The sequence below is a fragment of the Amphiprion ocellaris genome, chromosome 14 (assembly GCF_022539595.1).
Source record: "Amphiprion ocellaris isolate individual 3 ecotype Okinawa chromosome 14, ASM2253959v1, whole genome shotgun sequence".
Taxonomy (NCBI): Eukaryota; Metazoa; Chordata; class Actinopteri; family Pomacentridae; genus Amphiprion; species Amphiprion ocellaris.
In genome coordinates this window covers 12229827-12371788 of record NC_072779.1, presented here as the reverse complement: position 1 = coordinate 12371788, position 141962 = coordinate 12229827, and the positions used below count along the sequence as shown (strand labels likewise).

At 39.7% G+C, this 141962-nt stretch overlaps 10 protein-coding genes across 16 annotated transcripts; 5 read left to right on the top strand and 5 right to left on the bottom strand.

Moving 5' to 3' along the window:
- Positions 1-4417: 4417 nt before the first annotated feature.
- si:dkey-175g6.2 (GRB10-interacting GYF protein 2) lies at positions 4418-10485 on the top strand. Of its 2 annotated transcripts, none has more exons than XM_023291448.3 (2): positions 4418-4666; positions 6758-10485. In XM_023291448.3, the coding sequence occupies exon 2, from the start codon at positions 6787-6789 to the stop codon at positions 8803-8805; it is 2019 nt and encodes a 672-aa protein (XP_023147216.1). In that variant the 5' UTR covers positions 4418-4666; positions 6758-6786; the 3' UTR covers positions 8806-10485. The 2 variants fall into 2 exon arrangements, with proteins under 2 accessions (XP_023147216.1, XP_054873273.1); XM_055017298.1 differs by lacking the exon at positions 4418-4666 and adding an exon at positions 5116-5914.
- Positions 10486-17268: 6783 nt separating this feature from the next.
- Positions 17269-20763, top strand: LOC118471721 (uncharacterized). Its single transcript, XM_035957772.2, has 6 exons — positions 17269-17424; positions 17591-17726; positions 17868-18030; positions 18158-18231; positions 19776-20006; positions 20133-20763. Exons 1-6 carry the CDS (start codon positions 17384-17386, stop codon positions 20175-20177), a joined length of 690 nt encoding a protein of 229 aa, XP_035813665.2. The 5' UTR covers positions 17269-17383; the 3' UTR covers positions 20178-20763.
- A 6040-nt stretch (positions 20764-26803) lies between these two features.
- On the top strand, positions 26804-31144 carry slc25a1a (solute carrier family 25 member 1a). The gene is made up of 9 exons (XM_023291451.3): positions 26804-27168; positions 27540-27647; positions 27746-27845; positions 28163-28301; positions 28412-28496; positions 28572-28676; positions 28791-28906; positions 28986-29059; positions 29145-31144. Exons 1-9 carry the CDS (start codon positions 26826-26828, stop codon positions 29257-29259), a joined length of 1185 nt encoding a protein of 394 aa, XP_023147219.2. The 5' UTR covers positions 26804-26825; the 3' UTR covers positions 29260-31144.
- Positions 31145-31497: 353 nt separating this feature from the next.
- Positions 31498-37566, bottom strand: nle1 (notchless homolog 1 (Drosophila)). The gene is made up of 13 exons (XM_023291450.3): positions 37429-37566; positions 36579-36755; positions 35966-36186; positions 35735-35814; positions 35553-35629; positions 35367-35464; positions 34417-34609; positions 34155-34290; positions 34022-34068; positions 33728-33930; positions 32818-32977; positions 32653-32723; positions 31498-32556 (listed from the first exon to the last, which is right to left on the bottom strand). The coding sequence occupies exons 2-13, from the start codon at positions 36714-36716 to the stop codon at positions 32544-32546; spliced, it is 1437 nt and encodes a 478-aa protein (XP_023147218.1). The 5' UTR covers positions 36717-36755; positions 37429-37566; the 3' UTR covers positions 31498-32543.
- A 1845-nt stretch (positions 37567-39411) lies between these two features.
- inpp5kb (inositol polyphosphate-5-phosphatase Kb) lies at positions 39412-50121 on the bottom strand. Of its 3 annotated transcripts, XM_035957767.2 has the most exons (14): positions 49930-50121; positions 48035-48086; positions 45384-45488; positions 45114-45222; positions 44641-44757; positions 44023-44198; positions 43817-43928; positions 43625-43734; positions 43505-43531; positions 42074-42290; positions 41831-41968; positions 41658-41741; positions 41459-41563; positions 39412-40422 (listed from the first exon to the last, which is right to left on the bottom strand). In XM_035957767.2, the coding sequence occupies exons 2-14, from the start codon at positions 48076-48078 to the stop codon at positions 40354-40356; spliced, it is 1413 nt and encodes a 470-aa protein (XP_035813660.1). In that variant the 5' UTR covers positions 48079-48086; positions 49930-50121; the 3' UTR covers positions 39412-40353. The 3 variants fall into 3 exon arrangements, with proteins under 3 accessions (XP_035813660.1, XP_035813659.1, XP_023147225.2); XM_035957766.2 differs by lacking the exons at positions 48035-48086; positions 49930-50121 and adding an exon at positions 45966-46745; XM_023291457.3 differs by lacking the exons at positions 43505-43531; positions 48035-48086; positions 49930-50121 and adding an exon at positions 45966-46728.
- A 2443-nt stretch (positions 50122-52564) lies between these two features.
- On the bottom strand, positions 52565-73336 carry pitpnab (phosphatidylinositol transfer protein, alpha b). Of its 2 annotated transcripts, XM_023291449.3 has the most exons (12): positions 73081-73334; positions 67679-67709; positions 64186-64331; positions 62264-62355; positions 61421-61428; positions 60969-61043; positions 60483-60566; positions 58996-59073; positions 57772-57882; positions 57292-57414; positions 57101-57183; positions 52565-56423 (listed from the first exon to the last, which is right to left on the bottom strand). In XM_023291449.3, the coding sequence occupies exons 1-11, from the start codon at positions 73095-73097 to the stop codon at positions 57136-57138; spliced, it is 813 nt and encodes a 270-aa protein (XP_023147217.1). In that variant the 5' UTR covers positions 73098-73334; the 3' UTR covers positions 52565-56423; positions 57101-57135. The 2 variants fall into 2 exon arrangements, with proteins under 2 accessions (XP_023147217.1, XP_054873334.1); XM_055017359.1 differs by lacking the exon at positions 61421-61428 and having other exon boundaries at positions 73081-73336.
- A 6379-nt stretch (positions 73337-79715) lies between these two features.
- slc43a2b (solute carrier family 43 member 2b) lies at positions 79716-92189 on the bottom strand. Of its 2 annotated transcripts, XM_035957765.2 has the most exons (15): positions 92064-92189; positions 90877-91214; positions 86661-86955; positions 86485-86540; positions 86323-86399; positions 83968-84060; positions 83458-83591; positions 82645-82841; positions 82398-82541; positions 82236-82253; positions 81507-81639; positions 81182-81314; positions 80332-80405; positions 80094-80217; positions 79716-80013 (listed from the first exon to the last, which is right to left on the bottom strand). In XM_035957765.2, exons 2-15 carry the CDS (start codon positions 91037-91039, stop codon positions 79852-79854), a joined length of 1803 nt encoding a protein of 600 aa, XP_035813658.1. In that variant the 5' UTR covers positions 91040-91214; positions 92064-92189; the 3' UTR covers positions 79716-79851. The 2 variants fall into 2 exon arrangements, with proteins under 2 accessions (XP_035813658.1, XP_023147211.1); XM_023291443.3 differs by lacking the exon at positions 82236-82253.
- A 1479-nt stretch (positions 92190-93668) lies between these two features.
- hephl1b (hephaestin-like 1b) lies at positions 93669-121240 on the bottom strand. The gene is made up of 20 exons (XM_023291442.3): positions 121124-121240; positions 108667-108967; positions 106892-107136; positions 105322-105534; positions 104811-104996; positions 104272-104526; positions 103270-103438; positions 102219-102352; positions 101949-102080; positions 101143-101348; positions 99828-99972; positions 99427-99639; positions 97549-97765; positions 97298-97437; positions 97097-97222; positions 96863-96969; positions 96501-96735; positions 95980-96119; positions 95691-95844; positions 93669-94848 (listed from the first exon to the last, which is right to left on the bottom strand). The coding sequence occupies exons 2-20, from the start codon at positions 108837-108839 to the stop codon at positions 94760-94762; spliced, it is 3279 nt and encodes a 1092-aa protein (XP_023147210.2). The 5' UTR covers positions 108840-108967; positions 121124-121240; the 3' UTR covers positions 93669-94759.
- tmem135 (transmembrane protein 135) lies at positions 112486-120522 on the top strand. The gene is made up of 15 exons (XM_023291458.3): positions 112486-112667; positions 113142-113269; positions 114227-114319; positions 114438-114471; positions 114573-114638; positions 115617-115663; positions 115794-115835; positions 115930-116106; positions 116199-116268; positions 116401-116568; positions 116714-116777; positions 116908-116984; positions 117482-117580; positions 117692-117759; positions 118151-120522. The coding sequence occupies exons 1-15, from the start codon at positions 112530-112532 to the stop codon at positions 118299-118301; spliced, it is 1422 nt and encodes a 473-aa protein (XP_023147226.1). The 5' UTR covers positions 112486-112529; the 3' UTR covers positions 118302-120522.
- A 731-nt stretch (positions 121241-121971) lies between the features above and the next one.
- On the top strand, positions 121972-136814 carry ltn1 (listerin E3 ubiquitin protein ligase 1). 2 transcript variants are annotated; one of them, XM_023291456.3, is made up of 32 exons: positions 121972-122131; positions 122328-122534; positions 123629-123727; positions 124030-124260; positions 124355-124407; positions 124528-124708; positions 124929-125102; positions 125311-125501; positions 125905-126052; positions 126148-126405; positions 126562-126873; positions 127079-127297; positions 127414-127455; positions 127573-127762; positions 127903-128142; positions 128224-128377; positions 128533-128683; positions 128843-129053; positions 129202-129358; positions 129605-129718; positions 129831-129958; positions 130063-130198; positions 130292-130436; positions 130706-130919; positions 131956-132193; positions 132412-132489; positions 132594-132780; positions 132971-133136; positions 133231-133451; positions 134282-134476; positions 135374-135541; positions 135676-136814. In XM_023291456.3, exons 1-32 carry the CDS (start codon positions 122090-122092, stop codon positions 135736-135738), a joined length of 5313 nt encoding a protein of 1770 aa, XP_023147224.2. In that variant the 5' UTR covers positions 121972-122089; the 3' UTR covers positions 135739-136814. The 2 variants fall into 2 exon arrangements, with proteins under 2 accessions (XP_023147224.2, XP_023147223.2); XM_023291455.3 differs by having other exon boundaries at positions 133228-133451.
- Positions 136815-141962: the final 5148 nt, after the last annotated feature.

Sequence of the window (141962 nt, the reverse complement as noted above, 5' to 3'; positions counted from 1 at the left end):
TAGTCTCCAGGTAGAGAATGAGCCTTTTGCCAGACTGCATTGTTGCTAGGTGTCACTATGAGTTTATTACAAGACTAAGTTGAACTGTTCATTAGATTTTTTTGGAATCACACAATAATTGCTCAATGAAGCAATCCTCATGTGACTCTGATATCTGCAGCTAATATCCAGTTAACCCTAGAACATCGCTGATAACACAGAATCCCTGTCTGTGACAAACTGAACATACAGGTGCTGTAATTAACACACGTGACAATGCACACATGGAAAAAAATAAAGACATCCATAAACCTGGAAGTACAAGCCCAGACGCAGTGAGAAACTAACCCATACGAGGACTGACAGCTAAATGTAGTGGTGCACAAGGCTAGAGCCGGGCTTGGCAATGACAAATGAAGTGTATGGAAATGAGCTTGGCTTTAACATTGCGAATCAACTTGTTTCTACATTACACAGCACACGAAGGCCAGTAATGACAGTGCAGTGTCTTCCTTTAACTTCACCACAACAGGAGAGCTAAACGTAAGAAAACAACTGTATATTTATTTGCCCTTGAGCCATAATGTATGAAAATGCCCCATTACGGCAGACCTTGGGAATGACTGGTTGACAGTGGAAGTGGAAGTTGTTTTGATTTTATAATAAACAGAGCAGACAGGAAGATGGACTAAACGACAGAGGTGAATTCGCATGAGTGAGTAATCAAAGCATCTCTCCACATCACAGACTTGTTTACTTCGGCAGACCTTTGATTCTTATCCTCATGTTTCAGGCAGAACTAGTCAGGTTTAAAACCTTCAGGCAGACTTTTGTGCATTCTGCTACGCTTCAGCAAATCTGCTTCTTGCCCTGGTTTGATAACAATCTGAATTAGAGCCAGTGAGCATAAAACCAGCCATTAAAACAAGCTTTTTGCCAGCAATAAATCATAAATGAATGCAGGACATATCATATATTGTTGTTAGTCACATATAAATTTGAATTTACATAAGTAATTAACCTTTAATTAAACATCAATTATGAAATATTAATTCTCAGTTACTTCATACATGTGCCACTGAATTAGTTTGAATCCACTTGCATATAAAAGGTCATTTCAGACCCATGTATCTGACCCAAGTCCCCAGCAGCAGTTCTGGGCTGTGCGGCAGCTTTAGCATTGTAGTCAGACTACATTATTACAACATCTGCAGACGTATTTTCAGCACACAATCCCTACAAAACGACTCCCTTTATTATAAGAATGTGATCCATTGGGTGATATTTGGAAAGTCTAGAAGAGCACATGCTCCCTGCAATCTCAATCTCCACATTTACAGGCTGCTTTTTATTATGCTAATGTGTCTCCTTGTATCTTAGCACATGCAGGTGATAATCGGACATGAGAGATGCAAGGAAGAGATAACAAATACTGTCAGTCCTAAGTGACACCAGTTAGTATGACATGCTGCATGGCTGTATCCCCTGTCAAATAAAACTGATGCACAAAAAGAAGAGGGATTTTTAAGCAACACCACTTGATAAAAGAGGAGGATATACCTGTGTTCAGTCAATGTAAACTCCTCCCGAAACCTCCTCTTTCTTTGTCGCTTCGAGGTCCACTGAAGAAACTGGAAGACCCTCCATAAAGACGGATGAGGGAATAGTCTCTGGAAGGAGAGAGGATGCATGGAATACGTTAGCATAATGAAAAACATCCACAGACTGACGGACTTTGAGGTGTGCTGGCACTAAGTGCATGAGCGCTCATGGCTGTCCTACTGGCAAATCCTCAAGTGCATAAATGCTCTGATGTGAACTTTCTGTAAGTTTGCATGTCTGCAGACTTTCCTGAGGGACTTGTTCATAGTGAAACTGGCGACTTACTGTATGAATGTAGTTGTCCAGCCCCCAACAAAATGGAAAGTTAAGCGTAGATGGTGTAGGGAGGAAATATTGGTGGAAGTTTTACGAAGTGGCTGCATCTGACAGCTGACTGTTATGATTATTGCACATATGTAGATTTTTTTGTATATTCAATCAAATATTCGTATATGATTTCTGGTTCTTTGTGGCATTCCTGAGTTCTAGAGGTTTGCTAAAATGCATGCATGTATTACAGAAGTGTGCACACATGCGGGTACCTAATGCAGGAAGCTTAAGAACTTTTTCGCTTGTTCACACCACTAAGCAACTTTCATTCAAATATCTCCACCTTTGAATCTAGTATCCAGTTCAAATTCATGCAACGGTGCTAGTTCTCATAGAAATGTAAAGCCAACTGGTAATCAAATTGAAAAGGAAGAGAAGAAATCGTCTTTACAATGCATGTTGTAAAATTTTCCACCGTCAGATTACCTAAATATAACACTGCACATTGTGGGTAAGTTACTCTGCCCATACATCATCCCAGCATGTTCTCCTTTTAAGACATTCTTCTCACCACCATCTTGACTAGAGCTCACCAGAAACCATGTTCTGGTGACTGAAGTCAACTGGAAGAAAGTTCTTTGGTCTGATGAGACCAAAACTCAACTTTCTGGCCATGAGATTAGACACTATGTTTGGCAGACACCAAGCACTGCCCATACTCACAAACACACCATCCCCACTGTAAAGCATGGTGGTGGTAGCATCATGTTGTGGGATACTTCTCAGCAGCAGGCCCTGGAAGGCTTGTAAAGGTATGAGGTAAAATGAATGTAGCCAAGAACAGGGAAAACTTGGTAAGAAAAACTTGATACAATCTGCAAGAGAACTGCAACCTGGTAGAAGACTTTGTTTTCCTTCAAGACTAAACCTACATTGTACAGCCAAAGGTAAACAGAAATGGTTTAAAGACAATAAGATGAATGCTCTGGAGGGAGAGCCCAGACTTCAATGCTGAGAACTTGTGGCTGGACCTGACAGAGCTTGAGCAGTTGTGCAAAGAAGATTCCGGTAAAATTGCAATGTCCAGACGTGCAAGACTGACTGAGGTCCATCCACACAGGCTGTATGCTGTAATTGTGGTCAAAGTACTGAAATATTGACTTGAAAGAGATGAATAATTACACAATCATTTAATTTACATTTTAAAATTTCAATATTTGACACAACTTTGTAGAAATCTGTTTTCACTTTGACGTGAAAGAATCTTTTTTATGTAAATTTATGTCAGAAAACCAAGTTATGAGGACTGTGATTCACTGTTGAAAAGCAATAAAATGTGTCCATTCTGCCCCGATTTGTCAGCTGGCATCTGCTTCATGCTTTTGGTCTCAGCACACTCCCTCGGCTCTGCTCCACTTTAACAACAGAAATATATCATTTCTGAAAAAAACTGGACCCATAGTTTATCTCTCAAACATAAACATATGGCATAAACAAAGGCTGTTGGATCACACAGCAACACGCAGATGTCTTCGCGTCTCACTAAAATAAATTAGTCATATCTTTATTAAAATGTGTTCTACTTTAAGAGAGGTTCATCAAATGCATGAGTTTAAAATGCACTCTCTTATCTACGCAACTGTGTTCCAGCTAATTTGAAGGTTTGTAAATTAAAGTAGGAAGGAACGGAGGTAATTAAGTGATCATATAAACTCACTGTCACCTAATCATCATTGCTAAATGGTGAGGAATTCATGAGACGACCTGCATTCATTCATGCGTTTAATTGTCTCTGGTATTTGCTCTTATTACAAAGAGTTACTGATTTAAGTCCAAATGGTCATTGACTTGTGTCTCTGCGATGTGAAAGAGAATGCTGATGAGAGGCCACATTAAGAGCACAATGTGCCGCTGACAGATGGAGAGCAGTCAGAAATGATGAGACAGTGGGTGGAAAACTGTGCAATCCCTGGAAAGTGAGCAGCAAAGCATGGCTGCTCCCGTGGCCCGTCAGCCAACCAGCCACAGAGGATCGGGGCCACCTCAGACAAAAAAAGAAAAAAAAAAAAAAGCCCAACACTCAGGTTGCAGGAGAAAAATCGGCCTCTGGAGTGCATGCCACTCTTCTGCCTGAAGCTGCAGATGCAAGTCATTGATTCTTTGGAGCACGTCACCAAATGACCCTAATTGATAGGCTGTGAACGAGGTCACTCTATATTTTTCCCCCCTCTCTCCTGAATCCGAGACAAGCTTGGAAAGCAGAGGAAGGAAGGAAACAAGGGGGGAAGATGCAACACACTAACCTTTAATATGTGAGAAGGAAAATGGCTGCGTACCAGCTCTATCTCTACAATTTTCTCTTTTCATTGAGGAAAGTACTATTTCATTCATGCCATTTCCGTTCATTCATCAGCTGGGGCCAGCCTAGACTCACAGTGCCATCTCCACACCAACATTCTTATCAATGGGAGTGACGTCAGCAGTGCCTGCAGCTGGGGGGTGGCGGTGGTGAAGGAGGGGGGGAGTCACGTGGTCCAATGAGGGTATATACAATAAAGTTGCGCTGACCGTGGTGCTGAAAACATTCACTCAATTGTACATTAGCACCAGTGCTGCCGCCATACAACCACAGCTTAACAACTAAAAGAAGCGCCAGTTTGATGTATATTTCTTTTTCCTTGATGTTGGTCACAAGCTGAAGAGAGAGGGGGGACAGCAGAAATTCTCTCAGGTGATCCACTATTCATGAAATAATCTTGGCTTTACCCGTGCGCTGTGAGTTTCACCATTTCCCCACCCCCCAGTGGGACTCCAGGTAAGTGGAACGGAATCTCATTCTGTATCATTCATAAGTCATTCTAACCAGAACATTTTCTTAATGTTACTTATTCAATTATTATTACTTTAAGTGTGTTTTCTGTTGGTTCCTTTTTTTTTTAAAGGATAAGTGATTAGTGTTTCATGGTTGTGAGGTGTGTCAGAATTTCTTTTAAAAAATCGCAGCTTTATCAGTAGAATTCGTCAATTTGCTGCAACTGGACGACTCTTAGTTGTCTAATTGTGAAGTAGACACAAAATGTGACTATTTTATGTAGCTTTTTTTATTATTAAGCAGTATATTTTGTAACTTTAGCTTAACAAGTTCTATTTTGTAAACTATTTTTCATTTTTTTGACTGAAACTTTTTTCTAAATTGATAAATGAACACATTTATGGACAAAACAAGCCTTTATGAATATATTAATCTACATAATAATGATAAGTGCAATCGCAAAAAAACAAAGAAATCTGTTATTTTGTATTTGTATTGAGGGGATAAATGAGAAATTAAGGCAGAGAATTATGTTTAATAAATATTTCTGTGCGCCTTCCTCTCAAAATCCTCAGCAAAATTTCGCCTGAGATTTTTTTTTTTTTTTTAAACGGGAACACTACAGAAATCGTGACGAATTTTAGGATTCGAAATCCAGGTTTTAAAAAACGCGATTTAAACAGACAGATTTTAGCTATTCAATTTTAAATAAATCACAATCCTAAACATTTATGGTAGGCCACTTGCCTTAGTAAGCGTGTTTGTTTCGTTTCCCACTTTGCAGAATCAGTTTATAAAAATGGAAATAATTAAAATTTGGGCAGTAATGCCAAAATTTGCGTCTGCATTCCACCACTGCCTCTGAGGAGAAACACGCTCACACCACACAAGGACAAAGACGCGCATTGCCTCTGACTGGTCCCTCTTTCATTCCCTGGTGCAAAAGGGGTTTTGTAGTCTAAAATTTAATATCCAGTTCATTTACAATTTGGATGGACCACTCAGGGACCGGAGGGTTAAATAACTCGACCGTAGCCACCAGCTTTACGCATCACTTCGCCGTGCGTTCCGTCTTCCCAGCAGTGTTCTGGTCACATCGCTTTGACGCATGGAATACCAAAATCACTGCTAATACAGAGACATAGCTGGGATCAGTTTGTATTTTCTGCATTTTTTTTTTTTTTTTGGTAACAAAAAGGGGCTTAAAATGGGAGGTGCGCGCAGTCTGGTTGTGTTGGCTTGGAGAAGGAGGTGAGACATTTTCCATACACTAGAAGCTGAGACAATTCAATTCCTTGACGTGCATTTCTGTACTCTATTGTAACTATTTGCTCGGTTAAATCTCACGAGCATGACAAAATATGCCCGATCATGTTTTAATGTCAATCAGTAGATCTGCGTTGTGCAAAGATAATGGCTGGGGAAATGCGCTCCTGGAAGCAAAAAATACCCAATGTTTGGCTTCGACGCGCAATTTCTCCATGCAGATTAAAAGACATGAGCAGTTTCCGCGGTAAATGAACGAATCACGACTGGTTTATACGGTCAGATCAGAGATTCAGCTTTGTGTATCCAGCTGCGCTGACAAAAAAAAATGGAGCCAATTCGAAATATTAGAAGCCATGATTGATTTTCCTTCGACAACATTCAGGAAAAAAGGCCAGAAGAGAAAGAATAGTGCACAACTTTATTTGTTCCATTTGGCACGTCTTATTAGACTGCTTTGTCTGCCTGCTTTGCTCTCAAATTTTTGCACAATTGAACAAAAACTGCTCACAGTCTTGTCTGCTTTTGTATGGTGGTTTCATAGTGAAAACGCATATTGTTTGGAAATCATAAGCTGGTGATCTAAATTATATTTTAAATATGTGACAGGCTCTGCTTATCAGTGAAATATTCTTACCAGAAATCCTCTCTGCATTTTAGACTGGCCTTTCCTCAGAACATCTATTTAGTTTTTGAATGATCCTGATATTCTCGTTCAAAGTCCACATGATCGTGACTCCAGAGCAAAGGCTCTACCAAATGAAATGTGAATCGTTTTTCACGTGTCTCCTGCCTTTCTCCCCCTTCCCTGTATTTCTTCTTCTTCAGGTGCTTAACCTCCCTCCTGCCAGTTCTGCATGGTCATGACCTGTCATCACGCCCCTTCCACAGCCCACCTCATCCTATTGGTCCTGTTCATTGTCACTCCGCAGCTAGCTGGCACCGCCCCTGTGTGGGGTGAGGGAGGGGAGGGAGGGGTGGAGGGGCGCACCCGGACAGACCACAAAGAGGAGGACAGCCTTGCCGCCTTTCTCTCGCCCCCACTCCAGAGTCTCTCCAGCCCTGACAACGCCTCGCTAGACCGGGGTCGGGGCCCGGGTCAAGATAACCAATTAGATAAAGTGAGAGACCCGGCGCAGGTGCTCGCCGTCCTCCTGGAGGCCCTGGACCACCCGGGGGACAGTGAGATCCAGGCGAGCAGAAACAGAGACTGGGAAGAGGATCAGAGCCAGGAGCTGCCCTCCACGGAAGGCTTGGAGGGTGGCGAGATAAGGAGAACAGAGCAGACGGAGGGGGAGGAGGGGAAGGAGGGGCGGGGGGCCGATAAGGCTATTGAACAGCTAATTGTAGGCCATTTGACAGCTGCTCAGGGGTATGACTTGAAGGAAAGGGAGGAGCAGGATAAAAACACAAGGTCGGAGGATGAACAAGGGTGGCCTGCAAAGAATGTGGAGCCTGATAGTGTAAGTGAGGAGGGAGGGAAGGGAGAGGAAGAGGAAGAAGAGGGGCAGGAGGAGGGAAACGATTTAGAAAGTTTCTTAGACAAGGCCACCTCACAGGGAGACAATAACTCTCTGCAGCGCAAAATAAGAGGCTACTTCCAAAACATTGACTTGGGTCTCCAAGATAATGAAATCCTGCCTCCTCTGAAGGGCTACAAGGCATATAACACTCAGCTGGCACGAGCTGGAAAGAAGCAGCACTGGCAGGAGAACCAGTCCCGCAACAGACCCGTCAAGGGGGGCAACTTCATGGATGACTTTGAGGATGATGGAGAGGAGCTGGAGGAGGAGGTGGAGGAAGAAGAGGAGGCCCTCTCCCACATGGAGGAGGAGGCGAGGGCACGTGCAGAGAAGCAGGAGGTGCTCCGGCAGCAGGAGGAGGCGGAGCGAGCCAGAGAGGAAGAGCAGAGGTTGGCAGACATTGCCTCTGACATGCTGCTGCAGTACATGGGGAGGAAACAGCAGGCCTACATGAAGCCCCGGCAGAAAAGCAGCATGGGTGCCGCCGGCAACACGGCCGAGGACAAGCGCTCAGAGGAGGTCCTCCCCGATGAAGACGACCTGGACCAGCAAATGATCGACAGGCTGATTGAGATCAGCAGCAAGCTGCACCTGCCTGCTGATGATGTGATTGAGATTATTAGTGATGTAGAGGAGAAGAAGAAGAAAAGGAAAGAGTTGCAGCAGCAGCCGACCAACAGCAATCCTGTTGTCCCGCGCTTCAGGCCTCTGGTACCTCCTCCTCTGGCGGCCCCGCCTCTTTACCACTACACAGCCTCAAAAAACCCCAAGAAAGCCCCTTATAAGTACAACAAGTCCAACAAGAAATGGCACAAGGACAAAGTCAAGTCATACAAGCAGGACTATTGGTATAAGCCTCAGAAGCAGCTTGACTACTGGTATAAGCCCCAGAAACAGTTTTTAGCCTTCCCCTCCTATCCATACTACCAAAAGCCATATCGAGCCTACTACCCTGTTTATTTCCCATATCCTAAAGCACAGTATTATGGCAAGCCCTCCCCCTCCAGAGACCAGCCCTTCGGCCCCCAGGAACTTGACCTCCAGGCCCCAAGGCGCAGGCACAGGGCCGGGGGTAAGAACCGTGGACAGGGCTGGAGGCAGCAGCCACCACCTCGCCTGCCTCTCACCCCTTATATCTCTAACTATATCCTTCCTCACCCACGGACCTACCAACCCCTGCCCCCTCCCAAACCAATAACCACCCCCAGGAGAGGCAGGCGACCACCGTACTACTATCCACAAGTCACACCAGGAGATGACTATGAGGAAGACGGGCTGGTGCCTCAGCTGGACAGTGAGGAGGAACTGGAAAACTTTATTGAGAGGATCTACATGAAGCGCAGAATGTATTGAGAGACTTTTTTGGACATTTGTCAGATCCGAGAGACTGACGAGGTGGAATAGATATACAGTAGCTGGGGGAAAAGCTAAAACAGAGGTGAAAAAAAAGACTCAGATGAGTTGATGAGTTTGGAGCCTGATGGAAATTTAAGGTCCGAGAAGTAAAAAGTTAGATTTTATGTTGTTTTAATTAATCACTGTAGTTCTGTTGATTTTCTCAGTCAGGGAGAGGATGAAGGAGTCCCAGTTTAAGCTCCCTGTAACCATGTTCAGCCTCTTGCTCAGTTTACATTTTGAAACAGAACATACCATGGTGTATGTCTGCCTCCATTCAGGTCAATCTCTGAAGCTCTTGCATATTTTAGAGATTTCAGAGGACACTCACACACACACACACACACACACACACACACACACACACACAAACACACACACACACACACGCACATACACAGATAAACACACACAGGCACACCTATACATCAACATACATACATAAAATCACATTTTTGACACATTCACAAGCAGATGTGCCCATTGTAAGAGAATCATGTTTACAACATCACTTTTTAACTTTTGTTTTATATTCTGTATGTCATATTACAAAACTAAAGTAGTTCAATGACTTCTTAGCTATACAAGTTAAAAAAAAAAAGAACTGAACACTGCTATTGTCAGATGTTGACAGTATATTTTTGTTGTATTTGATGTGTGTAGTTGCCTTTCTTATTCCCGATTGGATCAACTTTAAACAGCTGCAATTTGCAAAAGGTGCCAAATACACACATTTCAGTTTTTGAAACACAAGGTTCAGATTTTTGCCTTACAAGCGCCATGGTTCTATAAGGGAAATATCATATTGCATAATTATATCATCACAGCCGGTCCCATTGTAGAAACCCTGTGGACTCCAAAAGCACAAACTTAAAAACTAAACACTTCCAACCTGGTGGACTAAGGGTTTTCAATCATTTTGGGATCCAGAAGTTATTATGTCAACATATTTATGGCAGATCCACCATAATACGTATGACCACAACCATGCACTGCTCCTTGACTTTGCAGCAGTATTTCATGTCTCATTTTTTCCATTGCTCATCTCTAATTCACATTTACTTTGTGTTTTTTCACACACACGTTGTTTCTTGCATCATGTCCACAATATCCAGTTTTCCTTTTTTTCCAAGTGAAAAAAAAAATACTTGAAATCAGTCTATCTGTTTGTTCTACAGCCTTTTTAAACAGTTTCCACCAAGAGGCTACAAACATTTCTGTTCATTTTCAGAAGAAATTCATTGAAAAGTTTCAGGCCGGGGAGTCAGGGATTGTGCTTAAACCGTTAAATGCACGTCTTTCTACTTGCATCTTAAAAAATGAAAAAAAAAAGAACAAAAAAAAGAGAAAAAATAAAACAGTATGGAGAATTCAAAGTGGTTGTTTTCTCTGAATAAACTGTGAACATAAAAAAATAAAAAGAATTTTCAAAGGAAGAGGGCCACTGTGTTCACAGTGAAGCCATCTGTCTTGTAAAAGGAGAGTGTTGTTGTTGATGTCACCTTTAGCATTGTAAGATGTACAGTGTGAAATAAATATGCCCGTGCAATGTGTAAATAACAGCATGATGATTACTAGTTTTGCTATATGATAAAAAATAAAAGCAATTATTTTATTAAAGTTCAGTTTTTTAATGGCTTTTTGGCGAGTGCTATGTTGTATTTGTATAGCGGCAAATATAGCAGGAACACATAGTTCTTAAGTAGCAAAACAAGCTCAAATGCACAAAAGAGGAAGACAATTGGCTGAAGATTAGCGAGTGCACGACTCCTATATGTCACAATCCCATCATTATGGAGACAAGTAAAGAAAAAAAATCAATAGAGGAGGGTTATTATATTCCCAAACAATCAAAATCAACACCGAAGCATCAAGAATGGGAATGAAAAGGGGAGGAATAGTGAAGAATGGAAAAATTCAGAAGTAGGGAGGGAAATGGTAACTGCAGTGATTGATGAGTCACATGACTGCTGGATGAGTCATCCATCTGTACACTTTACTGCGCAGGACCACACACTCACACACATATACACACACGCACACACACACACACGCACATTCTCTTTGAGCTGTATAGTAATTTAGCTGCTGGCATTCAAGATAAAGATTGAGTCATGTTCGCTCCTGCCTCGAGCCTGCCAATCGGCCGGTGGAAAGGTGTTGGGTAGATAGGTTTTTGCCATATCTTGTTTCCACACCTCCCCTTCACTTTCACATCACACAGGCAATATGCCCTTCTGCTAGAATTCCTTGAAGTGATTCTGGTTGCCACTTGTTTGGCATCAGAACAAACTTTATGCATGCTGTCTGTAGTACTAACGCCGACAGCGACAAGCAGCCTGTGAATATGGTCTAATCACATGTTATCTTGCCAGCAGCTGATTGGAATGGCACCTTTCATGGCTTCATCTTGGCTTGCTGAGTGATTATCGGGCACCGCGTTATGAATTCAGTTATTCATTTATAGCTTCTGTGGATAGTCATTGACTGACTTTAGAATGAATACATCTATTTGTTGTAGGTTTCATTATTGAGGGTGTTTGAGCTCTAAAAACAACACGGCTGGTCACTGGCCTTCAGCCAGCTGTGCTCCAGGGACAAAGAAAAAGATGCAATGACCAGTGTCGACAGGACTACAAGAGCAGCTGGCATCTGAGTAAGAGACTGTTTCTGAAGCATTCATATATACCCAACAATGCAGTGCTTTTATTCAAGCTGTGGTTGTATTTTTGGTAGGAAAACGCAAAAGAATAGTTTGACAATTTTTGATATTCGTCAGTAGGTGAGAAGGTCAGCATCTTAGCTACCGACATAATAATGGAGTAAAAGCACTCTAGCAGCTGGTTCCCCCCTTTCCCCCCACTAATTTTACACATTGCACATTTCAGTCTGTTTACTGATGTTGGGGAGTACAAATGCCTTCATGAACAAAGTATAAAGCTGTATGAAGTCTGATATTAGGCCTGTAGTCACTGGAGTCAGTGTTGGTTGGAGTTAAAAACAAGATGTTTTAAATGGAAACAAAATGCAAACAGTCTCAGCAGATTCTCCAAAGTGTCTCCATTTTAGTGATGCAGGCACCAGGTTTTCACAATGGAGAAGAATGTGTAGAATATAAAAGTTAATATTTCTGATTCTGCTGCATCCATTTGGATTCTTTATTTAAACAGTTCATTGTGAGTCTGGAAATGTTATAGGAGACAGTGGAGTCCTCTTCTAAGTATTCCTGGACAGCTGAGAGTATCATATACATTTAGAATTTTTCTGACTCATAATTTAAAGCTGCAGTAGTGGATTTTCTTGGGCTGCATGTAGGTAGCACAAAACAGCAGTGAACACAACAATTCACTATCAACCTTTGTTGCTGATCTTTACTGATTTATACACCAAACTAACATAAAGCAACATCGTTTTGGGTTTATGGCCACCTGGCAAATTCCACCCCTCATTCACATTGTGGCTCTGTTCTTCCTCTCCATCATCTCCCGAGGGAAATGTCTGACTCTTAATCTGTTAAAGGTTTACCAGTGGAAAACAACAATACACATCCCCAAAGTCTCTGGCAATGAAAGGCGATGACACTAATTCGATGTCAGGTGGGGCCTGCTGCCCCAGTGCTGTTTGATTGGCTGGCTGCCACATACTGTTGTCATGTTTTCCTCATAGTTGGCAGAAGCAGACACCTCAGCTCTGCTTTTAAAGGTGAATGAGTATTTTAAGAGGATGATTTCAAAGCTAAAGGTAGCTGGAGGTGGAGAAACCAATAATAATGAGGTGCATATCCGAATTGGATGACTCTGTTTAAGAATAATTCACAAAGCATTTTAGTGCTAAACGTACGTTCTAAGTCTGAGAGAGCCTAGAAGACTTCTGCTTAAAGTTAGTCAAATGCAGTTTATTTTAATTTGCACTTTAATTTCAGAGTGATTAACTTAATATCTTAGTTAAATATGAACTCATTTAAATAGGATGTATTTAGAGATTTAAAGAATTAAATAAATTTTGACTGCACTTACAGTTTACTATTTAAAAAAAATTATAGTTAATTATTTTTAAATTTCTTAATTTTGTTAAATTGTAATTGAATTTAAACAAACTGAATCCAGTCTTCTCCTCCTTTACATACCATGCGTTGGATACATTCACTGACGCAGTCTGGTGTCAACCTGTCAACCATCACTGAGGACATGTACGTCGCACGGTGAGTCAATTAATCCAGAAACCTGATGTCATCCAAGGCAATGGGGGTCAACCCCACCCGAGGGCTCTGCTGTCCACCAGATGATTTCTTTGATGTCACCCAGCAAACACCAATGACAGACGTCCCGACTCCCCACAGTGGAATTTCTTTACAGAATTTCTTCACATCTGTATATGACATTATCGAATTAAAACTTTAATATAAAAGATCAGATCACAGCAGTATGGTGAGTGGTTGTCAAACTGTTTTGTGCTGTAAGGCCAGTCAGATATTTCAATAAAATTTAATGTGTTTTAACCTATAAAAGCAGCTAATCCTCTCAGTGATTGTTTTTATGTTCCCAGCTGTTTTACACTAATGTGTCAGAATTGATGGGTTGGTGATCTATTGAGGCTGCATGCAGATCATTGAATGAGTGCAAAACACTCTATCGGCTTTCACTGCAATAACTGGCTAACATACAATAAATATACACCTGTATGAAGTCTATGTGATACAGTATATAACGTCAATTCAGTTCAGTTTTTCTCCATTGCACAAAAGATTTCACAGGATTCACACATGAAGATGTGGCTAAGCAGGCGTACTCTGATAATACACGATGTTCACACTCAGAAGCTTATGAAAAGAAAGTCTTCATAGAGTGCTCTTTCCCACCTTGTTGCTAAGCTGTGGACAACAAGAACCCTGCTGAGACATTGCTATTTACATTCCTGTTTCTGTGAAATATATCGTACAATTGAGATTTTGAATTTTTCCAGCACAACAGGAAAATTGTGTGTCAAGCTTTAGATCACATTACATCCTTACAGTAACCATTTATATTTTGCCTGGTGGGAGTGCTATAATTAAAATGCAATTTGAATTTTTCAAAAGGCTCCAACTCTCACAGGCAGGAAATTTGGTATACACCCAGCTCCTGGCACAGAAGAGTCTGACAGCACAACAATTCATCAGTAATGGCCCCAAGAAGCCCATGCATTTACAGGGGCAGAAATGTGAGGAAAAATGTCAGCCATTAGTAGTGCGAATATTGAATACCCTTCAAAATATGATTAAATAATGATCGTGGAATTTCTACAGCAGTAGGACTTTGGCTCAACCTTTAACTTTAAATGTCAGCATGACATTGGCTAATAGAATTTGCTATGCATATCTATGTATGTATGCAAAGTGTGGAGTTTACACTGTAGTAATGAATGAAAAGAGCAAAATGATAAACACTGACTAAAGTTGTGCTTTGCCGAGAGCTGGAGCAACAGATGCATTTACACACAGCGTAAAAATACACGAACATGTAAACAACATAACATGGACCAAATCATTGACAGAAATGAGTCATATTAGGTTGCATGGCAACTAAAAGTATCTTTGTTAGTTTTTTATTTTAAATTCAGTAGATGGTGTATTCGTATGCTCTCTTTTGATGTTTTTTCCTCTTTCCTTAGTCCTGCTCTTTTCTATTTTACATGTTCTATTATTTCAGCCAGGAGATTTACAGATGATGCTGGTTAAATTAATGCAGCATCCCTACTCCTCTTTTCCTGTCTTTTTGCACAGGGTAATTCAGCCTTGTTGGCGCTCTGTTAGGTGTGTCATTTTGCTTTGAGAATCTCCCATCAAACTGCTGATTTCAACACCTCTTGTGCGACTGACAAATGCTGCTAATTAGTGTTGTAACCTGTAACATGTCCCACTTTTGTTGTAGGATTTATAAGTGTGATTAAAATGACTGCAGAGTGAAAGACCAAATCATGATGGGATGCCTCTACTGATTCAGCAAACTCTATGGTTCCCTATATTTAATAAATTACTACTAAGGGGAAAAAAAGTCTGATTTAATGGTTGTTGCATTTACTAGTTCACTGTGTGTATTTTGATTTGGTTAAGCAAAGAATGAATTTTGATTGTAATGCTCCAAAATCTTAGAGTTTTAGTCACTATATATAGTCTGATTTAACTGTTTAAGTTTCACATTACTAAGCTTTAAACAGCTGCAACTTGGTGGTTTCTTGTTTTGAAATTTGTTAATCTCCTGGGTCTGAACTGCAATGAAGAAAAATTTGTGAGAAAAACACAAGTTACGGCACCTCTGGGACAAAATCGAATCATAAAACTTTTGTATACACCTCAGAGAATTTCCGTTTCCAGCACGCACGACACATTTTAAGACCTGAATTCATATCTGACGTCAGGTTTTTTTGTTTAAGCGAGTCAAGTTGCTGACACATAAATGACTGAACAGGATATCTTTTTTTTAAGATATCCATGAAAGATGTCAAGATGTTTGAACTTTACCAATGTAAGTCAAAGAGCTTTTCAGATGAAATCAGAATCTTTTTCATTGCGATTCACTCCTCCCCATGTTTGCTGATTTGTCTGCTAAACTACTATTGTTGAACATAATACGCCCCATCAACCATGCTTTCACCAGCCATTAGGACAACAGAGGCAGAGCTGCCAAGGCCTCTCCCGTGAAACTGCGTCCTTTGTTTATGATCTCTGCAACCCTTGTCTTTTTTGCTCACTCCTTTCATCTCCTCTTCACCTTTCTTTGTTCAGCTCTCTACCCTCATTCCATCTTCTCCCTTTTTTCCCCTCAATTATCCATGCCCCCCCACTCCTCCCTGATGCTACCTAACACCCAATCTTCCTCTCCTTTTCTTCTTTATCCTCTCTCCATTTCTTGTTTTGTATGCAAGCCCCAAGGGAGAGAAATGGGTGAAAAGCACTCTCTCTGCACCACTGTCACAAAAGACTGGTGAGTCATCTCCACTTATGTTCCTGTCTCCCTCCTCCCACAAAAAAACCACACATATACAGGAAAAACACTCAAATTACCTGCCGTGCACTTACAGGAAGACACGTACAGATGCACACACATCAGTCAGTGCGCCGGCACACGAGAAACATGCAATTTAGAGACACACATGCACTCCACGGCTCGTCAGAATAACCCTGAAATTAAAACCCGAGTCATGTAAATGTGGTTTAAAATCAGCCTTCACTGATGTGTGCTGCCTATCATATCTTAAGGGATTATTTGAAGTTTGGAGAGGCAATCTCTGTCAACAGACAGCTGTGCGTGCAAAAGATGCTACAGAACTGAAGGAGAAAAAAATCAAATAACTGGTGGATGTAAACGACAAAAGAGACAGAAATTCCCAGGGTTAGTGATGTGGTTTTGGTCTCGTTTATCCACCTACGGTCTATGAGCCTCAAAGCAAATGCTCTTCCACCATCTGCTGGTGGAATTAACGCTTTACAATGCAGTCATGGTGCGTCTGTGCACAAGATGGCATCCCTGAATGAACACTTTGTACACAGAGAGACACACTATCTATCCATCTGTCCTTGTTACCTGCATGGACAGTGTTCAGAAGAACTATTTGGATGCTTTACTTCAATAAAAGTACCAATACAAATGCGCAAAAATCCATTACAAGTACTTTCACCCTGTCTAAGGGTAAGAATCATCGACATGTTGCAGTTGGTGCTGGTGGAAACCGGCTTGTTTACTGTTGGGTAGTTTTCTTTGCAATTTAAAATAAGATAATAGTCTGTTTTGTGCATTAAAGCAAATGAACTAGTTTGCAGATAAATATAGCAAAATAAAAGGTTACAGCATTTCTGTTCTGTAATATAATGAAACAGAAGAATAAAGCGGCATGAAATGATACAAACACCGCTAAATAGTACTTACTTTGTAAACTATAGTACCTCAGTTACTTTTCAAAACTTTGATGGTTTTCATCATAAGTCTCACCTGATATTTTTGCAAGTTTAAAAAAAAAACCCAAAACAATAGGATATGATCACTTGTCAAAATATTCAAAAGACAACATGTTTAGAAAGACCTGAATCAAAAGGTCACTGATTAATTCACTGATAATCAGTGAAGTGACTTTACGGAGTATCAAAAAACTAATTTTTTAGTCATAATTTGTCATAATAAGTCTCTGTAACAACAACAAATCAAATCATTTCCTGGCGTTTCATATATTAATTGTGCTTCTCGAGATTAACAATGATACAGGAACAATGCATGCATCAATTTTGTTTTCAGTGTCAAAGCAGACTCCACCTTAGAGACATCAGAGCCTTCACCTTATTACTCTTTACAGAAACCTGCTTGTGAGCTATTCAGACACATCAAATATTGAAAGCCTGGAGTTTCCGTTTCACACACAGCGAGGGAGGGAAGAGAGCAGAGAGGCAGACGGAGGCAGGGGGGGACAGATGGGCCAGAAGAAGACGGGGAAAAAGTCAAAGAACTGGTGGGATTAGGAGGAAATAACACATCAGGCACCCTGGGAGGGAGACACACGAGCAGGGATGGAGGGAGAGAGGGAGGAACGGGCAGAGAGCACTGAATGGTAAGGAGAGGATGAATGTTTACGACTAATCAAGTGCTTGCCTTGAGTGTAACAGTAGAGGCTGAGCTGGTGCAAGCAGCTGATGATTGACTGGCTGATAACCTTCTCATCAGGGGGTTAAGAGGACATGTTTTTTAATTCTGCTGCTTCTCTCTCGAACCTTTAGTGGGACGATTTCTACCCAGGCTGAGACACCGAGTCAGAACTGCAGCGAGGAGTGCAACGAGTCTCAAAACCTCCTGGAATCTGAGGAGGACCAGGCGGACAGTGGAGCCTGTGATGGAGAGGTAGAGCCCAGCCAGGTGACATAAACCAGCACTGATATTAAAAACTCTGAACTGACATCCATCAGAGGTAATGTAAGTCAAATGAAATAATAATTAGACAAAATGACCACTTGTTTTTGCTTTTGGTGTGCCACTTGGTTGGTGTGATTGATGAAGGCTGAAGAGGACCCGTCTCTAAGTGGTGCAGAGACGTTACCACCGGAGACTCTGATAGAGACAAACACACAGGACGATGCTGACTGCTTCCCATTGTCCCCCCTGCCAACAGAGGAAGAGCCGACCCTCCCTTCAGTGTCATCTCATCCCTCCAACACACAGAGTAAGACACACACAAAGCTGACTGATTAATAGGGCATCTCTGTAATTTGTAACCAGCTTTTGCACTGCATCCAAGTGTGTTATAGTTGATGCTGGTGTTGGAGTTTTTTTAGCTTATGTCTTCACAGATCATCCATCTGAAGCCTGCTGGTACTGTATGAGGTCTCTCGACTCAGACTATCGTCCTGAAGCCACTACACAGGTTGTTTTTTCTCACTGAACACCCCATTTCATACTGACACACTGTGCAACGCAGACGACAAACTGAACAAATAACCTCTGTAACTTCTTCAGTTTGTGTTCTTGCATGTGCATAATGAATTAATCTAGAGGTTTAGAACAATTATTAAGTGTTATAGTGCATGTTCCAGATCTGGAATGAAAATGGGGTTGTAGTGTTAAAGAATTTAATTCTGGGTAGGTCCCTTATGGTGCAGAAAAGAAAAAAATCTGGACTACTAAGGAAATGACACTGTGACAGTTTGGTCATTATCAGCGGAATATTTATGTGTCCCAACTGAATAAAACCTGTCACTAAAGTAGAAAATGCTAATTTAAGATGGATTTTCCTATTCATTTTTGCACAGAATTTCTTTTTTAATGTTCCTCAGAGCTTCAGTATCAAGCAACTGGGCTTTCCTTTTTGGTTCTTGAGTTCTGGAGGATGTTCCACCTCCCATCCAAGAGGCTTGTTGAGTTCTGCAGAACAGAAGAAGCCTCTTTTTCAGGAATCAAAAACAGATGTTCTGTTCCTGTTTTTACTGAAGCTCTAAGAATTATCATGACTTGGATGACCTAAAATGTACACAGAAATTTGCAGTGTTGAGAATAATACTATATAGTGTACACTAAAACCAACATTTTCTGTGTTGTTGTTTATTTGTCATTGATTGATGTGCAAGAAACACAAACAAAAAGCTTAATTTGGTGCAAAGAAACATGATTATTTTAAGATAATGTGATGAACTGCAGTCTGCATCTTTCTTAGTCGAAATAAATAAAGGCCAAGTAATAAGAATATAGGTGACATTACATACTGTCAACAGCATTAATTGTCTCTATCCTTTAAATTTGTGTGGAATAAATTTTATGATTTGAGGGACATTTTACTCTGAACTATATCATACAAAATTCAGAGATTTTTATAAATCCTGCAGAGCTGCAATGATGCACAAAACATTTCAGCAAGAACTGTTCCCGTCTGCAGAATGGATCAGACAGCTGTACAGAAACCAGATGAAATGTTAATATTAAAATCTCCTTTTCTTTGCCTCTGCTATTGCAGGTAATTTTCCAATTAAACTGTGACGTTATTGCTTTTGAAGTCAAGTCACATAAGCTGCTAAACCATCTTCTACTATTCATTGAGCTGCTTAATAATTTAAAAAAGTCAATAACTACAAAAACAGAAATGTGACTCCCCCAAGCTGGAACATTGAGTATCGACACTCAGACTGGATTACAGTAATGAATCTGATGGCTCAGAGAATAGTGTTGGATATAATCCATCCAGTTTGGTTTTCTCTGAATGTAAGGCAACCTGGTATGAGATGAGTATCCCAATAAAATCAGCACCATTCATTCATTCATTCAGTGTCTGTGGAAACAGCTCCAGGATTTCTCATCATTACAATCGGCCTCAAATTGACATGTTAAAATCAAGCTTTAAAATAAGCAGCAGAACTCTGTTTCAGTGCAGTTTTTCTCTTTATGACAACACATCTCTCTACTGTCCCTGTGTGGCAGGAAGACTCAGATCCTTCATCACCACTGCCCTCTAGTGGCCAGAAAGTGAGCTACCAGACAGACCCTCGACCCCACTTTGGGGTAGCCTGGTCCTCTCACTCCACATGTCGCCCCCTGTGGGGCAGTGAGGGGCCCTGCTGGGGACAAAGGAACCAGGAATCCCCCGATCAGACCGACACCTGTCCCCACTGCCATCTGGATTTGCCCCTTGACACATTGCGCTGGCATGAGGTTGGCACAAACACATATAAAAACACACACAGACATAAATAAAGACACATTTCCAACCAAACATACCACCGTTTAGGTCACTATGTTTACTAGAGAGCCTCTGATTGTTTTCTTTTGTCTGCACAGGCAAAGTGTCTGCTGTTTGAAGGACTGAGGAACTCAAAGAAATGAAATGAGAAAATGAGTTCTTTTTTTAAATCTACTGTCCTTTTTAGGAAATTCTCAGGAAATTCTCAGCACCTTATGGTTCAGTGCTATATCTGCTTGTACTAGTAAACAACTGTTTGCTTTGTCAAGTCGATTCCCTCTTTCTCTTTAACTTAATGTTGAATTTCTGTGATGAAACTCTTTCTTTCTCTTGAAAGTGAAAGCTATAGGCAGACTAATGAGAAGAAACTGTAAACACTATTTCTACATATGTACTAAGTTTAGCTCCTTTTAGAGGCAGAATATTAATATTTTATACTTCTTTTAATGAAATGATTTTATCTTTTTCATTCATTTTCTGGTCTATGGCACAATGTAATGTAATGCATGTAAAATACATAGAAGTAATAATAACAATGAACAGCTGATTTTATTTTCTAATATACCTTCATTATGCTGACCAACCAGGAATTCGGACATTCTCTCCACGTCATTTTTACCACTTTAGATTGTGTGGTACTACATTCTAAAAAAAGGCCTTAAAGAGGATCATAGGTTTTTAATTACTGGCTTTATTAATGGTTAATAAATGATTTATTAATGCTTCATAGATCAGTGATGAGTCATTTGGTGTTATTGGGTTGGATAAATCTCACTGTCAAATTATGTTTTTCTGTGTTAAACACTGCTAATCTATTATTAAATTCCAAATCTGTGCAGTTATAAACATTAATGAGTTAGTAAGGGTGACTTTACTCTGCTAAATGATAACATGGTTTGCTGTTGTTATTCTTTTCTTAAAATGCATTTTTATTTATTTTATTGTTTCCTAATTTATTTTTATTTATTCATTCAAATTTTAATTAAACGTGAAATACTTTGAGGTATGAAAGCCTCATTTGTAATGTAGCTGTGTAAGAAAATAAAGGATGACAAATAAGAAACTTAGATATCAATAAAATATTAAAAGCCAAAGTCAGTAAAATAATCCAGTAGGCATAGTGTTTAGAGCATTTAAGTTTCGAAAACAAATGAATCAACTAAAATAAGAGCAGGGCCAAGTATTAAAGCTGAGCATTCTACTGAACCGGCTGAAACTGCAGCCATGGGTTGATGAGGACACAAAAGAGTTTGATAAAGTCCTTTTGAAACAATTCAGACTGCTGCATATGGATGACATTTGTACTGACATGAATGATAATCTGTCAAACTTAGGGTGGAGTAGCACCTGAGAAACAATCAGTGTGAGCTCTGCTTACCTTGACATAATGGATGATTGAGTGATCAGTGATGAGTGTTGGTGGAGGAGTTGGCAGAAGTTGGAGGACAGCTGGGGTGGACAGCAGCTCTGGGGGTTCCTGGACTGGTACAGTGGTGGTTAGAGGAAGACCTGGGATCAGTCCATGCTGGACATCAGTAGCTCCAGTACCAGCAGGCGATTGCAGCTGACCAGGCCAAGGATCTCAGGAGACTGGAAGTCCATTCTGCTCATCCAGAGCCTCTTGCCCAGCAGCAAAACTTCCAGTTGCACAGAGTCTGTTAAAGTATATGTTAAAATATATTATTACAAACAAATAAGTGGCCAAAATGGTGTATAAAACTTCATTTCAACAATTAAAAAACAGTTTGAGAAAATGTTTAGACATCCTGAAGATTGTATGCTGAAGACATTCAGTCATAGTTAAAATCCAAATGTTGCTGTAGTTGGGTATTTTATTGATATTTTGGCATACAATAGGTTTACCAATACAGAGATTTAGTCTGTGAAGGTAAGTCAAGCCAGAGCATTGGCAGGATGACAGTAGTGACCAGTGGTTGGTTTGCTTGTAGGTGCTAATCAATGACAAAAGGTCAGAGATCAAATTATCTTACAGACAACAAAGTGGTGATAAGATTTTAGGATTAGGAGACTGTCTTCAGATATTAATTACTGCTGGAGTCACATGTGAGTAAAAACCATAGATGATTAACAACAATATAACAAAGAATGTCTCTCAGTGGATATGCATTGGCTAAATCTGTATTCATCCTTACATACTACGAAGCAATTTTGACAAAGCAAGGCTTCCTTTGTGTAAGCCAGCTCGACAAAATGTAAAACCTCAGTCGGGAAAAGTGAATATCATACAGTGGTGGTTATCGATTTTCTTTGTTACAACAGACTTTCTGCTTCTGTCACGATATTTGGTTTTTCCTAGTTTGATTCCTGTTTTTTTCTATTCTCTTTTTGGAGAAAAAAATTAAACGCAATGAAATCCACAAGATGCAACAGCCTTGCTGAAAATGAGTGCTTGCATATTTTTACATTTTTGAGTTTTTCTATTTCATGTCAGTTCAATGTGAGTTATGTATATTTAGTGATATGTAAATTGCAACTAATTAACTAACCTGCTAAACTAAGATGACGGCTGTGATAGATGTCTTAACTGCTTAACATTAGCATGTTAACGTTGTCATCATGAGCATCTTCTATGCAGGAAACACAGGCAAACAAGAGAAAACTGGTAAAGAACAAGGGAAGACACAAGACCATATACACAGAAAACTAAATCTATATAGTCTAACAAGATACAAGTGAAACTAATAAGGGTGGAGCAGGCAATCAAAAAAGGAGGGAAAACACATAAAGGGCCACAACCACAAGAGACACAAGGAAAAGGGTTCTTGAAATAAAACTTCTAACAAACTATGAACAAAACCTATCTATCTATCTATCTATCTATCTATCTATCTATCTATCTATCTATCTATCTATCTATCTATCTATCTATCTATCTATCTATCTATCATCCATCCATCCATCCATCCATCCATCTATCTATCTATGTGACCTGCAAGCTGCACCACCTGCAAGACCCTGAGCTGTCATTATAACTATATTAATTTTTATTTCAGTTTATTTTAGACAGTGATCTCCACTGTGTCTGACATTCTGGGTCACCAATGAGGCATCACTGACTGTTGCCAGATGAGCTGCTGATGGCTCACCAGGAAAAACACAGAAGTAGGGGTCAGAGCTCCAGTCGAGATGGGAACAAGCGACAGAGATTTTCAATGAACTGTGTTTTAAAGGAGCCCATAATCGGGTAAGCATGAGATTAATTGACAAAGAGGTCTTATTCAGTAGCAAGTGAAGTGCAATGCCACTCCAGCCAAATACACTGAAAGATTATACATATCATAGTTAGTTTGGTTAAGTGTTATGTTGTCAGGACCGTGAGTGTGAAGTGTAGTGTGTTTGTTGACTTCCAGCCACATTTCTTCTGCAGTCTATGTCAAAATAAAAGTCCAAGGCAATTATAATGTTACTGAAGAGTAGGTACATGATGTGTAGTGTTACTTTTTCATGCAACTTGCTATAGTAAGAGCTACAGAGAAAGTATCTGTGCTGAAAAGTTCTGCGATGTAATGAAACATCTGTGGAACCAAACCCAATCCAAAGCTCTGCAATGTAGTGAGACCGTGAGAAGTGAACTGCAATATAGTGAGGGACCACTGTACTATAAATGTATTTATTCTGCCAACTTAGCCACCAAATGAATTGTCACCCTCCTTGGCAAGATAGTGGTGTTGGTGCTTTGGGAATTGTGTTCAAGTTCTGGGTTGGAGCGCATGCTAAAACAGCAAAACGTTTAAAAAAAAAAAAAAAAAAAAAACTGCTGAAAATCAACCCCTTTCAGGTTTCTTTTTTTCTCCATTTCTGCCTCTGCTTCATCTTCTCTGTGAAGCTGGTGTGTGGTGGCTCCTGGGCAACTTTAGCATCAAGCTGCCCAGGCCTAAAAGTCACGCTCTCTGTGAACCAAGTCATTAACACTGATTGGCTTGCAAGGATTCTGCTGCCTGAGATTGCCCTAAGAGAATGCACCATGACAGCTTCCTACTCCCCCGATGAAGAATGAAGCACCGAGCCTGTCCTCTGTAACCTGCTGCTTCAGTACAAATGCAGCCTGCAGGCCAGGGTGCTGAGTGGACAGGATTTGAGAGTGCAGAGATATGCGAAACATATCGGTTTAGGCCACTAGGTGTGATTTACAGAGGCTTGGAGATCAAAAGCTAATAGTATTTCTCCCTAGAATTGTTAACAAAGAGGTCTGTGAGTAGTCATGAGTAGTTTTGTCACTAGATCTACCACTGGGGATGACAAGTGTTGCTTGCCATGAAGTTTACATCTGTGGTTCTGAGCCGAATGTTTGGGTACATTTCTACAAAATTTAGTACACAATGTCAGATCTCTATTACAATGAATTATAATTACTGTTTTATTCCATTTACTCTTACACTGTTGTTCGGTTCAAATTTCTCTTTGTCCAAAACTTTTTTTTGACAAAAAACTTGCAATACTAACAGTACTCACCTCAGCGTTTGATTTACTTGACCAGCTTTACTTGAATAACCCTGATTAGCAAACACAACTAATTAACTAACCTTTTAAACTAAGATGATGGCTGTGATAGCCGTTTTAAGCACTTAACATTAGCATGTTAACGTTGTCATCGTGAACTCTTCTATGCAGGAAACACAGGCAAACAAGAGAAAACTAGTAAAGAACAAGGGAAGACATAAGACTATATACACAGAAAACTAAATGTATGTAGTCTAACAAGATACAAGTGAAACTAATAAGGGTGGAGCAGGCAATCTAAAATACAAAAAGGGGTATAACTACAAGAGACACACAAGGAAAGGGGTTCTTAAAATAAAACTTGAAACAAACTATGGACAAAACCTACCTACCTATCGCAGAAATATGGAAAACTAGAAAATAACCTAGTGTTAAGATCGTAGTTTTTTCCTCTTAAGACATTTACAACCAGTCAGCATAGGTAGTAACATTTCATTACACATTACATGTAAAACATTAAGCAATGCATTAAACAACAATAGTCCCATAGAAGAATGAATTTAATTAAATTGCTGTCACTGAATTTTTTAAAAAAAAGCAACTGCAGTGAATCATTGGATAAGGAGCCACAATAACTAGCCAAAACAGCCAAATCACATAAGAGTTTCTAAAGAAGAAAAATGTAAAAAAAAAAAAAACAAACAAACAACAACACAGCCTTATCGAGCATGCTGTCTGACTTGAATCCAATAGAACACCTTTGGGGTATTTTAAAGAGAAAGGTAGAACAAAGCACCCCTTCCAGCAAAGAGCAGCTGAAAAAAAATCTCTGAAGAATAGCAGAACATCTCTCTGGAAGTTTGCCATCCTCCATGCTGAGGTGAATTAAGTACTCAAAAAATATAAGACTTGAATCTCAGTATTGAAACAAGTTTTGTTGCATTGTGTTCCTGCTATGGGGTCTATTCATTTTGTATAGTAACTATAAACAATTTAATATTACAGAAGAGCCAATACTCTTCAACCTAAAGGTAATTCTTGAGAGGTGATATAATTGTTAATCAATCAACAGTTAAATTAAATTACCCAGAGCTATTCTCGTTTGTGTTATATAACAAGGCATATAAACACAAATGCTTTCGGTCATGTTGTATTGCAGGTGAAAATCGACACAATAAACTATAGCATCAGAGAACAGGAAGACCAGCTGGCAGAAATGTTGTTTCCATTGCTACATCTCCCTCCTCAATTAGAGGTTTTCGTTTAGGTCTCTTCAGATGACACATGCATGAGTGAATGTGTCGTACAAAGCGGTATGACACATTCATGGGTGCCTGGAGACAAACTGAGACTTGCACACCAACAAGGAAAAAAAAAAATAATGAAGCATAAAATGAATGTCTTTTTTGTTCATCAACAACCAAATAAACAACAACTGGTCCTATTAGCAGGGAACTGACCATCTCCCCCTCTGTCATGTCTGTTATTCTCAGCCGGGTGGGGTGGATTGTGGGTGTGTATGGAAACACTGACCTAGATTCATCGTAAAGGGTGATCAGGGAAGGCAGTGTGTGTGTCTGTATGTGTGTGTGCTCTGGCATGGTGAGAGCACTATTTAAAGAAACAGGGATTCAGAGGCAGCAGCAATATTACAAACCCTTGATTGCACGGCACATGATCTACTACAGAGGGGGTGAACCCTATTCTGTGATTTTAATGGCTCAGTTTCTTCTGTTATTATTGCAATATTTTGCAAATTTATACTATTATTTACACTTTATAAGTGCACATGCCACAAGCCTCATTATTACATACCTACACACCCAAACTGCATATCTCTGCACACTGGTCTGTATTTGATGTTTATTCTAGCATGCTGTTGTACCACTATGGCACAATGTCCTTAACTTGCACTGTTTTTATACACATGCTTTAACATTATTTTATTATTTACTCACATTATTTGCTGCTAAAATTTACTTTTAAATTGTGGCTGACAATGTGCCATATTCACCTTTATTTAGGTGAGAATATTGATTTATCCTTTTGAAAGTGACAGTAAACCTCTATTACAGAGCGCACTTCATTTAAAGTACTGTATAATGTAAAAACAGGGAAATAAAGCACATTTTTTATCATACTTGCGCTCAGTTGATTACAACATTCAGTCTACGGTGACACTACAAATTTGCCTCACCACATCAATAAAGCAGCATCTTCCATGTCATTGGTCGACGGGAGTCACGTAATGTCACGTGACGGAATTAGCGCTTTGGGCAGCGTGCTGAGCCAATGGCCTGCCCCATCACCTGACCGCTATTTGAATATTGATGCTCCCTGCGCCGCCACATTGGTGCGCCTCCCCGTGTTGTTGTTGTCCGTCTGACATTGTGCGAACGAAGCGTCGCCACCGAGATTTGCGGAAGATGTCCTCGCTGCTGAAGCCGTTCTCGGTGTGTGAGGGGCCGTGCGAGAGCTGCGGAGCCCGGAGAGGATGCCCGAGCTCGGCTCCCCGTCACCAGCCTCCATCGCAGCGTCTCTCCGCCGCTGCAGCCGCGCCTGGGCTGGGCTCTCTGCCGGAGCACCACCGCTCGTACTCGGCGCGGAGGAACCTGGCGGCCGCAGCGATCGGAGGGAGGAAAATCACGCATCCCGGAAAGGCCATCCTTGCAGGTTGATTTTTGCACCATGGATTTCCACCTCATAGTATCTCATTGCTCGCTGCTACACACACACACACGCACGCAGCTTTAATCTCAATCTGTCGCCCATTAAGGCTACCCATGCAGATCTGGGTCAGTCAGCCAGCAGTGATGCTACAGCAGATGCATGATGTAGCCGCACGCATTAGAGCCTTTTCTCTATTTATCACTACACCCTCATTCAGATCCTCTAAATGAACACGTAAATGCTACAAGCTCTATGCTGCATCATCATCAGCACAGATCTGCAATCAGTGCATCTTTTATTTCCAAATAACACTGGCAAGCTCCAGTTCTGCACAATGAGTCAACAAATCCTCTCCTCTTCTCCCCCTCACTCAGGTGGCATTGCAGGAGGAATAGAGATCTGTATCACCTTCCCCACAGAGTATGTGAAGACCCAGCTGCAGCTAGATGAAAGAGCAAACCCACCGCGGTACAGAGGGATCGGTAGGTCACTGGGACATGTATGACAGAGGGGGGAGGTGATTGTAGGATGTATGTGGTAGTCTTCTGCTGGGTTACTCACTTCTGGATGTCTGGTGTAGGTGACTGCGTGAAGCTGACAGTGCAGGATCACGGGCTCAGAGGGTTGTATAGAGGTCTCAGCTCCCTGCTCTATGGATCGATACCCAAATCTGCAGTCAGGTGAAGATGCATGCATGACATAGACATACAGATTGAATGTAAACATGCACAAAACAGATATATACAGGTACATTTGCCAATTGCATAATTCTGGTTTGCAGCATCACACATCTGCAGTGTTGCTGACTTTAAAATAAACAGCTGCCTGATGTTGAATATGTTTACGCAACGTTAAATGTAAATTAAAGCCAACTGAATGTATGACTTATGATTATTTTGTTATGGTTTAAGGAAAACCAGCAAATCCTTACATTTGAGAAACTATGCATGGTTTACTTTGACTCCTAATTTCTTTAATTTTCCACCTTTTTCCGCAGGTTTGGCACGTTTGAGATGCTCAGCAATCCCATGCGAGACGCCACAGGTCGACTAGACAACACACGGAGCCTCGTATGCGGTTTGGGAGCCGGGATAGCGGAGGCCATTTTAGTCGTCTGCCCCATGGAGACACTCAAGGTTAGTGGAGATGGTTGTTTTTGCTGGAGGAAGCTCCTTCCAGGTCTCTTAAATTGGTACCAATTTGAAGTAAAATAGTCTGATAGAATGGATTTACATGCATCTTGCAGGTGAAGATGATCCACGACCAGTGTTCCCTCCATCCTCGCTACAGAGGCTTCTTTCACGGAGTCAGCGAGATTATCAGAGAACAGGGTAAGAGATGAGGATGGAAAGATGCATCTAGAGGCTATGTTCCTTAAATATTCATAACCTGTTTAACTCATTTAGGTGTGAGGGGAACATATCAAGGTCTGACAGCGACTGTGCTTAAACAAGGAACCAATCAAGCCATTCGATTTTATGTCATGAACGCGCTTCGCAATTGGTACAAAGGTGAGAAAAGATTCAGAACAGCAGAACAACTTTGATTACCTTTTTCTGTCCTGTTGAATGATGAATTTTCCCTCGATTTCCTTCTTTCCGTTCGTGTTGGATGTGGCCTCTAAGGCGACGACCCCAGAAAAGAAATGCACCCAATCGTCACAGCGATGTTCGGCGCGACAGCAGGAGCAGCTAGTGTTTTTGGAAATACACCTCTCGATGTTGTAAAGACCAGGATGCAGGTAGGAAACACACCTACTGATGATTTTACTGCTGTCGTCTGGGTTTGTCGTTTGTAAAACACTCTTGCTTTCTGTGTAGGGTTTGGAGGCGTACCGCTACAAAAGCACAGTGGACTGTGCCTTCCAGATCTTGAAGCATGAAGGACCACAGGCGTAAGTGACCCACATCCTGCTCCTGCTTTAGGTTTTCCTGGTGTAGATATGCTGTTTAACTCAGCTCATCTTGCTCTTCCTGCAGATTCTACAAAGGAACAGTTCCCAGGCTTGGCCGTGTGTGCCTGGACGTGGCCATAGTCTTCGTCATCTATGAGGAAGTTGTCAAACTACTCAACAACGTGTGGAAGACCCAGTAGACCGGCCTGACGGTGACAGAGGTCCAGGGGGGAAGCACAGACCAGTGCCTCATGCTACGCACAACCAAACACCTCTATTCTAGTTCATACTGGCTCTGCATTGCTCTGAGCAGATGACTCGTCTCCTTATCGACCAGTGTCCACACTGTTACATAAATTAAATGATTTGCAGGACTTACTCCAAACACAACGATAAAAAAAAAACAAAGTGACAGCTGCTAGTTAAAGAGAAAAGCGCTCCATGCACCTGACCAAACTTGAAGGCTCAGTTTCCTGAGTCTCATTCCCAGAAACATGACAATATTTAGATATTCAGCTTAGGAAAGAAGAGAAGGGACAAACAGGTTGAAAAAGGGATATATGTTTAAGCTTTCTATGACTGTTGTTACTGTACACGTTGTGAACATTTTGTACCGAAACCATAAACGTGTCTTTCGATTCACTAAGTACGTACTATAGTGAGCAAAGAACAGAGGACGCAAACAAGCTTTTTGTAGTACTTTCAAATGTCTGTTCAGTACTTCAACACATCCTAGTGTTGTAATTGCTTACCAGGCTGTGCTTGTGGTATCGTCACACTAAAACTTCCACAGTGTTTCCTTTGCTGTGTCTCGGTGATGAACGTTAGATGCTGTTCATTGTGCATTTTATGGCTGCTGCTGATGACAGAGTATTGCTGCATGAGGGTTGATGTGGCATCCAGCAGTTTCTTGCAGGTTTGCCGAGGCGACACAAACTGGTCTGCAGGAGTTTGTTAATCTGATATCCATATGTAGCACAATTTTAACATAGTCTTAATATAGTGGCAGATCTGACTCAGTTTATCTAATAGAAGTTTGTGAGCTTGTGGTATGTTGTTATTCTGGGAAATTACCATCATACAAGTCACAGAGGTATTCAGTAGATAGCTGCTGCTGCACATAAAGGATTCACTTGTGCATATTTGTCCAGTACTGCTTTCTTTAGTCCTTCAGTTTGGCTAACACTTCCATTTTCAACCAGGTGATGGTGTGCAGCCTACAAAATAAAAGTGAATTCACTTCTACTGTATCAGAAATAACAACGTGAAAAGATGTCCCAGTTTGTAAGCCATATTACTTTAATGTCCTTGAGTTTTCAGTGGTTTTCTTCTGTTTACTAAATCAGTCATCAAATAGACTGTCCTCTAATAAGATACGTCACTTTATTATTCTTTGTTTACCTCAAGCTAACCTGCTTCATGAGCTTTTTGTAACTGATAACATAGATAACTTGCTCTTCTAATTCTGTTAATATACAGTACTGCAGGTTTTAGGCACTAAAAGCAAGGATGTTTTTCAGAATAATGGCATGAATGCAAATAATCTGTTGCAGGACTTAAGAATCAAAACATACAGAGTGCCTAAAACGTCGCACAGTACTGTCTATTAAACTACGATTACATATGTCAGAGCCTCAACCACATGACAGGTAACTAGTTTTGATAAAAGGCTTTGACTTCTGACTGACCTAGTGGCACCACACAGCCTTGAACAGAAGCCTTTCAGTCCACTTTGCCAAACTACATTTGTAGAATCTCCAATGTAATATCCCTGATAGCAGGAAATCTTTATTAGCTACACTTTAAGAGCAACAGAATATTGTTTTAACCAACTTGAGCATATTTTACTTACAGAATCTTTGTGCATCCACGCTTTGCTGCTTTTCAGAAACATTTCAACAGCAATGTGTGTCTGTCGTCAGATTTTTCGTGATCATTCATGATACAAATCCCGTTGGGCAGATTGAAGGTGACTTTTGTGTTGAAGAAAAACCAAAATGACGTTCGAGGAAATATTGTTGAAAAACATCCGTTCTGCAAATATGATTTACATGATCAAATACTAATAAACTTGTGATAATCAAACCTTATTGTATCATTCTGTACTAGAGACATCAGACTAAGAAAAAAAACTGACTGTGACCCTTTGTGCCAAGCAGTGAGTGCAGTTAATTTCTTGATTTAACTCCACAGCAAATTTGATGAAGCATAATTCAACTTTTTCTATTCTTATTTACAACAGTAACAGCTGCATCTGACATCTAACTATCCCAGCTGTAAGGTGGATGGATTTAAGTAAACTTCTGCACACAAAGAATTGCTTTTTAACGTGACACTTCAGATTGTCTCTAAAAACTACCAGTATTATGCAATTACCTCTTTGGCGCATACAAAAAGGGGCAAAAGTACTGCTCTCATGATGTATGAAAAAAAAAAAGTTTAAATTTTTAAAATATTTATTTGTACAGTGACAAAACAGCAAGAATTGCTGTTACATATTTTAGGATTTGACTTTTCAACACAAACCTGTTGATTTGAGCAAATACAGACCCAAAACTAACACAGCTCTAAAACTTACTTAAGGCCATGAATTACTACTTAATTTAAAGCTGATTCTTATGATAGCAGTTAAGTGTGACCTGATCTCTGGAAAGTAATCCAAAATTATTTTTTTAGTGCCACTGGAATGATGAATGGGCTGTTTTCACGATGGGATGCGACTAAGTGCTTGTGACACTTGGCGTCACCACAGACGCAGAAAAATCTGCAGGTTGAAGCTTTGCTGACCGTAGGACAGAGGAGATTAAAGGCTGAAGGAGCGGGGCGAGCAACGTCGGCATTAACATCACAGAGGAAGGTATTAGTACTCCCACCTGTTGCCTTCCTGCTCCACCTGTCACCTACAGTATATAGTTCATGTAGTAAGGCTTAAGGTGAATGAAGGGACAAACATGCTGCTAAGTTTTTTCTGATGTTCTGTGAAGTCAAATCTGTCAATTCACGATTAAATATATGTATCCATCTACATTTCAAATTAATTCTAAAACTGAAATCTATACACACTGCATTAGGTTACGTTTTAAGAAATACATAACTTTGTGAGCCTTTTGTGTCCATAGGTATTGCAACACAAGCATATGCACGAATGGCTGCCCTTTTGAATCAGATGCTAATACTGAAATACGTATTATACTACACCCTCTACCTGCAATAATCTCAATGGATGGATGCCTCTCATTTTAAATGTCCCATTAGGTTGAACAGTTTTACATATTAATATTGGCAATATTCCCACATGGGATTTAAAGCAAGAGAGGGAAGTCGCATCATGACCTGACTTGAGTTCCTCGACACAATGCTATTGTTGACAGATAAACGGGTGATTAGGTGCAGTTTAGTCACCCTTTACTCCAGCTGTCAGGCTTCTTGAGAGCAGAAGGTGTCAAATCCTCCGCCAACGTCAGGAAAGACAGCAGACATGTGGCTATCTTCGCCATCTGGAAATGGAAACACACAAGGTTTAGGTGTGAGGAAACACTGCTATTTATTCATCCTGAAGGAGTAAGATAAAGGCTCCTTGGCCTCACACTCACATTCTGAGACATTTGTCTTTCCCACCACTGGCCACTCTCTGTCCATCAGGACTCCAGTCCACAGCATAAACCTGCACAGACAGAAAGCGAGGTGATTCAGGAAAAACACAATCAACACAGACTATCAGGAAAATATGAATCCTATGATGCCTTTCTTTCCCTCACCTCGTCAGCATGACCAGGGAGGTCCATGTTAAGCTTTCCAGTCTTTACATCCCACACTTTAAGTGTGCTGTCACTGCTGCCACTGACAAGCAGTCTGCTATCTGCTGACCATGCCACTTGATACACAGACCCCACATGGCCACGCAGGGACATCAAGTATCTGTAGGCAAGTAGACAATCAGGGAGAGACGTTTTCACACAGTGAAGCTACACATCTCAGTCTTACAGCACCATCTCCTGGACAACAGCAGTATCACATGCAGATTCAGTTATGATCTCTGACCAGGCTCATTTCACGAAAAATCACTCAGTACTTCCAATCAGGCCCCTCAGAATCAGATTATTTTGTAAAATAGTTTTAATATATTTAAAATTATTCATAGAATGAAGGAAAAATTTTGCAAGGCCGATCCAACAGATTTTGAGGCAGTCGAGTGGGAATGTTTTACAGATTTGTTTGATTTTATATGAAATGACCCATCAATTAGAAATAAGTTGCATTGCTCTAAATCTGGGTTCACACTTCAGGAGTTTAAAAATCCTAACAGACTGTCAAATCAGATGCATCACACACACTGAAACATGTACACTCCTAAAAGATTTGCAAACACTGGCGCACCACACAACAGGATATTATTAAGATTATCATGGCAGAAGGAGCAATCAAAGTAGTGTGCCACCTCACATGATCTCATCAGAAAGAAGATGTAAACAACATGAAGACTGTAGGGCAACAGCTTGCTGTAATGTTAAAAATATTTTACAGTGATAAAAAAAAAAAAAAAAACAAGAGCAGAAGGAGAAAATGTTTTGGGAGATGCGGTCAACACAGCTTGCCGATTCTTCAGCAAGAACTGGAGGAGAGATTTTACCTATCAGTTTTAAAATCTGTAAAATCGGCGCTTCTTACTTTCCAGTGCGTCCATCCCAGATTTTAATGGACTTGTCGAATGAGGCAGAGGCAAGCAGCCTGGTGTCTGGGGAGAAGAGCACTTCATTGACTAGAGCGCTGTGTCCGGTCATCCTGGCTAAAGGCTTCTTCTCTTGTGCAGGATTCCACAGGAACAAGGTGAAATCATCTGAACCAGACACCAAGCGCTCTGGAGCAGAACCCTGAAACATAAAGACATGAGTAAGAGCGCTGAGACAGGCAGGTGTCAGAAGGAAATATATACTTTAATGCATTACTATAAGCAATACGTACTCTGACTTTATTGTATCTCTGCAAGGCTTTCTCCTTTAGTTCGTCCACTGAGAAAAAACAACAACACTTGTTAGATGAAGACATCCTCTTCCAAACATCTAAGTCAAAATCCCAAAAGAGCAGCAGGCCTTACATGATCCAGTGAGATCCTGGGGGTTGATTGTGGCAGTTGCAGGTTCAAAAGCTCCAGTACGCAGGACATAGTCTGTGCTGAGAGCCAGAGTGTTCACCCAGTGTGCATGGCCCTGCAGAGTCCTGCACTGGACCCCCTACATCAACAGACATAAACACATATTTTGTCTTTGATGAAGCAGTTGTGTCCTCCCTCTCTTTTAACACCATGTATCTCTGATGACAAACATTGCAGTGTCTGAGCTATATACACACAAACTTACATCTTTTGCTCTCCACACTTTGACTGTCCTGTCCTGGGAAGAAGTGTAAAGGAGTCCATCTCCTCCCCATTTCACACAGGTGACTGACTGAGTGTGTCCAGTTAGAATCTTCTCACAGCGTCCCAACACAGTATCCCAGACACGTATGGAGCCGTCCTTGGAGCTACTGGCCAGGTACCGACACTCTGGGTTACTGAAAGGAAAGGGGAAAATTAGACACAACAATCAGAGCACAATATTTAAGCTGGTCCCAATTTAAAAACCAGACAATGCATGTACACTATAGAAAGCTAATGGTATGCTCAGTTAAATCTCTCTTCCATTAGCTTTTGTAGCTCAGTGTGATTGTTACTATCATTTAGTTTTTCTTCAAACATATCCACTACAGCACATGAAAACTTTCGGGATTTCAGCAATTAAATAAAGTTTTATTTGTGGGCATGAAAAAGTGGATTAGTCTTTAAAACCATTTTGCTGTTTAAACGGTAACACTTGCATCCCATATGAGGTCTCTATTTTTGGACTAAGGTTATTTTGCAAGTCTGGATTTTTTGTTGTTCAATCAATGATCTAATTTCTAGAATAAAATTAAGAAGTTACAATTTTATTTAGACTCTCAATCAAAAACATTTTAGTGTACAGTCAGTGTAGGTCAATTATTGCTAAGTGTTCTGCAGGAAATGGTGTAAGTGCTACACTGACTTGACAGTGACTCCTTATTGGTCAATTCTCCCAGACAGGAGTGACAGTGAAGCAGTATTCTTAAACTACAGCAGCTTACAGAAATTCAGCCATTTTATAATTTCCTATTTTTCCAAGCATAGCATGACAAAATATCCTCTCTGAAAAGTCCTATAGGCGTTGTAATTTACTAATTTAGATGTAAAATGTTGTGTATGGAAAGGACTTTAGGTCAGCTGTTTATAAAAAGTGATGAACCAAGTGCTCACAGATGAAGAGGTTCCCAGCAGAGCCAAGTGATCCACTTTGTATGTCCAGTCAAAGTCTTCCCAATCTGTGAACCTGTCACTGGATCCCAAAGACAGATCTACAGAAAAACCAAAACAAAAAATAAATACTTCACATTCATGAAACACATCTTAAAAATTAAAGAGACGTGTATGTTTGAAGCACACCTGACTGTTCTTGCACCCTGAAGCCAGCTTCTTGCCATCAGGTGACCAGGCGATGCTCAGTACCCAGTGTGTATGTCCTTAGGTGAAGCAGAACACAGTTCAGTGGTGTCTAAAACCATCAATCAATCAATTGTATATTGATAAGAATCAGAACATGCTGTCTCATAGAAGAGATTGTATACCTCTGGCAGTATGGTGTGGTGTTTCAGTTGTCAAGTCCCAAAACCGTACCGTGGTGTCACCTGATCCGCTGGCCAGATATCTGAAACAAATAAGGACAAATGAATTAGAAGCTGTCTAAATCTTCCCAGTTTATAGTATCAGCTCCTCTACGTGTTGCTATATCATACAGATTGCTGAAATAAAGGCAATAAAAAGCTAACAGCTGTTACTTCTGTATCAGAGTTACTCACTTGCCAGTGGGGCTGAAGGCAGTGGAGATGACAGCTTCTGTGTGTCCCTGTAGTGTGCTGGTGCAACGGGACACAGCTCGAACCCTGAACACGGCCTGAGGCTGGTACACTACTGGCAGAACTTGTTCAGTCTCAACCTCCAGAGCCTTAACACATGACCCCAGACTGGACACCACCTCAGCCTCTCCACGCACAAAGAATGCCAGTGGCACCGGCTCATCCTACAGTGGACAACAGCAAAAGGAGGACAGTTACTAGACTTTAAGCTTCAGATTGGTGTAATGACTGTCTATGTCTAAGAAAGGTTGAAACAGAAACCAGTGTTTGGTCTGTGAGATGTAAGAGAAATAATACATTTTTGGAGGGATGTTTGAGTGCTTATTGATTCAAGATTAATGAAATCAGCATTTGGTGTCATTTATCACAATAAATTATCACAATGTGTTTAAAACTACTTCAAATGATATCTCTACAGTACTGTTCACTCTTAGAATGTTTGACACCATTAAAGTGTGATTACTACAGATGGATGTACAAATGTGACTGAGATGCCTCATATGAAGAAGAGTATAATCAAGTCATGACTTATTTGTGCTATACAATGGCAGGTTACCTTCTGCAGCAGTGCATTGCAGACGAGCTGTAGTTTGTCTGGAGTGATGTCTAGAGGCACGTCAAACGGTGAACCCAGAACCTCTCCATTCTCATCCTGAAATTGGATAAGCAGCCGCTCCACGTCCTCGGTTGTCATCTTCTGTTTGGTTTAGATCCAAACCAAACTATAACAGATCTTTACACAAACACAGGAAATTCAGTATTATAGTTACTTAATGCAAGACTATAAAGAAATTATTTCAGAAATGCCATAAAAGCAACAGGTAAAAATGGTTTCTCTTTTTTTTTTTTTTTTGGCAGATCTGCTGCAAAACAGTCCCGTCCTTTAAGACAGCAAACTGAAAAGCTACATTATATTAAAATGGTCGAAGCTCATAGATGCTGCCTCACTTAAAGCCTAAACCATGATGCTGTATTTGCTTAAACATTTTATTATTTCTTTGTAAAATGTTTGCTGTCCGTCCTTTTAAATGGATGTGGTTCCCCACCAGGTGCTGTCACTTCTCAGTTTAGCTATGAAGTCAACATTGCTGCTAGCTAACCTACAGACACTATCTCCATTGCCTTAACTAACCAGTTTTAACGTAAAATCTAACAGGGAACAACACGTGGTAGAGCAATGTTTAAAAGCAAAGTATATCACCTGAAACCAACTGTTTAGTGGGTTAGCAAGCCTATGCCAACCTAACCAATGCTAACCCTGCTAGCCTGCCGTTAGCTAGCAATTTAAGCATGAAAAACATTTTTAGCGCCGATTACATTACAGCAGAATACCCGCTACTCGTTCACACAACTTCTACCAGTTATATAAAACACTGAACTGACAAATAAATGTACTAAAACTTTACCTTTAGCCGGTAGCGAAGTGCTAAGGCTTTCCACGTGTGTAGCACCGAAGAGCCTTTCAAGGAAAGATAAACCTTCAAGCAGAAGTTGTCATGACAAGTGAGCGGACTCGTGCAATGAATTGTGGGAGACCCCTTTACACATCTCCACCAGTATTACATTTCTGTAAATTCGCTGCTCGATAGAATACGTGCTTTTGATAATAATAATAATAATAATAATAATAATAATAATAATAATAATAATAATAATAATAATAATAATAATAATAATAATAATAATAATCTTCATTTCAAAACTGACTAAATGAAGGATATATATATTTCTATCTCTAACAATTATTCCTATATAAAATCGAAATATTTAGGTTTTCCTGTTAACAATATTAGCTTTCTGGAGTTGGTCTTTGCTCTGGGTGTATCTCAACAGTTCTTAAAATGATCAACTCGAATTCAGTTTCAAGCTGAAAGAGAAAAACGTCAAAGGTGGTAGTCCTAAAGTATAATCTGTCATTCTCGTTGTACGTTTATACCTTTTATAAGAAATGAAATGACAGGTTTCTTTATGTTTGCACTGAAATACTGCACAGTAAAGCTGAACTTACATTACAGCGTTTTACCAGTTGTGTGATGTTTTCATATCATGCCTTCGGAGATGGAATGAAACCTTCAATGAGTTTAAGGGAAACGTCCTGCAGTACCGCTTTCAACCACATCATAGAGTCAATAGGCTGGTGGCGCTGTTTTGAAAATCAGGTTGACTATATTTGTAGGAAACTATTAACAGCCAAGTGATTAAAGCCTTCTAGGGGAGAAAAAGCAGGACTCTGCTAACTCTCAACCACAAGATACACATATAAAAATGCAACATGCAATAACTTGTTGAATTCTGTCAATTCTTTTAAGGATATGTTTTTCCGAAACACACCATCTCAATCAACTAAACTGGAAATGATAATCCAGACCATCATTCAGTCAGTGCCACATATCTACCAGGTATAGAGATAGTTAGGGTGTCCATGCTGACTTGTGACCTGCTCTTCCTGAAGGCCTTGGGCATGCTGGCAGACACTTTGAATGACAGGACCACACTGCTGGACACAAACATCCAGAGCATTATGAAGCAGATTGTCTGTGGAGTTGTGAACATTCAAGCATCTGGCTACAGCCCTGACTGACATGACAGCATCCAGCATGCCAGTTTCTGTTCTTGCCTTTCTCTTGCCATCTGTGACATCATGTCATTTGAGTAAAGTTGCATTTTAAGCTGACCTTTAATAAAAGTTACACTTAACAAAGATGCATTTTACAGACTGAAAGTTAGTGAATGACTTGTGGTAATTCAATATAGAAACAATTCTGCCATTTCTCAGGTTCAGCCTAGACACATCAGAAATCTACAGCAATGATGACACAAGAAGGGATGTAACTAGAATTTCTCTCACTCTTTTTTCCTCTCTTTACTTTGATTTATGCACTTACAAGACAGTGCTTGGTTATCTGTCACATTACTGCAGGTATCTTGGTGAGCATGTTGTCTAAAGTAGAGTAGAGACCATTTGGTAAATATTGTGTATTCCAATATGTAGTACAATATTACATGAACTTTTTTAGCCACACCGATAAAGGCTAATAATCTCTAAATATACTTACATTGCATGTAAGTAGTTTATTTTTCTACTGATGGTAAAATGAATAGCCTGAAAACCCTGCAGATTGTAAAGCAGTATGATAATGATGAATATTGTTTGTTGCTGGTAGATGGTTTTACACACTATAATGTCACTTCATACAAGTGATACACACAGCCAAGAACAAAAAGTAGCAATGCAAAGTCGCATTTTCTTAAACACGTTGTAGGCTTCCAAGTTATTGATTAATGTAAAACAATAATTTGGTAACACATAAGGACCTCTGCTGGTCGTTTTTGAGAACATGAATTAGGGAAAAACAAACAGGCACATATTAAGAACACAAATATCAGGCTTTTGTTTGGCTTTGACCACAATCATCTGTTTTTATTGGAAATGAAAAGACACCTTGTGTTGAGAAACTACAGTTTAGAACAAGATAGATACATAATTCAAATCCTTAAATCTATGAAAAATCACAATATAATCATTATTCTGTTCACTGCCTCAGTGTCCGTCATGATACACATTAGCCTTACAGTATTGCAAATACATTACACATAGTTCAGACAAAGCGCTATCTGACTCAAAACAAGTCCACATCAATATCCACATCTAATATTAAATGCTGGATGAGAAATCAATGTGCGTTCCTCTCACCTCTCAAAGATACTTGGGTTCAATAGTGGGTCAAATATCCCACAGAAATAATTTAAAAACTCAATTACCAGATGCATCTTTCTTCCTTAAGACAGCATTCATAAGATAAAACAACCTGCATCAATGGGAAATTTTCCTGTGTCCTATGATTGGCATATCAATTTATCATATCTCCTGCACTGACACTAATGCAGAGCAAACCAAAACATAGAAACGTATTAAAATATTATTTGACCAAGTTCTATAATGTATTGACCTGCAATGCATGTCCACTACTAAAAAAACAAAACTGCATTTTTTGTTTTCTAGCAGCTGTGTAGTTTGGCATATTCATTCATGTATTGTTTGTTTTTTGTTTTTTTTTGCTCTAATAGAATAAAAGGGCCTGTAGACAGGCAGGCAGGCAGGCCACTCATTAGAGTGATTTATTTTTATAAGTGAATCTGAACCCCAAAGGCAAACTAAGAAACAACAAAGTGAAGTTCCAAGTCCATGTGTTGGGCACAGAGTGGTGGCCATTATTTAGTAATTGAGTCATCTTATCATGTAGATGATGGAGTTAATCTTGGGGCATTTTAAAGTCTGAAACAAATTGCAAAAGAGAGGAATGAAATGGGGTACTGAAGTGAATTTGCTCTTATTTGTTGAAGCCATTGATATCCTCAGGAACAAGGCCTTCCATGACAGCACGTTTTGACTCCAGGATCTGCAAACAAAGCAAAGATTTAATGGAAAAGACAGCACATGCACATTTCATACTGCAACTATGTACTCCTGGATTATTTTAAATGAGTAGAATTTATCCCTGAGCTATGAACCAATAAATCCAGTCTTTACAAAATTTTGTTTTTATAGACATGGTTGGAAATGTGTAAATAACTTAAACATTTATTACTGCAGCAACTTATTTTATCGGGCCATGTCCTACAATCTATTAAATAAACATTTTGCAAAATTTAAAAATATATATTTGTCATTTTGTATATGAAGTCTTCCTCCTTACTCCTGTATTTGTCACGGTGTAATTGTTCCCGCAACTTCTCTCAGACTGTATGAAAACCTTGCATATGCTGCAAAGAATATTTTTATGTTGCAAATAGATGCAAACCTCCCACTAAAGCAAGCCAGCATACAATAATCATGAAGTGTTTTCTTTTTGAATACTTGACCTGTCTGTTTCACTTTCCAGTTCATAAAGATATGGCTTCTATACATACTTTTTTATTTATTTATTTATTTATTTATTTATTTTTACAAATTTCAAGTATTCTTCATGAGTAATTATGGATTTTCCCTCTGCAGTTTGCTTGGATTTTGTCATGCACTCATGCTGAACCTATGCATTGCATTGTGTCCATGCGTTTTATTTGTAAATTTCTAAACTGGTGAACGTTATGAACAATAGTGAGCAGTGATCCAACATTTATGAACTTTATATCCAGTATAGTAGTACCTAACAATAGGTTATGTTGTGTGGTCTTCAAACTTTCATTGTTTTACTGGTTTATTTCCTGAAAGTCACTCCTATAATCAGTGCTTTGAGCTTTTTAGCATTGTAGATTTCAGGGTTACTTAAACTCTGTCTTCTATTTCTGGCAATATCTACAACAGTGGATGTTAACGGGAACAGACTGGAGTGCCTTAGGGCATAAATGACACAATTCTCTTCCAAGTAAACAAAAGATAATAAGATGATGACATATAATAATGGATAACTATTTATGTTTTAGTGCTATACTTACCTGGAAGCTAGCACTGAGGCCAATGATGCTTTGCATGTTTGTACTGTAGTAACCCAAAACATATTGTCCACCTAGCAGAGGAATCTCATCCTTCTCCACAGATCTCTGCAACCAAAACACACATACATACATACATGTAAATGAAGCATGCATTCAGAATTGGTGAAAACATTACAGTAAAGCTTCACTTGCACTTCACCTGTATGACTTCGTTTATCTCTGGCAGGTCGTCTTCTCTGACCCAAACAAAGGTTTCATAGTCAGCCGCACTTTTAAATCCCACCTACAGATCAACAATCCCATCAGTTCAAGTCCATCTAGTATTATGCTGTTTCACCTATTGTATTTTTTACCCTACATCTGTCCCAGTACCTTGTAAAGGCCGATCCAGTCCCATGTGGAGGACATGAAGTCTTCTTGGATGGTGTAGGTCAGAAGTGCATCTTGGTCGGCGCTCCACACACCCACAGGAGATACGTGCACCAGTGGTGTGTCAAAACATTTCCTCAGCTGCAGGAAGGACAAGGAGAAAGAGAAGGAATTTAAAGCTGATTTAGCGGTTGTATCAGTAGGGAAACAGCAGATTTATGAGTCCTACAGTGCGTCTGTTCTCACATCCAGACTGAAGGTTGCAATGACAGGCTTGTGGTCACTGACTCCATAGCTCATATCAGAGGTGTACTTGTCCTGGGTGACCAGGATTGGAAACTCATCTTGTCCATCAACTGTGGAAGTTGATGCCTTCTCCTCCTCATCATCCTCTGATGGCAGAGTTTTGGGTTTGATGCGCCAGAGGATGCGATCTGTCCAGGCTGGCTTCCTCTTCTTGCCACTGAGGAAAGCAAAAGCAAGGATTGATAACACAATTTATATTTGAGGGTGCATACATTTTTTTTAATCTGTTTCTTACCTGATATGCCACATTTTCAATAATGTCACAGTGCTTACAATTCTTATATGAAAGTATTGGAAACAAGTGCAGTTAAAGAACACAAACTTGACACACACACATGCAGTGCAGTGCTGTACCTACAGTGCAGCATGCAGCAAGTGATGGATGCTACGAGTGTACAATACCACGTGACACGGTATTACAGCTTATGTGTACTAATTCACTATGAAAAGCAACAGATGCATTATGCAGGAACAAACAGTTGAGTGCTCAGTGCAGGAGGAGGCGTAATGAATTTGCAGATCATGTCCGCAATTATTATGTTTACTAAACCTGTTAGTGTCCATTTATATCAGTGTCTCCATATACATTGTAATTGTAGGTTATGTAAATACATGAGTAGGTGTGATGTAAATAATCCTCAAAGTGCAGATTCTATAATCTAGGACCCTCTCTGACTTTTATGGGGCGTATCTATAGAGACACCCACCTTGGTGGGTCTAGCTCCCTGTACCAGGCCCCAAACCAGACAGAGAGCAGCCCCCAGGTGAGTGAGGTGAGGAGGAAGAGGAGGGTGGTGCTGCAACGCTGCAGGGGTCTGGGTCTGTACATGGTTAGGGGCAGTGCCACAGTGCTCTTTCTGAGAGAGACACATACATGCTGCTAGTGTCAGGAATGGATATGACTCAAAGAAAGAGGTTCTCCCAACTTCATCTAAACATCAGGGTTTACAGTGTACTTGCAAAAGTATTCATACCCCTTCAACTTTTCCACATTTTGTCACGTTACAAGCACAAACCTAAACACATTTCAGATTTTTATTTGTAAAAAGTCTTGAACACCAGTTATCATTTTCCTTCCAATTCACAATTATATGCCACTTTGTATTGGTCGATCACATAAAATCCCAATAAAATACATTTAAGTCTGTGCTTGTAATGTGACAAAATGCAGAAAAGTTCGAGGGTTATGAATAATTTTGCAAGGCATTGTACATCTTAGGCTGCTGTGCTATGGGTTTCTGTTTAGTGGCTCACTATGCTTCAACTAAAGATGTGATTGCAGAAGTGCTGGGACAAAAGACTCACAGTGCAGTGACTGAGGAATAAGTGAGTATGGGGCATGCAACACAAAAAAAAAATCTAATGTCTTACTTAAAACCCAACCATGACTTTGGAGCCCTGTGTAAAATTCAAATGGAAACAAGAGATGAAAAAATAAAGTTTGCACAGTATGTGTGTGTGTGTGTGTATTTGTACAGAAACATATGTTACCTGGTGTCATAGGTGTCAGAGTTACGGTCAAACTTGTAGGTGGGTTTAAAATCTAACGGTCCTTCCTCAAATTCCTGCAGGAACGGTTCCTTCTTTTTCATCATGATGAGCTGCAGGAACACAACACGCATTGAGAAGAGTGCGTTATTGTGTGTATGCATGTGTGCATGTGCTCACTCTGTGGCACAATACCTGGTCTTTGTTCCACAGCAAATTAAGGCGTCCGCTGTTGATGGACGAGCGGAGAAAGTGCAAGCCATGGTCTGCGATACGGAAGTTCAGATCACCAAACCAGAACACCACCCTGTGAGACAGTAATCGACTGTCATTTTACCTGCACAGCAACCCACAGTGCATAAATTTACAGTGTTTGTGTGTCTCTGTGTGGGTGCACAGACTTGTGGTCCCGGATTTGTGGGGTGTCATAGAGGTCAAAGTCTTGCGCCTCCAGGATGTACTCAAACTCATCAACACGCTGCAGAGAGTAGTTCATGTGAGCTGCTAGGTGGCAGTTGAGGAAGCACACCATGTGACCATAGAAGGAGAAACGCACCGACACTCCTCCTTTGTTACCCTGAAATGGACACACAAGAGGGGAAGAAAAGAGTCTGTAAGAAAGATTTTAATATAATCTTTCAAGAAAAATGAATACAAGCCATTGTAAGTAAAAATATTGATTCATTTTACTGTGTTTTTACAATATTTTCCAATATAATATATTGAATTGCGATTTAAAACATGCTTACTTTTTATTCCTACTTTTTAAACATGAATATAAAATTTTTGGTGTATTTTTGTTTTCCCCTGTGTTCTGGCACCATTTTTATTGTTCTTTGTTTGTGATTGCATACTGTTTAAACTGTTGCACATTCCACTAAACAAGCACAATAAGCCTTTCATAATGTGTCTGAACCCTGCAACGTTTGGTGCCAATGGGATTCCTGGTGTGCAGAGTTTGATAGTGCTGTTGCCTACAAGGTTCACAGCTAACTAGCGCTCCATTTCTAACTTCATACCCAGTAGCCAAAGATGCCAGTGCGAGTGTAAGTGGTCTGGATGTTTCTGATGAAGGGGAGATGAATTTGTTTGGCAAAAACCAGCAGCAGCAAACCCTGCATCCTCACTGATGTGACCTAGACACAGACGGAGACAGACGGCGAGAGATTCATTAGTCAGCCTAGCATTGTAGCCATTCAGTGGTTTTGTGCTTTTATTTTGAAAAAAAATCTTTTCTTCTGCTAAAAAAATCTACTTAATTGAATTTCAAATCCCAAAAAATGTAATTTAACTTTTATTGTGATGTTGTATAATATAATGTAGTACATATTTACATATGAAAGACAAATATGCTGCATTAAAGATACAACCACATCAAATGAAATCTCAAATTTGATGTAAGCGGTGTTAAAATATGTTTAATTCATACAAACACAATAATTCATACACTTCCATAGATACTGTTCCACACTAGTATTCTGTCCTCTCTCACCTTCACAAATCCTCTGGGTGCCAATGTGTCCATAAAGACGTGGCTCCAGGAGTCCTCTGCTATCAGGTCTGAGATGAACCTGATTGGGGTGGCATTTACCTCCTGCAGACTGATACACACCAACACAAACTAAGGATAAAATCGTTACACAATGGCATATTTGATCTTGTTAGTTTGGTCTTCTGTAACATCTTTTCCTTCTTTTTTTGCCCCTGCAGCACCTACATTAAATACTTGCTTATTTATTAATCACTTTCTTGGCCTACTCACCCAATCACATAGAGGTCTGTGGGGGGCTGGACATCTAGTTGCAGCAAAGAGGTGACGTCTTCTGGAGGCTCTGCTGTGGCCACATTCCAGGTCACCATGTGCAGCCTGTCAGAGTGTTTGGTAATCATCAAAGTTGACCAAAGCGATGTAAAAAGCAGAAATACTGATAAATATCAGATATAATGCTACACTGTGCATGTTATTAATACAAATGTTTCAGTAAAATTTTCTATGGGAAACAAACAACTTTGGAGTGCAAATATCTATAAATATCCACTTTATTTTCTACTACTGTCTCATTTCAACATGCAGCTTAGAATACAACATTCTACAGTTCAATTAATAAGAAATTGAAAAAACAGGTTACTTGGAAACTACATAAAAAACTGCAAATCTAGAAATTTCAATTTAAGAGTCAATCAGCTAACATTAGAGCTTCTACTTCATGATAGAGCCCCTTTCTCTAGGGTGATGAAACAAGGTAAGTATAAGATGTCCCTGTTTCTTCCTGAGAACTCAAACACCTGCACGTGTATCTGTGTGAACCTGTGTACGAATGAGTTAACATTTGCCCCCGTCAACCTGAATGCATCTGTGGGAATAAAGCGGCCGCAGAGCTGAAAAGCTTCGTCCAGCGTGCGGGACACTTCTTCACTGGCTTCATCGTCAGAGCTCATGTCCTCTACGCAGGTGAGCAGCTGGGACAACCGCTGGCGGAGAAGCATCTTCGTCCTTGAGCCCTGAGACGCTGAGCTGCTCATGCTGTCTGAGCGCACACGGGGGCTGTCTGTCAAAGGGTCCATCTTTGAAGGTGAGATTTTTTTACAAAAAGGTCGGAGAACGTCCTCACCTGTATGTCCTAAAGGCCCGAATAGTCAGAAAACAACTTAAATCAAAAATAAACATGCAGTCCTGTAAGAGCAAGCAAGCAGAATCCAGTGAAATAAATGCCTTTGGTTTGATTTCTCCTCAGATTTTGGTTTTTGGTTCAGCTGGTTGCAGCCATTAGATGAGAAAGGCCTTCACTCTGCCCAGGCTGCTGGAAGTAATATGAAGTGATTCCTTGTTAGACGAATCTTTCCGCATGTGCTTCACGCAGCTTCTGGTTAAGGTCCTCCAAACTCAAAAGCCCAGGGTGAAGTGTGCCGGTGCAGCCCTTTCTCCGGTCGAGTCCTGTGCGGTCATACGCGACTGGCACAGCAGTGGGGTCGACTCAGGAATGCAGGCGAGAGTGAGTGAGATTTGGAGTTTAATCGCAGGCAGGAGGCAGGCATGTGAAAGTGTGTGGGTCTTTCTGTGAGTGTATGTAGTCGCTGAGGAGTGGAAGAGGTGGACTGGAGGCTGATCCTCCATCATTGCCAGTATTGTTGCAAGACTTGGGTAACCCTTCAGATCCCTAAGAGGTTTATCACCAGTGTTCTCTCTATCTGTGCACAGAACAATGCGTGTAACCCCACAGCTACACACATGCATTAGTGAAGGGACAACAGCGCACAATAGCATTAGCTTCTTTTGGCCTAAATCCAGGCTCTTCTCATATGGGTGAAAGGTTATCTTTGTAAACCCAGAGAGAGGTGGTGGGGGCGTTAAATGCAGTTTTAGAAGCTGTGGCAAATGCATTTATAGGATTTATTTTCACCAGGACAAACCTTAAATAATTCTTATGAGGAAGTGCTACAGCACAGTTAATAGTGGACAAATTACATAATAGATTTGGAACCTCATTACATGAAGCAATCAACAAGCAGAGCCTCATACGTCACCGGTTTAAAGATTTCAAAACAATAAATGCGGAGGGAGGATATTTACAGGTTTAGAAATGTCAGAATTAAGTACCCAGCATTAGAAAAATCTGTCTTTTTGGAAAAAATAACAGAGATTAGAAGTAGAAGTCTTGAAACTGGCTTCTACAATTTAGATATCCTGAACTACAATATGTACATTACAGCAAAAAGTATACCATAGCTGTAAAGACTGATTAAAACTCGTGTTGCACACATTGTTTTTTAAAGAAGTGCGTATATGTGTGGGCAAAGAAATGCAAAACAATGGACATTAATTACATTGCATTATATTTAATGAATGATAGTGACTTTGAAAACATCCCTTCAATCATATGAATAAATAACAAATTTATTTTAAAAATCCAAGTTGAGTTGCTCAAGACTTTAATTAAAAAATCATGAAAGTCCAAAATGGTCTAATATTTGCATAACTCTGGTGGATACTATGAAGGAAAAGAGACAGGAATAGAAAATACATGTATAAATGATAATGCTAATCATTGGTGTCCCACTTCTCCCTGCCACTTGTTGTAACTGTCACATGCACAGACTTAGGGGTACATTCTTTAGCAAGAATAGGTGTTAAGTGGATAACTAAGGAGTTCATTGGTGAGAAATAATGAGTAGGAGGCTATTTAATTTCATCAGAGCCATGCAACGACTCAGAACCAGCAGCCACAAGCTACTTACGAAGATTAGGCAATCCAACTCTGTTATACCTTCTTTTTTTGGACTTTTGTTCTTGCACTTTGTGCTTTTTTTGCACAATTACTTTCATCACTCTCTTTGTTGCTTCCTGCTCCTTATTCATGCATTAGAAGACAAAGAAGAAGAAGAAGATGACTGTATGAATACTGCTGCTCTTACCTGCACTTGTCTCTCCCACCACTGCGAAATCTTCCAGTGCTCATTGTCTCCCCTGTGGGATACACACACACATATGCTTGAACAAACTGTACACAAAGAGGGAACACACACACACACGGAGCACAAATGCTTGACCTTATTCCAGCCACTTTACCGGGAGCATACACCCACCATAGCCCAGCAAAAATATACAAAATAGACAAAGCCAGACCTGACAGGGATGCCTGAAAGTCATTTCTGAAATGGCTCTAATCACGTCTAATCACAGTTAGCTTCAGCCATGTTAAAGTGACAGTGCCCTGAAGATCACATGTTTAGTAAAACTTGACCAAAACCTTACTGGTGGATAATGGCTGTTTCATTGTTCATATTGCCAAATTGAACGTGTAGTGGAATTATTTGGTAAAAAAACACAAAAATATTACCGTCAGTGAGCTAATGCATGATTACAGCTAGTGGCAAAATTATGAGGATGCTACAGCATCCACCATTTCAGACTAGAGACACACCTTTCTTGTCATTTGTGAGGACACTGAGTTCACTTAAACCTACATCTTTTCTTTGGCCACTTGGGGGCAGCACTACAAGTTAAAAGTAAGTTTCTAATTGGTAACAGCTTGTTAATGACCCCTAGTGGAGACTGAGCTAGGCTAAGGGGGTCAACCAGGTTGTTTTAGGGTGGATACCGATGACGATTATTAGTGATCAAGGGGACAGCTAATGGTATGTAGAGTAGATACATATACGGAATATTTCCATTTAAAAATGTGCCAAACACAAACTCAAACAAAAATCTTTGTTAAAATATCTTTGATAAATTTGCTTATGTTTTTCATGTTTAATCAAAAGAGGCTTTTCAACATTTATCCTGAAGTGTTAATGGGCTATTACTTGTGATGTGTAACCAATCACTTAGTGCAGTGGGCGGGACATTGGTCAAGACAAGGGGCTGACTACAGGTAGAGAGAGCTGGCTGCATCAGAGACAAAGTCTTTTAAATGTAGTTTTTTGGGGGGGATTTCTTGAAAAAAATCCAATAATAGGAAAATACTGAAAAGTGAATCCGATACTCAGGCTGATAATTGGTTGACCCATAATTTTTAATCTAGCCACCTACTGTAACAAATACAAGTTCAGGTTTTGTCTGTTACAATTTAGCTCTTTTTTATTTGATCTACATTACCTCCTAATGTATCTCCTAAATTAGTCTCTAAATTCACCACCTATTTGGTGGTGGGTGCAGAATGTACAGTGGGTGTATCAGATCTTTTTTCAGTTTTATTGCTGAAAATGAAAACTAGTTTGATGAGAGTAATGAACCAAAACAGTATTTGTGGCTGAAAAACTAAAAGCACTAGCTGCTAAAATGTGTCATAGAATTGAATATGACTGCAAAGTGAACTTAAAATTCTCTCTGTGTGTACTTAACTACGAAACTCTTTTTGCATTACACACAGCCAACCAATCCATTAGAAATAAATCTTTCGACTAGTACAGCTTGAACCATAACTGCTTTGTCCAAAAGAAACAACACACCCAATCTTAATAGCGCTGAAAAGTGCTAATGCTGAAAGTCTTAGCCTGAAAATAAATGTTTGATGATAAATATTGGCTTCTTTGGTTGTGGCCTTTGAGAACTGTTTTGTCTCCAAGCAGCCAGAAAACAACAACGTTTAACACCGACACTATTACTTAAATCTCCTCAAGCAAAATACAATAATTGACAGTAAATTAAGCACTTGTGCGAGATAGTTTTGTCTGTATACAAACACATAAATCGCTCTATCAAGTTCAGAAAAGCTTTCTGACTCCAAAATGTTGTGCATTTGATTCAAAATTTTGTAATACAATGTTTTCTTTGCCTCTTGAAGCAGTTAAAGGGAAAAAAACAGTACCTTTGTCTGTGTTTCTTTCTTGTGGTGTCTGGAAAAAGCTGCAGACTCCGTGCGCACAGATGACAAAATTCTCCAAAGGGGAGTCAAGAGACTGGATGTGTTTTCCTGCAGCGAGTCCCGTTGTTTGAGCGTTTTATTCTCTTTTTGGTTCAGCTGCTCCCCTTCTTGGTGCAAGGTCCTTCGCTCAACAAGCCACGCTGGACTTAAAGCATAACATCGGATCAAGCTCTTATCCCAGGTTGGTTAACAACCAGGAGAGAAAGTGTTCATGAATGAACACGTCTGTTTGTTGCATGTCAGCATGACGCATGGTATTTGTTACATTAAAGGCCTCATTGTATGCACATAAATAATCCTTCACTTTCTTAACAGTATGGAATGTATAAGGTGCTCTGCTTTATTGTGTGCTATATCAACGTAAAGACAAACAGATCAGTCATTTCTCCTAAAGAGCAACGACTCTGGCCATTGGTGTGTTATTTTTGTCACATTGTAGGCTCTGAATGTAATTGGGTGATTTTTGGCAATTGAAAGTAGATCCTGACTAATACTGGACTTTAGGAAATAAAATAATTCTAATATATTTATATATACATATATATATATATATATATATATATATATATATTATATATATATATATATATATATATATATATATATATACAGGAAGACAGTATTTTTAAGTTGCATTAAAAAGGGAAATGATTGAAATGAAAATGCATGTAGTTTCTAGCAATATGGTTCACAGATTAGTTAGCAACTTCCTGTAAAGACACCACTTTACTCCACACCAGCATCTGCTACATGTACTGCAAACAGTGCTGAGAATATTGTAAACTACTGAGTTGGAGCTGCTCTGCTGGACAAATATGTAATGACACAATTTCAAAATTATCCCAAGCATGTTTTTTGAATCTATCTGTCAGCTGTAATTGTAACCATAAGATATCTGTTGTCTGCAATGAAAATATTTTAGCATTAAACAGCAATTAGTTCAGTTTGGCTCAAACATTTGCAAAGATCACGGTCAGCGTTTTGCATACAGGCCTCCACAATTTTATGGGTTCCCTTATTTATAAAAGAAATAGCTTGACAAGTGGTGACATTTTGAAATAGGAGTATTTGCTTCCTCACTGAGAGTTAGATAAGAAGCGGAATAAAGAAAAAGCCAAAGTGGAAAGCTAGTTAGAATAGCCTAGCTCAGCTTTCTGTAAAGGGGGAAGCGGTCCAAGTTTGGACCTTTTAAAGATAAGAAATATTTCTATCCACATATTTTAAATTCAAATAAAAAATGTAATGATTATTTAATCCATTAAATCACATACAAAGAATGTAAGTGGCCTGGCAAAGACAACATAACTTACCAATTTTATACCTATACATCAACAAAGAATATAATTGAGCTTCAGAGGTGCTTTAAAGTAGCTTTTTTTACAGTAACAAGGACACAAGTGGGATCAGTCATTTCAGTTTATTTCCCATGTCAAATGTCTAATTACTCATTTGAACTATTCTAAAAAAAACTAAGAACTAAAAAAACTAAAGAGAAAAACAATTAGCCTCCTTTTATTAATTAAAGAAAAATAGGTTGCAGTCCTTCATTGTTGTATTCTATTAAAATCCATAACTGTATCTTGACTTAGTTACAATAACTATGAATTTTCTGAACTCTGAAGTGTTTTTTTAATTTAAATTTTGGTTTAAACTGTTACAAAAATAAAAACATTTGTAAGAAGTCACTAAAAATCACTTCTCAAAAGCAGGATTTACACTATTTGTGACTGAATCCTGTAAGGTTATCACAACTATTTCTATCAGTTTTTACTCACAAGACAAAAAAACGTACTAGCTCATAGAGGTTTACAATTCTAAACATTTCCTCCCAAACACCCACACACTGAGCAGAGTCTCATCAACATCTCCCAAAATGTGTAGCAGCTCTCTGTCCTGGCCCCTCTTCTGCCTCATAATCAGGATTTAAAGTAATCTTTGCCATCCAAAGCCTGATTAATTTTACCCTGCCTACAGTGTTTGTGTTTACATGTGTGTGGTGGATGCTGTCTGCTGCTGTGTGGGTTTTTGAGACTCCATTGGGGGCACTAAAGACAAATATTTACGTTGCATATTTTGTGGCTTTTATTAACCTCTTTATTTCCAAAAAATATTGACATTTACCAATTTATTTGTTTAATGTAGATGCGTTGTTTAATTTGTGATGATTGATGCACAATTGCGTAAAATTTGCCTTTTGGAAAATGTGTTAAATGCCTTTTAACCATACAGCATGCATGCAAAACTTCAGCACGCAGCAAAATAATAAAAGATGGTATAGTGCTGCAACATTTGGAATGTCTTTCTAAGCTGTTGCACTTCCAGTTATTTCTTCCAATTTGTCCAAATCCACTGGTAAGTTGCCGTATTAAACCTACTGTGTGAAAGCTTCTCAAAGCTTTTTGAGAAATGGGACCACAGTTTTCAAAATGTCCAACTCTCAGCTCTCATAGCTACATCTGAAGCTGCTACAATGCACTGATGCACAAACCCCTTTGCCAAAACTGTAAATAGGTGAGAATTTCATAGCTCTTGTTTTTTTAAAAAAAAAAAAACCCAAAGAAATCACATCAAACTTAAGTACAGTTGCTTTGCTTCTTTTTATTGATTTCTTTACGTCTCCAATGTACAGTAGTGTTATTAGAAGATGACAAAAAGGCACAAATTCACAATAAAAGAAAGTAAAACAGGAGACAAGTTAACAGGAGTGAGAGAGAGAGAGAGAGAGAGAGAGAGAGAGAGAGAGATTTAACGATTTAAAAACAGTTTGGGATTATGGAATCATTTGGTTTCATACTCTGATTATAAATTGAGGAATCTAACAACAGGTATCTATGAGATTGTCTCTGTTAAACCATGTTCTCTCACAAGTTTTCTATGTTCAGACTCTTAAAATGGACCTACTGACAGCATCAGCTTTCAAACAACCACATTTAATTGTCTTTGCGTTTTTTAAAATTCTGTGTCGCTATAAACTCTGACACTCCAGCACCTGGTTGAAGCTGCTCCGAAATGTAGAATAATCCCCCTTTGATCCCCATTGCTAATCACAGGAGGGCAAAATCTAACCTGCACCGAGGCTCCATTTAGGGCTAAAAAATCAGCTTATCCTATGGATCAATGAACTGACCCAAGCTGCCGATATATGTTCCTTTTCAGTGAGAGAAGCGAGTGTAGTTCAGAGACTGACAACAGAGGTACAACAACATTCAGAACAAAAATATATATTTATACACTGTCCTGCCAATGAGACGTGGTGCCTTTGAGGGAACAGCATGAGGACAGGAAATAGTGAACAGGGGTTCTGCTTCGTTTTGAATTTTTTTCCCCTCTCCATATACAAACCGCACAACAACTTTACTGCTTTGCATCCTAAAATCTGCAGCGAAATCATCTCTAACAATATGTAAGAATGCATTTTTAATGACTACAGCTGACAGTACTCCTCAGAATGTCTTATCAGCACTAAATTTCAGCAACTCTAACTCTACATTTCCTCACAATAATACTCCTGTGAGAACGACTTGGTCGCTGTGGTCAGTGTCAATGCTAAACAATTAGCGACGGAATAAGAGGACCAAGTGTTAAAGAGGGTGTGCTGTAGGTTTGGCAGGACAGTCCGATCTATATATATGTGTTCATCTACATTAATTTATTTACTATTTACAAAGTCAATACATACAGTACATCCACAAATCTCCATGATTCAGTTGGTAGCCCCATCACAGACACTGAGTGAGATGTTTTATGGACACAGAGGTGGCGGGTTTGGACATCAAGGGCCAGTGTTTGTTCTTTAAAGGGGAGGCAACAGAAAGTGGTCTGCAGTGATGGACTTAGAAACTTCATCTGACATATAGAGACATTAAATAAAAGTGGCCAAAAATGGCAAAAAAGTAGATTTTCAATGTTATAGACAGACTTTCATGGAAGTCTGAACTCTAATAAATGTCAAGAATAGTTTTGAATAGATTTTTTAGGCCAATAAAACAAAGTTCATAGGATTTCTTGTATACTGTGTTTCAGCAGGCCACATATATACATGTATGTTGGCTAGTAACTGCAAGAAGACACTGCTCAAATGCCTCCTCATTATTTGTTAATTATTATCTGTTAAATGATGTCAATGCAAGTCCACGTGTCCCTGCAGACTCCTACTACACACATTAAACTGAACAGACCTTTAGATTGGAAGTGACTGCTGGAAACCTGCCAGAAAACATTTGCATTCTTTGGAATTTCATCAAGTTAATAGTGATGACTAATGCAATGGGCCTGGGAAGATATAATGTCACAGCTGCAGAGTTGTTCTTGTAATAAGAGCCAGTGGCAGGGATGGATCAATAAAACACTAAAAAAAACATTATTAATATTCAGCTATAACATATATATCATACACTGCACTTAATCTAAATTTTATTTGATAAATGCCAATGGAAAGCCCTTCAGTGGAACTGATATTTCTACTTTTTAACATTCAGTCAGATTCCACGCAATTGTGCACGATCTTGATCTCATCTTGATGCCAATTGGTTGCAAGCATCTCCAAAAATAAAAATGAATGTTTTATTTTATTTGCTGGATGTGAAAATGATTTATTTATCAGTCATTAACACATGCTTATTAGTGCAAAATATCTGCTTTAACATCTTTTATGCAATAATCTAGATATAAACCTGATAATCATCTTTTAGTTTTGATGGCAGTTTCTGTTAAAATCAGTCAGTTATACTATTATAGCCTTTTCACATTATCTGTTGCCTACTCTTTAACGTTTCCACACTGTAGAAATATGCAGAGGATGTGAAGTAAACAGAAAATGAGAAAATAAAGGTAACTGTCGACAAAAAAAGAGGCCAAACAAACGTTAACAAGAGGAAGAAGGAGAGTGCCTGCTGTTATCACTCCTCTAGCCTCATTTCTTCTTCGCTTCCTTACCCAGCTAGCATCAGCTCTCTGCAAAGACACACTCGACTGTATATCACTTGTGTACACCCATGCATGTACCAAAAACACCACATTAATACAAACAACAGGCTTCAGATTCCAGCAGGAGAGAAAACCACCTCATCCGACAGACGGACACGATAAAACTGCCATTTTATAAATAGTTATTCAACAACTTAACTGCTCTCGACTTTCAGCTCTGCTTTGTTTAAATTGTTCTCGTGACAAACGGAAGATAGATTTGTAATGATAAAAGAGAGACCAACGTGTCATGATAGTTATTGCTATTGCTGGATAAGACCATTTATCCACTGGAGATGACACAATGAGAGACAGGGCAAGAACTGATGAAGTCGCTGTCAGGCTGAAAAAAAGACAGTCCCACACTCGATTATGGCTGTTCCAGTTGTCTGCAGTAAATTTTCCATTGCAGAGTGATACATTTGACTTGTATCACTGTAGACTACCTCTCTCTCTCTGTATTTGTGTATATGCATTATTGTGTATTTCTATTCAGACATGATCTTCCATTATCGTACTCTCAAGCAGTCTGAACAGCCTGATGAAACCGAAGAGCTTAGAAACGATCAGTCGAAAAGTAAAATATGGCTGAAAACCTTGATGACCTAACAATACTACAGAAACACACACACACTCATATATATACACACACACACAAAGAAACAGAAGCGCGCACACACACAAACTCACAAAGCAGCAGAAAAGCCAACGAATGCCTCAACATATTAAGGAAGATACCGAGAAAAAGAATCCTATTTGTTAGGTCGGGAGTAAAGCCTCCTTTCAGACCTCGCAGCTGTGGTTTGAAGACTCGCAACTTGATTTCAACAACAAAAGGAAAACACTGCATAAAGCCTGACACAAATGGAGAGAAGGAGGTACTATGACAAATCAAAAAAAAAGGAGAAAAAAAAATATCACAGGATCAAAACGCAACACTGAGCAGACACAGCTTTGTCTGGAAAAAATAAACATCCACAGACAACCTTACAGAATCATTTTAAAAACCCTGTTTATATATATTTATATTTATATATATATATACTTCAATACAATTATTCAGCTCCCCGATATACTGTATACTGTATATATACACCATAGGGATATCTTAAATAGAAAGAAATCCTAAATTGCAGAGATAAATACCGCTATTCTCTGTAGTTTAGAACGATTTAGAGAGAGAGAAAGAGAGGACTGACTGACGAGATCTATAATGTTGCTACTGGAGGCCTCAGAGCAGTTAATAAGATGGGATCACTAGATGAAGAAAATAAAAAAAGGACAGATGGGACGCGAGGAAGGAAGGAAGGATGGGGTGAAGGAGATCAGCTGAAAACTGGGAGTTTTACTGGGTCCAGGTCCCTGAAAACCAGATTGCACTGCAGGAGGAGGGTTTTGGACTGGCCGGTCAGATGTTGTGTCAGTTGAGACAAAAGGAGGATGTGAATCCGCTGGTGTCTGGGTATTCTGGTCTGAAAGATAAGACAGAGATCATATCAGATGCATGTCCACTGTCCCAGCAGTTTTATACCTTCATAGGCATATTTATTGGCTTTTTAAAAAAATGCCATCAGATTGAAAGCCCAGACAGAGTTAGCAGCTGACTAGTGACCATAGAGTTTACTAAAAAGTTGCATATTTTACAGAGAGATCCGAAAGAAGAGTCTGTAAAAATTCTCACCTAAATATGCACTGAATGTTACTTCAAATAACCTCATACGCATCTTTAGCATTTGTAATTTTTTGGTACTTATTAGCCAACTTATGTGAAACTGATCTATCTATGATTATTCAACAGTCCTAATAATATCTCCCATGCTCCAAACTCCAGTCAAATTAGTGTTTAAACAATTTAACAACACTTCTAGTGATTGATTAACTTACGAAGTAACTCTCTGGGTCCTGCTTCTTAAATATTAATATTTTCTTTTGTGTTATATTACTGTAAATTTAATCATTTGGGTTTTTATTGAACGTAATTTTAGCTCTGGGATCTTGCGAGGAGCAATTACACAAAAATAATCGATCCTTCTAAATCAATGAATAAGTCTGATGTTATGTATATTAAAAAAATAGGTCTAACTGCACAGTAAAACTATGAAACGCGATGTTTGACTGTAATCCAATGCAACATCTGAACTCCTCTCACCTGATGAGCAGCAGCATTCACGGTCCGACACAACCTCAGTCCTCTAGAGCCACCATCCCTTTCACTGGATCCTTCACTCTCATCTGACGAGAAAGACAGTTCACACAAAGAAATATTGTATCTGATGTGCATGTCCTTACAGTGTTGTGTTTATATGGACGCATAAACATGATCTTCAGCGGTGGATTTACCTCGTCTAGCTCCCTACGTGTCTCCTCCTCCATGCGACGAATGTCTTCCATGTTCAATTCAATCCACTTATCGATCCAGCAGAACAGCTGACGATGGAAATTAGTGAACAAACGCTTCTCTTGCTGTCAAAAGAGAAAACAGAGAAAGTCATATTCTGGTTTTAGCATCAGAGATATTTAATTCTATCCTGCTTTACTTTGTTTATCCTCTACAGGCTGGTGCAGCGCATATATGCAGCATGATGGTACTTTTCTATTATTACTTCAAACTGTCAGGATGTACTGTTCGGATGCACAGTGTATATAACTCCATGGCACAACAGTTCATAACACATATGCAACTGACATGTTGTCCAGGAAAAACACATTTCCTGCAATAATGTCTGTTATCAGCAGACTCTCCTCGGCAGTTCACCTTGACCTGTGGCTTCCTGGATGTCATACTATATGTAAAGTAAAAAATTCACATAATCAACAAACCTTTTGAATGAAGTTTTCCACTTTATTTTGCAGGCCCCACCACTTGAATTTGACAGTGACCAGTTTATAGGCACACATATGTGGGCAGTCTTTCTTATTAGGAAGCTCCTTCTGCAGGCGCAAACACACAAACAGGGATTTTTGAATTGTTAACACAAGCATTGTTAAGTCTTGAGTCCAGCTGACTGGCCAATAACAAATCTTATCTGCATTTTCCATATCTACAAATATTGTAAAGCTTTTTCTACACACAGTTAACCCTCTGGACCACAGAGCCCAGCAGCGGGACTGAAAGACATGCTATCTCAACAAAATTACCAAAATGATAGCATTTGTCAGAGCCAGAAACTGTAAAAACAGGAAGAACCGGTGGATGTTCAACAGACTGTGATTCACTTATCTGTGCTGTTCTGTCAGCAAAATGACCCAAATCTAAGCTTAAAATTGTGATTTCCATTCAAAATCACTGTATCCTACATGTTTTGATTAAAAATCCCACCATAAAAATTATTTGCATTAACTAAATGATGTAAAGAAGCAAAGGTTTTGCACTCCTCTAGGCAACCATAAATGCCATTAGTGCTTCAGCTTTGACAAACACTCATGTGACAAAAATTCTGGGATTCAGCTGAACTGAGCTGAACTGTCGGCTGTGTTTGCACAGAACAGATATGGGGAAAAGTACAGAAATGTAACTGTCATACTGCACCAGAGACATTTTTATGCTCTCTCTCTCTCTACTTCTAGCCATGGTTGCGCTGTTTCGATAGAGGTGCAGCTCTTTATACAGCGAAATTAACCAACAGTGAGTAAAAATGTGACAGGAGCAAAAGACACCCAGTCAGAGGATTAAATTGGTAGGGGAAATGGAAAATCATTTATTTATCCCTTCATTTGTTGGCCTTAAACAATTACATATAAATATAATAAGTTTAAAAAATACTAAGATATCTACTAATTCTTAATTAGTGGGTAGTTAATCATAGTTTTGTTTTGGTTTTTTTGTAGCATGTCACTCCCTCTCATGCTTCATCATCCCAGGCTACATTATGAGAAAATGCTTGTTCTGTACTGACCAGTGAATACTGACTGAACATCATAGTTGCTAGGCAACAAGTGGGAGTGATGTTTCTTTTTTTTAACTTTTGCACATCAGTAATTATTAGTGAAGTGGTTGGTTGTCCTTGTTTATCATGTGTGAGACATGATAACAAGACGCCGTACCTTCCAGTCTGGTCCTAGAGGTCCTCGTCCTGTCTTCACCGACTTATACCTGCAAGGATCCTCCTCTGGCTTGTAGTCCTGAAGTGAGACAAGAAGAAACAGAATGAACAACACGGATGAGGTGACACAAGAAGAAAGATAACAAGCTGTTGTCATCATCTCAACGTGGATCTTGACAAAACCCACCACCGAGTTTGAAACGCCTGTCATCTTAAAGAAAACAAAACCAAAATGACGGCATTTATCAGAGGTAGAAAAGAAAAAACGAAATGATCTGCAGCTGCTAACTTTCTAACAGTCCTTGAGCCATACATTTGTGACAAGCCGTTTGAATGCAAAATTTAACCAAATCTAAACTTAACATTGTGACATTTAAAAAACATTAAAATTATTAACATTTGAAAAAAAAATTATTGTACAATAATCATAAGGGGAAAAAATTAAAAAGATTGTGTTCAACATTACAAAACTAACTTTATGCAAAAAAAAATTCAATGTAAAAATGCATCTTAAAAGAGCATTCCCTATTTCAGTGACAGAAGTATTGCACAAATACTGACCAAACTGTCAAAAATGAATACTGTTAAGGAGGTTATCCCTCACATTTTGATTTCATTGACCCCCTCGTCTGAAGGCTGTACTTCAGTATTTCATGCATGGTAGCTGTGTTGTACATGTGATTTAACATCAGGCTGTCACACTCATTTTCCTTTAAAACTGTGTGGACAACATTTGTCTGTCAAGTTACTCAAAATTGGAAATGCTGGTAAGGGCTAAGGAAAAATGAACCTTAGGACATGAACATGTCTCAATAAGTCAATGTGTTGGTCCCTTTTATAGACAAAGTAAAACAACAACAAAAAAACAGGTCTGCTGCATATATGATGACATACAAAACAAGTGTAGCACTGCCCCATGCAGCCTTTCAGGTCAAATCAGTTACTGTCCTTCACAATTACCTCTGGATGCAAAATGCAAAATGTTCATTAGCATGAGATTCTAAGGAATGCATGTATTCCATTAAATTTAAAAAATTAAAATTTCACACTCCTCAAGTGCAACTAGGAGGTCAGGTGGCAGAAAACTTTTTGGTTGAACTGGGCTGAACTACAGGCTGTGTTGAATGAAAAGATAAGATATAAGAACAGAAAAAAATTCAAAATATAAGTAATAAAACATCTGTAGTATGTAAAGTGATAACCCTTCCAGGAATTTGGAATAATGTTGTGGATGTTGTTTCCAGTTTTTTTTAAATTAATATTATTATTTTAGCAAAAAATAAATAATCAAAGAAATTCAATTGCTGATTTTTTTCTTTTCTTTAAAAAAAAGAAGATTTATAGCATAGTAACTTTGCTATGAGACACAAAAGACCATGGTCTACCGTTGTAGTGCTGTTTCAACAGAGGTGCAGGATTTTAGATTGCACTGAAAATGAGCACAGTAAATTTTTGGGGACTCAGAGGGTTAAGCTAACGTTCATTCACCTTTGGCTCCACTTGGCATCTGTCTGCAATATCAATATAGACTACATCCACCTTCTTCCAGGTTTCTGCATCCAAACCATGTACCTGAAACAGAAGCACAGCAACATAAACGCAAGTCTCCACAGGACGGCAAAATACCACACAGGCTCAGAGGAAACGTGTTTCTGAAGGTCTACATGATGCAACAGAAAATGCAGAAAATGATGCATATGAGATACATTCTTCTAGTAATTAGTGGAGCCTCTCTTTGCAATTTTGCACATTCATATTTATTTATATATACATAGCAGCACTGTCCCAGTAATTATGAGTGTGAACAACAAGGGGATTGTTTCTGCGCTTCAAGAATTTTTAGAGCAGCCTTTGATTAGGAGACACACAGTCTGAAGCAGAGAGAAACACAGCTAGCAGTAGAGGAAACAGACAATAAACAAAATGGGATCTGCTCGTACAGATATGCAGCTCATTATCATCTTCAATAATTACATTTTCAAGATGTCCCATGTCAGGTTTGTGCCATGTCTCGATCTTGATCAGGAAGTTATCTTTCATATACTCGTTCTGCGGAGAAAAGACAAGCAATTCTCAGTCAACAGCGTAGAGAACAGAATAATATTTATGCAAGTGAAACAACCTAAACAACACAGGTCAGTCGCCTGCTCTCGTACACCAACACACACACGCACGCGCGCGCGCGCGCACACACACACACACACACACACACACACACACACACACACACACACACACACACACACACACACACACAGAGTAATGGTGTCTGACTTATCCCTGCTGCTCTGTCACTGAAATAGATCAAATTTCTTTCTCAGCTTTCCAGTTAATGTTCTCCCTCTATGGGGATCAGAGTTTGCCGTGTCCTGTGTGTCAACATACATGGATTTCTCTAAGCGCACACAAAAAACAAAAATACTTACAGTGATAACTGCAGAGCCAGATGACAGAAAGTGCAGGAGCAAGCAGAGAGAGATACAAAAATAATGCAGTTGAGCAGCATGTGAGAAATGCAATCGCATTTACAGTATTGGACAACGTACAGAGTCAAGAGGAGTTGTCACACAGTGTTCGTCAGTGAGGATTGTGTGTTGTCGGTCCAGGTTTGTCTTTGACTGTCCTGTGTGTTTGCATGACAGATGGCTGTCTGGCAGCTGGCTGTGTGTGTGTGTGTGTGTGTGTGTGTGTGTGTGTGTGTGTGTGTGTGTGATCTCAGGCTGAAAGGCTCGAGTGATTGCATGGCTCTTCTCACTGGACATACAGTAAATTATTCAACTACTCCTTCAAGGTGACAGAGGCCCAGAGACACACAGGGAGAAAGAGAGAGAGAGTGTGTGTGTGTGTGTGTGTGTGCGTGTGTGTGTGTGAGACTCAGAAGACTACAAGTGCTTCAACAGATCAGCATATCTGGCCTGAAGCCTTCTCAGTGAATTGCACTCACTTTTTTTTTTTTTTTTTGAATTAAAACTTGGAAGATGGTTTTAAGCACCATTATTTCCATTAATTAGCAGGGAGCTCCCATGAAAGTGGCTAAAATAATAATATATTCAAGTACTAGCAAAACTCTGAGTCAGATATGGCTACAGTATTAGTCTTACACATGATATGAAAACCTGAGCTTCAGATACATGTCATTAATCAAATATGTACTTACTCTTAGTGGCCAAAAACCACAATTACTTTTGCACAGAGGTTTGATATTGCATACTGCATGCATTTTGTGTGCTTGTACAAGGTCTATGCTTGTGTTTGTGTGTGTACACTACCTGTGCGACAGTATGGGTATGCGTTCCAGGCTTTCTCATGGATATTGAGAGCTGAAGATGGAGCCAACATTCTGACGAATGACGGCACTTTACTACAGGACAGAGAAGTGAAAAGAGGACAAATCTATGTTAAGTTTATTGGTATTTTAATTATTTACATAAAGCACAGTTAAAAACGTTAAAACTGCAGTGCATTTTATGTAAATACGGGTTATAGGGATCAGGGTTAAGGCCTGCATATATGATTGGCAAAAAATGCCAACCCTGACTGCCATTACTCTTGACAGGGCCTTGATGCTGGGGTTCTTGAGGACGCTCTTGCCAACACACTGGACTTGAACAAGTCCTCTCTAATTTAAACCTCAAGGTAAACCGTGAAATATAAATATGAAGCTGGAAAAAATAAGGTGAGACAAAAGCGGTGAGAGAAAGCCGATTTCTCCACTAAATTATGTTGAACGTGGTAAAGATTACACGTGCTTAACATCACATTATCACTGTAAATATGTTTGCCTTTTAAAGTTAATCTTTAGTTCAAAACACCCCTAAGTAGTGTTCATCCTCACAGAGGTGCAAGGATAGCTCACATATAGTTAAACTTTGGACAGAGTCAGGCCTCCTGCATCCAGTCTTTATTCTAAGCTAAGCTAGTCTGGCTGTTGATGGTAGCTTCATATGTTGTAACTGTACACACATTGGACTGGTGTTAATCATTTAGTTCATTCTTGATAGGTACATAAAGAAGCACATTTACTTAAATGTCAAACAATTTTTTATGTAGTGGTTCTTAGCGCGCCAGACTGGATGGAGTTAACGGAAAGACTGACTTTAAAGTGGTGCAACTAGACACCAAAGAAGGAAAAAAATATGAATAGAAAGTAGGCAAGAGATGTGGCCTCCAGGGAGAAATGAACAAAGTCTTCCTAAGTGAACTTTCTAAGAACCTCTTCTCTTCATTTTGTAGCTTAGTGACGCTCAACTTACTACTCAAGGGCCAAATCAGTCTCTCAGTCGGGTAAGTCTAATTCACAATAAAAATAACTTGATTCACACTGGAATTTTGGTTGTTAGTTATTTATGTTGTAAATTTTCCATAACCTATAAAAAAAATCCTGCAAAAAACTGTAAGAAACTTGAAGCAAGGGTGCCAGAAAAAAGGGAATAATGGTAGAATACTGCAACATTCAAAAACTGTAAAAATGGCAAAATAATGGCTAATATCTGTAAAATAATGTGCACCTTGTTTTATTTTTTAGTGGATTTAAATACAGTAAAAGTAATTTCTAGTCACACTGTGAAAGAACAAATAAGCAATTGTAAAAGTGCAGATTTTAGATGTGGACATTATGTAGACTTGTGGCCTGTTTTGTCATTTTGCTAGATATTATATGTAATTTAACAATGAAAATCTGTAAAATACAAGTCAAATTTTTTTTAACAGTAAATATCCATAAAATAATGAGATTTTCATGATTTTTTTTACAGTTGCAAGAGGATAATTTTACAGCCAAATGCTGTAAAAGAACAAATTATCATTTGTAAAAATACATATTTTTGATATGAATGGTAATTGCAGTTTCAGCCTGATTTTTAATTTATTTACTTATTTTTTTACAGATAATGCTAATATTACTATCATATTTTTATTTGATTTTATTACATGTAAATTAACAAAACGGGGAAAATCTGTAAAATGACAGTAAATTGTTCAAGAATACAGTTATTTACAGTGAAGTAAATTTGCACATAAATTCTTTCCAGAGACATTTATGGGCCTTTTAAGGTTTATTTATTTGATCTTATGAATATTACTGTTTAATAACTGACCCTTGACCTCCTGTTATTTTGCTATAGTGGCTCCGAGGCAAAGTAAGTTGAGTATCCCTGTTCCAGTATTTAAAACTTGTTGTAGAACAACTTACCTCTGCAAATGGTAAATTTTGTGTGTGTACTGTCCCTTCTCTCCATCCTTCTCGTAGGGTTCATTTTTTAGCACCTCCACTCCTTCTCCTCCACCCGTCTCATTCTTACTGGCCTCAGCGACAGAGTACAGCTGGCCGACCTGGTACTGCAAGGAAAGAAAAAAACTGGTTGGAGCGAAGCTGAGAGTGAGTTTAAAGGGAGAAATAAGAAGCTGTTTCCCTCTCTGAATTATTACATGTTGAAATTTTCATGTGCCTCACAGTAACACACACAGATCATCATTTGTACTTCATCTATTTTAGTCTTGTGAAGTGGATTACTTTTCCTTCTGATGCTTCTCCTGATCGCTACATTCTCCTTTCCTTGTCCCTGAACTCTTTATAATCTCTCGTATAGTCTTGCTTGTCCTCTACTTTCCTCTTTTAACTTGCACCTACAAGGTTTTCTTTTTCACAAACTCTACATTTTCTCCTCCTCACATCCCACTATTCATCTCACCCCCATCTTCCTGATCCTGAGAGTGCATGTGATTGTTTAGACACAGCACAATGGCTTCTTTCATTTCTTAATCACCTCTAATCCACCGTGTAACCTCTGCACAAAGCCGGACCAAACACACTTACAACATCACAAAGATGGAACAAGTCGGTGTAGTCGGAATTATTCTGTTATTTTCACAGGAGGGAGATTACAGTAATTCTTTGCTTTCCATTGTGTGTCAACGTAAAACCCCATTATGTAAAATCAACCTAGGAAGATAGTACTGAATACACGTTTCCACACGAATAAACAAAGCAGCAACATGGACTTGTACCCTCCAAAGAAAACCTACCATACGGGAAACAGAGTTTATTAGACACGGAAAATTTGAACTAATGAGTTACTAACTAAAATAAATACAAGCTGTGTGATGAATCTTGCACAACAGGTGTTTCCACATTTTCACAGCTTGACAGATCATTTCACCACAGAGTCAAATGGTGATTAAATGCTCGCCTGCTTCCTTCTGAACCTCGAGTCAGCCCAGCGCACAAAATCTAATCTCATTTCACTGTCAAACAGTGAATATTGGTATAAATCAAAGATTTCCTGTGAGTTTGTTTCTCCGTTTCTCTAAGTAAGAAACCACCAGGTTTGTTCCATCTCAAATCATCTGAGGCCTTCTGCTCGATCATCGCTGATTTGCTTGAAACATTTTCATCATACACTATGGATAATTAAAATGGTATCTGGGACACTTAAGCTTAATATGTCAAGTATTTTCCAACATCATTTATTTTTTTTAATTGCCCGTAGACCCACTTTAAACATGTTTCTTTGCACCTTGAAATATCAGTCTATGTTTGGATCACAACGTCTCAGGAATGATTAAAAGCCTGAAACTTTCACTGTTATTTCTCATTAGGTTAGAATTTGCAATATTGTCTAAGAAGATCAAATAGTCTCACATTTTGAAATTGTGCTGAAAGGGGGTTGAAGGGCAATTTTATTTTTTAAATCTCAGAAAGCATTTGATATATAAATTAAAATTTCACAAGTACCTCTATAAATATCCATATTTTATGCTATAAAATTTTCAGACAAATCAGACATGGTCCAGCAAAAAATGTTCTAAAAATTTGATGATTAGAGATGGAATGGCCCACCAGAGATAATAAATTGAAACCAAATATTTGACCAAGTTCAACCATAATATCACCGGTAGTTAAATTCTGAATGCATATAGATCTGTGTTCACTGTGTGTGGTTACTACTGCAGTCATTGTCATAGCGATCTTATGATGCCTGGATGTTTAGAAGGTAACTAAAAAAGCATCCATAAACACAAAAGTACCCATTTACCAACTGCTCCTTTCAATCATGACTTCTTGTGAACTTTTGAAAGACTATTCTGCCACAGCAACAGCATTGAGACAAAAATACAAAGACCCAGATTTCACTGACCTTCATGTAATGTGGACATTAACATGTTTTCTAGAGATGGAATAAATGCCATGGTCTTGTGGGATTCATTCGATTGCTAGACACACATGGTGAGCAACAGAGAGGAAGTAAAATGATCAGCAGAGGATCCTGTAGCTATCAGCTAAACAAATGAGAAGCAGGAACAGCAAAGCCTCCTGGGTAACAGGGTTGGACAAATATAATTCAACCTTGTCTTGTGGATGTCCACTTTTGCCTGAACTTTCTCTTTTTTTGCACAAATAAAGCACTGACAAAGCTTTATCTTAAAAGTTGGCCACTGGCAAGAAGTTAACAGAGAGGAAATTCAATTTTTGCTAAATTCTTCTGGGAGATTTCCCACAAGGCTTCAGCGGCTTCAACAAAAGCTTTGTTCATTCACAGTCATCCCTCTGTGAATAAATCTAAATGAAATCAAATAATAAAAGGTTGAATTGAGTGTTTGGGTGCTTGAAAGCCTCCGTTTCTCTTATTTAGTCACAAATAATGAAGGACTGCTGCCTCTGACAGTCAGGATGCAGACAGGGAGGCAGGGAGGCTCTAGAGGGATGTTATTCAAGGGCGGAGAGCAGAGAGATGGGGTGCGTTACTCAACTGTCTTCAGGCTCTGTGGATCCCATTTTAGTCAAATAAACTCTTCTTTACTTCTTATACAATGTCTAATCGTAACATAGCTGACGGAAACACAATTTCCAGGCCCGTTGCCTGAGAGGAAACCTGCCTCGTTATGCAGAGATATGATTTAGATAAAGGCTACAAACACACACAGTTAATGAGAAGCAACATGTGTACATCTAAAGCTTTAATAATCCAGACAAAAGGCCAGTGGAGGAAATGAGTGGGGCTTATTGCTCCTTTGTGGTTTTGAGTTTGAATGAAAATGTGTAACATCAAAGGATGTTTTCAAGTCTCAGATTTGGCCTCTTGAAGTTCTGTGACTGATGTGACTCACTGCTGCTTCACACACATACCTGAAACTGTAGTAAGAGCATATTAATGATTTAAATGATCACTGTTTTTCAAAAACAAACAGCACAAATTATTTGCCTCAGCTAAAAGTAGAATACCTTCATGTAAAAATCCATAAATATAAAGGACTGGAGGGGTGTGCACGTGATGTCATGGAAGTAGTTTCAGGTAGCTCATTTACAATGCAGGACTGAATAGAGGAACAAACTGCAATGGAAATGATATAAGGCAGGACAGAGCGACACAGAAAGACAGGAAGGTCAGTGGAAGACCGGCAGTGTCGGTTCAGCTATGTGGAACCCTCTTTAATATGATGGATGTTTATTGGAGCTGTAAAATAGATAAGAAGAGTTTTTTTTCTCAAGGTGACCACTGCTGCATTTTTCTTCAGTTGTGATGTTTCACATGTTGGACAAGAGCAGCTTCATATGATGGCAGGCACTTCGGCTTCACTTTTCTGATTGAAGAGAACCAAAAATCAGATCGGAAAAGCTGAGCCTCAGGCCATTTTAGCAAACACACACACTCGCACACAGGGAAATATGCAGAAATGGAACTTACCTCTTCCACAGAGATTGGAAGAATCACTCGACTGCAAGAAAAACGAAAAAGAGAAGTTACTCAAAGAGTCAAACAAAAACTTTGTTACCCCTGAGCTTGTTGTGCAGAAGGTTATGCTTTCAAGCTGCGGTAAAGGATTAATTTAGTTAATTTAAACATTGCTGAAGGTAATGCACATTAAATAATACATACAGAAAGTCCATTCAAACCAGATACAGTGAACAAAACAGGGTACGTTTGGATTACTTGAGTTGACACTTTCTGCTCAGCTGAAACTCAAAAATTATGGTGATGTGATACAGTGGCTAAAGACGATGCTGATTAACCATTAATCGACTAATTAATGCTAATAATTTAACTGATTAAAAATATACTAACCAATAAAGCAGAAGAAGAAGGAAGTAGGTGTCAGAACACTTATCAGATATTATCTGTAGTCCCTGGTTGTGCCACCAGATGGAGACTCTTTTACTGTTTCCAAGATAGAAGACAGCAGTTCGAATATTGAATTTAACGCTGTAGTGACTCAAGAAGATGGTCACTTGATCTTCAGGCAGTTCCTTGTTAACGAGCATTGTTGGGGTTTAGTTAGCAACAGACCATGTTCACAGAAGAGCCATTCTTCACTAGGATAGCATTCCTATAATTAGGCAAATAATCCAATTTTATGTCAAATATCAGGTGAGTGTATGAGCATGTGGAAAAATGCTCACTCTACTTAATTGCTTTTGATGATTAATTGACTTTTGATTGATAGTGCAGTCAACAATCGGTTAAGAAAATTGCAAATGCATCATCTAAAACACAATGAATAAGAAAAACTCTTTTATCTACATGCATTCACCCTCAACATGCAGACATACATCCAATCCTATGAAGCCGTCAGCTACCCTCAGATTAACTAGTGTCACTGTGGTGGCGACTACATTGCTAACTAGCTTGATATCTGAGAAAGAGGAGAAAAGTGCAGAAAATATCCAGAGATGTTTTTGTTAGGTTTAGAAGAAAATATTCTAAAGGGAGCAAGGGAAATTAAACAAGCATTTCTTATGTTTGTTTTGTGTTATTTAAATTTCTGTTGTGATTAACTGGTTGGGTAATCATGTGCAATTTCTTAAAAAAACCCAAACTCCTAATAATTTACTTCTTTTTTCTATGGGAATAGGTTGTTGAGTGTTTGGAGTTAGCAGTGTACTTATTAAAGCAGAAAGACATCGCAAATATACAGCCAATATACACATATCAATAATTGTGTAGTTATTGCAACGTTTATCTCACCGCAGTATTGAACAATGTTATCGCACATGGCAGATTTTTCACATATTTTGCAGGCCTGAAGTGGTAGTTGTGTTTAACTCTGTAGTAAATGAGTTATTTTAAAACTCATTACTTCCACTTCATTACAACTAAACACATTTTTCTGATACTGTATGATACGGTATGAAGTTTATTTGGTTTAACTGTACTTGTACAGCACATTCATTAAGCCTGCCGAAGCAAAAATCCCTAAAAATGGTGAGCTTGCTCTTTCTCTAATTTGGAAATAATTAACTTTCTCTGCAAGCTGGATTAGGCTGGAGACATGCAGGCAACATGAAAAGACATTTTTAACCATTTAATTCAGAGCAGATAGGGATGCCAATTTTCTCATGAACATGGATTTTTTTCCAATGATGCTGTCTCACAGGGATTCCTCATATGGGCCAGAGGAGGCCAACAGGGATTGGTAATGAGCTGCATGTACAGTAATGAGATATACAAACAGCACGTGACATTTAAACAGTTACGGATCCTTCAGCTCTAATCCGTAAAACAAACAATTCACAAGTTGCTCTATTAAGAGGAATTTCACCTTTTACAGAGAAACTAACAGCCTGACTTCAATGTTTCTGCAAAGTAAATGACAAAGCTGCTTTTGTATTCTCTGGCATGACACATTAAGTTAACAATCAATGAAAAATTATCAAGCCTTACAGGGATTCCAAGCTCAACAAAAAATAGCCAATTAAGAATAAACTTCCCTATTGAGTCATCAAGAAAGAATAAATCATCTTTTTTTTGCTATACTAAAGAAACACTGAGAAAATGCTTCACTGACGGAAACACTGAGGGAAAAAAAACAAGAACAAATGCAAAAACCAAGATGTGAAGCTTTGTTTCAGACTTCTGAACATTTCTTTTAAGAAGGTTTTTTAAACAGAGGTCACCTTATATAAGGAGAATACTGTGTTGTAAAGAGACTTTTTAACTTGCTTTAATTTGATCTTTAACTGTTTTTTAAAATGTTTTTATTTATCATTATGTTTTATAGTTTCCTTGCCATTATTGATATCTTATCATTTTTAATTGCAGCAGTTTAATTATAAGAGATGCTTGAATGTTTCTGCAGGTCAGGTAAACCTATCCCTGTCAAATTTGTTTGCATAAATCCGCATTTGATGGCTTATCTTTTCCTGTCGTTTTGCCTTTTACCATATTTTTCTTTGTCTCGAACACTCTTCTGATTCACCACTATGTTCACAAAAGACTATTGGGAAATGCAGCAGGCTAACAAATGGGCCACAGGTTACACACCACCAACAAAATGATGACATCCCTGCCCAGCAAATTTGCTCTTGGCTCAGAATGAGACAAAAACAAATTTGTTTTTGTGCACAGTTCACCGGGTGGCAGCAGGCCCAGCAAAACTAAATATAAGGTAATAGTGAAACACACAACTAGGAGTATGCAGATAGCATGTTGCACTGCACAAACAATGCAAATCAATAAATGCAGTACTCCACTGAAAAATCTCTGATAAATGTACCATTCTGCCTGTGGGTTAAAGCATTAATGCATGAGTAACTCTTTAACTCTAGCACACCTACAAACTGCTGTTAGTGAGGTATGAAAGAAAAAAATATAAAATGATGTAATTTAGCCTGTTAAAGTGAAGACTGATGAATTTATCAGTCACTTAGAAGGATAAAATACCAGTATTTAACTTTAGTCATTGGTGGTACACTTTACACATTTGCCCACAGCAAAAACATGTCAAGAAAACCTCATTTTGTACACATGTGCAAACACATCTGGGTCCATTAACATCAGCTTAAACACTTTCCCTTGTTTCTCTGACCCTCATGCATCTTGTAGCACATCATGTACACGTACAGTATGCAGCTCTGTTGATTGTTTGGTGAGTGTTTGAGGTATTCCCAAATTCACATAATCCTGTATCCTACTTGCCACTGAATGTAATCTGGCTCTGAGACCCAGCCAGACATTAGATGTTAGACCAGATGCTGTGAGCAAGGCAGAGACAGTCTGCAACATCAAATGACTATATTAAAATAAGATTGAATTTACAGTATCGCTTCTAGTTTTCTTTTTAACCGCAGCTATAAAATGCTGTCGGCCACCTTTAAATATTTATTATAGCCTTTGTTTTTTACAACGTTCATGTTTTCTACAATAAATTTCTTACTTGGTTAATATGAGTTAAATATTACAAACTGAGCACACTAGAAAAACAGAATTTAGGTTTCAGTAATACAGGAAGTGAAGCCACCACAATGTTCGCTCTCTCTGCAAGTCTCTTTGGTCCAACGGTCTTGACAGAAGGATCAAGTGTCTCTCTGTTGCTTCAGAAAACAAACACCCCTCTTCTGTCCTGCATCTTTTCTGTCTTCTCCTCTTCTTTTATTCACTCTGTCTTCCTCTTTCACTGCTTCTATGTCATTCGCTCTATCACATTTTACACTGTAAAGAAGGGACTGTACTTCTGTACACCTGCCAAAGCTCATGGAAGTGGAGAAAAAGTGGACCGGGAGTGATTTAGGTCAGTGGTTCAGGTGAGCGGTACAGAGTCCAAAGAAAAAACTGTCTGTACTACATTTAGACACGGATCAATTGATTGTCTCCTGCCCTCTGTGATGGTATCTTGGTGTGTGTGTGTACAAGCCTCTTGGTGTGTGTGTGTGTGTGTGTTGACAGTATGTAAGTGCATTCAGCATTTAATCGTGACCGATTTAATTAATTTCCAGGCAGACTGCTGAGGCCCAGACTCTCCCTAATCACTTCAGATCTTTAGCCATGCCATCACTCTGATCCTGAGCTTTTCTGTGCTGGGCCATTTATTGATTAAACACATATGATGGGAAATCAAGACAATAATCGGTGTCGATAAACGTAAGTCCTGATTTTGGTTAACTGATATTTTTCAAGATCAGATACTTTTGCTGCCAATAGCTTCAATTTGTGACACATTTAGCAACAGTTTAGTGCTGACCTTGCCACCGAGTTGCAGTAAAATCAATAGAAATACATTTAGAATTAAGAAAAAAAGGAAAAAAGACAAGCTGTATTATAAATGTCATTTGAAACTACTATAACACTGTGGATGCCAAGGAAAAGAGACTAGTAGGGTATTTTTTTTTACAGGTGGGTCATCAGATTCTTGGGGCAAAGTGAGTCTGATGTTCACACTGAAACCAGTTAAGAGCATGAAAATGAATGAACCACCATCCTGTCTGTAGTGACAGTACTCACTAATATGTGATTTTGCCATTTGGAGGCTCAAATCGCCCAAATTCTAACCACCAGCTGATTGTGAGCAGGCCTCAGTCAGTCTCAGAGGCCTGTAACAGCAACGTGCTAAAACAAATGTGTTAAAAATCATTTTCCCTCTGCACGCACATGCCACCTCAATATGCCACTATGTCCCTTCGGCCCAAGCACTCCAATTCTCAGAAAGAATCGACTGGTGCGTCAAAGCCTCGCCATTTGCCCTTTCTGCCAAAGCTTTTTTGTGCCCACCTCTTCCACCTGCCCTACTCCCAACTCCCTCCTTCTGCACCTCGGCATCATCTCCCTCCACCCCCGGGTCACCCTACCACCTCCATTCCTCCAGAGGTAAATGCCGGAATGCTCCATCGGTCGTTTCACCTTCACCGCGCATCAATAACATGGCCACAGCGGCTTACACGGGGATGGACGCTAGCGCGGCACGGCGCAGCCATTTCTCCCCTCAGCACCACCACAGCTCCTGTCGAGCATCCGTCATTTTATCGCTACAGCAAGGGAATTATTCTCATCCCCCCTCACCCCACGTCAAAGCCTCTCGATTTCACTTGGAGGCTTGTGATGCAGGATGTGAAGGGCACAGCCATGCGCCGGCTGCTGATGCAACTACAGCTTTAATATCTCACAATTCATTCAGTGAACACTTGAGGCTGATCAGAGAGTCTCATGCATGAAAAAAAAATGATCATGGAGTCAAATACACGGCATGTCGACATCATCCTGACCACACGCTTATAATTCCCCTCTCGGGCGACTGGCCACAATGTCAGCGCTGCGAAACCAGACGGATAAACGCGCACACGTCCTCCTCTCTCACACTCCCACACACGGCTACTTACAATTCCTTTATGAGCATTTTTGTTTGGCGTTGCAGTAAATCCTAGAGGGCAACAGCTCCGATATAGATCCACAAACAGGGCCGATTCCTTCCCTCCGTTTGTCGTTTCTCTCTCCGCTCGCTTCTCTCCCACCTCTCCCCCTCTATGTCATTCTACCTCCACAGTCGCTTATTTTCTTCAAATTCACTTCCTGATCGGGGCCGCGGCGCGGCGTTGCTGTTGCGCGCAGAGCACCGAAGGCCTGTGCACAGATGAGAACACACACAGAAACGATGGTTCACCGGGGGAGTGGTCTGTGGTTGTTGTGGTGAATCCATACAGCCCTGGAGGTGATTGATAAAAGGGCCAAACTCAATCATCCAGTTTAAGTTTGCAATGATAAATTCACTTAAAATGACATTTATTTAAAAGAAAGCGCACGAACAGCTCACTATAGAACTGCAAATTAGCAGTTACTTGGAGAACACGTGCAATTTTCCCTAAAAAATTAAGAACAATCATATTCGTTTCTGTGTGGCATGGCTCAGTGGGTAGAGTGGCCGTCTTATAGCCAGAGGCAATGTTCCCTGTAATTTTTCATGAGTCTGAGCAAACACACAAACTCCCTGAGCGTCCCTTGGACCACTGTGAGCAACATCAGACGTGTGCACTGTGGTCACACCAGCATCACATCCATTCAAGTTACATGGTTCATTAAAAGAATCAAATTACAGCATTTACATTTCTGTTAAAACACTTTGTCAACAGGAGCCAGTTGAAGACTGCAGTGATTTTAGTGACACTACAATGTATAAGAGTGAAGTTATTGAATATTTGTCTCTCTTTACTGTTGCAGCGGTTTTGCAAATTGCAGACGGACCCTGTTCACTCCATAGACACCAATGTTATTCCTGTAGCTTGAAAGACAGCTACTTTTGATAAAACTGGGCTTGTAGCACATTGTCTGCCTTGCAACAATGGGAAAGAGGCACCGTTTATGTTTTGACAACCTATATCTAATGAGTTATTGATGCTGGAAGTCCGAATCTGTGAATATCTTTCCAACTTTACTGAACTTGGGGCCACTACCACCTAAGGAGTGATATATTTAATTCTGAAAAAAGCATTTAGCCATACTTAAAGCTTTAAGTGCTTTATTAACACGGAACTAAAAATTTTGTATTGTTGTATTGTAATTTTGTCTGTTTAATAGAATTTAATTGTAATTAATGTTTATCTCTATTAAACAGACAAAAATATTGAATGAGATAATTCAGCAATATACAATACATGTCATTATGAAATGAAACAATATTTTTAAAATACAAATATTCAAAATTACAGATACAATATTTTCCAGGATTAAACATTTAAAAAATACAATTAAACAAGAAGAATGTTAAACATTTTAAAAAATGCAAAACATTTCATTGGATCATTAAACCTTTAAAAAGACAAAACATACGTGCTTGTATAGCTCAACAGGTTAGGCGGGTGATTCATATACAGGGGCTGGTCCTCGATGCAGCGGTTCGGGTTCGAGTCCCGCTTGCGACTCTTTGCTGCATGTCTTTTTTCCTGTTTGTCTCTCACTACACCTATCCAATAAAAAGCTAAAAAAGGCCAAAAAAAAAAAGGCAAAACATTTAATTTAAAAATTAACAAGCCGATAAAACATTTAAAAAAACAATTAAACATTAAAAAGACAAAACATTTGGAAATCAAATCAGACATTAGAAAAGAATAAAAGGTGAGAAAAGAGCAAAACTAAACGTTTAAGAAGAATCAAATTAAAGACAAAACATTTGAAAAGACACCAGTTAGACTTTAGAAGATCAAATTAAACAGAAGAGACAATAAAACGATCAAAAAGAGCAAAAACAGATCAAGGTCTTAAAGCGTTTTCTAGTCTGAAATGAAAACATCAAGTTGTTTCTTCAAACATTTCCTCTTTCTATGTTCTTGGTTTGATTGTGGACAGATTTACTAAGAACTCATTTCAGAAAACTGCTTTCCAGATAAAGTCTACTAGTAGTTGAAGGCATTGATCAAACTAATGTTACCTTCTGATCTCCACAAACTTTACTGTTCAGTGAAGAGAATCAAAGTTTGTTGAGGATTTCTAAAAAACCCGCAGGTGAAGGTCTGAGAAGAACTCAGATTGATGGTCTAAATGTGAAATCAAGACTCATGGTCACAAGTTTTAAGGCTTCTGTTAACCAGAAAGTTCAAACTAACAGAGAACTACAGAGAAACTTTTAAAATTTCAGTCCTCAGACTGTCTGAAGGTTCAAACTAAAAGAGAACTACTCAGGAACTTAGAAGATTTCAGTCCTCAGATTGTCTGTCTCAATTGTACGACGCAGTGTGTAACTGTATGCAGCACAGTGAGCCAGCATACTTGTTTCCGTTTTCACGCCGTCTACATCAACGGAATGCACTGAAACTTTGCCCCCACTAGCTTAGCCTCGCTGTAGCACGCAGCTCAAAGGGGCGTGTCCTATCTACTCATTCATATCTATGAGAACAACGATGGCTGCACATAAGGACGCCTGACGTTGATTAGCTGCGTAAATACCATTATATACAGTCTATGGTAAATACGTATGTGAATCGCATCATTGGCTGCAGCAGCCAGTCACCGGTCACTCACTGACTCACATTGAAAAATAGCACAGAATGAATTGTTACGTGTTTATTTTATTTACAATTTAGGTTGGATTTTTTTTTTGTGCGCAGCGCAGATTTTCTGTGCGCGGAGACCGTGTCAGCAGTGCGCAATTGCGCACGCGCGCAGCTTAGAGGGAACAGTGACCAGAGGGTTACCGGTTCGATCCCTTGCCTGGTGAGGTTATGTCGAGGTGTCCCTGAGCCAGACACCGAACCCCTAACTGCTCCTGATGGGCCGTGTGAATGTGATGTATAATGTAAAGTGCTTTGGGTATCGTTACAGGTATAGTAAAGCGCTATATAAATACAGACCATTTACCATATTAAACTGAAGCTTGATGGAATCAGGCTTGCCTATACAGTATAAAACTAACATGATCATAAATAACCATGTTCCATAATAAGTATTAGAAAATCACATGTGCACCGATTTTTACGCCCACGACAAACGGCACAAAACAAAATAGCACCTCTGCTGGGCCAGCTCATCCTCCCTGCACCGCTTTTCTTCAGAGTGTGCAACATTGTGTGTCATCGTGACAGCGATGACGTAGAAGCGTGGTTGTTCACCATCAGAGTATGACACGGGGACCACCGCTGGCACAGACGCGCGGTGCGTCAGCTCCCTAAGCCCTTTCAAAAAAAAAGTCCTTGCATCTCATGTGATTATCTGCCTCCACATTCACTCCTGTCCACTACATACCGGACTGGTATGACACCATTTTGGTTTTACTTTCAAATTTTTTTCCTCCACGGTTTATCTCCAAATCCATCACATCACGATTTTGACGTGTGCACGGTCTTGTTGAAACCACCATAGGCTGTTCTTCAGTTCTATCCAGGAGCCCTGGAGATCCTCTGACCACCGTTTGGCCCACCGTGCATGGGTCTACAGGATGGTGTTGGTGCGTGATGCGATGACAAAGCATCACAGGTCCCTAATCCTGTCCCACGTCCCGGAGATCGCAGGATGTGATTCTAAAATTATGTAACAGCGAACTGCTGTATTTATAGCGCATCTGTGTCCGTCTGCCAGCATCCGCTTATCATTCCTCATCGTAGCCTATCAGCAGGACCAATTCTATCCTGTAATACATATCTATCTATCTATCTATCTATCTATCTATCTATCTATCTATCTATCTATCTATCTATCTATCTATCTATCTATCTATCTATCTATCTATCTATCTATCTATCTATCTATCTATCTATCTATCTATCTATCTTGTGAAATCAGGGTTACCAGTGTGACTTCAATTAGATTACATGTCATCTAGCATCATTTCCCATTATAATACATAGCAGTGCCATTTAAATGGATCTATACAAGACTTCCTATGTGCTATAATGATTTTGAATTGAATTGTTTGATTTTTAAATTCTTATTCACTGATGAAAAAAGAGCAGAGAAAATGCACTTCAAGCAAATGATGTAAAGGACTGAGGCCAAATTGTTCAACAGAACATGATGCCAGTAGTCCACCTCATTGCTCCACAGTGAATTTACAAAGCAGTGGTGTCATGTTGCTTCTTTGAACTGTGTACCTGAACACACCACAGGGGTCGTTCAGCCAGCAAACAGTTGCTCCACCAGCAGCAGCAGCAGCAGCAGCAGCAGTAGTAGTTCTAGTACAGCAGAGCTCCAACAGCCACTGTCCCTCCCTGATGTGTGACGCTCTCTCAGATCTCGTCTCAGGTGATGAGGGGGGCAGAGGTGTCAAATGATAACCATCTGCCAGACTGTAGTATCAGATGGCAGAGCAGTGTGGTAACAGACCTGGAAAAACCAACCCTGTAGTAGTGAGAGTGTGCAGGGAACATCTGGTGGAAAAACTGTTCAGAATCACCCTTAAATCTCACCTCTGAACAAGATTGCCTGGGGATGTGGCCTCAAGAGAAATCTTCCTGTTAAACACTGTTCCTGAAACAGACTATCATTTTGAATATTTAAAATGTTTTCTGGATAAATCCAACTTTACACATGAAAACTGTGCCGGTCATACACCTCTGTCAGAGCTGAAAACAGGAATTCGGAGATCATAAAATGTCTATGCCTTTGCATTTTTGGTTCAAATGATTAGCTTCTGTTATTTGTTGTGTCTTAATGTTAAAGTCCTGATGGTTGTGTAGCAAAAATTCAGGAGGATTAAGCTATATAGTTCGGTTTTAACTAGGCCTAAAGGGTTGAAATTTACCCGGACTGCTCCATTCAGTGTGGTGCTTGCAGGAACAGAGTGGTAATAGTGACCTCTGCTGGTTGGCTGCACAACAATCTCTCTTCTTTTTCACATTTTTTTCTAAAATTATACCTAGTTTTCTTATAAATACATGCACAAACCTCAAATACAGGCACAATAAAGAACACTATTGTCCTATTAAGGTGAATTTCAGATCAAAAGCCTAACAACAGACAGTTATAAACCAATGAAAGACACTTTGTTAGGCAGGTTATATCTTAATTTCGCATTTAGAATTTCGAGAAAGGGGTTCTTTCTGAAACGAAAATGAATACATTTCAGCTCTGTTATGTCACCGCACTCAGAATGATTAAGTTTTAAACATCCACAGTTTCAGCAACATGGTAAGAATTACACAGAGCCATTCAACGTAGCCTGGTGAACAGTGAAAAAAAAGCAAGAATCTTTATTAGCCCCCACAAATTCTTCCATATTAAACATGGACACCTGCATAACAAAACACCTCTACATTATGTTCACTGATAGAGGAAAGGAACTCTATGAAAACAACGCAGTACACAATCAGACATATGAGTAGTTGCCAGCACAACACAATTCAAATAAACCAACAAATTTATGGTGTGTGAAAGTGAGTGTAAAATAAAAATAAATAGACATATGAAGGCAGAAGAAAATAACAATTAAAGTAGGACTATTTCTCCAGAGAAGCTTTAGGAGAAAGTGTTGAGGTGAGCAGAGTTTGTGTTGGGAAAAAGAGGGGGGAAAGTGCTGTATTTCTATAAACAGTAGGCAGACAGACTGGATAAAATATGGACTTAAAGCTAAGGCACCTGGATGACGGATACACTGAATGTAAAACCATCAAGTAAATCTATGTGTAAATGGTGTTGCAATGTAATACAAACAGGAGACAGTTTTCACTGATGTGTGTATATGTTCAATGAAATAATCTTCTGTTTTACACATTCAAAAGGCACACTTGGTAAACTTAAAAGCAATAAAAAAAGGAGGCTAAAGAAAGCAGGAAATAAAATAAATACTCTAAACATACATGAACAATCTGCTTTTAGCAGGTTTGTTTGCTGTCCTAGAAAAACTTACATCCATCCAATCCTACACTGTTTTTTAAGTTATAGTAGTGATCAAATGTTAGTCTTGCAAAAAAAAGAAAGAAAAAGAAAAATCCAGCTACATAATTAGTCATGACTGTCTTCTCTACTCGCCCAAGAAATATCAGCAATAAGGTTTTTCTTCTCTCCTCTCCATCAGTCATTCACTCCGCATTTATCTTAAACCATCTGACAAAGACACCCAGCTGGTGAACAGACAAGCAGCACTGTGTTATTGGAGTTTCAAGGATTTAAAGTCAGCATATAACATAAAGAAGAGAAACCAGACTCATAATGAAAGAATCGCTCACTCGTTACAGTTAGGCTGGCTGTAAAGGTGACATTTAGCACTCTTGTTGCTTTCACGGGTCGAAATTCATCCCTTTTCTGTCCCTGTGGGGATATTAAAGCAGTCTCGTGTGGAATGGAGCTGCACTGGTGTGCTGCTCAGACAGGAGGAAATAAAAAGACAAGTCAGAGGATTTGGGGGAATACAGAGGACTCGTGCCTCTTTCCTTTCACAGTCTTTCCTCTCGCTTGTTCTTCAGTTCCCCTCCATGTTTCACTTTTCTCTCCACCATCAGTCGAGTGAACAGTTTCGGTGACACTAGTTTATCTTAGTGGGATTTTGGACCATTGGGTGTGGCAGTCTGTTGGTATCTAATCAACGGAGACAATTCTGTGTTAAAATGTGATATTTCAGTTGTACTTTTACAACAGATTTCTCATGCTTATGTGTGCATGTATCATTAGATCGCCCATATTTCTCAGTGTCTCCTTTATTCTCTGTTTTCCTGCCGTTCACTTTTCCTCTAGACGTAGGCCTCGGGGATATCAGAGCCATTGATTCTGATGTAGATCTTGGCATCGTCCTCTTTCCTCTGTTGTTCTTTGTAGAGCGTCCTTCTGTAGCAGATCAAGTAGAGAGGCAGCAGGAAACCCAGCATACTGAGAGCAAGGAGTCCAATATTGACCTGGAGGACAACACCAGAATTAGCCATGCCCGAGGGCTTAATTTGTGTGTGCGTGTGTTTGAGTATTTGTGTATTCATACCCAGAATGGGTCTCCCCCCAGGGGTCCCATCATAGCCAAAAACAGGGGTTGCTGCAGCAGAGCAAACACAGCACTGACCAGAGACTGCATTCCTGTTAAACTGCCAAACTGTGAGGAGGGATACCTGAAGAGGCAGACAAGGTAAATTTAGTTTCTCAGTTTGAATTACACCAGATTAAGATAATGATGTGCATGTGTGTGTGTGTGTGTGTGAGGTCAGAGGTCAACTGAAACTTACACAGCAGCATAGAGGCCACCGACAGCAGAGTGAATGAATCCTCTCACCACAGTGTGCAAGACAAATGAAACAATCTGAGAGAAGATGAAAGTAGAAGAAATCAATATTCATCTTCATTTAGGAAGTTCAGTCGGTTAGTTAAAAAGGGTCTTGAAGGAGTAGTTCATTTCAGGAAATTCACAAGTGAGATGAAAAGAGCTAAGCTTAACGGGATGGTATCGATCTTCTCATCTGACTCTCAACAAGAAAGCCGATTTCCATATCTCACAAGATGTCAAATTATGCATGTTCCATATCTCCACTGCATGGACAGTCCAGAGTGTACTGATGAAAACGTATCTGTTCTCAGTTTTGCCACATTCAATGTAAAAAGCGCTGCCAAGAAAAGAAACTTACAGATGCACAATACTGGCTTTTTTTTTTTTTTTTTTTTGCCAGTAACTGATATGTAGATAGATTCCAACTCACCTTGGCCAACTGCCAATGTCAATACTGATATATGCACATATTTTTCAACCTAACTGCGATTTGAGATCTTTAAGTCTCTCCTGCTGTGAAATTAACATATTTTCAAGCCTACTCTTATTGTGATGGCCCACTGGCAGATGCAGACATTACAAAACATAAAAATTTATAAATATACATTTTCACAGGGTAAAATGTGAAAACAACTCCAACTTATATGTAAAACATGCCACATATTTATATTAATACAACTTTTATCTGCTGTTATTTGCCTGTCAATTGGGCCAATATTTTATTTGAAAGCCTTCATCAGTTGATACCAGTATCATCATGCATCCCAACAGTTCAGAATTCTCTAATACTGACAGCTTTGTGGACTGCTCACCTGCAGGGGGAGATTAGGAACCAAGCAGGTGATTCCAAATCCCACCAAAAGGAGGTTTGTGAGGATGAATGCTCGCAGGGCGTTGGTCACCTTCTGAGTCTTTTTGTCTCTGCGCTTTTTCTTTGGTTCACCCCTTATGGTTAATAAGGAAGAGGAAGAGAGGTCAAATGATCAGTCACTTCTCTTATAATTTGCATTTTATAATAAAGGTGAATTTCTTGGTTCCTATCTGGTAAACAGCAGTAATGTCTGGGTCTATAAATGGAAGCGGTTTAAGGCAGAGCGGTTATTCTGTATTGTAAGTGACTACTCAGACTTGACTCACTTGCTGAAGGGCTCCTTTTCTTCTTCTCCATCATCACAGTCCTTCAGTTTCCAGTCCATGATCTGACCAATCACAGGAGTTGTCATCAGGCAGAGCAGCTGCAGCACGCCGAAGATGGAGGAGTACAAACTCACTGAGGGAGGCAAAAGAATAAGGATAAAATGAAATAAAAAAGTCAAGGAGGCAATGAATGTTAGATTTTCAGAAAAAAAGGCAGGGTTAGAAATACACACTATAAAGAAGTGAAAAGAACCTTTTACTTTGTTGATATGACAGAACAGTTAATAATTAGTCCAAGACATTAGAGCCATAGTGAGTGAAACATCACTGAGTATGGAGAACATGTCAGTTCAAAAGCCAATAAGAAGCCATTATGAAGTGACTTTATGGCTAGGGGAGTAATGGAACATGAAAAGTGCATCATGTGAAAGTGCTCATATGATCTGTACTCTTTTGGTGCTGAGGGGCAAAGTTAGTTAATAAGTACAACAAATGGTGGTTAAGATTAAAGCTGAATGACGGCTCAAGGACTGGCTTATTTATATGGACAACAGAAAAGGCCAATAACAAAAGCAGACATGGAAAGAAAAGTCAGGAAATAATGGTAGTGGGTCTGATACTATACGGTGCTGTGTGATGACAAACCGACACAAAATTAGAGGTTAAATGTTAGATGTTGTCAGCTTGAAATGTAACAGTCTACTGATACAACTAAAGACTTCATCTTACCAAGTTCCATCCTTTCCACTGAAAATTTAATCAAAATCAAATGAGTCCACTTGCTTTTCAGTCATGATTAAAAGTTATTGAGGAACACATGGCAAAAGATTTCATATTTATCTACACACAGAGACGGACACATATTTTGAATGAAATGCAGGAAAAACTGACCTTTGTTGAAGTCTCCATCACTGAGCACCTCCAACACGCTGTTCATGGCCCCCATGTAGAACAAGAGACGAAGCTGAGTGACAGACATGGTCACCAGACTGAGAAGGAAAATTGGAGTGCTGATAGTTTTCAAGAATGACTGGGCTGCAGAGGAGAAATTAAAATTGAGAAAGTCATAAATTATGTGCGTTCGTGTGGGAATGTGGGGGGAAAAAACAACTAAAAAGGAAATGATTAATTCTCTTACATTCATCCTTTGGCTTGCAATCCATTTCCAGGTCCATGGTGGAGAGGCACAGATTGGGTCCATCTTTAGTAGCCACCTCCTTCTGCCTTACGTTGCTGGCCACACTCAGCCGGCGGCCCACTGTGGTCACTTGCTGGTAGAACTGCTTCCCTGTGATTTTGTGGTCAAAGCCCAGCCAGCTGAACTTGATCTTCACACTGAGAAAGCAGAGGAGGAGAGGGGGATGAAAAGGAGACATAAAGGAATGGAATTAAAGAACAGACAGCGTGTGAAGGAGAACAAAGCAAAGTAAAGTGACAGGGTCAGGGGTCATGGAGGAACAAGGAAAAGGAAAGGACCAAAGAATGAAGTATTACAAATAAAAAAATGATGACAAGCCCAGCGCAAATCAGTCTACTGGAAAAGTTTTCAGCTAATATTAACACAGATTTACCAGAGGGGTGCGTTTAGTTGACACGTGTGATTATCAGCAAATAGACTTTAACCAGGCAGCCTTACATTGCACATTTTTTCACATGTTGCATAATTATTTGTCAAGCAGTTTTAATGATAATGGCTTGTGCGTGTGCTTGGAAACAAATACAGGACTATATTATTATTATTTCTTTTATGTGTTTCTAAAACACATAAAAGTCAAAGTTCTTATTTTCAACTAGCATAATGCACTACATATTACAGCTGGATTGTTGGAAAAGGCTCGGAGAGAATGAGAAAGCTGTTTCTGCTAGTGACACAAAGCTGCATGTCTTCATGTTTGTAAGTGTTTGTGTCTTTGTACATCTGTGTGCCATTGTCTGTATCTATAATACTAACGTGTAGTCCATATCCTCAGGTCCTGGGAATGGTTCCATCGGCCAGTTGAAGAAGCAGTTCAAGTAGACCAGTCCAGCACAAGCAGCCCACACCACCAGAATAGTGATGAAAGATATGCCAAAGTCATAGATCACCTGTGGACGAAACATGACAGATAAATACAAAATATAGTGGAGGCAAGGAACAGAAGACGTCAGAAATCTTTTAAAATCTTCTTCTGGATCCGCAACTCCATCATAACACATCCATAATGTTTGAAGAAGACCAAAATTTTGCCCTATCTTGAAATGCTAAGTCGTTAAGCAATGATGACTTGTGCATCATTTTAAGTTACTTGGTGGTGTCAATTCAAAAAAACACCATGCTGCTGTAGTGCTATACATAGATGAAAGGCCTTCATAGGAAAAGGATACCTTCACCAGGTTATATCTTGTAATTGTTACTATGCACTCCAGTATTATACTCATTTTGAAGCATTTCAACAATTTGAGGTGATTCGGTGTTTGTTACCTTGACACCAGGGAAGGTGACAGCAGAGGAGGCATAGGAGCCAATCATCAGGGCGATGAAGGTTGAACGGAGGTCACCAAACATGCTAGGGAGCTAAAAACACAGAGAAAAATAGACCAGTTAAGCTTCCAAAATATGGCATCATCACAACCTGTCTTTCATGTATCCAAAAATTAGGGTTTCGCACAGAGTTGCAAGTGAAATGACAAATAATCCACTGTATATGCAAGTATAGAGGGTTAACCAACTACTGTTTGTCATGGTGAACTCAGCTGCAGTGTAGCTGCATGACGCAGACTCATGGTGGAGCAGGTTGTTCACCATCTGCAAGGAAGGTGGTTTGATCCCTGTGTATACTGAAGCAAGCACCTGACTGAATGGCAAAACATTAAAAAGCATTCAGAGTACCACTAAAGTAGAAAAGCTCTAGTGCCGACCCTAATCCATTTACTAGATCGACTATGATGATGGTGTCTACTGACACTAGGGTTGGTGAGTACAGCAGGGACACTCTAGAAAGGAGGCATGACTCTCCAGAAAGGACATCAGAGAAAATAAAAGACAAACTTAAATGGAACCAGTAGGAGCAATATAAAACATAAAACATAACACACACAGCTGTCCAACGCACGACACCAAGGCACCCCTGACAAATTCTATACAGCTGAAACAATCTGAAAGGGTGACTGTGGTGAGGTGACATTCGAGTACAAAAGAGATGAACTGAACATAGAGAATGGTGACAGATAGTTTATTTTTTTCTGTCTTTTGTACCTTTCACTCCCATTTGAGGAAAAAAAAACAGATAGCAGGAGACAGTGGGTGGCAAAAGATGCAAATACAAAGGTATTCACAAGCTGTTCTGTTTGCAAGAGCCTGAACAACAACAAGCACATTCAGTTACGTAAGAGCAGGGAAGCTAAGGAAGAGGTATGTGTTTGTACATGTGCTAAACTGAGAATGCATGTGCACCGAGGCACCCAGGTTACACTATTTCCCAGCACAATCATCATGAGCACTTGGCAAACTATTCCAATAGATTTTTAAACGTTACAGATAAATTGGCAGCTGCTGGGTGAACCTGAAGGTGACCCGACATTGGCAGGGAGCCATTAGTGGCCGCCAAGGGTGGCGAGTGTTACCCCACACCCATCAGCTGAGAACGAGCGCCTGAAGGTCTGAGAAGAAGTCATGATCAAGGAGTCAAGGAGCAAGGTTGAGGCTAATGATTAACCCAACACTGAGAGTTTCTTGTATAGTGTATCAGGTTGTAAAGGAGATGAAGCGAAGTGGGGTGTAAGGAGAAATCATGGTTTTATGTACAGACTCTGAAAGCCTCCATTGGCCGAAGCCTGCAGAAAAAGAGCAAACAAAGCTCTAAATTATGGCTTTACTACATCACTGACATTAACACCCAGGGCAGCGACTAATGAGAGATTTTGTGTGGATGCAACAAATACCACATTAGTGATGAAGGATGTGGCAGTAACAGCCCATGGTGGTATAGAAATAGGGTATTTCATTTGGAGATTTACAGCAGCAGAGCCTCTTTCTGGTGAACGGCATCACCATGGTACAGCCTTGGACTCCTGTGTGAGTCACTGCAGGCTGAACTAATGACAATTAGAGAGAACAGGAGGATGCAGAATGGTTGGGAAGGAATGCAAACAAATGGTGAGGGGTCAGCCCTGTGAACACTGCAAATCATGAAGAGCACCATTTGTTTTTCTCTGCCTGTGGTTCTGTGGTTGTTTGGATTGGTACTGATTATGAGAATAAAGTTAAAAGAAATCTGACAAATTACCTTCAGCACTGTCACTTGAGGCTGTGCTGGTTGCGACTATAGGTTGACAACTTGATTCTGCAATTGTGCTCAGCTACATTTGTTTGTTAATATGAATTTATGTGTTTAGTGTCCATTGTATGCTCATGTCAGTGAACAAACTTTGTATTAAAGAGGAAGAAGATGAAGGGTGAAGAGCGTCTGCTATCGTAGTCTTTCTGATAATAACAACAGATACAGTGGAACATGTTAATGAACCACTGCATTACTTTCTCTCGCTCTAATCATTCTGCTTCCCGCTATCTAAAGCTGACCCTGCAAGTCTACTGGAACACAGAGTTCAGTGTTAGAAGCCCACAAAAAAAAAGAACAGGAGACAGGGTGGAATGCCAGACAAGAGGGGAGGGAGAGGGCGAGCAGGTGGGGAGCCAGCCAACTATTATAACAGAACGGCAACAGTGAGAGAAAAAGCTACGAGGATAGAAAACATACATCTGGACAAACATCGTTAGGCAGGTGCAAAGGCTCTACAGCAGGAGGATTACGATGCACACAACCGTGCACATACTTACTGTGAGAGAGGTGAAGGTCATGCACATGCCCCCGAAGCCATTGAAAGTCAGGGCAATGAAGATAAGGACAGAGAGTTCTGTGAACGAGACAGATGTTCATCAGTCAGCATTATCACTATATGCTGCTTCAGATACAGTGCAAAAATACTCACTTTGACTTACCATTTGGTTTGTAGGCTCCATAAGCAATGAGGAGGCAAGACAATCCAAAGCATGTGCTGAAAACAGATGATAATATCAAGCATTTTGAAAACTTAACTAATAACAAAAATAACATCCACATGTGCCTTTCCTGATGTCATTTAATGGCTAGTTAAATTCTTCTCTGCTTTGCTTACCTGCCCAGCAGTCGTAGCTTGCGAGGCCCATATTTATCCATGACGATCCCCAGTGGCAGTGTGATGGCTGAGAGCAAGAAGGAGCCCACAGTGAAAGCCAGATTCAGCATCTCATCCTGTTCTTTACAGATCAGCCAGCCGTTCATCCGCATTGGCCCGTCCATGGGGACCAGAGGCCTCATCTCCACCCCATCTCCCAAACCCACCACACCACCCTCGCCGTCATAGTAGTCAATGTACTCATCAGATGCCGGCGTTGCCAGAGGTAGAGACAGATTGTAGCTGGTGCTGTTACCTGAAGAATGGCAAAAAAGTAGATAGAAGACAAGGAGTCAGATAGTTTCTTTCAGGATAAGACACAAGTGGAAAAAATGCCCTTTGAGATGGTTCAGGTTGTCACAATGTGCCCATTTTCCTCAGAAGGTGTCTTTTCTGATGATACTCATAAACAAAAACACCATCCACAAGAGAAGACAGTCATGAATAATTACTTGAATGTTCAAGGCTGCGCTCAGTTGTATAAGCAGTTGTGGCTTTGTGTCATGCTGATTCAGTTTGGAGGTTGTGTATTCGATGTGTCATGGTCTTGTGTATTCACAGACTCATGACACATCAGCACATATTGTGGCTGTATGTGAAGAGAACACACACACAGTCGGTTGTGCAGTAAACCTCCTACTAGAAATAACAATATGTCAGCATATAATGTGCACAGACAGCAGAAAAGATACATTTCTTCCCTTAAACACTTCAGGCTCAAAAGATTAAAACATGAAATGCTGTCTGAATTTTGTTTAGTACTTTGGAATGTCAGGGATAAAAAGTGATAAACTGACACTGGCAATAGATTTTACATTATTATCAGAATCTGCAAGAAGATATTGCGAAAAGGTGCAAACGTCCAAGAGAAGTCTGAGTGAGGGAGATGGAGACTGATGAAGCAGCAGTTTGGGAGCTGATTAGTAACAGCTGATATTTGTAGATTACACGCTCTGTGGTATCAGCCACCTGAAGTCACGTGTGTCAAGTATGTGCAGCATGGCATCCCAATGTGAAACACAATGACGCACTTCATGTCAAAGTGCCAAAGCCGAAGGTAGGTCGCTGACTGATAAACTCTATGATGCTTGGTGTTCTAGTGACGTGTGCAGCAAGAAGATTTAATTAGGTGGCATGACACAAAATGAATAGCTCGTTCGGGTCTTCAGTGCGTTTTTATGTTACATGTGTAATCTCATGTGTATTCTTAGCCTCTGATAAAATTATAGCAGACAAGTGTGTCGGAGTCTTTGGTTTTGCCTTGTTTCCACTGATATTTCCATCTAATTTAATTTCATAAGTACACTACCATTTAAAAGTTTGGGGTCACAGGGGCAATTTCATGTTTTCCATGAAAACTCACATTTTTATTCGTGTGATAACATAATTGCACAAGAGTTTTCTCATTTTCATCATCAATTAGTCTTTCAACATGATTAGCTAGCACAATGTACCATCAGAGACAGGAGTGATGGTTGCTGGAAATGGGCCTCTGTGGCCCTATGTAGATATTCCATTAAAAATCAGCCATTTCCAGCTAGAATAGTCATTTACCACATTAACAATGACTGTATTCCTAATTCATGTCATGTTATCTTCATCAAAAAAATGCTTTTCTTTTAAAAATAAGGACATTTCTAAGTGACCCCAAACTTCTGAACGGTAGTGTATGTGCTAAACAATTATATGTTCTATGTATAAATACCAGGAAAAGTGCTTTGACAAATTGTGCCTAAGGGTAACTGGAAATTGGCAAGCCTGCAAAAAATGCTAAACAAACACTCATACATGAGAAAAAGAATACAGTATCATAACCATTTTGATCAACCTATCCAAAACATTGAAGTGGTGTTACTTGATCCAAAATCATTGTATTTCATGCATTTTCACAGTACTGTTCATTGGTAGTTTAGAGTTTTTTTCCCCAGTTTTGTTAAATTACACATAACGATTGGTACGACTGGTAAGTCACAGAAAAAATATATAAATGTACACATTAACCATAAAAAAACACATTGAAACTGTAAGAAATGTCCACTTCAAAAATCTGTATTTGTATGTATGATAGATCATGTACAATTAAAAGCAAATAAAAAGCATAAAAACAATATTTTATTGATATTTGTTGTTATATGAAATGTATATATATATATATATATATATATATATATATATATATATATATATATATATATATATATATATACATGAAAGATTGAAAAAATTGTTAATAATTTTTAAACTGTGACCTTATAGAATTTACCAGTTTCAGAAAATTAGATAACTAGTAAAATCACATTAAAAAAGTATTAATTTACATGTTGACAATAAAAAAAATGGGACAAAAGTGTGCTTAATGTCCAAGTCTATATTTTTATAAATAGTAACTTGTTACTTTGCAATGGGTGGCTGTAAAATTACACAGTTGTATTGATTTAAATAAGCTAAAAAATCTAATTATTTTACGGTAAAATACTGCTATTTTCATTGTTTATATAGTTTTCAAAAATTATGAATTACAAACATTATTCCAACATTTTAAGATGTTTTTTAGGCACCCTTGCTGTCAAATTTGAATTTATTGCTTTTGTTTTTTTTTTTTTGTAAACGCGTACATGAACCTATAAATCATGGCAATGTAATATATTATTTAAAGGAAGACTGGACTACAAAGTTTCCCCATTTAAAACAAACCATTAACCATCCCCCACTTAGACCTGCTGGTTGTCCTCCAAAGCCCAATCTAAACTGTGCAATTATTATCTGTCATTTCACCATTTTATTTTACGGTCTCCCCACCAGTGTTCTGATTTCTACTGTTCATCACTTTGCTATCAGTCCTCACTCTCTCCCTGCCCTTTATCTGTGTACTTTAAACTTCCATATTACCAGTAATAAAAGCTGCCGTGGCTCTCTTTGTTCCTCATCTATCTCATGTCACATGCCTGAAAAGAGCTGAGCTGTTGCTGCTGTCCTCTCCCTCTTATATCATCAGAACAAGATAAGGTGGCTGTAGCAGATCTCCGGGAAATCATATACAGTCTTGGATGCTCAGCTGTTACTTCATGGTGGCACAGCATCATGAAATGTTGCTGTACCTTTGCTGCTAAATGATATTGGCCTTGAGTATTTTGAAACGTTGATGCTGAGTGTCCCTAAAGAGCAAACAAAGTGTCAGATGACACTCTGTAAACTAAGATTACTAGGTAGAGATTGCCAAATGTTTGGAAATAGAATTCTATTCTCCTATAAATCAATTGTGTAAACTCCCTGAGCAAGAAAAATGGAGTCAAAGCACTAATCTGGTGTCTTTAGGCTCAGTAGGGCTCACCGCTGTCAGGCCGTGATGCATGACACAGTGTAACCTCAGGTCCAAAGAATAAGTCTGCCCTGTTTCCTCCTTCACATTCTCTTTCGCTTACTCTCTTCAAAAAGACATGCTGAGGCCAGCCAGACTGCAAGCATCAATCCCACCTTTGTACCTAAAACCACAAAGCAGCTGACGCACTTTGGTCAAAGTGATAAAGAGAATAAGCCTGAGAGAAGAGGGACTTGGTGAGAAGGCAAATGGACAGTTGAGCCAGTCCATCACTTGTTTATCAGTTCCCTCTCAATAAGTCCTGTCTTTAACTTGGTTGCAGCAGCTGTGAGCTAAAACACTCTCAGGGGCAAACAGAATGGGACACTCTGTCAAGTTTATGAGACACTGGAGCCTTTTACTCTTTAACTTTGGACCACTTTGCCTACCTGCACCCTTCTGTTCTCTCTTTGATTTAGCTGATCGGGTTTAATCTCCTGAGTCTCCAAAAAACAGCTCAAAACCCCTTTAGAGAAAACACTTACTCTTCCTAAAGAACGGAGGAGGCAAGAAGGCGGTAGGGTTACGTTACATCTCTTGAATAACAGCTTGCTCCATCCTCCACCCTAACTCAAGAAGACACCTAATGACTGTCAAGGCCATTCTCTTTCCCCAGTCCTGAGTTTAGGTGTAAATGCAGGAAACATTAAAAACAACTGTTAACTCTGCACTATGAGGGCAAAAACTCAAGACCATTTGCTTTTTCTATGAGGCACTGTGGCAATTTTAGCCAAAGGTATGGTGATGCAATGAAGCAAAGGAAGGCTTTAAGTCTAAAATTCTTTCATCAACACATAAAATACACCAAATTTCACTCACCCTCCTCCTCGTGGCAAAGGTAGGAATAGAAGCCTTCTGACTTGAGCATGATGAGAAGCGATCCCCATCCCAGCAGCACAGCAGAGAAGAGCAGATTCTCAATAATGGCAGTCACTGCCATCCACCAGCGCCTGGCAAACGCCGTGGCCAGGGTTGGAGCCATGGTTGGGGGAAGAAAAAGTAAAGGCAGAGAGAAGCAAAGAACCAGAAGAGAGAAATTTGCAGAGAGAGGAAAAGTGAGAGAAACCACCAGAGAAGAAAGGAAAGAGCAAAGAGAGAGAGAGAGAGAGAGAGCCTCCCTGATTGACGCTCAGGATGAAGGATCACGGATCACTTATCTGTGAAGAAAAAAGTGCAAGAGGAAGGGGGAGGTTTTACAGTTAACCTATCACTGATGTCACTGTGGGGCAGGACAGTCCAGTTTTTACAAGATCACAAGATAAATCACTTTACTTTGAACCTAGCTGAAGATATTCAGCTGCACTATGTGAAATGAAATAAAAATGAGCCTATTATACCTGTGAGCTCCATTTGTTGCAACACTTTCTGATTAATCAGAAGTCTCCCTTCTAATTAGATACAGAGCAGATGTTTTACAAACTAACCCAACTAATACTTAGCATGGATAGTGAATTATTAACTTTTTCCTGCAAAGATAATTACATAATACTTTCGCTGGGACAAAGACATTACATCACATTATGAGCAGTAACAGAAGAAGCATCCATGGTGGCATCACACGGTTTCTGCTGTCTGCTGGAAAAAAACAAACTGGTCCAAACTGGACTCAGAGAGAAAAGGGGGCTCACCCCATGGCCCCACTTTCTCTCTCTCTCTCCCTTCCCAATGCAACCCCTAAATGTCCTCTCATGCCCATCCAACCGCAGCCTTTCTCTGCAATTACTGTGATGCACCAAAATATAAAGGAGCTGCCAGACAAGCAATAAACAAATTAGCTCACACAGCCAACCCTTCTTTCTCTCGCTCATATACACACACCCACACAAAATCTGTGCAACCGGTAAAATAAAGCAGAGTTAGCTGCATCTCATGGAAAATGAATAATCAGCTGAGTATATTATAATCCTGAAATAGCCTGTTTCTGTCTCATTTGATTAAAGATACAACTTTCATTCATTCAGTTTTCTACATTTCAAAGCAAACTACAGGTATATAAACCTCCTTACCTCTGCAGGCTGTGAGCAGCACCATCCAGCCACTAACTTTCTGATGTCTTTTGGTTAGGCTTTAGTGACCACTTTTCTGTGAAACCCAACATTTATATACTCTCATGGGCCTCCCATGGCGCCCCCTACTGACCCTTGTCAGTAGGTAAGAGTAATTTAGACAACATTGTGCTGCTTCAGTGCAGGTTTAGTGCAGCTGTGTGCTCATAACTGAAATGATGAGATGGTAAAACATGACATACTGATCTGATTTTATCAAAGTGCACTGGGAAGCCAGAAAGCTCTTAACTGGATGAGTGGAAAGCATTAATCAAGCCAAACAAAGTCTGACTGAAAACATGACTTCTGCAGATATAGTCAACAGCCGTCTGCGTCAATTGCTTGTATTGACAGAGCAGAAGAGCAGGCTGCCCTGATTCAGTTGTTATGTCACCTGTTTACTGTGCCATATGCTTTGTTGACTGTTTAAGTCTTTACGCACAGACTGGCAGGGATTGATGCAGAGTCCATGAAGCCAATGTTGAACGTAAATTCCTAAACTAGGTGATTTCTGTTCACTAATGTCACATTTTATTATTTACATGTGCTGCAACTCTCTCAACATCTTGCACAAGCTCTATCCTTAATGCTAAACTGGCATGACTTCAAGTTTGCATGATCAATAACCTGCCTGCTGACTGCTTTAACCTCTTATCCTGAAGTCCTGAATACAGTCAAAACAACCAATATAATGTCTCATCTGGTTTAAATTCAGTTTCAGCTATTTATGAACTTCCTAACATCTTTTAACTCAACAAAAATTCAACATTTTCAACGCATAAGCCAAATCTGCTTAAAAATGAGGATAATAACAACAAACTGATAGCATGTTCAAACTTGTTTTCATGGTTGGACTATGGTTCAGCTGTAATCAGTGCCAATCAATGAGTGAGTGACAAACAGGGCTGGTATCTAAATAAACATTGATATGGTAATTGTGTTGTTGCTGTGATAAATGCTTCTGATTCAACATGAAAAACACCCACTTAACACAGCTTGGATCTGAGCATTCTCTAAAGCCATTTACATTTATGTTGATGAGACATCTGATCAATCAGTCTTTGATCAATCAGTCTGCTGAGCACCAGCACTCAACCCTCACACTGTTGGAGATACCACACATACATGAACATACCCTTATTTAATGGCTATTTAAGAGTTCATTTCACACATGCAATTAATCACCAGTGCATTGTTTTATTCCTACAAAACAGAAGCATTTATTTTTCTGCCTCACTAAATGAAGGACACCACATATTTTCAAGACTGCATTTAATGGTCTGAGATGAACTAGAACAACTGTTACATCTTCGTAAAAATTATATATGCTGCACATATTGTTGTGTATGGTGAGTGTATGGTGAGCGGACTAGGAATGATAAACTTTTATGAAATCTACTAAAAAAAAGTTAGGCAGTGGTTCAGATTCCACAGAGGGCCATCACTGACCTGTTGCCTGAGCAACTCTGTTTCCAAATTGACTGAACGCCACCTTGTGGAGCTGTGTAATGTTCACACGTGAAAAATTTACAGTGAAAAATCACCACTCACACACAAATACCACAGCACAGTTGAAAAAATGCCTTTATTGCACTTAACTGAAATCAAATATTTGGTGAAGCAGTGCTGTGAAAAACACAGCTCATCTAACAACACTGAGCAGAATTCAACCCAATGGAAAACACAGCAGCACAGAATCAGTTCACAAAAATATGTTTTCTTTGTTCAAAGAAATAATATAATCCTGAACATTATACATGATTGTACAGCAATCGATACACACAGCCTGGCCAAAAAAAAAAAAAAGTCGCCACTTGGATTTAACTAAGCAAATAGGTAAGAGTCTTCTATTGGATAATTACTGCAGTGATGAATATGTTTCAGCTGCAACAACTTATTTAACCCTAGCTGATGCAGTGAGGAGCTTCTCATTTAACCCTGTTCCAAAGTGATGGGTGCATCAGGGTAAGAAGAGAGGTGGATGAAGTGATGCACTCATCATGGCTAGTGCCTTCAAGTCGGTGGGTACAGGGTTATGATCTGGGGTTGGTCAAGTTCAGCAACGTTATGTTCCCAAAGAATGAGGTCAGCTGACTACCTGAATATACTGAATGACCAGGTCTTTCCATCAATGGAGTTTTTCTTCCCTGATAGCACAGGCATATTCCCAGATGACAATGCCAGGATTCATGGGGCTCACATTGTGAATGAGTGGTTCAGGGAGCATGAGACATCATTGTCACACAGAGATGGGCCTCCACAGAGTACAGACTTCAGCCCCATTGAGAATCTTTGGGATGTGCTGGAGAAGACTTCGCGCAGCGGTCTGACTCCCATCATCAGTATAAGATCTTGGTAGAAAAATGAATGCATCTCTAGACAGAAAAAAATGCTGTGACATTGCAGAAGCTTATAGAAATGATGCAACACTGAATGAGTGCCATACTCAAAGCTAAAGTCGGTCCAAAAAAAAATTAGAGTGTGTGAATTTTTCTTTGGCCAGGCAGTGTAGTTTGACTGGCCTGATCATCGATTGATATTTACATACATGACCTGCACCAAACAAATATGCGACAGTGATTTTGTCCCCAGATATGTTTTTATAGTGCATCAGCAACCACTGCGGTGGTCACACAATCTACTGTCAGAGACCTTCGTCAGTGCAATTGACCAACAGCCAGAAGACTGAGTGCCAGTGAGAGCAGCAGCATCTTTATGGAGACTTCAGTTCCTGGTGTTGCAGAACCTGCAAGTTACCAAAGTGAAAATGGAAGTCAAAAAACAGTATTAAAGTCTTACACAAATTTCCAAAATTACTACCTATATGTTCCATTGCAGGACACAATTTAAAAATTTCTCAAAACAGATGTATTTGTCAAATTCACTCTTTAAAACTGGTAATGTATTAAACTTCCCAATGATTTTAATTCTTATCAACATTTATATAGTTAAGAATGCACTCGGCAACACTATATCTTTCAACAGGGTCCCAGGGGTAGCTGACCCAAATTCTATTGTTTTTTCCCTATACTCAGTGCTACCTACGCAAAGAAAGATAACATTTAAAAAACACATTCCACTTGCATTACACAACAGTACAGAGAAAATATCTGCTGTCCTACTTTTGACCCATGTTGTGTTAGACAAGGGAAATGAATGGTTTGCTCTGGCCTCAACCAGATCACAAGCAAATAAATCCACATTTTTTGAGGGATATTCCAGTTTTTATACATGTTGTAGTCTCTTTTCTGCAATTCATTCACTGTATTTCATCTGCTGTTCTAGACATGCTTTGGTTTCTACTAATTTCCATATGACAGCTATGAAAAAGCCCAATTTTAAAATATATTGGCATTGTATGTTAATAATCAATGTAGTAATGCATTGAAGATTTAAGTTTCAGGTTAGATGGTACAACACTGCAATTTAGTATTATGTAGTGTTAGGTGTTAGAATAATTTGCACATCATTTCCTTAAGAAAATAGGTCTAACCAGTTGGGGTCTTTTCTGGAAATAAAAAAGACAAAAGTGAGATGTTAGACAAATCTCATTCAGTTTAACTTCCAACCTGTGTGCATACTCAGTACCTTTAATTGTAAAAGTGGTTTCCATGCCGGCGTGGATGTGATCAGCCACATGACAGTGGAGCAGCCATGTCCCCGGGAATCCGGCCACCATCTCTACAGTTTGGAAAGTCCCGGGGAACAAATCGAAGACGTCTGCTCGGTGTGCACGGTCCGTCTGACATACACACACATAACATATAATGTACAACAAACAGGAGAAAAAAAATAGGAATTAAGTAAAAAAACAGATCCAAGAAACTCCTTGTGAGAGCAATAGAAAGTTTCATGCCAAGAGGAACCGTAAGCAAACCTTGTAGATAAAAGTCTCTTCGTGGAAGTGAACAGTGTGCATGTCCACTTCGTTGCCCATACCCACTAGATACCAGGCAGCTGTCTGGCCCTGCCTCATCACCAGTCCTTGGAGGTTACCATACATTAGACCATTGATCCCTGCAAGAGACACATTCACACGGAATCAGACAGTGGGCTTAAGATGATTGAAACACTTATCAAAGGCAAATTCAACAATAAGTGACTATTTTCTTGATCCAATATATTCCTTCCTGTGTGCTGAAGAGCAGTGGTATGTTCTGCTGGCCTGACTTTACCTGATGCACTTTCATGTGTGTGAGCTTTAATGGAAGGTTTTAAAGTTCGTTTTACATATTTATAGCAAATGTTTCATTCTTTTTATTACATTTTATATATTTTATCTTTGATCATTAGTTGTTTCTCACCTAGCTGCAAATTGAACCTCTCAAGTCTTTAAATTCTTTCATGTATAAGAGCTTTTTGCTCTCTGTGCTGTCTTATTCTTCATTATCATCTTACCATGCATCATGTTACTCTCTGCAAAGCCTTCATCTGCCACAAAGGTTTCCGGGTCGACATCAAGGTATGTCCTAATGTTGTTCTTCAAGTACCAGGACTGGTTTTCATCATGCACCATAAAGAACAGAACAAACTCCTTCTCCATGTCCATCCTCTTTCTGTCGGATCCTACGCCAGGCGTCAGAGTCCCAGGCCTGCATACCACCAGAGGCCCCAGAAGACCACTGTACAGATCCTGAACATAAACAAATGAAGCCACTCTGTCACAAACAGTTAATGCTTCAGCTACTCTTTAAACATGCAGGTTATACTGGAAGTTATGTGCTTCTATGTGACTGTTACTACATGTAGGGAACATGTACCTTAATGTAATCAACACTGGAGTAGTAGACATAAGGGATGCAGTTAGGATCTGTGATCCCTGGACCAGAGCTTTCAGGAATATCCCACTTCACCTCGACAATGTAGCCTGAAGGCAAGAGAACATAAAACAAACAAGAATTATTCACAATACTACTGAGGAAGAGTTTCATAGCTTGATCCTTAGATAACACCGGAAGCAGTTAACATTTCATTCAATTGGTTGTGATTCTCACCAGGATCGACAGGAATGTGTGCACCACTGGCCTTAACGCCATGTGGGGCAATCGAGTACGGTCGGCTGGCTTTGTTCTTAAATGTGATCACAATCTGCTCTCCTACCTCTGCCTTGATTATCGGACCTACAGGATAGAAGAAATTTCATGTCATATCAGTCTTTTCATAGGAAAAATGGCACAAAGAGCAGCTAAACTCACCCATAATTTGCAAGTGTTGCTGGTTGGGGCACCGTTCCTTCTGAACTGTGAAGGTTGCATCAGTATATTCTCTATACACCGCCTTCTTATAGCGTGAACCAATTCTGTCCTTCCCTGGTTCCAGAAACGTGTTGCCTGCACTGGGAGACATGTACCAATTTGCTTCCATTAACAAACAGTAATAAGTTATGCCACTAATCACAGACTCCAACACTGAAATACATCATCCCACAATTATCTTGCGTACACACCTGCCCTCTAATGTACCATGGTGAATCTCCCGCTCCCAGTCTCTCGTAGGTGAGTAGTCCCATTCTATTTCCTCAGCACTGATAAAATACTGTACAGTGTTAGTTGGCTCTGTGTTTGTGCGCTTCACTTTTTTTCCTGGGCACTGGTTCACTCTGTAATGCTGCCTCATGCCAGCCGAGTAGTGGTCTGTCAATCTGCAGCTCACCTCAAAAAAACCTGTCGGAGGATGAAACAAGGTTGAGGATTTTGTATCTGTGAAAGGAGCTAGATAAATACATTTTACTTACTGACTTACTTACATCACATGAAACCAACTTCTCCACTACTTGGCTAACCAGCAAAGGCTTCTCACATGATTGAATAATGGGATGGTCCCCTTACTCTCCTCACCTAAATGCTATTCATAACTTTTGAGCTATTCTCAAATGTGAGATTTACAGTGAGGGAGGAAATAAGGGGGCTGTGGTTGCAGCTTCAACAAAAAGTGATTGTGAGCAGACCAAGAAACTGATGGATTCTGTGGATGGAGGGCTCATTAGACACAGCAAAAATACTGAAAAGTTAAATGTGGCTATTTGTTATTTTGTGCTACTTATTTGTTACTCTAAAAATGGAGACTAAGCAGACTGGGAATCTTGTTTATTCTTTGAGTTGGGAATAATTATTTACATTATTAAGAGCCTCATAATTGTTCACACATATATTTCCTTAAGAAAGACAATACCCATTCAGTTTTTCAGGTTCAAGAAAATGTTAAACAATAATTTGTGCAATAACTGTACATAGAGTGTAAAATATTAATACCAAAATACATCTGTGGTTTACAGCTTTCTTGCAAAGCTGAGCCACTTTGACCTGCATTGCTGTTTTTTGGCTAGAAAATGCATTTTTACAATGACATGTCATTGGCAGGGCGTTGCAAATGTCTGTATGGTGGGTTAGTTTGTTGTATTTTACGGATTTAGAGTGTGTCTTGTGCTATCTGACCCACAGATAAAACTCTTTTATACTTCAGTTTAATGACTGAAGTTTTCTCTGCAGAATGATTTACATTTTATGCAAATTTGAAATCCAAAATATTTGCATATTGATAGATTCAGGAGTTTTCACTGAAGCAGGAATAAATTAATTTAAGATCAACTGGCTGACTGAACCTATTCTGGGGAAACACTTAGTTTAGCTTACTAATTTTCCTTTGCCGATCTTTGGACTTGTGGAAACCCAGACACAACTATTTTACAGCAGAGATAACAATCCAGTATTCTAATGACCTGTGCACCACTTGTATCTGTATTTGACATGTGATAGCATTAATCATTAAATAGAAATCTCACCAATCCAGATTGGAGCCAGATGTCATTACTACATTCTTTGTCATACTGAACTGTATTTATGATATTTTCTCTTGATACCTGACAGTGATTCATTACAAGGCTGCCTATAAAAACTCATGTTAGTGATTTGAACACCTAATATACCTAAATACAATGAATTAAAAAACAAAACAATTAAAACACAAGAGACAGCCTTATGAAATTGTCCAGATTTGCAAATAAACAAATTTGTTGTAGAATTTCTATGTAGGGGGGCAAGAATAAAGGCCTTACAGTATATCATTATAATGTAAATATTCTAAATATACTACAGGTAGTTTTGACATTTCCCTTCTTGCATTGTGTTGGGAGTTGTGTATACGTCACAGGAAGACATTCATACAAGAAAATCCAAGCATGTTTGTGAAGGATAAACGTGCCTGTCAAACAAACCCTGAAACATAGATGTACTCTGACAATGTGTGTGATAGAAAAGCACATGGTTTTCAAGTGGCAACAGCATATGCCTGCGAGTGTGTGTATGTAGAGAGCAATATGACTAACCGGGAGTGTTTGGTTGCATGACAACAGTGGCAGCGACGTGAGGAAACACACTGACTGTGTCACGTGTTGTGCTATGTTTCTCGAAGGTGTTCCCCTCGAAATAAACACCATGGATGTCTATCTCGGTACCCAGTCCAAGGATGTACCACCTAACTTTGTCCCCGGCACACATCTCGAGTCCGAGAAGGTTCCCATACATGCGTCCGTTTACAGCTGAATTGAAAAGTATGATATAATCAGAAAAATACAGAGACAAGTGAAGAAATGGAACAGAAGTACCAGAATTATTTCTCAAAATATGACACTAATGGTATATGAGCTACTACCAGTATCGATCAAATAGCATTTAAACTAAATAACTGAAGTAAAAACATACGTCCTGCACCAAAGACACTGATTACCATGCATCCTATTGCTCTCCTGAAAGCCCTCGTCTTCTGGATTTGTTGCACTGCTGCCAAAAGTCTCAATATTCTCGTCCAAATACCAGCTCATATTTTCATCCATGACGGAGAAAAGAAGGAAGAACTCCTTATCCATGCCCTTCTGTTAAACAATACACAGACAAGCCAGGAAACAGCAAGGAGGGGGGTTGCAGATAGCAGTTGAAGTTAACAGCACACAAACAATCAACACCATAATTTAATAGTCATGTGACACGGGGGAAAAGCATAGTCAGGCAAATATTTCGACCTTGACACAATTTTCAGCATTTTGGCTCTGTACACCACCACATTGGATTTGAAATGAAAAAATCTAATTGTGCTTTAAGTGCAGACTTTTAGCTTTATTTGAGGGTATTTACATCCAAACCAGGTGAACAGTGTAGGAATTACAACACATTTTAGATGTGCTCTCCGCCTTTTCAAGGGACCAAAACTAATTGGGCAAACTAAAATAATCATAAATCAAATTGTCACTTTTAAAGTTTGGTTACAAATCCTTTGCAGTTAATGACAGCCTGAAGTCTGGAACCCCTAGACATCATCAGACGCTGGGTTTCATTCCTGGTGATGTTCTGCCAGGCCTCTAGTACTGCTGTCTTCAGTTCCTGCTTGCAGATACGTTGACCTCCTGAAGAATGTTCCTCACCTAGCCAATTGCTGTGAAGGGTTTTTCTTGACCGGCGAAGGGATTCTTCTGTCATCCACCACCCTTGTTTCCATGGTCTTCCTGGTCTTTTGGTGTTGCTGAGCTCACCAGTGCGCTCTTTCGTTTGAAGAGTGTAACAAAGAGTTGTTTTGACTGCACCTATTGTTTATGATATCTTTCTAATGGATTTATTTAGATATTCCAGCCTAATGATGGTGTGATTGACTGATAGTTACAGCTCTTTGGACTTTATATTGAGAGTTCACCTCACCAGATTTCAAATGCAAATGCCATACCTGAAATGAACTCTTTACTTTTAATATGCTCCTTGTAAATGAAATAATGTGGAATAATACACACGTGACAATGGAACGGGTGAGCAACTAACTGTCCAATTACTTTTGGTCCCTTAAAAAGGTGGAGGGCACAGATAAAATGTGTTGTAATTTCTAAATCGTTCACTTGGTTTGGATGTAAATACCCTCAAATTAAAGCTGAAAGTCTGCAGTTAATGCTGAAAACTGTGTCAGTGTCCAAATATTTATCTGACTGTACATTTACTGGTTAAATTCACCTAAATGTAAGACTTTTGTGTGTGTGTGTGAATACATAATAAAACCGCACCTGTGTTCCTTTCTTTCCCAGCGCTCCTTTCTTGCACACAAGCAGAGGTCCAACCAATCCAGAGGTGGTGTCCTTGACAGGATCGGTGCCAGAGAAGTACAGGTAGGGAATACAGGGAGAGTCATATGAAGACGGGCCTTCCAGTACCTGCCAGGTGTAGGTGAAGTTCTCACCTGGACCAACGTGGGAGCCTGGCTTGTTAACACCTACAGTAATGCAGACATAGAACTAAAATAATCAGGCCTGCTATAATTCAGCGTCTGCAAAGACAACAGTTGAAGAAGTTGTGATTCTCCCATCACTTTGCTTAGTGTCCAAAAACAATAGTAACTGTATTATTCTCATTATGCATGTTGTCAGCTTGAATGATATAAAACAACTGATCTTTAGGAATAGACTTCTGCTGTTTAAGAATGCACCCAAAAAACTTGCAATGTCTGTCTTCTTTCACATTCTAGTTCTTTTTTATTTTACTTTGTGTGACTAATTGTTACCATTTTTGAATTTGTGCATACATTGTCATCTTGTCAAACTTTTCAGCAAGAATTCTCCCAGTTAAGAAAATTCTGTGGCCAATTAACATTTGTCTGGCCAATATCAGAGGCGTAAAGAATTATTTTTTCTTTACTCTTGAAGCAATATTCATATAGATTTATGCCTGTGCCAATCTTGGGCATCACCTCCAGCTTTTGTACAGAAGACAGAAGAATGAATTATCTCCCCTTACAGTTAAAAGACAATCACAGCTACTTTTTTCTTGACTATGCAAGTAGAATGTGTGGCAATGCAACTGGCTGCTTCCTCACCATCCTCATAGCTGCTTCCCTGGAAGCGCTGGTCATAGTGAAGTCCATGAGGCTCGATGCTGTAGTTTCTATCGGCCTTATTCATGAACGTAACACTGAGAGTGTCACCTTCCTCTGCCCTCAGAACTGGACCTGGACAAAAAGCAGAAGACTACTGTAACCAGATAGGAGGAGTAGAAACAACCACGGTGAACGATACAACAGTGTACCAGTAAACAAAATATAAAAGAGGGAGTCTGATTTTCAATTGATAAAAGAAAGAGATCTTACCCAGAATTCCTAGGTGTCCAGGGTCAGGTGATATAGCAGTGGTGAAGGTATCATCTGTGTACTCTTTGTATATCACTTTCAAGTATCGATCTCCAATCCTGCCACCATCTCTGCCAAAAAACACCTCGGATGCACTATAAAAGGAATGGGCAGGATTGTGGGAGGAAAGAAACACACATTGCAAGTGAGGGGGATGGACAAGAGTTTTTCTGAGTGACCTAAATGAAGAAGCAGTCTGGAATTTCTCACTTCAGAGAATCTTAACAGAATAAACAACGGTCAGTCAGAGGGGTTTTACTATGCCAGGTCAGAGATCAACAAAAACCGGGTCCCTGCAACAACTATCCACACTGTTTATTCTAGACACAACAAACCTGCCTCACTGCATGAATGGCCAGCTCACATATAATCCACCACACAAACAGAAGGCCAGCCTTAAAGGAAAAGCAGACTGATAGTGAATAAAATGCCAAACGAAACAATACATGGCTCAGGATAATTTAGAGGCCCCGTACAGTGTTTTTTGCATTATGTTTTGTGGTTGTTAAAAACTTGGATGCGTAAAGTAAAAGCTGTTAACGTGTGAAGATGTTTATGTCTGCCATTTCTTAAGCCCACTCATAAGTAGACATCCTCCCAGCTTTACAATCCAGTAAGAATTGTACTGAGCTGCTATGTACCACATAACGAACCAGTAGTCGTCTAGCTCAAATGTTTTATCATAAAAATTCTGCCCCCTCACTGCCCACTGCTTCCAGCTGAGCCATTTAGAATAAGCAGCTGCCACCAACCATCTTTGCAGGGTTCTGAGTTTAAAAATTAAAAGACACATTCTAAGGATATGTGAGACTTTCATTAATTTCCTGAGAAGGGGCACACTATGGGACCTTGAACTAGTCTGGGAGAAACAGTGAGCTATGGTGTGCTTAGTACAAACTCTGAGTCAAGTTTTGAACTACGCTGAGCTAAACAACGGCTAGATTTTAATTTTGTAGTGGCGCTCTGTTACCATTGATTAGACTGGTAATTGGATATCAACATGTCTGCCCACCTGTCAGCCTCAGTCAGGGACACATTGTTCATCAAATCCTTTTCTGAGGGAGCATAGTCCCACAGGACCTTCTCTGCTGCCAGGTAGTAATTCCTCACAACACCACCGCTTGCTGTGGAGCCGACCTCACTGTCACATGACTCCACTTCATAAAAGGCCTGCATCCCAGCTGGAACAGAGACATACATTGCACATGACACAATTAACAGGAGTAAACGCCCCTGGTGAATGTGGACCTTCGTCTCGCCTGACGAGTCTAAAGGGTCGGAGTTAATGGTTCATAAAATGATTCCAGGGGTCAGTTTGCATGTCCTTACCTTTGAGCAGCTATTAAACCAGAGTTAATTTCCAGCATCTGAGATTCAGATCCAGATTATGTAAAACTGTCAATGGTGTGATTTGTAGAGTAAACAGATTTGTAAAATATTAATGTTACTTTTCCTGAAAGGGACAGGTATAAGAATAGGCTATTACAGGAAGCAAGTTGTTTGATACAAAGGTGTGGTACTTCACAAGTGTCAAGGTCAATCATAGCATATTGAGCAAGTGTGGCTCGTTCATTTATATATTCAGTGGACTTTGAACAGCCTTTGAATGCAAGTCCTGGCATTAAATACATATTGACAGGTGAAATAAAGGCGTTTCAGATGTTCACAAACTCTTCAGTGTGCCATGAATTGCTTTGTAAGAGATCAAAATCTTTGGTACCGAGACCATATTTCACCCATGCAAAGAGCCACCCATAAGATGGAACAAACACAGCACACTTGAAGTATCTAAAGAGCACTTGTATGTGACCACAACAAAGGCCCAGCAGCACCATTGTCTCCACAAGTCCTGGCATGTTTTGAGTAGAAATGCATGCTCTGCTGTGGGAATGCTCAGAACATCTTGTTTCAACAAAGCAGCAGTACCCCACAAAAAATGCATTCTCTTGTGCCAGTAAAGTCTCAGAGCTGAGGGATTAAAGGTGACACAGAGGTTAAAGGTCAGGTGTCCTACCCTGCAAGTGGTCGTTAACTTGACAGGTCAGCAGCCACTTCCCTCTTCCTTTTGGGACCATCTCAGCTGCCGCAAACGAGGCTGGGAACAGGCTGATGGTGTCGGTGCGGTGGCTACGGTCCAGCAGAGTATTCCCATGGAAAAAGGCAGTATGAACATCTACCTCGTTACCCATGCCAAACAAATGCCAGGCCACCGGACGGTTTTGGCATAACTTGATTCCGGGCAGATTACCAAACATGTACCCATTAATAGCTGTCACACAGAGCAAAACACAGACAGGGGTAAGATGAAAGAACAAAAAGGATGCATTTTGACAATAAATCATGCCTTTATGAATTCTTTACGGAATTAATAATATTAAGCGTGATGTAAAGTGAATTCATTTTGAAATCATTTAAAATAATTTTATGATGCAGACAACTCATATAGAAAGGTGGGGAAAAAAATTGTGACAATTTTTTTTAGATTTTGTCGAAGAAACAAACAAACATCTAATATTACAAATAAATGATAAAACAACCTTAGAGGTCTCTCACCATGCATCATGTTTGACTCTTTAAAGTCTGGGTCTTCTATGTTGATTCCAGCAGGATCAGAGCAGTTCTTAATGTTGTCCTCCAGATACCAGCTCAGATTTTCATCTGCCACATTGAACATCAATAAGACATCCTGGTCCACATCGTTGCGGCCTGAAACTAGTCCATTCGTCTCCTTCAAGATTCCTGCGCTCAGAAAGAAATATAAAAAAGGCACATTTAATCTTTGTTTGCCCACACTTTACTGACGTCTTTCATTTTCCTGTGAAGCTTTCCTTGGCAAGTTTTTAATGTAATCATGAAGCGCTTAAAGCTGGGGAGAGTTTTGCTTGTTTTTATTAATGGCTTAAATAAACTGAAAGCTGAAACTATGACTAAGGGATAATCATTGTTTAAGTCACGGACAGCTTCAATAGATTCGATTTGATTTGGCAGACACACAATGAATATACAGACACATGAAACTTTTCCTCTGAAGTGAGGTGAATGGCATATATTCACGTCTTTGCACCTTTCTTGCATGTTAGCAGGCCTCCAATAAGTCCTGAGTTGATGTCCCTGGGGGCATCTATGTGAGAGTGGTAGACCCAGGTCAGGCAGTTGGCATCAGCGTCTGTGGGGGCAAATTCTGGTGTGACCTCCCAGCGGTAGGTGTAGCTTCCTCCTGGAGGAACATGGTCATCCATCTTCAAACTGTTTGATGTCCCATCTGGATAGAGTGCCCCTGGTAGACAAATACACAGTGTTTACTCTGAGATCATTCTGTTACCCCTGAAGTGTGGAGGCAGTTGAGCTCGGGTGCTTTCACTTTAACCGAGTGGAATGCTCAGTGTCATGGCTGTAGGCACTAGTTTAGAATGATGTTGCAAATATTCAACATGAAATAAAAGATTCATCTACTACAAAAAAGATTAACAACACATTCTGCAGAGGAGATTCCCCAAATCAAGGTCATATTTATTTTTTAAAAAATATCTGTGGCTTTCTGCCAGTGTGTCAAAGAGTAAAAGAAGTTATGAGTGCACTTATCTTAATGCCAGCAACTTAGTTTCAGTTTCAGTTCCCACAGGTTCTCAGATTTCCTCAGACAGGATACATCTCCCACGTAAGTGGAGGGGAGTGATTTGGTCTTGCATAACAGAGAGCTGCAAAGTTCAGAACACTTGGGGGACATAGCTGACAGCCACTCAGTTCCTGAATTTGTGAGGCGTCACTTTATGCATTGTTACATAGGCCTAAACTGACTCATTCTGTCTAGATGATATTTGTTTGTCCTTCTCTATTTTAAACCTGTTATTATCTTGTTATCAGAGACAACCCTGCACAGAATAATATAAATAATAATATTCCGGTGCTATCATAATGATATATTTATGCTTAGGAAAATAACTATTTTCCCAGAAGAAAAACACTATGGCTTGAATAAAATGCTCTCTTAAAGGAAGTGTTTAGCAGAACAGCCTCATTTGTTCTCTGTGACCTGCCAGATTCACTACTGTCTGCTAACATACACTACCAGTCAAAAGTTTGGACACATCTTCTCATTCAGTGGTTTTTATTTGATTATTTCGTATATTGTAGATTAGTAGTGAAGACACCAACACCATAAAAGAATACATACAGAATCATGTTTTAATCAAAAAAGTGCTAATCTTCAGTATTAATCTACAATGTAGAAAATAATACAGATAAATAAAAAGCACTGAATGAGAAGGTGTGTCCAAACTTTTGGCTGAAAGTGTACAAATATGTAGTATCAGATTTTAAATTAATATGAATGCAACTTTATCTGGATTTTGATAAACCTTTCCTAAATTTTACGTTGTTGTTTGAATCATAAAAGCTGGGCACAAAATCCACTTAGCATAGAATAATTCATTATACATATATTACTAAATTATTTCCACATATGTGCAGCTGACTTTTTCATCTGAGGGATTACAGTACATTTGAATAAATATGTGATTTTAGAAGAAACCCTGAATGATACCTCTTTGATAGCGTATGTTTCTCTTTGTGTGTAAATGCAGCATTGCTTTTAATCCATCCATATACAGTCTGGCCATTATGGGACGCTTTACCTTCTGCACTCTTGTCATAGAAAACCCCATGGGGATGCATCGTGTAGTTCCTGGACGCAGAGTTCTTCAGATGGATCACGATAACCTCATCGACCTCTGCTTGCAGTATGGGTCCCATGTAGCCCAACCACTCGGGTCGAGGAGCCTGACGGCTGTAGGTTGCATCTGTATACTGTCGGTACATCGCCTTCTTGTAAACACTGCCAATACGGTGGGGCCCTCTTTCCAGGAATACAGATGCATGCCTGAGATTGTATTGGATAGGAGACAATGCGAATGAAAGATACAGACAGTGCAGTGTTTACACAGAGGATTCAGGAGGTAGATGAGAAAGAAGCAGCTTTAATCCTGTTTTGGCATTTCTTACAGTAGAGGTCAGATTATTGTCAGCTTCAACAGCACATGTGGTTGTGCAAATATAGCAAAAGGCGTAATGACATTGTCGCTCATATTGTCAGATTTCACAAAAGGCTCAGCTTTATCTTTGAGATTATATTACTCTGTTTACTGTCTAACAGGTAAAATTCCAACCTTGCTAATAGTCTGATAACAGAATTAATTGAGCCCCTGGTAAAAGCAATTAAGGGCTCCTGTGCTCTCTCCCCTGGTCACATGCTTATTTTACATAAGATCACGTTAGTTATGAAGGCCGACACATGACAGCCACAAAATAGAAGAAGCATCATTTGTAGAAATCTGCCTATCAATACAATAATCAGTAAAAAAAAAAAAAGGGAACAAAAACATTATATTTGAAGAAGATAAACATGATTTTTAGTGTGTGCTAAAACAGCATGTTTTGGGGAAAACCAGTATTGGGAAATTTAACAGGCTGACGGAGAGTCCAGCATTATGTATGATTGTAACATTTATTTGATTCTCTGACAAGAAGAAGATAAATGGTGGCATAAACAGCCCCAACACCTTTAAATATCACATCTATAATAATATCCATCTCATATGATGGTTGGATTTTATTTTTTACACGAGGTTTTCTTTAATTAAAAAAATATAATTATATGCATATTGCTTGTACTATGTGTTGTGTGCAATTTAGTCAGGCCTTATCGTGTTTTCTTTAAAAAGGCTATATTCTATTTGGCATTTCACCACAAACACATCGAAAAAATGTTGTCACACACCCTGCTAATTAAGAATTCACTCCTCATCAGTTATTTGGAGTGATGCTGTAGTATAATACATACAAAATATCCATTGCAACTCAGGTTAACAGAGTTATTTTGTAGTTTTGACTATACATCCGAAAATGAACTCAAAATCCAAGGGTCACACAATGTCTAGAAATTCCAGACTTGAACATTCCAATATATTTATGGAGCAGAGCAACTTCACATTTATATAACATCCCACAATTGCTAGTGTGACGTAAATAGTTTACTCTCTTATTTATACACTGTCTGTGTTTTCTGGGTTATTTTGCTCAGAGAAACACACAGTAAAGTAAACCTCTGATCTCATGAGAGAGGACAGTCATTCACTGCTGTCATCTTCCCTGTCCATCTGCTACAATGCCAGCAAAGTACTCTTCTGAGGTCTAGACACTATCACACCCCAACAAGATGACACAGCGTTTGACCTAAAACTTCTCTTTTTTCTATCCTCTACACTCCTTTTTTTGACCGGGAATCTCTTTTCATCCCACATACTTCAGATCGATCCGTGTGGATTCGATACGTCGTGACAGATTAGATAAACAGGTGATGGCATGAAGTATCCTCACTAATCTGAACATGCTTTCCCAAATAACAACTCACTCATCGTTTTCGACGTCTTTCCCGTTAAGCAGGTTTTTTCCGCTCGGTGCGTAATCCCAGAAGTCCTCGATGATCCCCACGTAGTAAACTCTCTCCCTGCTGCTCTTCCCTTCCACGGCGGAGGAGAGGAGAACCAGCAAACAGCTCGCCAACAGACACAAAGCCCGTGTCATGTTCGGATGATCTCTCTGTTCGGGCGCAGGACTGGAGTGCTTCGCGCGTTTTGGATGAAGAGGAACAAGCGGTTGACTCTTCTATGAAAAGTATGCTGGCGCGCCGGGACTCCAGCACTTACGAAACTCTGCAAAGGAAAACAGTTAGTCTATTCAGCCACAGGGCAACGACAGTGTGACCGCCTCCAGAGCTATCAGATGAGGATAAACTCTCTCACGTTAATTATTGCTCGAGGTAATTGAAATTGCCTGTTGGGAAATTAAAATAATTGATTTGCTTATTCAAAAGAGCAAACTCAGGCGACATGGGTGTGCCAGTTTGACTTTCCAGAGGTGATAAATAAGCACATGATTAGGTCTCAGTGCACAGGTATGATTTGGAGATGCCATGTCTGATGAATAAAATACAAATTTTCTAGCCCTACCATCAGCAGAGTTTTCACACAGTGTAAACGTCGCTGCACTAAATCTTTCAACATGTCAGCACCTCTTTCTTTCTGGGGCTCGAATGAAGTTGTAACCTCTAGTTTGTAGATGGTTTGGTGGTTTCTAGATCAGCCACTAACAAGAAAAAACTTGGGCTGTGAAACATTTCATTATAATCAAATGAATTGTTGGCAATCCAGTAATATAATAATACTTTTAGGTTTTAAACTTTTTTTTACAACCTAAATACACCACCTGGTAACCAAAAGTTGTTGATGACATAATTCAAATTAAAGTTAAGGATTCTATGTAACCATGAACAAAGGCATCTCAAACTGCACATAAACTTTATTAAAGTAACAAAATGCTAAACTGTAATACAAGAAGTAGTGTTTTTAATAGTTGAAACTAATTTGAAAATCCTTAGCTTTGCACAGCTTTCTCCAAAGAAATCCTGACATCCATTCACTGTTCGACACCGAGAAACCACTGCAACTCCAAATCTTGAATCCTGAACCCTGAATCACCGTATCTGCTGTAAAATAACATACCTGTTCATCCCATCATTCCAGCAACATCATTTATTTACTTCATGTATACTAAGTGTCTGTAATCTTGTATTTATTATTAATTACTGTATTTATCCCTGTATCATCAGAAGCTGCACAGCTGGCACAAAACTTTTGGTTTGCATCTAAACATGCTCTTTTTCACATATCTGTACCTGTATATAGTCATTAAACATTTATTTTCCTGTTTTGTGATGCATGTTTTGTGTGTGTGCGTATGCGTATGTGTGTGTGTGTGTGTGTGTGTGTGTGTGTGTGTGTGTGTGTGTGTGTGTGTGTGTGTGTGTGTGTCTAAGCTAATTTAGGAAACAGATTCCTTCCACGCTTCCACGTGCTTGGTCAGTATAGCTGAATCGTTCATAGGAAGTTTCGATGTGACACTGTCAGCACACCCAGACATGTACACAGCAATAATGTGCAACCTCTGCACTTGATCACATGGAAATTTTTGAAGCCAGCTCACACTGATGCACGTTCCCCTTGACCCAGTAGCTACAACCCTGCATCTTTCAGCCTGAAGCTGTCATGTTTCACAGCAAGTAGAGGAGGCTGACACCTGCTGACAAAATCTGAGCAGTACAATCAGAGCAACCTCAGTGAAATGAGGACTTTCCCGCTCACAGTGCAAATGTAGGACGCTGATAATACACAGACGACCATATTGTATTCATTCTGGTGATTTTTCGTGTTTGTTTTGTGTGTCTGTGTGTGTGTCTGTGTGTGTGAGTGGGATTTTTGAGCTTTCTATAATCCCTACAAGGCAATCTGGACAGTCTGCACCCCAAACATAGTAGTGATAGAGTGTGAAAACAAGTACATTAAGTGTAGAGATTGTATTGGAAAATATTAGAAACAAGCAAAGCTGATAGTACAAAGTAGTCACGTTATTCTGGTATGTGCTTGTGGGTCACCATGGGGTCAAGTCCCTCAGGTCAGGAGTTGGTTGTGTTCTTTTCTGTCTAAATAGTAGATACATTGCGTCCTCTGAAATCCAAACCCCAGGCAGGAACATACTGTTCCACAAGATTACTTGAGCTTGAATGTATTCTCAGTCAGGCCCCATGCTGACTGAGTGCTTAAGTGTGGTATGGAATCAACTGGAAGTACACCTAGATGCCTGCTGGATGATTTCTATATAATTTTCTGTAAACATAAGAGTGATAATTTGCAGCTTGACCAAATCTGTTGAATTTCTGTGCTATTCTCAAGCTGGTTTTAGCTGTGTAACGTTTGTATTCAACTCCAATACCACCAAGTTTATGAAAGAATTGCTGGAAAAATCATTCTACTGTGTATATTCCTACAATCTACATGCCTGGACTTGAGAACCGGCTGGACCTAACACACTTTTAACAGCGATCTTATCTTATAAACACTTATCTGATTCCCATTTAAAACGTTTCGTTTTAAGGTTGAGGAAGAGTTACATTTTAACACAAGTTCTAGTGTGCAATTGATGACTGATAAATAAACCTGTGATGTTTTTAACATTATTAAAAAATAACAATCCTCTTACAGCTTCTCTAGGCCAGTGGAAGTAACAGAAAAGCTGCCAGCGCATGAAGCAGATTTATGTTTTGTTCTACAGTTTTGCTAATTATAGTAGAGAAGTTGTGTTGTTAAGAGCATACATACACCGGAAACTCAAGGACAGCAAAACAGTATTTATTTACTCCCAGTGTGGGCAAGTATGATTGCAAGCAAACAAGAAACCAGTTTACTCAGATAGTTTGGGTTACTTTAGAAATAAGATGTGCAGTATTGACCTGGTGCATGCAGCAGGTCAACAATAAGCCAACATTCTACTCTTTGTAAAAAAAAAATGTGCTCAAAATGGAAGTTTGTAACTACACAAATTACCTAGTCATATAACTATGACAGAAAACTCATTTGTATGTTAGTAGTTTGTTACTGCGGTAGAGGACTAAGGAGCATAGCATTCCAAAGCAACAAACAGAGGATCCAAACATCCTTTCTCACAGCTGTAAATTTGGTAGGAGACCATTTTAGAAGAACTTCCACCCAAATGGAACACATGAGTCGGATGTTTACTTCAGAATGACACTCACAGCCCTCTTGGAGGCAACAAGACATCTCTTACCTCCACCAGAACCATTTTCCCCAGCAATTGATGTTACAGTGATACAGTGATGGTGAGGCTGGTGGGATCCTCTGAGAGCACTGTGAAGGAGTCCAGGTAGATGGACTCAATAGCTTCAAGTTCATTTCATTATATATATATATATATATGTATATATATCTATATATATATGTATATATATCTATATATATCTATATATATATATCTATCTATCTATCTATCTATATATATATATATATATATATATATATATATATATATATATATATATATATATATATATATATATATATATATATATATATATATATATATATATATATATTTATTTTTTACGTTTAAAATGGGTCAATTTGACCCGCAACATAACAGGAGGGTTAACAAAGTAGCACTGCTAATAAGGTAAAAAAAAAAAACAAACAAAAAAAAAAAACCAAAACATATCTTCTTCTACCACTGTTTATTGATCAGTCCGATGTTCCGGTCTCGATAACGCCGTGCACAGCTCTTTCTCGTGACCGCGTTCCTGTCAGTGAGCGCGCACGGCAGCGCGTTGCCGCCTTCCTGTCTGTGTCGGTGTCTACAGACACAGACATGGCTGCTCTCAGTAAACTACCGCACAACTGCTACGAGATCGGTCACACTTGGAACCCGTCGTGTGTGCAGTCTGCTGCGGATGTAACCCGGAGTGCTCTGGAGGTGTCCTTCAAAATATACGCTCCTCTGTACCTGGTAAGAGGCTTGTCAGTGTCGGTGCTCCTGACTGTGCACTCTGGAGCTAGCTAAAGTTAGCTAGCTACCCAAGTAGAGCTAACTAGTTCTGGGTAAACCTCTAAAGATTAGCTTGCATGTCGCTAGCTGTGCACTCAGTTCAAGGAATTCACGTGGACAAGCAGAGAAAAGGGCAAAAGCACTGTATGACCCAAAAGACAGTGTTTCTTTAAACATTAGCCGGCTACTTAACTTTAGCAGCCGAAAACGCAATTCCTGTTGATGAGTTTCGAGGTTGTTTGAAACAGCTTAGCCTGGGTCATTTTTAATGTCCTTTGCTTTTTCTTTAAGATTCCAATTGTATAGCTTATTACAACTGAACAGCATTGTTGTTACTCATTGTTGTTCTGTAACTCATGGTGTAATGGTGGATTCATTTGGCATCCAATCTGATCACCTACAGCACAGTGACTGCCACTCAAATGTGCATTGCAGATAGCAGCAGTTCTAAGGAGAAGGAAGAAGGATTACTATATGAAAAGGCTTCTCCCAGAGATTCTATGGTCTACCTCTTTCCTCACCGCCAATGGAGGTCTCTACATTGTTTTTTTCTGCATTCTCAGGTTTGTAGGTCCACCACATGTCAAACACATCTCAGATGTTAGGTGACATTAACATGCAAGAGTTTTCAGAAGTTCAACCGAATAAAATGTAAATGAAGCTAAAACAGTCAGGATTTGTAAAGCAACACGGAATAATATAATTCACATAAGTCTAAATCCTCAGCATTCATTTAGGGTCTGGTTCTTTGGTATCATACTGGTTTTGCTGACTGTTTTCCCAAAGTTGTCAGAGTTGCTTAAAGGTGGGTTGTGTAGGTTTCCTGAAAAAGGTTTCCTGAAAACAAACAGAAGTTTGAGTTAAAGTTATGTTTACATTTAGTGTCATCCAGGTGCTTTGTGTATAGTCTTTAAGTTTAACTATTGTGTTCAGTGTATTTTCTCTCTCATAAAGCGTTTGCAAAGCAGATGCTTTGTTTATCTCTTGGAGATAAACAACACAGAATTACAAAGCGTGTTCTAAAATAATTTTAAAAAAAGTGATAGACTGTCCTCAGACAGAGCTGCACAGTGTCTTGGTGGTTAGCACTTTCGCCTTGCAGCTAATAGATCCCCAGTTCACGTGCCCACCTTCAAGGGATCTTTCTGCATAGAGTTTTCATGTTCTTCCTGTGCATGTGTGCATTTCTGCCGGGTACTCCGGCTTCCTCCCCCAGTCCAAAAACATGCTCAACTCTAAATAACTCTAAATTATCTGTAGGTGTGAATGCGAGTGTGATTGTTTGTCTGTATATGTAGCCCTGCGATAGAGGGTGTCCCCTGCCATCACACTACGTCAGCTGGGATATTTCTTCATGACCCCAGCGACCCTAATGAGCGGTGTATAGATGATGGATGTCCTCAGATATTAAACTCTCTGTTTAGAAAATATGTTGTGCTGATAGTGTGTTTGAGGGCACTACTCTTCAGCTTAAAAAAAAAAAAGAACAGTGAAATAACAACGTATATTTCTAACTTTAGGAAGCTGTTGGGAGGATTCTACTCCTGGTCTGCTGGGTTTGGCTCAGCACTGCCTGCCTCCTATATTGCTATCCTCCTGGAGCGCAAGAGCAGGTGAGATTAGTGTTTTATTTCACTGTATTTTTCTTGCTCCCTCTAGTTTCAAACCCATTTGGCAAGGAAATATTTTCACTGAGAATCTACATGTCTCTTCCTTTCTCACCCCCACCAGGAGAGGACTGCTGACAATATACATGGCCAATCTTGTAAGAGCTGCTCTATTAGCGTGCACATTATTTGCTGAATATGAAACAATACAACCTGCTTTTGCAACATCTGTAAATATAATATGTAATCTTGTTGTCAGGCCACTGAGACTTTGTTCCGCATGGCAGTGACACGAGGTATCATCAGACCCATCAAACATGGCGAGGTAAGGTCAAAGGGAGGTTTCAGTTAAGGGCAGACCATACTTTTCAGACTTTTTTGTCATCTGCCCGGCAAGGCTCCTGCATGAAGCCCAGCCAAGCAGACTGCAAGTGCGTTGACACTGCATGTGCCAGGAAAATAGCTGATGTTTAAATAAATGGTTGTTATGAGGAGAGACTGTGTACACTTCTTTTTAAGTAATCATTAGGAGTTGAAGTTGTCCAGTCACTGCCGGACTTTGGACGTGCTTTTAAGTGTACATGTTCTCCATTGATGATACCCAAAACACAGTGCAAAAATCTCCAGAAATCCTGTGCTATGTCTGCCCATTGTGCTTGTCACACCTCAAAAATGATCATATTACGTACTACAGTTAAATCTGGAACTAACTGCTACTTCTTTAAAAAAAAGGAAATGTCACCTTCAACCTTTCAGAAACATCTACTGAAGCCCTGTGTTTTTTTAATGTTTGATAGAAGGGGTATTGAGCCTGTCTGCCATTGTTGTATGAATAAAACCACGTGCACATCTGCTTTCAAAGTCCACAAAATGGACACAAGGATGTAGAAACCACGAACTGGCCTAGAGCCAACCTAGCAGATAAGCTCTCTGTTATCAAATTGCTGTATTTCTTCATGACTGCTTATCCAGCTATAAAACAATATCTGAATCTACAGTGGTATATTTAGATATAACAAGTCATCCCCAACTTCACTTTGTCAGACACTTCTTCTGTGGAAGTATAGTTAAATATTCCTAGCCACTCATGCCACATGACCACTACAGCAAAGTTCAGTGACGGAAACTGGTTTGAGTTCAGTACAGGGTAAACAAATCCCTGTTTATCAGCAAGTAACCACTTCTGATTTCGTCACAGATCTCACCACATTTCATCCTGGCTTTGAAATGAGTCATATGGCAAGCTGACTATGTGTCTCACATAATGTCCTGATTTCCTCCCTCTCTCTCTGTTTCCCATTAGGTGCTCTTGTTCTGCATAACTGCATCACTCTATATGTTCTTCTTCAGGTCAGAGCAGCACAGAGAACACACTGTTATAGTAAACTTGCCTTGATTATAAATGGCCGTAAAATATTACAAAGCACTAGTGAATGTTGAAAGTTTGATTTATTTTTCTGTTCTTTTTTTGTTTTTGCAGGAGTAAAGATGGTCTCAAAGGCTTTGCATTCTCTGCATTAAAGTAGGCTGACCCTCTTCCTACTGATGTGTTCATTTAGGCTGCAGACAGTGGTTTGATGAAAAGCTTAGAGATATGGTGGCACTTCCTATTACAGGTTTATCATTGGGAAAGAAGAGATTCCAACTCACTCTATTACAGCAGATCATACCTCCTCAAGGCCACTTGAGAGGACACCTGCTATAGAGGGCGAGGATTTACAGGCGTCAGCAGAAAGGCCCAGTTCTAGGAGGAAAACTCTGGTAGCCTATGCCAGGGAACTACTGGAATCAATGTGAGAGATAACACCTCAACACAAACACATTCCAAGTTCACGTGGAATGGCGACCAGTACTGATTTGTGCTTTTTTATTTTTAATAATCCAGATGCAGACGTGGTCCAAGACACAGATGTTGTAAACATTGCCAAGACAACTGCATTTCCTACTGTATTAAAGTAAGAATCCCTTTATCCAAGATGTTACTTTATTGTGATTTCCTTCATTTGGTTATGGAGTTAAAATATGGAAATTATTTCCAACTCAGTGCATGATATTTACTGAAGATATGTTGTCATTTTTCTCTTCAGGGTTTTGTCAGGATGTTCAGCGTTGGCTATCTGATTCAGTGTTGTCTTAAAGTGCCCTCAGCATTCAGACAGATGTTCTCTAAACCCTCACGGCTCCCTTCCCTCTTCTACAACAAAGAAAACTTCCAGCTTGGGGCCTTTCTAGGCTCTTTCGTCAGTATCTATAAGGTACATTCTGTACATTTTTGTGCCAAAATTGTAAATCCATAATACTCTATGCTACTGCTCTATCCTCAACCATGTGATCTGAACTTCTCGCATCTTCTTGTCTAATTATATCTGTACGTCATGAGTTTGTTTCTCTGTCACTCAGGGAACAAGCTGCTTGTTGCGCTGGGTGCGTAACATTGATGATGAACTCCATGCACTGATCGCTGGTAAGCCAGGATTTTGTAAACTGTCAAATAAAAGCCCTGCATAGCAATCCTCCTAGGGATTCTGTCATGTCTTAGCTGACTTACCTGGCTTGTCAACTGTCTCTTTTCCCTGTCTCTCCTGTCCCTCAAGGCTTCCTGGCTGGTATCTCAATGTTCTTCTACAAAAGCACAACAATATCCATGTATCTCTTCTCTAAGCTGGTGGAGGTAAAAGTGATCGATGGATAAAGCAGATTCATACAATGCATTACACTGTTACTGATCATAATAGAGAGAAAATTTTAGAAAACTGCACACCGAAATTTCAGGGAGAAACAATGTTTTTTAAGTATAGCAACAGAATTCACAGTTGAAATAATGTGTTTATATCTAAAATATCAGTATCAGGGATTAATGAATAAAAAAACACATTCTTTCTATAATTCAGTGTATACAAGTAGGATTACTTGCAACAAAGATACATACATGCACTGTAGTGACCTGATGCATGCAGCGGTTTAGTGAAAAGCCAACATGGCTGCTTTTTGCACACTAAGGCTTTGTTGAAATATGTTGAAAACTTTGGTAGTTTAGAAATAAAGCAGATTTCCAGAACATCTTTAACAGAAAATTAACTTGTTTGTTCACTATGTATGTCTGCTTATTCAGAGGTTATCTATACTGGCCAGTTTATCATTAACAGCGCATGCCATCTTTTCCTATAGACCATGTACTTCAAGGGCATTGAGGCTGGACAGTTCCCTTACTTTCCTCACGCAGACACAATCATATATGCCATCTCCACTGCCATCTGTTTCCAAGCTGTAAGTAACACATACACACATGCATACGTACATCACACACACACACTTTTTTTATTCTTTTATTTTTTTACAGAGTAAGGATATAATGTATGACTCACTACTTTTATGCAGGCAGTGATGGAAGTGCAGAACCTCAGGCCTACATACTGGAAGTTCCTGCTGCGTTTAACTAAGGGGAGGTATGAATATGTATCGTGTAATCTGTCAGCTGTTGAGCAATGTTTTTTTTTCTTTTGAGTTTATAATTAGAACATCAGTTGTGTACAAAGGTGTATGCAAAGGGATTTATTAAAAATATCTTATTTCAGATAGAGATTACCACTTTATATAGCACATATAACAAGTTTGGCAGTCTTTAAATGTTATTAAAGGGAATAAGAGGGTCAGTCGTTTAAAACTTGAATGACAGTAGAGAGAAATTTGAGGAAACAGACATTCAGACATACTATGGGGGGGTGTCATTAGTTATTAATCAAGCTGTGACCAACATAATACACTAGGTCTTGTAATTTGTGACAGTTGTATCCATCACAATGCTATATAGAGACTATTTTCTGTCTCCTTTCCTAGGTTTGCTCTGATGAACCGACAGTTGCTAGATGTGTTCGGGACTCAGGCCTCTAGGGACTTTAAGGGCTTCGTGCCCAAACTGGACCCTCGTTTCGCCACAGTGGCTAGCCGAACAGTGCTTCTACCAGGAAGCGACATCCAGCTCGGATGACGTGGGCCTAGACTCTTGGAAGGGCTTTAGGGTTACCTCAACAGGAACGGGACAGCCTGGCTGGTCTTTCTCACTAACTTGAGAATTTTTTAAAGGTTTAATAGAAGTGCTGATAGGTGGTGGTGTTGTGTTACGAGGCAGGATGTGCTTTGAAAAGATGCAAAAGCCTAATATCTGTTGAAAGCACGGCCGTCAAGAGTGTAAATGTGGATCGATCTGCACAATCACACCTAATCACGATGACTGAACACTTACAGGTAACTGGTAAAAAAAAGCTGAATAATTGTATTCAGAATTTCGTTCAAATTGACAATTATCAAAGTCCCAATGGAAGCTCTTAATAGAGAGAGAAATTCTATTAATGCAAGATATCTGAATGAACAACAGAAATCTTTTTTGTAATTTTTTGAAGCTGTCAATTTGCATTTGGCAGGCTAATATGGTAGCAGTTGGGTCAGTTCATTCAATAGCAAAAATACTATTTTTTTTTTTTTAAATAATGACCTGGCTGATGATACAAACACATTCCTTGGGTCCTCTTATCATACTTTTTGCTGATATTACAAGTTACCTGTCAGTTTGTTCTGACTGAACCCATTTTTGTTTTTTTGAATGGTTGCATTCACACCGGAGGGTGAAACTCACTAATCTTTTTGAAATATCCACAGTGAGATTTGATTTCTGTCTGTGATTTAGGAGTGTAAAATTATTACTTGCTGATTTTTTACATCAGTGCTGGCTAGAGATGGTATATATAGTTATGTAGCCTTATCAAATATTTTGTCCATCGTAGCATTGGGAGATGTATTCATGATTATGTCAGAATCAATGGACGGTTTTACCAACACTACACAGTATATGCATCAGTAAAATCATTCAAATTTATAGATGCTTTATGGGATAAAAGGACAATGCAATGTTGGAAGTTATTTGTGAACAAAAAGATTTGATAATATATCTAACTTTAATTTACTTTTATCAGTCATTTCACCTTGAAAACACGTAATTTGACAATAAACTGTCATGAGACTATTTTCTATATGGGTGCAAAACAAACCAAGTTTTTGGTGGAGTCATTTAAGGTGGAAAATCCACACACAACATGCAGAGCACTAATGTGATCACTTTAAAACTTGCCTGTACAATTTGCATATCGCCAGCAATCATGTGTAAGAGAGGTTGGTCTTTTCCAAATATATTTAATGTTACTGCTATGTAAACATTATGCAGTTGTACGTTACAGTCTGAAGGAATTGTTTGATTTGAACTTTGAGGGTGAAGAAGCCCTGGGAGGGAACAGATTTTCTATACTGTTTGCATATGTGTGAATGTCACTAATGGCCTGCTTGTAAGTGCAGGCTGACTCATTTAGAGCCTTTTATTTTGGTTGCAGATTTAGTCGGATTTTGGATTTAAATAGTTTGGTCAAAGGAATGTACAGCCACAAGCAGACCCAAAGACAGTTCAGATTGAATATGAGGTTGTCTTGCCTAAACTCTTGAAATATAAAAAGTGATGTTTGCCGGTGGCATTTAATCAACACTTACTGGAAATTCCTAGAAGCCTCTCCCTTCAGATCCACACTGATTGAATCAATGTTTACAGAAGAATTCGGTGACACATTGATGCATTTGCTTGCAGCTACTGTGTTCTGTGTTTACACACAGCTCAATCTGCTTGTGGTTGTAAATGTTCTTGGTGAGAGATAAGGATGTTTGACAAAAAACTGACCTGTGTTTTAAATCTTCCAAGTTTTCTGAGACGTTTGAATTACGTATTTGACATAAAATTTCACAGTGGTTCTATGTATGAAGGAGACAGTGGCTACTTCTGTGCTTCATGTAAAATTTCCGTGTTCAACACAAATTGTACCAATGCATTGTCTGTTTTTTCAAGTGGATCATTCATGACAATTTCATTCAAGATGTAAAATAATAGATATATAAGGCTGTTAAATCGATAAATACTTCTGAACTGCAGTTATTTTTGTTTTATTTTAATTTTTGAATTCAGTCCTTCAACCCAGCTTTAGACACACCTGACCTCTATAACAGAAGCCATGATTGTGAAAAATGCAGTGCAAAAATGTATGTTTAAAGCAGAGGTGTCTAAAAAAATTATAATATAGTCACTAAATCTATCATAGAATTATAATCTAACCATTTGAAATGTTTTTGATTATTGTTAAAAGGATGTACATTAAAATGTTTTTGAATCCAAATGCAGGACTTGTTTGTTTTCTGAGCTGAGTTTCTTGCCCTATGATTTTAATGAAATATTTCTGATGTGAAAGGGGTTTAGGCACTGTTGAGGTTTGGATTCTTAAAAGAACAAGGAGTTCATCAACAGGTGTCATATTTGCTGGACTTTGAACAAATGAACCATTTATGACATGTTTAAACGCTTGCACAGTACTGCAAATCAGTTGTCTTTTCTTTTTGAGTTCCTGTGGAATTACTGTTAATCTCAAGCCCTCAAGATTAGATAAAGGTGCAGTGAACATTAGGAAGGCAGCTGATTCAGATGGCATTCCTGGAAGACTGCTGCAGTCCTATGCTGACCTGCTAGCTTCAGTGTTCACAACATTGTTCAACCTCTTCCTGAGTCAATGCCTCGGCCAGTAGCTCTCACCTCTGAAGTAACAGAAGTGTTTTGAGAGAGTAATCAGGGAACCCATCTGTTCCTTGCTCTCTGAGTCTCTGGATCCACTTCAGTTTGGTTACCGGCTAAACAGGTCCACCGATGATGTAATCCCTGAGATTCTGCACACCACGCTCAGACTGCTGCTTGTTGATTTTAGTTCAGCCTTCAATGCCACTTACCTATTTCCACGCCCGGCTGTCCAGTCTGGATCTGAGCCCCTTCCTATGTGACTGGACCCTGGATCTCCTGTCCACTAGAAACCAGGTGGTCTGCAGAGGAATTGCACCCCACTGAGGATTAACAGATCACTTGTGGAGAGGGTGTGCAGCTTTAAGTAGCAGGGAGTGCACATCTCTGAGGATCTGTCATGGACCAAACCCACAGACAAGTAGGTGGAGAGGGCAAGGCAGTGCCTTTATCACCTCAAGCAGCTGACAAAATTCAGAATTTCACTGAACGTCCTGAGTACATTTTACAATGGAGTGGTGAGAACGCCATGACTGGGAACATCACCCAGTGGTTTGGGAACACCACTGCCACTGCTCTTCAAGGACATCTGCATGAGGTGGAGCATAGTCAGGGCAAGCAGGATTATGGAAGACCCCCACCACCCCAGTAATGGACCGTTTGAATGGCCATGCTCTGGCCGGCTCCTGAACAACATCAACGCAAACACAGAGACTCAGGAAAAGCTTCTTTACTCATGCTGTCAGGATGTGAACTCTGAGCTCAGTTCAAATGATTGGTCTTAGAGTATTATTTTTATGGGTGGTGACTCATTATGAAATGAAGGACTGCAAAGGAAGCCAGAAAAAGAGATCCCATTGAAGATTGAGGGAAAGCAAAAGATGGCAGTTTTACAAAGTTCAATAGAAAGCTGGAAAGCTCAGTATTCAAATCATAATACAGGCAGATGTGACTGTGGGGGAACAAGAAGAGACAGTATGCTACACTGTTGTTAAACTCACACTCTATACCAGTAGGTGGCGGTAAAACACCAGCTTGTTGTTTAATGACCGCCACTAAACCTCAAACAAAACGAAGAAGAAGTCACTCCCGGAACATTGGCCCTACTATTGGCTGTATAGTTACATGTCAGCGCTAGTAACATAGAAAATAGATAATTTAAAGGGTTATACATACCCATGGGGGGTAAAAACAAACAGCGAACTAAAGGAAATGTTAGGGTAAGTTTATTCTGTAACATCCAATGTTGAAGTAGCCAAAGGTGCTAGCTACAAGCTAATGTAAACTTCAGGTTAGCAGCTAAAGCAGCGCGTGGCTGGTTGCTGTCTCTACTGTGTCATAACTACAATCTTACCGTCTAGATAACGTTGCTGCTTTTTTGTTGTTTATAACCACACACTTCTCTCACAAAACTAGCCGTCCAGCAGCGGCCGAGCTGCTGAGGTACTGACCCGAGAAGGAGGTGTCATCCCGGGGTTCGTGGGCTTCGGCTCGGCGGTCACTTCGGAGCTGAGTTATGTGCCAGCTGTCCACGGCGCAGAGGACATAGACAACCTGGTAGATGCCGACTTCCGGCTGGTGCTGAGAAAACTCTCCAAGAGGGATGTTGTCACCAGACTTAAAGTGAGTTTTAACCTCACCTTTAGCATTAACTCTATTTGAAGAAACCCCTCACACATACTTCTATTTGCTGGAAGTTCAATGCAGTAGTGTCGGTGTAATGCAGTCATCCAGGTCATGATAGTCCTATGAGCTTCAGTAAAAAGTAATATTTGACATTGCACCTCAGCTCTAACTGACTGTCAGGGAGTCTCAGATGTATATTGTCACCCCCAGCTCATGCTGCTAATGGCCCATTACTAACCCAAGACTCACATGACATGCCTCAAGGTATGAATGGTTGTGGAAATGCCAAGTCAGGGGTGACTCAAGATGTTAATGACGGTCAAACTTTCTGGGGAGAGATCTCAAAACTGTTAAGAGTGCAGAGACCTATATACAGACTAAAAGATTGATCCACATTTGCATGGGTCAGCAGAGACAGCTTAGAACAAGACTCTGTGGTTCACCTGCATCTGAAGTATGAGAAATACTCCTTGAGGATAGCAGTGTGCACATTCTGGACTGAAAAGACAGATTGTTTGAGAGAGGAGTGAAGGAAGCCATCGTTGTTAAACTACAAAAGCTATCTTTTGACAAAATAAGGGGGTCTACAATACTAATTGTCATGTACTTATGTCACAATTTTGAGATATTTCCCCAGAAGCCACCTACATTAACCCCAATGTTCAGAAAATCTTTGTCAAACTTGTCAGTCTCACAGTCTGTCACACCTTGAGGCATGTGAGTCTATGGTCATTAATGGGTCATTAGCCATGCCATTATATATCTGGGACTCCCCATCAGTCAGTTAGAACTGAAGAAGCCTCTTGGATGAGAAATGAAACTCCTTGAAGAACTAATTTCAGTTCTTTTCATTATATGAAGCTCTTAGGAGAGTGTCAAATTGTATACACAAAACATCTGAGCAATCAAGCACATATAGTACATAAGTGCCATGTAAATATATGAATCCTTTATGTTGTAAATTGGAATTTGAAATACCACAAAATGTTCTATGAGAAGCATGAAAAGAAAGCTGTCGTTCAATATATTGAAGTCACCACAGGATCTTTTTTGGTCCAGGTTTGTTTAGTGATAATGTGGAATCTTTTCAGGCTGTGCAAGACTTTGGGTCCATGTGTCAGGAGCGGGATGCCGAAGAAGTAAAGGGGGTCCTCCCATACTGGCCAAGGATTTACTGCAAAATATCAGTGGTAAGCTGGACTGAACTTTTTTACTTTCTTCAGTTTTCACAGTTTTTAAACGTTCCAGAAATACACTATCATTAGCATGTAAATAAACACCAGCTAATTTCATCATCGTATATTTTGAACTGCCTTATCCTTTCTATCAGGTAATAGTAAAGCATCACATTTAAAAAAAATGTATTCAATTAATAATTTCAAATATCTCTGTCTAAAACTACACTAGAATGACACTTATGAAACTTAAATGTGTGTGAGTGCTAATTTTGAGGTGTGGCTACATTTGAATTCTGTCTTCATCACTATATTAGGATCATGATCGCCGCATCAGAGAGGCTACCCAGCAGGCCTTTGAACAGTTGGTGCTAAAAGTGCGCCGCAGCTTGGCCCCCTTTCTGAAGAGTTTGATGGGCCACTGGATTTTGTCCCAGTGTGACACTTACACACCTGCAGCCTCTGCTGCCTGCCAGGCCTTCCAGGCTGCCTTCTCACCCACCAAACAGCCCGAGGCTCTCAGCTTCTGCAAGGATGAGATCCTTAGTGTGAGTTGTAGTGGTGGCTTAGTGTGGACATGGAGATTTTCATTGTAATCTACTGAGCTACATTCAACATTTAATTGTTGTTTTCATATTGCAGGTACTTCAGGATATTTTGTTAAAGGAAACAGCAGATACACTGAGCGATCCACAGTGAGTTGAAAGTTTAGCTTCTGTGCCCATTCCTCTTACTGTTCCTCTTACTATTCTGGCTCAATGTTAATATGTCCTGTGAGCGTCTTTACTGATGCACTGGTTCACCCTGTTCTCTAGAAGTGTGACAGAAGAGGAGAGAGACACCAAATATGTGCGCATGCTGACCAGTTCTCTGTTGGGGGTGAAGAGACTGCTCTCCCTGCTGCTGCCGGAAGACAGGGTGGCCTTGGAGGAAAAACTAGCACATCTTGTCAACTCTGGGAAGTTCTGGAAGTACAGCAAACACAAGACACCACAGGTACTAGCATTGAATAGGACAGCAGAAATAACTCATGGCCAAGTTTACATGATGTGTGTGTCTGTGTGTGTATTCCTTTGCTCTTGTTTATGTGGCTACATTTCCACATGATGGCAAAATGTTACACTGAAAGCTTTAACCTCTGAAAAGACTGTGTGATATTTGTTTGTGCTGACTGTAAAAATGGTTTCAATAACCACCACAATGTGTTGCTCCACAGGTGAGAGGGGCATTTTTTGAGATGGTGTGTGCTCTGTGTGAGTTCACGCCAGGACTGGTCCAAGCTGAAGCAGCACGACTCTGTCCTACTGTTCTCCTCAGCATTGACGACACAGATCCTGTGGTGCTGCCCCCTGTGTGGGAAGCTGTTCTTCACGTTGTGTCCACAATCCCTGTAAGCTTAAGTTTAAGAATACCACTTTGCCCTCTGTGCTATTACAGTACAGTTAATGCATAGTGCAAGGAGAAGTAATATTAGCCATCATTTATTAGACTCACAAATGTGTAAACACCTAAGTAGATACATTTAATTTTTTGTTCTGCTAATTTAAAGCTAAGTTGCAGCTAATCTTTATTTTTTTTGTTTTGTTTTTTTGTTTCAGGATTGCTGGACACATGTGAATGCCAAGAAAGGTTTCTTACCAAAACTTTGGGCTCTGTTAAAAGAAGGTGGCAAAGGCATGGCTAAAGCACTTCACCCTAATCTAATGCCGCTTCTCAGCAAACTTCCTCCACAGGTCACTGATCCGAACTTGGATTTCTACACCACGTTCTTCACTGCATTCGTACAAGGGTAAGTCTATTATGTGTGTTTGGATGGGGTGATAATTTGCAACTCAAATTTTTTAACTTTCAAGGGAACCATGTTGTGACAATTTACATGTATTATCATTTTTAGAAAATTTGGTTGGTAAAATAAATTATTCAGTGGTAATTTTAATTTTAATCCAAGACAATTAATTGTTTAAATTCATAGTTAATACAGTGAAGATTTTTTTTTCCTGATGTTAGTCATAACAACAGAACATGCCATTGCACTTAGCAGTGATTTGTCTGTTTAGTATGACTTTGCATTTATTTTCTATCTTTTCAGATATATTGATAGAACATGCTACACTTACTGCTCTTGTTATAAGTCATAGTTTAGAATTCTTGTATCGCTATCTATAACCTAAAGCGTTTGTGTTTGTTTTCAGTCTGTCTAGTGAGCGTGCAGTGACAAGCCCATCAGAAAGTGCAGTTATAGTGACATCTTTTGTTGAGTGCATGAGGTACTGCGTATTGCACAATATAGAAGAAGACGAGGACCAGAGGAAAATAAGGACCATGCTTATTTCACAGCAGGTGGGATTTACCAGTCTTGCATACTTTTACATTTATCTCAAATCGACTGAAGTCCACACCTTTCTTGGATTCTTTTGTTGCTTGTCTTTCTGTAGCTCCTACCCCTATTAGAAGAGTCCCTCAGAAATCCTTCTCTTCAGAATGGTCCTCTTTTCCTTTTGGGCACTGAAATGCTCATTTCCTGGGAGAAGAGGGCAGGTTTACATAGTGAAGGCGAAGCAAATGACAACAAGGATGTGTTTCAAAGACTTCTGGTAGACTTCTGGGAGGACCTTGGTCTGCTGTTGGTGCGCTATGTTGACAACGAAGACGCAGATCCACAGGCTTTGGAAGGAGTGGCCTCATTGCTGCAGGTGAGTTTACATTTTTTTAACATATTCCCCCCACAGAAATTTTCTGTTTTGACACTAAGGATACAGCAGGTCAGTATGGCTGTCAGAGCAGGTTATGTCTTTCAAAGTGGCCAAAGTGCAACAGTTAAATAAATCTTTTCTCTTGTATTTCTCCAGGTGATGCGTTACCCTGAGAGGGTAAACAAAAGGCACGTCCACAAGAAGAAATCTGTCAGGATGTGTTTCTCTAAGCCAGAAGACAATGAGAAAACTGGAGTTGAGGGGGATGGCGTTGAGAAGCTTGTGCAGACAGTGTCAGAGCTTGTTAATGAGAAGGCATTTGGGTCCCTACAGACCCAGCATTTTGAAGATGTAGTGTGCCAGCTGGCACAGCTGTGTCTGGTGCATGTGAATGAGAAAAACTCAGAGAGACATCTTGTTTTCCTCTCTCTTCTCTTGCGATCTTTCCACACATCCAGGGTCTTCAGTGTAAGTCATGCAACTCCAGATAACTCTATTTTAATGTCACTTGTTTTTTTTTTTTTTTTTTTTTTTTTAAACAGATCCAGTGGTTCTTATGAACAAATTTGCATTGTTAATAGTAATGTTTAATTAATGGACTTAAATTTGAAAACACGGGTATGGTCAATTTCCTGATTCTATCAATTTTATTCCTAAACTGTGCTTGTCTTAGACTTTGGTTGAAGTGGATGATAAGATAACAAAGGACGATAAGCAGAGGGATGAGGTGATTATGAAAAATCCAGCGATGCACTTCTTGCTGGAGCGGGTGGTGGTGTGGCTGGCAGAGAAGGGGCGCAGAGACACCGAACACCTGGTAGAGATGGTCTTCAGCTCGCTCTACTGCTGCAGCAGGCAGGAGACCACCCGCATCCTCAGCCACATCACAACGGTAATGTACAGATGTCATAACATGTAAATTGATACTTTTAAAAAATCAGCATGATTGTTTATTTGTTGTAGATTAAACTTCACTTTCTTTGCTGACATTCACACTCTGCTTTCTAGATGGATTTACAGTGGGGGATTATCCTTCAAATTATACAGAGGGTAAGTGCCATTCATTCATCAATTTTTTTTTTTTTAAAGAAAGTATGTGTAACCCACTAATAGATCAAATTTACACTGTTAGAAATGTCCGTGCTATTCTGCTATCTTTCCTGTCAGGCATGTACAGATCCTGAGACACTTCAGAGCTGTAGTGATTGGCTGAAAGGGTCAGTTCTGGGTGAACAACTCCTGGGATTGACTGAAGAGCTGTGCAAGGTGGGCAGCAGCTCTTACGTTTCCACCTCCTCTACAAGCAGCCACAGTTGGACGCTTATAAGCCTGGTCCTCTCTCAGCGCCACAACAATGGTGAACACAAGCACTAACAATATTTCTTGTCATTTGTGCAAAAAAGGGCTTTTTTGTTTTCAAAATGCAAAGCAAATGTGGATTTTCCCATCAGTTACTAAACTATATAATCATTGTTTTGATCTGTTTTCTATGTGCAGAGTCTCTGATAGGAGAGGTGTACATGGAGAAGATCTTAGAGAAGCTCCATACCACTTTATTGGAGACTAAGAGTCTGTCAGATGCAGGCAACATGGAGCCGCTCATCTCCTTCATCTGTGATGTGGCCTCCACTTTCTTCTCCTCTGTACAAGACTGTCTTCTACTAGTCTCTGCTGAGGAACTGTTGCTTACTGTCTTTCAGCTCACTGCCCAAGATCAAACACACACTCACATGTCCGGTGGGTAGTCACACAGCGAAAAAGCACACATACTTGCCAGGTCTGATAAGTAACTAATTTGTCTTCATATTGATTTGAAAGACTCACTTTTAGATAAGCTGAAGAAAGTGTGTGCAGCTGGAGTCCAGTCACTGGTCCAACACTGTGACTATGAAGTCACGGAAGGCGGCTTTCTGCACAGTGCAGCTGTTTGGGTTACGAAGCAACTTCTCACCGTCTCTCTAGATATTAAAGGGTAACCAAACACTTTCTCTGTTTTTAAAAAAGGATTAGTTTGATAGTAATCATTATTCATTGTCTTTCAGTTGGTGCAAATATATAGTAAGAATCTTTTCCAAGGCTTTGTTGTGGTTCAAGATAACATATTTGTGTTTTTTTTTAAAATTACAGTTTACAGGTTCTAGTTCTGGCTGTACAAAGTCTAGTGGAGACAATCATCTCAGTCTGTGATCGAGCCTCGGACATCCTCATCCAGTTCTTTACCTTCTTGATGCCTAGCCAGACAGAATGGACAAGAATCAGACTGGCCTTACCTCTTCAGGTCTGCAAATCAATACAAAATCTTTACTGTTGGAAAATTCAGGCAATGCTACACAATTGTTATGGAGAAGTTGTGAAGAAAGGACTCTACTGTAATGCATACTGCACACAAACATTTGAAATTCATGTACTGTTTGCCCCTTTATTCTGTTTTCTTCAGTGGATCAAAACCCCTTTATTGTCCAGCCGTCACAGAGGAGTCTGTGAAAATCCCTCCATGGACATCTGGAGGTTTAGGGAGTCAAACAGGCTGCCAGCCCACCTATGTGCCTGTGCTCTCCTGGGAAAGGTGGCCCAGACTGCTGTGCTTAAATCTTGTGACCAAAAGGATGCAGAGTGTCCTTCATCCCTACCAGACCTCAAGTACACAGGTACACATGGGACAGAACATGAACTACATTTGTTTCTTAACTTTATACTTTCACTTTCTCTATATGTATGTGTAGTTTAAAATCATGCAATGTCTCTCAAAAGTCTACGATGCTGTTTAATATATTTCCACATGTTTTTATGTGGCAGTTTCTGAATTGCTTTATGCACTGCAATGGTGTAAGGAGGTGAAGTACAGCCCCACAACAGTGTCTGCCTATCACAACCTACTGACTGACTGGGGGCTGTCAGACGGACTCCACAGCCAGGTTCCAGTGAAAACCCTGCTCGAGACACTCTATGCAAGGTGAGGTTCAATAATTTACAGGACAAATAGTTGTCTGGATCTATGGAGACACACAAAAGATATTGATGTGATTAATTTATTTGGATACCACATTTCTGGAAAGTAGTAAAAAGTAATTGATAAAAAAATCTAAAATACAAACGATTTGTCAGCTTCTGAAACACTTTGTTGGCATATTTCATTTTATGGGCAATAATTTAAACCAGTATTGGCTGGCTAAACTGTGTATTTTTTGTTACCTTTTAGATCAGTGTCTGATGGAGGTCTATGGTCACTGGCTCTAGAAAACTACATCTGCACCAACAATTTGGCAGATGCTCACCGTGCAGCTGTGAGGAAGCTTTATGGTAGTGCAAGCAGGTCAGTAATTTATTAAAGTAGTTTAAATGCATAGGCTTCTCAATCAGCGCTATGTGACCACTCTTGCCATTGTCACCGTGTTGTACACTGAAAATGATCTGTGTTTGTCCAGTTTGTTCCCAGTGTCTCAAAGCAAACTGAGCACGCTCCAGGTGCTCTGCCCCATCATGACACAAGAAGACAGAGAGACTCTTGTAGCTTTGGCCACAGCTGGATTAGTCAACTGGCAAGAGAATGAAGGCGAGTATAGCCACGTAAACACACACAAATACAGTGATGCAAATGCATACATGAGCATTATGAATTTAAATAAGCAAATAATAATTTTGGGCTGTGTGTTGCAGATGTGTATGGGTGCCTGGCAGTGCTGCTGTGCTGTCTACAAGCCAACACACACGTAGAGGAGGAGGTTGTGCTGGCTATCCTGGCTACTGTGATGGAATGGAGGAACAGCAGGGAGGACTGGTTTCTCTTTAGCAGGTAATGTAACCATGGAAAAGCATTTATCAGATCTCTTGCAACATTTAAAGTTTGTATAAAGTGTTTTTAACTATATAAATCTTTGTATTTCAGTGACATTTCTAAAGCAACTGCAGAACAGCTGAACCTTAGCGTGGAGATTATGCGTTTCCTGTCCTGGCTGGTGACTCATTGTCCGACAGTTCTTGGGGGAAGCCAGTGGGACTTCTTGCTGTGCTCCATGTTAGCCTGGTTGGAGGTAAGACATAGCTAATATTATTCTGTTTTGTGGCTTTGAGGTCAGGGGCCAGATACAGCTACAAAGACGTGGTTGGATGCTTGCTGTCCTGGGGTTCCTGAATGTGTTTGTTTATATTGTAAGAATCCTTGCTATGCCACTGCTTTCTCCCATAAGAAAATGATTTTCTACTTTTTTGATCATATATTTTCTTCAACAGTTCTATATTTATGAATCCATCCTGCTGTTCCTCACAGTTGTTGACTTGATTTGCTTGCTTCCAATCTCAGACTGCCAGTGAGAATGTGAGCAGTCTATGGAACCCATGGGTGCAGCTGTTTGTGTGTGAGAACGCTGCATTGATAGTGAAGCTGAACCAGTTCTTCACATCATCTTCGTCCGAGTTGCTGGAGAAGCTGCCGTCAGAACTGGCTGGTGAATGGACAGACTTCTTCATAGAGGGAATCTATAACCTGCTGTTGCCTTTGCCTGTCAAGATCACAGGTGCGTATATTACTTTTGGATTCTTCTCGAAAAAATCAAGCACCAAAAACCTACCTATTTTTCAAATTTGTCATATGCAGAACTGATTAGTAAATTTTGGATCCAAAGGTGTAGTCTCTCTGATTTACGCCGTCTAGAATGAATGCTCCCTATTGGCCCCGTCTCTTTTTTTAAATTGTGGAAAGAAGATGATATCCCATTAATTTTCCCAAATTTGAGACCCTTGTGAACATATTGTCAAGTAATCTAAGTAAATGATACACTACATTTGGTCACAAAGCTTAACTCTCTCCCAGAAGGCATCAAATTTAGAGCAGATCCCTATTGCTCTTTCTGTCCAGATAAACCCACTGGCACATTTATCCATATCGCCAGGGACTGCCCTCAGGTTAAATACTTCTGAAGTGCTTCTGTAGCTCTTTCCACTGTGCTGGTCAGACTGGGGAGAGAGATGGTCAAATCTGAGCTCTCATGTCCAAGTAACAAAACACAAGAGTATTACTTGTTTGGTAGAGTTAAAAAGAATCAAAACCTACCTGTCAAAGTATGAAACTCAATTTTGTATGACATGTGTACTTGTATGAATATATGATGACATGCAGCTAAAACAGTGTAAGATAAATTAAGTGAAATCAGTTTGATTAGGTCACTGAGGCCAATAAGGTTCATAATTATTCATTTTCTTCCTTTTATTTCTCTTCTAGTTGTGGAAGGGTATTTTAAACTCATAAAATGTATACAGAAAGTAAATTTGTCTGTAATGTTTATTACCATAAAAAAATCAGCTGTAGAAGAAATTAAGCAGGATTTACAGAGCATGTACAGTATATACAGAATATCTTTTACAGATTCACATATGTCTCCACCAAACATGATTCCTTCTAACCTTTACAGACTTAAGGGTGACCTAACTTGGCCACAACTAACCATAGAGCATTTTATTAGATCATATGACAGTTACTTGTTTATGTTATCTTATGCAATTACTGTATGTGGGTGTCCTGAAGTCATAAACCTTTTTGCTATCTTAACTCAGATGCCTTCACTGAACCAGATGACCCGCTGTTCCCTATGGCAGTACTTCAGTCAGTTGGCATGGCTCTGATATTTGTGCCTGTACCACAGCTAAACCAAAACTCCCTGCCACCTCGATTCATAGCGGACCAAAAGACAAACCTGCCAGAGCCTCTTCAAACACTCCTCAACACTTTTTGCCCTCTGCTGCTCTTTAAGGCCAGGCCTCTTCAGATAACTGTCTACCACCTGCTGGAAAAGTAAGGTTTTGTTTGATAATGTTTATCAATGGGTTATGCTTTTTAAATTAACTGAAGTTTCTGCTACAAACTGTCCAAGCACTGCATCATACTGAAAGTATTATTCCTGAAATCTTGAGGGCCCTGTAGGAAAATGGCACAGATGGCAAACATCTTACTTAAGACAAATATAAAACAAGGACAATACTAATTTGTTTACTTGCTTATCATTGAAATAGAGTAATGCCCCAGCTGCCCGAGTGTGATGGAGAAGAAGACAGCAATAAGTCTGATGATGACAGAGATGAGCCATGTCTGTAAGTCAGTTGCGGATATCAAAATATTGTGGGTTTTAGACATATGTCAAGGTTATGGTTGACATGCTTTTGAATTATTCTTACAGTCATATATTTGTGCTCAGTTCCCCTCCAGCTTCCCTGATGGCCATCCTGTCAACCTGCGAGGAGCTGTGTGATAATATCTTGGCAGCTGTTCAAGTGGGAGAGTTCGCAGTGGTCCAGCCTCTCAGTGTGGAGTACTCTTGCATCCTGGGATACTTGCTGACTTGGAAGCTGCTTCTCACTTTTTTCAAATCCTCGCCCTCCCATGTGAGTCCAGATAATTCCTGGCTACACATGATGAGATATTTAGATTTAACCTTTTTGATTTTGTTAATTGTATAAGAGCATATACAAGTAGATTTATAAGTTCTAAAGACAAAATGGGCTTTAATGAATATAGTAATATTGATATCAAGGTATTTTCACAGTACTGACTGCTCCTCTGCTTTATCTCTAGCTGCGTGCCCATTATGCCCAGTATCTTAAGAGAAGCTGCTCCCTTAACAAGCTTCTACTCCACCTCTTCAAACTGATGCCTGAGAACCCCGTCTATCCCAGTCATGGGTCAGAGACAAGAGAGACCAAAACCTTCTTTACAGAGGGCCTGTTTCTGGCTGTTAACAGTAAGCAAAGCACACACACCTACACAGTTTCTGCACTGTGCAATGTAAACAACCACAAACCCTCCTGTTTGTTGTTTGTGTTTTCTGCCAGCAGAGACTGATGGTGTTGAGTGGGAGCTCCCTCACCTGGCTTGCAGTGTGTACTACAGCACAGTGCAAGACCTGCCTGCCATGGTGCGGCTGTGGTGGAACAGCCAGGAAAAGCGAGTGAGCGCAGCCGTGGAGAAGTTCACCATTAAATACGTCAGTCCTGTTCTCTCGGCCCAAGAGATCTCCTCAGTCCACACCAGCACTCAGATGTTTGACAGCATGACTGTAAGTTGTCAAACTGATGTAGTTTTAGGTTAATCAGCTGGGAGTGTCCGCTGTAAACCAGTAATTTTTATAAAATATAAATTGTCAGATTTATTTGAGGGAGTCAATATGACAATAGAAGACGGTGGATTAAGCTGTCTAGCAAATTCAACAGTTTCATTTATACGTATTTCTGAAGGACATAATTTACTTTAAGGACTGTGGTATCATAATGAAGATCTCACAATACAGTGGCTGCAATTTCAAAGTTTCCATTGTTCTTGACTTTGGCTCAAAAGAAGCAAAATGCATAATGAGGGTCTCTTCATTTGGAGGCATTTTTGCAGTAATACATGTTTTGAATTTTCACTTAATGTCCTCTGTGTTAAATTGCATAGCATCATATAATTCAGTGTTTCTGGCAACATTTTTACAGTTTACAGTCCAGATGTTTGACTTTCCTGCACAGGCTGTCAAGCCGTTTGGTTTTGTGTTTTTGTTTAAAAAATGCTCTCATTTCTCATCTCCTCTGCACGGAATGTTTATGGAATTAATTAAGAGAACTTGCAGATACTTTTCTCTTAGCCGTTGGTGAAAGGCTAATAGAGGTCATAACAAACATGTAAGCTGAACAAATTCTGTGGTGCAATGCCTGCCTCACATTTGTAATATAATGGTGCACAGTAACAATAGATTCTGTAAACTGTAATGAATGAACTCTCATTTGAGGATAATGCATTCAGTTCATCAAGTGGGATCCTGGCATCGAGTTATATAGCAGGTGCCTGATGATTTAACTGAAAGGTCACCAATGACGACAGTGAATTTATTTATTTACTTTTTTGCCCTAGGTCAAGGCCCGCTCAGCAGCACGGGAGGTGATTGCTACCTATTCTGTGGATGATATCTTCATCGAGTTGGTGATTCAGCTTCCACAGAACTACCCTCTAGGCTCTATCACTGTAGAGAGTGGGAGGCGTGTGGGTGTTGCTGTACAGCAGTGGAGGAACTGGATGCTGCAGCTCAGCACCTACCTTACACATCAGGTAGGAACAGCAATAGATATCAATGCAAGAAGTTGGTGTAGTAACTAGGGACTGCACTTCAACCCTAAGGCCGTTCTCACACTACAGGAGTTTTAAAAATCCTAACAGAATTTGAAATGGGGTTGCATCATACATATAAGGAAAAACTTCACAGAAATTCTTCTCTGTAATCTCAGTCGTGCACATGCTACAAGATTTGAAAATAATGGGGTATTACACACTACAGGGCATAATTAAGATTATCGTGCCAGAGGGAGCAATCAGGGAGCAGAGCGTCACCTCAGGTGATCTCATGGAGAAGCAGATGTAAACAAAATCGACTGTTGTGCAACAACCTGCTGGAACACTAATAACACTTTGCACTGAGGAAAAAACAAAAACAGAAGGCTCAACAAGTCTGGATGAGTAAATGGTTGGAAAGATGAGGTCAACATGAGTTTATTCTTCAGCAAGGAAAAGGTTTTAACCATCAGTTTTAACATCTGCAACTAATGCTAGCCTCAGGGGCTAGACTGTTTAGCGTTGCTTGGCAACAGTGTACGCTGGTCTAGGTGCTAGCGTGATCATCTTAACCATCCAGTTAACTGTCAGACATTCTTGATATTGATCGTGACAGCGCTGTTGAGTTTGAAAGCAGTTTGGGAGGTTTTATACTGAATATGTAGGCTCTCTCACATTACTAAAAAATCTGTACCTAACAACAGTTCAGATTAAAGCTCCAAACCAGATTGTTGGAAGGTGTGAAACATTTAAATCAGCCAGAAACTCCTGTAGTCTGAGCCTGGCCTCAAAGCAATATAGGCCGAGAGGGCTGTGAAGATACTTTCTTTTTAGGAATCAGCAAAGACAAAGAAGATGAAACCACTGCAAAAATGTAATTGTGTGTTTTGTGCTCAGAATGGCAGTATAATGGAGGGCCTGGCTCTGTGGAAGAACAATGTAGATAAGCGTTTTGAGGGAATAGAGGACTGTATGATCTGCTTCTCTGTTATACATGGCTCCAACTACTCCCTGCCCAAGAAGGCTTGCCGCACCTGCAAAAAGAAATTCCACTCAGCATGTTTGGTGAGAGATGCGAATATGTGATCAACAGATGTTACATCTTAATTACATCGATGTATATACATTGAGCCTTTTTTTTTTGACTAATTACGGCACCACACAGTATGATGATTTTTTTTTCCCTCTCCTTTCCACAGTACAAATGGTTCACTTCCAGCAACAAGTCCACCTGCCCACTCTGCAGAGAAACCTTCTTTTAACGTCCGGTATGTCAACCTTGGCTGAAAGCATGATGGTTTTTTAATGAACCGGGACTGGATCGATTGTGATTACATGAAGAAGATTCTTGCTAAATGTCATCTATTTTAAGGTCCAATTTATAAGATCTCTCAATGAAGGGTGTTGCTGTTGTTCAAAAATCTGAACTGAAGTACGCCAAAATCGTGATTGTTATGATTTCACAAGATTGTAATTTGACTTCACAAGATTGAGTTGTATGTTGATAAGCTCCCAGTGGTTGTCAGTGCTTTACTTTACTGTATATACCCAGCATCAATAGCTCCCTGCTGATGTTTTTCTGTTGCGTTTCTGTCTTCTTTTGTAAGCTCAATTTTTAAGAGGCTGATTTGTAAAGTTGGGCAACTTGAGCTGGTCGTGTGCCTCACTCGCATAGAAGCACCTGTTGAAATTAGCAGTTTCCTAAACTACAAAAACAGATGTTTGATTACACTTTTAGCAATTTTTCCTAATATTTAGGAGTGGAAAGAAATTATGTCTGATTAGTGACATGCATTCCAACTACAGAAAGCAGGACTTCTTTGAGAAGTTATTAAATGTCAAAATGCCTACAGTCATACATGTCAAAACCCAGTGGCACGTGTCTTCCTCTGTGCCTGCATACAGCTGTAATTGATGTTGGAAAGCAAATAAAATTCAACTCGATGGATATTATTCACGGATGAAAACTGTCTAATATCAATACAGCACGGGTCAACAAAAGCATACACATTGGAAAAGTGTATGCCGCGCTTCACACAGAAAAATCCATTCATAAAAATGTTTGTCATTGGAATGTGTACTTGAACCTTTGTGCTTGTTTTGCTTTTGAGTGCTGATCAGACTTGAGAACGATGCCATGTATATTTTCCAGATGACAGAGTTGTGCAATACAGAACTGTATATGAAGGGATTTAGAAATGTAGCACACAGACTGCTCTTGTATTTTTTTACTTTGTGCATGCACAGACTTTTACTCTTAAATCCACAAAGTGTTTATACCTCTGGCCCCAGGTGTATTGTTACACTAATATTCCATTAAATCCCTTTGCTAAAGCTAGCTTTTTTTTTTTATGTGTTAGTGACGATCATTATCTGGGAAACAGTGGCTTCCAGGGCTTAACTCTAACTATAAAGACTTAATAATCACAAAGAAAACAAATTTAAAACATGCATACATACCTTAAAGTGTAAATGTATGGGGATGTAACCCATTTTTTCAAGATTTAATTCCAAATTGAACCACTCTCCTCAGTATTTATGGAATTCAGTCACTACGTATCTTTAGTCAAAGTCAACCGAAATGAAACTCAAGTGCTTCTATGAACTGTTATGTTAACCTGAGCCTCCCAATTACAGTTATAGAGTATTTCCATACACGTTTTACTGTAAGTAACCTGTGCTAGTTTCCAAGAAAAGACTGTAATTAGCCTCAGCCTGTGACTGCTGCACCAGTCTCCCAAGCTCATTTATCTTGGGTCCACCTCCTCCTCATGTTGAATAATTTATCTGTTTAATGGAGGCTTGCTCTCATCACAGTTGTTCCTATGGAATTAATTATGACAGATTAAGCATGATCAATGAATTAATCCCTATCATTTGGTCTGCTGTCTGTGTGTGCGAGCATGTGTGCATTTGTAATTCATTACTGCGGTCAAAATTTATCAATATATACAGCCAGCATCCATCATCATCTGCCCTTGACCTTTTAATAGCCATTGATCTGTTTGCCAGGCATAAATATTTATACCGATCCCCCCCACCCCTCTCTCACAAGTTTTGACAGAAACACTCACACCAACAGCCTCAGATCTTATTGCTCATTATCTGCTTGATTAAGCAGTGGTGCAAATGTTATGAACTACAGTACAGTCCTGTGTCCAGCTTGCTCTTTACATAATATAGGTCAATCCTTGCCACCAGGTGGCAGTATTATCACAAAGACTGGTCGACCGCCTGTGAGTTAAAGCTACTATTTGAGGAAATGTGTACATATTAACCTGAAAGAAAGGGATTATTGTTTTGGACTATCTTGGGAGATTGAATTACGTACAAGGATCACATTTTATAGTGATTTTTTTCTGTCTCATGCTTTTCAGACAAATAGTTTTTCCACTTATCCAAATCATTACTATGGAATTTACAAAGGGAATTAGCAATGGATCCCGAAGGGATTATTACTGTACCATCTTTAATTACACAAAATGAACTTGATGAATTGATTCAATCACAATACCCAGAACTCTCGGATATGACATTTGGAGATCAAGGTTAAATGTTGCCAATATATTGGTATATGTGACTGGAAAGCTTTAGACAGAGAGAAACAATCGATGTCACACGTCTCCTTTCTTCATACTGAAAGTGCTTTAGATGCCATCCATTCATTTACTATCTTCTTACACTGACCCACTTACATCAAACTGCTGTACTAGCACAAGCTAATTAGCAGCCACCCTGTCAACAACCAGTCAGTTCACTGGCCTTACTGGCCTCCGAGCCTGATTGGTGCAGACTTGGTTACCTCATAATTAGCCAGGCTAGTTTGCTCCTATTTAGCTCGCCCTGACCCATTTGAGAGCCTATTAGCATTCCAAACCAGTTGCAGGAGGGCGGCCCCACCCTAGTCATGCCACTCCGCAACACTGCAGACAACCGCTCAGCTCCAGTAAAGGCTTTGAATTAGTCTAGTGTATTGTATGTGTGTTTGTGTGCCCATGTGTGTTATGTGAATGTACAAGCACATGTGACTGCCAGCATGACTTTGCTGATATTAGTTCTATTTAAATGAATACCTCACAGTCTTTTTTTCTTTTTTGCCTCTGTGTTAGCTGGTCTCCCTCACCTCCTCTCTCCCTCCCTTTACCTCTCTGCCCTGTTCTCCATCATATCGTAAACTGCATGAAATAACACACAGCATACAGTCAATATCTTAATTCGAATGTCATCCTGGGAATTCATCAGATCCATTTATCTTAAACTAAAGCAAGGAACTTTATAACCGGAGCCATTTCCTCAACTGCATTTGACTCGTATGCAAAATGATCAATTTTATTAACATTTGCTGTTTTCATATAATGAAGACAATAAACAATCATTATTGACCTTAGTCCATCGACTGCTAGACATGCATTTGTATTAGTCATTATGGTTGGAAAAAAGCTGCCTGGTCTGCCACAGTTTAAATCTACTGTTATTACTCTGTCATCACGCACAGGCCTTTTATAGTTTTCTATTACTGCTGCCATGTTACAGCAGCACTGGAGGACACCAAAGAACGTGCTGTTTTCAAAACACAGTGCATGTGATTTAGAACCACAGTGAATAGATTTAAAGAGAACATTGTATACTTTAAGACTAAACTTGTGGAAAAGAGTAAGAAGGTAAAGAAAAAAAACATGCATGCAATATATTACGCTGTCACACAATGTGCGGCAACAGTAAAACGGAATATTGTAAGGTCTAAAATTATATTTAGAAACCATTTCAGCAGTCATGTGTGCACATTCTATTTAAATGGCTATTAATAATACATGTTTTTTCATTCCATGATAAAATGCAATAACCGCAAAGAGGCTAAACACTTTTTAAGGTGCATTTTAAGCCAAAGTAAGCAGCCCTTTCCCATGAGGACTCGTACTCTCAAGTATTCTGAAGCACTGCCCAAGTTCACAGTCAAGCACTAGCAGCACAAGCCTGCCAACAAATAAAACTGGCTGTATACTTTGTCCTACCAGAAAACCTTCTGCATGTAGCTTCAGTCAACCAACTCCAAAGTGGAGCCTCAGTCCACACGAAAATAACAGCACGAGAACTGTAAAAGGAATCCGAGCACGACCACATCCTTTTAGATGCAACTAGGACAAATGCACGAGTGGTACCTCTTGAATATTTTAGGTTGCATGTGTTAACCCCTGCACATGAGCTAACTGCACAAGTTCATTCAGCAGCGTTATTGTTTTCCAAAGCAGTAGGGATGGATCTCCTCTGCTCTGTCTGACTGGGTTCAGAGGTAGCAATTAAGCAGCAAGAGTTCACCTAAGAAAGATTTCTGTCATGGCCCATTCTCTAAATTTAGAGAACCCCACAGGCATGTCCATATATTGTACAAATGCTCTATATATTGTGATAGAGGCTAAGAAAATGGACTTCTATTCCCTGTGGCAAAATTTGATTTACTGTTCTATTTAAATGGCCACACAGTTCCAGAGAGGCTGGTGTTTCCATAGCTAAGCCCCAGGGCATTTAGATACATCATGCTGTAAAGTAACAAGGCATTTAACACACACCATAGAAGGTGGAAAACTGGAAAACACTGCACTTGACTCACCAAAAATTAATTCTGCATTTAAATCCGACGTTTTGAATATGCTTTGGGCCAGTCTAGGCTATGTTGGTTGTTCTATCCGTAACACTGTCACAGGCTGAAATTTTTTCAACTCCAGGATGGATTTTGCACACATTCATGCTTCCCAGAAGACGAATTTGGGATTTTGAGTGAAATAACTTGACTCCTACACACTGGATTGATGAAAATATAGTATGCATGAACTGTAGAAACTTTGATGATCTGTTTATGACTTTCAAAATAAAGTCATTTTCGTCAGCCAGGTGCATGGCAAGCACTGCACTTAACTCAATAAATTTGAATTCTGCATGTAAATCGTACATTTTGGTACTGTTTTGAGCCAATCTTTGTTGGAGTGCAACTTTAATCAACGACCACATGGATTTGTATAAAGTTTTGTGCAGGCATTCATTCTCCCCAGAGGATGACTAGTGAGTGAAATAGCTTGACAAATTTTCAGTGGATTGCTATGAAATTTGGTACAGGCTTTCATGATCTGCAAAACTTTGTTGATTCGCTTATGACCTTCAGAATTAATGCTTGAACTGTGCTTGGTGTGAGAATAAGATGGTGAACACGGTAAATCTTTGCCTGTCAGATAAGCATCTTCTTTTAAATATTGTCATGTTAACATTTTGGCATTGGCATTTAGCTCAGAGGTGCAGCCATTATAGTAACCTCTTAATCTTTTCAACTCATAAAACGGATTTTGTATCATTTTGATTGAAAGGCCTGAAGTTCAAACTAAAGTTTCAGCTCACCTTGACATTGTTGTGCTGATACAATGGCTGACACAATTCAGAGAGACAGAGACATAAGTTCACCGTTTTTTAGTGACTGCACTACCTGTCCCTGTCTGCCTCAGCTGTGGTATTTACTGTGGCGAGTATATCAAAATCTGATCCTGGATGGTTCTGCTTGTCCGCATCAATCAAAAGAATGGCCCAGTCGATAAACAGGTATAAAGCGTGATATGGCCCGACGCAGTGCCACAAACTAAATGAGAAAGCATGAGATCCTTGAAGTTTTTAACAATTAGGAAAATCCTAATTGGCAATTACTTTGATTTGTAATCCTAAAGGTATTTAATGAGCTCATTTAATGGTGCCATGGAGCATGATGGAGTGTGGTAATTGGTTTTTATAAGAAATGTAAAAATCAAGGTGTGCTTGTGAGGTGGGTGGTGCTACTTATTCACCAAGCCATTATGGGACATTAAGAGAACGTTTTCTACAAGAGAAGCTCGGGGAAGAATCTCAAAAACCCAGCTGTGCTCCTTGGGATGAAAATAGACACATGGAGTTTTGAAGTAAGATGTTTTGGTGCTGGCAGCTCTCTTTGTAGTGATCACCCCACTGATGATGATGTGTTTATGTACATCCATCTTCAAGGGTAAAACTGAAAGGCAAAAAAAAAAAAAAAAAGCCAAACAGCTGCTTTTGTAGCTTTTTTACAGCTGTGGAAGTGGACATCTCACTCTCCAGTTCTAACAAGGTCGTAGCTGTCAGGAAAGAGTGAGGCCGGGGAGCTAATATACTGAGGCCAGGCGGAAGGTTCATCCCTCATACGCACAGCAGACGGACAACTGGACGGGCGAGAGGAGGGAGGAACAGTGTGGGGTGGAGAGAAGAATGGCGATGAGTTAGCAGAAGGCGAGGAGCGCAGATTAGGACGAGTCAGACAGGAAAGACCGAGAGAAGAGGCAACAAGTTAATGGAGAACTGGAGCAGAGAGTGGAGGATGAAGAGCAGAGAGGAAGAGAGGGAACCTGGCTGCCCTACCCTAAAGCAGTGTTATATGACAGTTGTCTGAAGCCAAATCTGAGGCCAATTCATTCCACTGATAAATGCTTCTGGCTTT

Excerpts from the sequence above, each read along its gene's own strand:
- si:dkey-175g6.2 (XM_023291448.3), top strand. The coding sequence starts at position 6,787 with ATGGTCATGACCTGTCATCACGCCCCTTCCACAGCCCACCTCATCCTA.
- LOC118471721 (XM_035957772.2), top strand. The coding sequence starts at position 17,384 with ATGGAGGGAGAGAGGGAGGAACGGGCAGAGAGCACTGAATG. Across the intron at positions 18,232-19,775 it reads GTCCTGAAGCCACTACACAG|GAAGACTCAGATCCTTCATC; the intron begins GTTGTTTTTTCT and ends CCTGTGTGGCAG. Across the intron at positions 20,007-20,132 it reads ACACATTGCGCTGGCATGAG|GCAAAGTGTCTGCTGTTTGA; the intron begins GTTGGCACAAAC and ends TTGTCTGCACAG.
- slc25a1a (XM_023291451.3), top strand. The coding sequence starts at position 26,826 with ATGCTCCCTGCGCCGCCACATTGGTGCGCCTCCCCGTGTTGTTGTTGT. Across the intron at positions 27,169-27,539 it reads CGGAAAGGCCATCCTTGCAG|GTGGCATTGCAGGAGGAATA; the intron begins GTTGATTTTTGC and ends CCCCTCACTCAG. Across the intron at positions 29,060-29,144 it reads AAGCATGAAGGACCACAGGC|ATTCTACAAAGGAACAGTTC; the intron begins GTAAGTGACCCA and ends CTCTTCCTGCAG.
- nle1 (XM_023291450.3), bottom strand. The coding sequence starts at position 36,716 with ATGACAACCGAGGACGTGGAGCGGCTGCTTATCCAATTTCAGGATGAG. Across the intron at positions 35,630-35,734 it reads ACCACACCATACTGCCAGAG|GACATACACACTGGGTACTG; the intron begins GTATACAATCTC and ends GCTTCACCTAAG. Across the intron at positions 34,610-35,366 it reads TGCTGGGAACCTCTTCATCT|TAACCCAGAGTGTCGGTACC; the intron begins GTGAGCACTTGG and ends CTTTCCTTTCAG.
- inpp5kb (XM_035957766.2), bottom strand. The coding sequence starts at position 46,186 with ATGGACCCTTTGACAGACAGCCCCCGTGTGCGCTCAGACAGCATGAGC. Across the intron at positions 45,489-45,965 it reads ATTCCCACAGATGCATTCAG|GCTGCACATGGTGACCTGGA; the intron begins GTTGACGGGGGC and ends ACACTCTGACAG. Across the intron at positions 41,969-42,073 it reads TTGCAACCTTCAGTCTGGAT|CTGAGGAAATGTTTTGACAC; the intron begins GTGAGAACAGAC and ends TCCTTCCTGCAG.
- pitpnab (XM_023291449.3), bottom strand. Across the intron at positions 62,356-64,185 it reads AAAATTTACCATTTGCAGAG|TAAAGTGCCGTCATTCGTCA; the intron begins GTAAGTTGTTCT and ends TCTGTCCTGTAG. Across the intron at positions 57,415-57,771 it reads TGGAAAACTTCATTCAAAAG|CAAGAGAAGCGTTTGTTCAC; the intron begins GTTTGTTGATTA and ends CTCTTTTGACAG.
- slc43a2b (XM_035957765.2), bottom strand. The coding sequence starts at position 91,039 with ATGGCTCCAACCCTGGCCACGGCGTTTGCCAGGCGCTGGTGGATGGCA. Across the intron at positions 86,541-86,660 it reads AAGCTACGACTGCTGGGCAG|CACATGCTTTGGATTGTCTT; the intron begins GTAAGCAAAGCA and ends ATCTGTTTTCAG. Across the intron at positions 83,592-83,967 it reads TCACCTTCCCTGGTGTCAAG|GTGATCTATGACTTTGGCAT; the intron begins GTAACAAACACC and ends TTTCGTCCACAG.
- hephl1b (XM_023291442.3), bottom strand. The coding sequence starts at position 108,839 with ATGACACGGGCTTTGTGTCTGTTGGCGAGCTGTTTGCTGGTTCTCCTC. Across the intron at positions 102,353-103,269 it reads TCCCTGACTGAGGCTGACAG|TGCATCCGAGGTGTTTTTTG; the intron begins GTGGGCAGACAT and ends TTCCTTTTATAG. Across the intron at positions 97,223-97,297 it reads GCAACACTTGCAAATTATGG|GTCCGATAATCAAGGCAGAG; the intron begins GTGAGTTTAGCT and ends TCTATCCTGTAG.
- tmem135 (XM_023291458.3), top strand. The coding sequence starts at position 112,530 with ATGGCTGCTCTCAGTAAACTACCGCACAACTGCTACGAGATCGGTCAC. Across the intron at positions 115,836-115,929 it reads TTTGCATTCTCTGCATTAAA|GTTTATCATTGGGAAAGAAG; the intron begins GTAGGCTGACCC and ends TTCCTATTACAG. Across the intron at positions 116,778-116,907 it reads ACTCCATGCACTGATCGCTG|GCTTCCTGGCTGGTATCTCA; the intron begins GTAAGCCAGGAT and ends CTGTCCCTCAAG.
- ltn1 (XM_023291455.3), top strand. The coding sequence starts at position 122,090 with ATGGGGGGTAAAAACAAACAGCGAACTAAAGGAAATGTTAGG. Across the intron at positions 124,261-124,354 it reads GCAAGGATGAGATCCTTAGT|GTACTTCAGGATATTTTGTT; the intron begins GTGAGTTGTAGT and ends TTCATATTGCAG. Across the intron at positions 124,408-124,527 it reads GATACACTGAGCGATCCACA|AAGTGTGACAGAAGAGGAGA; the intron begins GTGAGTTGAAAG and ends CCTGTTCTCTAG.